The sequence below is a fragment of the Cuculus canorus genome, chromosome 4 (assembly GCF_017976375.1).
Source record: "Cuculus canorus isolate bCucCan1 chromosome 4, bCucCan1.pri, whole genome shotgun sequence".
Classification (NCBI taxonomy): domain Eukaryota; kingdom Metazoa; phylum Chordata; class Aves; order Cuculiformes; family Cuculidae; genus Cuculus; species Cuculus canorus.
The window spans coordinates 3,633,512-3,752,883 of record NC_071404.1 but is presented as its reverse complement, the minus strand read 5'-3'; the positions used below and the strand labels follow the sequence as shown (position 1 = coordinate 3,752,883).

General features: G+C 50.2%; 3 protein-coding genes and 1 long non-coding RNA gene across 14 annotated transcripts; 1 reads left to right on the top strand and 3 right to left on the bottom strand.

Annotated features, from left to right (window-relative positions):
• Positions 1-614: 614 nt before the first annotated feature.
• On the bottom strand, positions 615-24,697 carry UBOX5 (U-box domain containing 5). 5 transcript variants are annotated; one of them, XM_054064356.1, is made up of 5 exons: positions 24,491-24,628; positions 11,896-11,992; positions 8,584-9,766; positions 4,041-4,202; positions 615-1,511 (listed from the first exon to the last, which is right to left on the bottom strand). In XM_054064356.1, exons 2-5 carry the CDS (start codon positions 11,947-11,949, stop codon positions 1,300-1,302), a joined length of 1,611 nt encoding a protein of 536 aa, XP_053920331.1. In that variant the 5' UTR covers positions 11,950-11,992; positions 24,491-24,628; the 3' UTR covers positions 615-1,299. The 5 variants fall into 5 exon arrangements, with proteins under 5 accessions (XP_053920331.1, XP_053920332.1, XP_053920334.1 ...); XM_054064357.1 differs by lacking the exon at positions 24,491-24,628 and adding an exon at positions 23,990-24,130; XM_054064359.1 differs by lacking the exon at positions 24,491-24,628 and adding an exon at positions 14,962-15,102.
• On the bottom strand, positions 15,346-24,694 carry FASTKD5 (FAST kinase domains 5). Of its 4 annotated transcripts, XM_054064354.1 has the most exons (3): positions 23,990-24,129; positions 22,604-22,778; positions 15,346-18,133 (listed from the first exon to the last, which is right to left on the bottom strand). In XM_054064354.1, exon 3 carries the CDS (start codon positions 18,093-18,095, stop codon positions 15,642-15,644), a length of 2,454 nt encoding a protein of 817 aa, XP_053920329.1. In that variant the 5' UTR covers positions 18,096-18,133; positions 22,604-22,778; positions 23,990-24,129; the 3' UTR covers positions 15,346-15,641. The 4 variants fall into 4 exon arrangements, with proteins under 4 accessions (XP_053920329.1, XP_053920326.1, XP_053920327.1 ...); XM_054064351.1 differs by lacking the exons at positions 22,604-22,778; positions 23,990-24,129 and adding an exon at positions 24,619-24,694; XM_054064352.1 differs by lacking the exons at positions 22,604-22,778; positions 23,990-24,129 and adding an exon at positions 24,491-24,630.
• Positions 24,698-31,437: 6,740 nt separating the features above from the next.
• On the bottom strand, positions 31,438-88,118 carry LZTS3 (leucine zipper tumor suppressor family member 3). Of its 3 annotated transcripts, none has more exons than XM_054064963.1 (4): positions 87,896-88,118; positions 42,481-42,969; positions 39,462-40,292; positions 31,438-35,969 (listed from the first exon to the last, which is right to left on the bottom strand). In XM_054064963.1, exons 2-4 carry the CDS (start codon positions 42,928-42,930, stop codon positions 35,259-35,261), a joined length of 1,992 nt encoding a protein of 663 aa, XP_053920938.1. In that variant the 5' UTR covers positions 42,931-42,969; positions 87,896-88,118; the 3' UTR covers positions 31,438-35,258. The 3 variants fall into 3 exon arrangements, with proteins under 3 accessions (XP_053920938.1, XP_053920940.1, XP_053920939.1); XM_054064965.1 differs by having other exon boundaries at positions 39,462-40,223; XM_054064964.1 differs by lacking the exon at positions 87,896-88,118 and adding an exon at positions 56,182-56,871.
• On the top strand, positions 69,131-77,699 carry LOC128852004 (uncharacterized). 2 transcript variants are annotated; one of them, XR_008449607.1, is made up of 3 exons: positions 69,131-69,588; positions 75,904-76,020; positions 77,354-77,699. It is a non-coding gene; the product is annotated as an uncharacterized LOC128852004 (long non-coding RNA). The 2 variants fall into 2 exon arrangements; XR_008449608.1 differs by lacking the exon at positions 69,131-69,588 and adding an exon at positions 73,645-73,729.
• Positions 88,119-119,372: the final 31,254 nt, after the last annotated feature.

Sequence of the window (119,372 nt, the reverse complement as noted above, 5' to 3'; positions counted from 1 at the left end):
AATGGGGGAATGTCCTCTTTCTGCTCCAAACGGAGATGGATTATGAGCTCCCACTGACGCAGACAAAGCGCGAGATCAGTTTGGTGCTGACACAAAGCCACGTTGCAGCTGCTTGATGAGCCTGCGATTTGCCGCGACCACGAACATTATGGGTTGCTCAGCAAGGAGGTGCTTTTTAAGAGAGAATAAAGGTGAGTTCAGTCAGCTGCAGTCTCGTTACGCCAGAGAAACCAGCACAGAACATCAGACCCACAAGAGAAATTACTAATTAAGGAGGAACAGCAGGGGGTTCTACAGGTGACAAAACCTCTGCTGTCGCCTCACCCTCAGCATAGCTGGCACAGAATGTGATTTTCTTCCTGGCTTTTTTTGGCTCTTTGAAGACTGGACCTCCTTGGGTTTAGGAATCTTAGTCTCAGTCCTGTGATGGTGCAGGCGGCTGCTGTGACAACATTGAGTCTGCGGCAATTTGTGTCGACTGACTTAGTTTTTTCCAGCCCATTTATCCAGTACTCTGCAGAGTTTCACTCCACGAAATCATTAAGACACATAATGAGACCAATTACGAGTCAGAAAGAAAGCCTGACTTGAAACATCATTTTATTAAGGCTTAAATGTCTATCAGCCAGACGGGAGCCGGTCCAGTCACACGACACAAACTGAGAGTGATGTTCGGTGTAGCGCGATGGCTTTTCTACAGGAGCTCATTCGAGCAGGATGAGATCGCTGCCAGTTACTCACGCGTTGACCACTTCTCCTCGTGACGTGCTGGACTCCGGAAAGATGAAGGATGTGCTCCTGCAGCAACAGCGAAGGCGCCACAGGGAGGAAGGGGATGAGATGGGAAAAGGGAGAAGTCAGGTAGTTTTGCATGTTGTCAACCACAAGGACTGCGCCCGGTCCAGGACCGAACGGCTGCTCGTCAAACATGTAAATGGTTTCAATTTACGGGGAAGCTAAACTCACAGTCCAAAGGCACCTATGCTAAACCACTGAGCCACTGGGATGGTGAGGGAGGGCGGGTGCGACAGGTGGAAATCAGTTCGATATAAATACATATTCCTTGTTAAAGTAGCTATGGCTTTTATTATCCTCGGATCGCTTTGCTCAGGCGCGATGCTCTAACCCCCCACCCCCCACTACTCTGTAAGCACAAGAAGACCAAGTCCTCTCTGCCATTGCGGGATGCTCATCCGGCAAGTTCTCAAAGGCCTTCGTCCTCCTACGATCGATAACAGCACAGGGAACAGCAGCAGCTCCTCGTTCTTGTCCTCCCGGTGGGCTCCGGCAGCTGAGGGGTCAGAAGTGAACCCTCCTGATGTCGTGAGTGGCAGCTGATCTTTTACAACTCCCGCACAGCATCAACGAGAGGGACTTCTGCTTCTCAGCCAAGCACGGGCGACACATGAGGTGGCCACAGGGAAGCTGGTAAATGGGCTCCATTTTGAAATAAGAGGAGAAGGTTTTGCTGCAGGAAGCGCATCCCTGGGTCTGGCTGCTCCTGCCGTGCTCTGCAAAGGCGACAGGAGAAGCGGCTTGGTCAGGGGGGGTGACAAAACCACACCGTGCCACCCCTCACATGCCTGCGAGCTGAGGGCCCTGCTTTCTGTGGACAAACAGCACAGCCAAAGCCTCTCACTGCTCTGGACCATGGTCTGGTTTCTCTACCACTATTGTAAGGAAATGGAACGGTTTTGCTTCAGAGGCAGGTCGTGCTCAGGAGGGGTTTGATCACGTCAGCATTTGCACCATTAGGCTTTTAATTGAGGACAGATGACTGTAAAGGGCTTTTCACTTTTACTGAGACTAAATCGGCCTCCTTTCCGCTTTTCCAGTGAATTAAAATCGCTGATTCCCAAGTGAAATGCTTTAGGTATCGCTTTGCATTCCCATCACACACCACCTATCAAGGGCTACTCAGGCAACTCTTAAACAGGAGCAATTTTAAAGGGGACAGGAAAAAGCTTAATAGCTGAATGTCACTGCGGAACGGCAAAAGCTCTTCAGCGTGATGCCAGGCACTGGGAGCTGCACGCCCTGGTCCTTGTTCAGGGTGGCCTGGTGCCCCCAAACCCTTTCTCTGCCATGAGCAGGCAGATCCTCGCTCAGGAGAAGAGGAGCAAGCCAAGAGTTAGGGTATCAGAGGTTCAATGAAGGTTCAATGCCTCCCTGCACCCTGAATAATCATGGAATGGTTTGGGTTGGAAGGGACCTCAAAGCTCATTCAGTTCCAACCCCCTGCCATGGGCAGGGACACATCCCACTGGATCAGGTTGCTCAAAGCCCCATCCAACCTGGCCTTGAACACCTCCAGGGATGGGGCAGACACAACTCTCTGGGCAACCTGTGCCAGTGTCTCACCACCCTCACAGGAAAACATTTCCTCCCAAGATCTCATCTCGATCTCCCTGCTTTCAGCTTAACACTGTTCCCCCTTGTCCTGTCCCTGCACTCCCTGATCAAGAGCCCCTTCCCATCTTTCCTGGAGCCCCTTTAAGTACTGAAAGGCTGCCCTAAAGTCTCCGCAGAGCCTTCTGTTCTCTAGAACAACCCCAACTCTCTCAGCCTGTCCTTACAAGGGAAGTGCTCCAGCCTTCTGAAAAGAAATCATTTTGGGAGTGTATCCACAGCTGGATTAGCATGTCTAGCCAGCAGGTAGAATGAAAACTGTGAGGATTCAACAGCCTGACCTGTATCTATTCAAATCGGAAGGGATTCAGGGCACACACTTGGCTGGTCAGCCCGTGCTGTTGGTACCATTACTTGTTCCTGGTATTTGCTAGATTTCATAGAATCATAGAATCCTTATGTTGGAAAACACCTTTGAGATCACCAAGTCCAACCACACCTGTCCACTACTAAATCATATCCCTAAGCACTTCATCTACCTGTCTTTTAAACAGCTCCAGGGATGGGGACTCAACCACTTCCCTGAGCAGCTGTTCCAGTGCTTGAGAACGCTTTTAGTGAAGAAGTCTTTCCTAATGTCCAATATGAACCTGCCCTGGCACAGTTTGAGGCCATTCCTTCTCATCCTATCACCTGTTGCTTGGGAGGAGACCAACACCCACCCCTCTGGCTGCATCTCTGTGGACAGGGAGGCACAGGCTCGAGCCTGCTCCCCACATCAGATTCCTTCCCCAACCTCAGCTTGCTTTGTGCAACTAACTGCCAACATTCTAGCTGCTCAGCCTGAATCCAGAGCTCTGCCGGGAACAGCCAAAGTCTCAACACGGGGTGAGTTGTGTCTGATCTAACCCAGTGCGGGCTGGGCTGAGCACCATGTCCCAGCACAATGCATCCAGGATAGTCCTTGGGCAGGTGAGTGAGAGCCACCAACGTGGGCAAATCACAGAATGGTTTGGGTTGAAGGGAACTTAAAGATCATCCAGTTCCAACCCCTCTGCCATGGCCAGGGACACTTCCCACAGAGAATCATAGAATCGTTTGAGTTAAACCATAGTACTGAAGCGTGCCCTGACTGCGGACACAGACATATTCCTTACTTTCTGGGGGTCAGCATGATCTTAACTTGCTTCACGGGGAGAATAAACAATTAAAACTCTGAGATAAAAAAGCAGTAGCTAGGGATGGTTAAATAAACTTGCCAGGAGATGATCTAATATTTTTGTATTGAATATATAGAATTTTGAGGTCCAAACAGGCATAGAAAGATGCTGAGCAGGAGCACAATCCTCCCTGTTAAGCTAGTCCAAATTTCCTCTCCTCTCCTTACATGGGTATAAACTGGAGAGGGGCAGATTTAGACTGGACATTAGGAAGAACTTCTTCACCATGAGAGCTGTGAGACACTGGCACAGGTTTCCAAGGGAAGCTGTGGCTGCCCCATCCCTGGAGGTGTTCAAGGCCAGGTTGGATGGGGCCTTGGGCAGCCTGATCCAGTGGGAGGTGTCGCTGCCCTTGGCAGGGGGGTTGGAACTAGATTATCTTTAAGGTTCCTTCCAACCCTAACTATTCTATGATTCTGTGATTCTATGATTCTTGCTCCCAAAGGCAAACCAGAAGTGTTTGTTGCTTACCGAGGACGGTGCCCACGCCCCACAAACTGCTGCAGCCTCCCTCGCTCTGTGCCTGCTGCTGGCTCTTCATCAGCTTGGCCGTAAACGAGGGCATTGAGCTGAGCGCCGAGTTCAAGGCAGTGTCCAAACTCTCCGACAGCTTTTGTTCGTGAGACATCAGATCTGCAAAAAGAAGCACAAGCTCGAAGAGCAGATGCTGGGAAAAAGAAAGCTGCTGCACAACAGCAATGCTGCTCTGCCCCTGAACCATTTGAACAACGCCCAGGATTTTAGAAGCTCAGCTATCTATTTTCTCCAGATTTCTGTTTTCCTCACCCAAGTGCCAGGATGGGGATGTAATGCCTCTTTTCCCATGGCTCGTATTAACATAGAAAGGTGTTGGTTGGAAGGGACCTGAAAGCCCACCCAGTTCTATGCTCGCAGGGACACCTCCCACTGGATCAGGCTGCTCAAAGCCCCATCCAACCTGGCCTTGAACACCTCCAGGGATGGGGCAGCCACCACTTCTCTGGGCAACCTGTGCCAGGGCCTCACCACCCTCACAGGAAAACATTTCTTCCTTATATTTTATCTAAATCTCCCCTCTTTCAGCTGAAAACTGTTCCCCCCTCATCCTATCCCTTCACTCCTTGATAAAGAGCCCCTCCCCAGCTTTCCTGGAGCCCCTTTCAGTACTGGCAGCACTTCAGTGCTAGAAGGTCTCCCTGGAGCCTTCTCTTCTCCAGGCTGACAACCCCAACTCTCTCAGCCTGTCCTCATATGGGAGGTTCTCCAGCTCTCAGACCATTTTTGTGGCCTCCTCTGGACTCGCTCCAACAGATCCATGTCCTTCCTGTGCTGAGGACTCCAGAACTGAACACAGGACTCCAGGTGAGGTCTCATAAGAGCAGAGCAGAGGTGTAGAATCCTCTCCCTCTTCCTGCTGGACCTTTAGGGTTCTAAAGATGAAAAGGCCCATGGATTACCCTCAGGCATTCATGCCATGCTGTGTCAACATTCAGGTGCTGGATTGTATCTGCATGTCTGAACAAGACCAAGATGCCAAATGATCCAGAACCCCATTTCTCTCCAGGCCCAGGCAGCTCCTGCTCACCCAGTGCTCCCAGACTTGCTTCGTACACCTCACTGGGAACATCTAAGCCACTATGAAAATCTGGAGGACTCTTTTTTAATCTCTGTCCCAGTTCTGAGTCAAGGGATAAAGCCAAAGGCACAGGGTTGGACCCTTCCCTGCAGCATTCTGTCCTATGCACCACCGAAGGCGTTAATTAAGACAATGCATAAGAGAATCCTGTCTGCATCACTAATTCTGTTAAACCCATCTCCCAAAGGAAGACCTTTGAATCAGAGCTGTATTATTTGTTACAGCAATCAAGGCTGATGAAATACTGAAGCACGAGCTCCCTGGGCTGAGCACCACGCTTTTATTTATGTACAGGCACGGCTCCCCTGGGAGCTCCAGGACCTGCCGGGCAGTCCCTGCTCCTGTGGGACCAGGACACATCCACAGTGGGAGCTGCTACAACGCCTCTGCAATAAATAACTAATGATTCCTCCTAAAACATGGAATGAGCTTTAGACTAAGTGATCAGAGCAGAAATGTGCACTCTGACATGTCTCTACTCTTTCCGGTACCTCCAAACATCAATTAATTTCTAAGTCTTTAAAGAATTTTTTTACAATTAAAGAACCAACTCAGCTTTTTCCTTGAAACATTTAGGGCTGTTTTAGAAGAAAGACCATGCGAGTGACAGGTACCAGCAGGCATTAGAGCCATCAGAAGCTGCCTTTTGACACGTTACAGACCACTAGTTTAGAGGACACAAGGAAACAGAACTTACCTGCCTAGAGAGAGCCCTTACGCAAACAGAAGACACCCGTGCAGCGTGTATTTACACCGACCAGACTGGCCTCACAGACACTGCTGCTGTTTTTAAGTTCACTTAAATATAATATTGCTTAAATGCCTCTCTCCCTACTTCCAGCTTAACTTTACCTTCCCCCTCCAGCAGGATTTATTCCCGAAAGCAGTAACTCAGTTTAAGGACAGCAAATATAAGCATTGCTGTGTGCAGCGCAGTTCTATCCACACAACAGTTGTGCTGACAGCAATTCCAATGCATTTCAGGAATTTCTGTGCCAAGGGAGAAAGCAAACATGGCAAAACGGGTGCGGATTCGGGTGAAAGATCTAGCATAAAGAGGAGCCACGCTTTTCACCACAGAGAGCAAGCTGAAGGTCTTTAGAGAATAAATCACAAAACGGAACAGAGTTTGGGGAGAGAGATGTTAATCTCCTTGGTTTTTGAACCATAGGTCACCTCTGCTTTCTCAAGGCTGTCACTGCCCCACCAGCCCAGCCCATTCCAGTTCCTGAACGTTGCTGGGCAGGAGCTGCTGGACCTACAGAGCATCCTGCACTGCTGCTCCCAGCGCTTGGTGGGTCTGAAGGTTTGTCTGCACCTGGTGAGAAGCTGTGGCACGGCTGGGGCTGAGGTGGGTGAACATTCATATTCACCTATGACCTGGATGAGGACACAGAGTGACCCTCAGCATGTTTCCTTGATGATACAAAACTGGGAGGAGCAGCTGATCCACCAGAGGCTGTGCTGCCATTCAGCGAGACCTGGACAGGCTGGAAAGTTGGGAGGAGAGGAACCTCATGCCTTAACAAAGGCAAGTGCAGAGTCCTGCACCTTCGGAAGAACAAATCCATACACAGGACAGGTTAGAGGCTCACCTCCTGGAAAGAAGCTTTGTGGAGAAGGACCTGGGAGTCCTGGTGGGCATCAAGCCGACCATCAACAAGCAATGTGCCCTCGTGGCCAGGAAGGCAAATGGTATCCTGAGGTGCACCAAGAACAGAGTGAACAGCACAGCAAGGGAGGTTTTCCTCTCTCCTCACTCTGCCCTAGTGAGGCCCCATCTGGAGTCCTGTGTCCAGTTCTTGGCTCCTCAGCTCAAGAAAGACAAGGCACAATTGGACAGAGTCTAGTGTAGGCCACAGAGATGATGAGGGGACTGGAGTATCTGTCTTTTGAGGAGAGGTTGAGTGAACTTGGTCTGCTCAGCCTGGAGAAGAGAAGACTGAGAGAGGACCTCATCAATGCTGATCAATATCTAAGAGGCAAGGGTCAAAAGGATGGGGCCAGACTCCTTTCACTAGTGCCCAGCAACAGGATAAAGGGCAACGGGTACAAACCAGAGCACAAGAAGTTCTACGTGAACGTGAGGAAAAAAGTCTTTCCGGTAAGGAAGATGGAGCACTGGAACAGGCTGCCCAGAGAGGGGGTGGGGTCTACTTCTCTGGAGATATTCAAGCCTACCTGGACATGCTCCTGTGCAACCTGCTCAAGGGGAACTAGTTCTAGCGGGGAGTTGGGCTGGATGAGCTCCAGAGGTCCCTCCAACCCTGACCATTCCATGATTCCGTGAATCCACTCAGGTTTTTGGGGACTTTATTTCAGGGTTGCAGGTCTGGACTGTTTTTCTGACTCCTGGAGCTTATGCCCAGTGGCACTGCTACAAGACTGCTGAGAAAAGCAAGGATAAAGGGAAAGCAGTGCCCATTTCCTTCCCTTTTAGACACAAGACACATCCCTTGCTTAAGGTCTCTACCTGTTCTATCATTTTAACCAGCTGACAACACCGAACAAGTCTCACCCAGCTTGTGCTGGCCTCTCCTCCTTGCACCGCCTGCAATTCCCTTGCTGCTGTCTGTTCCGAGCCCTTGTGCTGCTGCACTAAGATTAGTGTGGATCGGAAGCTGTGCAGAGACATGATCCCAAAGCCCAGCCTCTGCCGCAGCAAAAGTAAACCCAGGAGAGGGTAAGAAACCAGCTTGTCTTGGGGACACAATGACACTGAGCATGCAGGGGACCAGCTGCACCAAGAGCCCAAGCCAGCAGTGCCTGATGAGGGAAATCCATGAGCAGGATTAGTGCCCCATTCTTGCTTTCTGCTCCATCTCATCCTCATGGTAAGATCCACACCAGCCAGGACTCCCTGCACCATCACCACTGTAGCACCAGATATTTCTTTTCCTGCTGTTGCACATCCAGGAACATACTGGATGTCTGGGATAATAAATCACTCATGATAAAGAAACTTGAAACCGGCACAGTGTGATAAAAATGTTGTCTCCACGTCGCCAGTGGCTGGGAAGGAAGGAGACGAAAGGAAATAGGAACTAAAAGGGAAACAGCAACCTGAGCAAACAAGGAGGCTGTGAAACAAGGAGCATAATGAGAGGGATGAGCCTACGGATGAGAAAAAGTGAAATGGAATGGAAACAAACCCCATCCAGGGATGGTGGTTTGTGCTGAGGAGAGGGGAGGTGAATGAGACAATGACCTAACTTCCACGACATCAACAGGGTAACACAATGGTCTTAAAGCTTTCTAGAGGTGGGATGGGAATCTACTGGAGCCTCCTGACTTGAAAACCTGGCCTGGCTTTGATGATCTCAAAGGTCTTTTCCAACATAGCAATTCTATGATTCTAAGACACTCAAGAAACACAAGTGATGTAGGGAGCCACGATACCTGTCGAACAGTCCATTTGGATCAAATGCGAGTCACTGTCAGTTTTCATTTTTTTAGCACTGTTCTCTGAGGTAGACGAGACAAGTAAGTTTGTAGAAGCAAAATAGGGTGGTTGCACGGAGCTCTGATCCATACAGTCCATTTTCCTTTTCAGAGAAGACATTGTTATGGAAGAAGGTATGAGCGTTTCCGAGGCGTGAGCTCTCCCGAGCAGGTTGGTGCCAGGGATGCTGTGCTGTAGGAGGAAGTGGTCTATCCTGGCCTTGAGGGTAGGGTGAGGTAAGGGCTGCGAGTGCTGGCTGAAAGCCACTCCAGTGAAAGGATCGCTGGGTACCCTGCCCCAAGAAGCCTCACTCCGGTTGCATTTTTCCAAGGTGGTTTGGTCGATCACCTTCCCGGAGGGCAGGAGCATGGGGAAGGTCATGATCTCCAAAGTGATAGGGTCCAGGAATTCTTCAGGGATGTCCTGGACGACATCCACCAGCTTGCGGAGGGTTTGCTGCTCGCTGTCATTGGCGCTGAAGGGTACACAGTCGCTCTCCATCGGCGTCCAGAGCTCTGGCTTGAGGCTGCCGATATCCTGGGCGAAGAACTGGGAGGCCACCTGAAAGACGCCCTCGATCACCTCCTGCGGGCAGGTTTTGGCAGGTTGTCCCCACACCTCCAGCCTTTTAATGCAAGGCAGGCCGCCTCCGGCCACGTGGGTGATGCAGATTTTTAAGTGTGACACATTGCTCAGCGAGGCGGGCCCTTTATTCCAGAGATCTTGAGATGCAGAGCCAGGGTAGGAGAGGACATTTTCCATCTGATGGAAGGGCGGCCTCGGCTTGAAGCCTCTGTGGCCAAACGTCACTTTGCTTTGATTTTTTAAGACTGCTTTCCCCACCAGCGTGAAAGTGTCTTTGTCTGACACAGGCTGACCGGCCAGACCTGAGAACTGACCCTCGGGGCTCTGCCAAGAGGTCTTATTGCACGAGGTAGAGGTGTAAACTTCCAGCCCGGAGAAAGTTTGGTACCCCCCAGATGAGACATCGATATTAATCCTGCAGATCTCAATGTTGAAGGGAAAAGAGATAGTGACATGGACCGGGGGTTTGATAAAGTATTCGCTGCGGAAGCCACGGTTTCTCCTGGCGAGGTCTTCAGAAATCAGATTCTCCACTTCGTAACCATCAGCAGAAATCTGTGTGTGGAGAGAAAACTGGGTTGAATTTGAAACAAGAAAAGAAAAGGAAATAATTTCACAAAGACTTACGTAGATTCTTGAGACAACAAACAAGGAACCAAGGCTGTAGTTCCAGGTGAAGAAGAGACAACACAGGGGCTCCCTGCTGCTGAAGCAGAGCGGACATGCTCCCGCCCTCCTTTAGCCACGTGGTCCCACCCGCTCCTCTCCACCCCCTCCACTACCTGGGCAGATGTTTGCACAGCTGGTTCAACCACTACAAGAATGGAAAATTACGTGTGGTTTGTCATTTTGGCTGAGCCAGTGAACTACATCACAGAATCAGAGAGTGGTTGGGTTGGAAGTGACCTTAAAAGATCATCCAGTTCCAACAGCCTGCTATGGGCAGCGGGCCCTGATGATCAAGTGATGTTCACTGGCAGAGGCTGCCCAGGGAGGTGGTTGAGTCACCTTCTCTGGAGGTGTTTAAGGGACGAGTGGACGAGGTGCTGAGAGGCATGGTTTAGGGATTGTTAGGAATGGTTGGACTCGATGATCCAGTGGGTCCTTTCCAACCTAGTGATTCTATGAGTCTAAGTGGGAGAGATGTGGCTGGGAACAGAGGCTGAGCGCAGGGGCGAAACAGGAGTCTTCTCTCTCTCAACAGCGGTGAAACATTATGTCAGCTTATCCTGCCATGTGAGAACATACACTGAATCACCCAGTTACAAGGTCCCGGAGGTCAGGTTTCTGCCTTCTCCTGTTGTGGGATCAACCCTACCCATCCCTGAGGGAGATGCTACTAAGGAGAATCACAGAATCATTAAGGTTGGAAAAGACGTCTAAGATCATCAAGTCCAACTGTCAGCCCAACACTACTGTGCCTACTAAGGGAGGCTGGGTTCCACCCCACTTCTCCCAGAAGATGTGATCCCACCCTCCACCCATCTCCTGGACAGACTGGCCCTTCCTTTTCCTGGAAGTCCTGGGGCCTAACAGGTCTGCAGCTCTTGCCGAACAAACAGATAAGAGCAAGGAAGATCTATTTATTCCACCTGATTAATGTGGTCACTCTACACTGTCCTGAGCACAGTGACTGCACCAATCCTCAGCTGCATGGCTTGGGTCTCTCCCCACGCACTGGACACACGGTCCCACCTCTGCTGTGGTTTTCACAGCATAACACTTAGAATCCATCTTGGATTTTAGGGTGTGAGGCAGAGGAGAAACTTAGGATTGAAAAAATGACCTTGTAAAACAACGCCAACAAACACGGTCAAGAGCTGTGTATTCTACTGGATAAAGGGAAACCTATAATACTGCAGGGGAAAAGGTATCTCAAATCAAAGCACACTGTGCAGATCATTGTCTTGTTATGAGATCCTGCAAAACTAGGGCTTTTTTTCCCTCCATCCAACAGTGTGTGCCCCACTGGAGTGGTTACAGGGGGTTTACAATGTTCTAACACTGGGATTGACCAAAGGATGGACAGAACAAATCAAGTTTTGAAAAGTAACTTTAGGAAATGGCTAAATACTGATTTTTTTTTTAAGTACTGAGCCTTTAACTCTGCTTTATCTTCATGTGAGCTGCAGATTCCGAGCACCCAAACACCAGTGACTCTCTCAAGACGCAAGCACAAAAGGGGAAAGGGAAGCAGGAGCCCAGATTCCCAACACTAGTTCACTAAACCTCCCTGCTGGGAATGACAGGAGACTGGCAGGCTTGGAACAGAAAGCTGTGAACAAACCCATTCAAGTCACATTCCTCCTTCCCACCCCCCACATTGGAAAATGATTTTAATTGACAAAAATGTTCTCAACTCTGCAGACTAAAGAGCCTTCATCTCACCTAGGCTGGAGCTGCATTGTCCTCAGCGCTGCTGCTGCTGCCAGGGGACACACACAGCCTCCTGTGCTAAAATCCCTCTTGGAACCAGCCAGACCACTCAAAACGACGGGAGTTTGCTCTGCTTTGTTTTCTCAGGGAAGCCCAGCACGGCCAGCCAAAAACCAGGTTTTCAGAAACACTAATTATTACAGATGAGCAGCAAACGAGCCCTCCTTGGTTCCAACCAATCCAGCACATCACTTCCAACTAACCCCTCCATCCTTCCGACTCCCTAACCCTCAACATCACTATTTTACCTTGTTGCAGTGAATTCTTGGCTTGAACTGTGGGAGACAGACGTTTATTACCATCTTGGCAGCTGGAGAGAGTTCACTTGCTGTGCATCGGATTCAGCTTGTGGAAAGAAAAAAAGACAAAATAAAGAAAGTGAATATCAGTGAACAGTGAAAGGACCTCGTGTTTCGGAGCCTGTGTGAATTACAAGCTTGGTAGCTCCTAAAACGCAGCTCGGATCTGAGTCCGAGAAGTGAAGCCAATGTAAACCCAAATGATGTGATGAAGAGATGGGATCAAGAGATAATATTGCTTTAATATTAATTAGTGAAGAAACATCAAAGACAAAATGGCTATTTTAACTAAAAATACCTCATCTGTGGATAGAGTAGCAATTAGATGTGAAAGCTTATCAAAGACACAGGAGGTTTTGTAGATACAACAAAGCATCAGAGGTTGTCAAAGTGAGCTCTCAGCAGCCTCAGCTGGAGCTGCTCTGGGATCTACCTGATGCATTCAGCACTGCAGCCTCTGAAGGTGGAAAGAGCTGGTGTCCATTCCCACCTTGCTTCCTTGAACCGCATCTTCAGGAGGCTGAGAGGAGACCTGATCACTTTCTACAACTCCCTGAAAGGAGTTGGTCTCTTCTCCCAAGTAACAAGTGATAGGATGAGAGGAAATGGCCTCAAGTTGTGCCAGGGGAGGTTTAGATTGCATATTAGGAACAAATTCTTCACCAAAAGGGTTCTCAGGCACTGGCAGGGGCTGCCCAGGGAGGCGGTGGAGTCCCCATCCCTGGAAGGATTTGAAAGATGAGTAGAAGAGGTGCTTCAGGACATCATTTAATAGTGGACAGGTATGGTTGGACTCGATCTCAAAGGTCGTTTCAAACCAAGTGATTCTCTATTTCTATGACTTGGCCTCCATACCCAGTTCCCTCTGCACACCACGTCTATCTGCTGCCTTCAGCAGCTTGAGAAAGGACCTGTCTGTGTTCTTGGACAACACCCAACACGACCAGCTGGGATGAGGCCTCTCAGGATGAGGGTAACACTGCTGCCGCAGAGAGAAAGGTTTCTTGAGGGCACCGGGAGCTCCAGATGGAAGCTAAGTTTAAACACAACTAATAACAATGGATATATAATAGCTTCAAGGGAGCAGAGGGCATTTAATAGCTCGAAGGGAGATCATCTGTGTGCTGAAGAGTGACCCAGCTGATTCTTCTGACAGTGTTCACTACAGAAACTCAAGTGAACACAACGTCTTTTCCATTGAAAAAAAATGTGACTTGAATTGGTGATATCAGATCCCTTTAAAGAATGAAATTATCCAAGAGGTAAGAGTTTTAACCTCATATTAACCTTAGTTTTAGTATGTCATTGCCTTGGGCAACCTTGCAAATCAGGAACCCACCGCTTCCTTCAAGAACAAGCGGCCTTTTGATGATTTTTCAGCTGAGGCTGTTAGTTTAGCCAAATTGAAATTGGCCTTCTGGGGGCACGTTGGTCCGGCTGCTGGAATGCCGAGTGTTACCAAGCTGCTTTGCCTGCCTACTCAGCGTGCGGGAGTTTGGTCCATGTGCCATCACACACAACAGTTTGAAACAAGAAATGTGGCGCCCAAGGTATAAATCCAACACCTAAAAATCAACACTACAGAAACCCAGCCTGCGGAAAGCTTGAAAGTTGCAATGCTGATGCTTGAGCAAAGCAAGTGTGAAGCTAAAAGAGCTGTAGCGAGCTCGACGATCACCCCTTCTAGCCCAATATTAGGTCTGACAGCCACTAGGAGCAATTCCTGCTCCTCAACAGAGAACACAGGAACAAGGAAAGCATAAAGGAATGCTCTTCCAACATTACCTGTCTGGCTTTCTGAGCCTGACAGGCTTCCAGCAAAGGGCTACCAATGAGGAACTGTTCAAACAGGCTTTTGAACTGGTCTGGCTTTCAGGAGTGAAACTGCTGGTTTAACTACAAGATGGGTAACAGAGTCATAGAATGTGTCATGGATTTTCCCCCTCTACTCTGCTCCTGTGAGACCCCACCTGGAGTCCAGTGTCCAGTTCTGGCATCTTCCACATAAGCAGGAGATGGAACTGTTGGAATGGCTCCAGAGGAGGCCGTGGAGATAATCTGAGGGCTGGAGCACCTCTGCAACGAGGACAGTGTAATTATTAGAATGGTTTGGGATGGAGGGACCTTAAAGATCATCCAGTTCCAACCCACCAGCCATGGGCAGGGACACCTCCCACTGGATCAGGTTGCTCAAAGCCCCATGCAACCTGGCCTTGAACACCTAGAGGGAGGTGGCCTCCACAACTTCTCTGGGTGACCTGTGCCAGTGCCTCACCATCCTCATAGTAAAATGTTTCTTCCTAATCTCTAATCCAAATCTCTCCTCTTTCAGTTTAAAACTGTCCCCACCTCATCTGATCCCTACACTCCCGGATAAAGAGCCCCTCCCCAGCTTTTTCTTGTCATCCCCATTAGGCAGCACACACCATCAACAGGGTCAACAGGATGCAAATTGTCTCTGCTAGGCAGGGACACACTGAGAACTGAGCATGGATTGATGTGCCGGGACCAGAGCAGCTTGTGCTCAGCACCAGTGTCCATCTCACCATTCCTCTTTTATGCTCTGCCCTGCTCCTGAAGGAGAAACTCGGACCACATGCCCACCAGCTCCAGCTTGATGGTGCTGGGTATAGCAAGAAAATAAGTATGTGTGTTCCTGGCACCCAAGTCAACTTCATGGCCAAAGCCCACCCCAGTTCCCTCCCAAATATCGCAAGCATTATCCCTGTTCTCAGAGTCACCAGCCTCAGAAGAGGTGCAACACCGCCAAGTGCAAGCTCCTACACCCGGGTCAGGGCAATCTGCAGTTTCAATCCAGGCTGGGGAACAACACAATTGAGAGCAGCCCCAGGGAAATGACTTTGGGTGCTCATTGATAAGAAGATCGACATGAACCGGCAATGTGCGCTCGCAGCCCAAAAGGCCAACCGTGTTCTGGGCTGCATCAAAAGCAGTGTGGCCAGCAGGGCGAGGGAGAGGATTCCTCCCCTCTACTCTGCTCTTGTGAGACCCTACCTGAAGTGCTGTGTCCAGTTCTGGAATCCCCAACATAAGAAGGAGATGGAACTGTTGGAACAGGTCCACAGAAGGCCACAGAGATGATATGAGGACAGGCTGAGAGAGCTGGGGTTGTTCAGCCTGGAGAAGAGAAGGCTTTGGGGAGACGTTAGAGCAGCTTCCAGTACTGGAAGAGTCTACAGGAAAGCCGGGGAAGGGCTTTTTATAAGGGGTTGGCGTGATAGGACCAGGAGGAATGGCTTTAAATTGGAAGAAGGATGATTTAGATTAGACATTTCATAGAAATTTTTCATGATGAGGAGCTGGGGCAACACTGGCACTGGGTTGGAACTGGATATCTTTAAGGTCTCTTCCCACCCAAATGATTCTATGATTCTATTCTATGCTTCTCTGAAATGCATCCATTTTCACTGTGGGTGGACAAATAAGTAATCACGGAGAAAAATGAATAGGACAGTAGTTTTTATTTGTTATGGAAGCATCTAGGGATCTATGTACAAAAGCAGAGCATGGGACATGTGATTGTCAGCTGAGCAGAACTGGCTAATGCAAGGCAGCCTGAGCACACAAAGCACCTATAACAACTTAACCAATGCTCAGAGATGTTTTAACCAGCAATCTGAGCAAGAGAGAGATCTGGGAGGCCACATTGGCCTCTGAGACAGCAGCATCCCAGACTAGGCAGACCTGTTGAGCAGTGCTGGGTCGAACACTTTGTAATGGAGGTAGCTCAGTTTCTCCAAACGCGTGCGTTTGAGCAGAGGAAACCATTCCCAGAATGGAAGCTCCACCACCACATACCCCAGCTGCCTCAGCTGCCGCCGTTTCAAGCAGTGCAGCCCCAAGAGCCGCTTGGAGCAGTAGCAGTAGTGGTTTCGGTTGGACACTTGAATAGCCAATTTCACCCTCTGAGGCTGCTGAGGCAATGCAAGGGAGGGTTCAAACCAGTGCCCTGATCTAGGCTCAACTTTCAATTCAGTATCCGTGAGAAAAGCTCCACCTGAACGTGCTGCAGGATCTCCAGCATGTGGTGTCTGTGCTTCTTCCTGACTGCGATCCCTGGCTTCATTTTCCATTTCCATGGGAGACTGGCTGTTAGTTTTCCCTTTTATCAGCTGAGTCATTAAGTCATCTGTCAGACTAATACCGATGTCTTTTAGTTTCGTACCCACAACAGAGTCTTGGGAGTTGAAAGGGATGGGACGTCCATCCATGGCCAAATGTACCTCCAAGTCGCTTGATCTCGTGTGAGGCAGGATCATGTGGTTCTTCACATACTCAGGGCCACCTAATACGCTCTGGAGAAGAGATGACGTTTCCACAATTTCAGGCCTGACGTAGATTTCTTGCTCTGCAAAGTTCAACACCATCTCGGTGATCTCTTGGCAAAGCTGAGGTGGAAGAAGGCTGCCTTGGTAGCTTGGGCACTCAATCTCAACACTCTTACTAAGGGTGAATAGGTCCTTTTTGAGCTCATATTTACTGCTTCTTGTTTTCCTGACAAACTCATCCCTCAAAGCAAAGTCTATCAGCTCCTCTGGGAAGCGTTTGACAAAGGCCAGGCCAAGCAAACCAGTAAGGAGATGCTCTGGAAACTTTCTGAATTCATGGAGTTTTCTATGCATTTGTTCTATCAGGCAGGAGTAAAACTCCTCCTCATTTGGAGGTTCGTAGTCCAGGCATCCAAATGACCACAAGAACTTGGCAGCATCTTTGCTTCGGCAGTAAGTCACCTTAGAAGGCAAAGACATGGCTACAGCAGTCATAATGCCTTCATCAAAGTAGTGTAGGGCTGAGCAGCTAAGAGTGATGTGCATGATGCCCTGGATGTTTACCACAGGAATCCGAGCGGGAATAACCTTTCCAAGTTCCTTCAAGAGGGGCAAGTGGTCCATGCGTGTGTAGCGAAGCATTTTGAGCACGTTCACCAAAGCGTAGGTGCTCATGTCTTCCATCTGCAAGGAGACCCTGTCCGCAATTTTCCTCATGACGTGGTCAGAGATCCCGCTGACAGACTTGAAGAGCCCCAAGCAGATAGCGCCCACCTCCTCCAAAGTGAAAGAGTCCATGTACTTCAGAATCATGCTCTCCACCTTCTGCGCCAGGTCTGCAGGTGACCTCCGGCCTTCACCGACGATATAAATGAGCTGAACAAACTGGGGCAAAGTGAGGTCTTTCCAGTGCATGTTGGCATAGCTGAACAAAATGCTCAGGTAGGATGGGACGCTGCGATCCAGACAGCGCCAGCAATCGGCCACCAGCAGCAGCTGGTCCAGGTTCATGTCCCACGCCCGGCGGCAGAATTCGCTCTCGCAGGCGTTCAGCAGATGGTGGGTAGGTGGAACGGCCAAACGAACACAAGCCTTTAACACATCGATGAGGTCGGAAGTACTGAACAATCTGATTTTTTTGACAGCACAGCAACACAGCATGTTAAATCTGGGTTCGGACAACAATGCCGCATGTTGTTCCCCTGGCAAACGACTCAGCTTGCGAAAATAATCTGTGATAGTTCCTGGGCCCTGGCAGTCCTTACTGAGGGCCACACTGTGTAAAATCGAGTCACCTTCTTCTAAAGGAAGTGTCTCTACTGGCTCAGACTTGTCACAGCTGAGAGATCGGTATTCGGGCCTCCCCTTCTGAAATAACCGAGGGTCCTCCTTGGAGTCATGCATCTCTGCTTTTTCCTCTACTGCTTCCTCCTTGGTTTGTGCCGTAGAGAGATGTGCCTGGATGCCTTGCTCAGGCAGCGGTGTGGGCTTTGGCAGGGCATTTTTGATAGGTGGCAAAGCCTGGGAGGCGGTGGCACCAAAGGAATGTTGGACCTGTGTGGCACCAGGGCTGGTGAAAGCATCCCCAAGTGCCTGGTCACTGCTTCTAGCAGCGTGGTGCTGGGAGGCAGCTCTGCTTTTGGCATAGGCAGATGGATTATACGACACTTTGTAGCCCAATGGATTCAGCAACTGGATGGTGGCCGCAGATTCGGTTCTGCTGTTTGCTGTTTCTGGGTCCTCTTCCTTTATCTGGTTACTTTTGCTGCTTCCGCTCTCGGCCTTGCACTTGGCTGCAGTCGAAAATGTAGTCACCCTGCTCAGCCTTGGAAATCTTCGGCATATTAGCACTGTAGCCATGGATCACAATTTACTGGGGTCAGAATTGCTTCCAGGTACTGAAAAAAGGGCAGATGGAGAATGAGTGGCTTCCACATGACACGAAGCACGTTTTATTCTATCCTTTATGCTACTGAGAGTGAGGTGATGCCAGTGCTTCCCCTGCTGGGGCAACTGTTTCCCTGCAACGCCGTAAGTCAGCCGCCAACGAGTGTCCTCATGCAAAGGCAGTTTGAGACAGGCACCCAGGTGACTGGAACACCCAAAATCAGGGGAGCACTCCCTGCTGCTCAGCAGCTACAAGTAACCCAGGAGAGACGGTGGGAATTAACAGAAGTCATCGCTTTTTCATTTTTAAGAGACCCAAACTGCTTTTCTTTCATTCCAAGCAATGAAAACCTATTTTTGCAGCGGAGCTGCTGCTTCAAGAGAAATTATGTATTTAAAATAGAGACAGCATGTGGAGGCTGTGAGCAAAGTCTCCGCAAAAACGATCCAGAGAGTGAAAGCTGGCCCCTAATCTGCAGTGGAGGATACTGGAAAGGAGAAATGTGGCCCCAGAACAAAGTCGGGAAGAGTACGGCAGAAGTGACACGAGTCATTGTGAAATGCTACATCCTAAGCTGAGAACCAGAGGGAACAGGGCTTTACGCTTCAGATTTGTGAGCATTTCCCACAGTTTTAAAGTACAGAAATCTTAGTTTCACAGAATCATTAAGGCTGGCAAAGAACTTTAAGATCATCAAGTCCAACTGTGAACCTAACACTGCCAACTCCACCACTACACCATGACACTAAGCACATCTACACGTCGTTTAAATACCTCCAGGGGTGGGGACTCCAACGTCTCCCTGAGCAGCCTCTGCCAGTGCTTGACAACCCTTTCAGTGAAGACATTTTTCCTGATATCCAGTCTACATCTCCCCTGGTGCAACTTGAGGCCATTTCCTCTTGTCCTATCACTTGTTACTTGGGAGAAGAGACAAACACCCGCCTTGCTACAACCTCCTTTCAGGGAACTGTGGAGAGCAATGTGGTCTCCATTCAGCCTCCTCTTCTCCAGACTAAATGGTCGCAGTTCCCTCAGCTGCTCCTCATAACCCCGGTGCTCTAGACCCTTCCCCAGCTTTGTTGCCCTTCTCTACATGTGTTCCAGACCCTCAACTTCTTTCTTGTAGTGAGAACCCCAAACTGAACACAATTTCCAAGCTGCGGCCCCACCGGCGCTGATTACAAGGGGATGAACCCTACCCTACTCCTGCCAGCCACACCATTTCTGATATAAAATGACAGGCACCTTCCTAACTCCTGCGTAAACGAGCTACAGCAAAGAGGGTGAGGATGAGAAACCTGTCAGGAGTCCAGCTGTCAGCCTGCACAGGCGTCAAACAAGTTCGTTCACATCGATTCAGATGCTGACTAAATAAAAGCACCAGGTCAGCGCCCAGAGTAACAGACCTTTCCCCAGCTTGCCCGACCAACCCCGATGATGCATTAGACCTGGTGTTTTCAACTTTAAAACCATTTGTGCTCGCATTACCACAGGGTGCTGAGCCATCAGGAAAGCCGAAGCCTGGCAGATAATGCAACAGCGATGCAAATTAGCATCTGTGCTTCCCACATGGGGGGGCATAAATCCTTCACAGGCATTCCCCTGCACTGTGCTCATACGTATGGTTTCCCAGTCAGGGTCAGATCGAGATGTCAAATCATCACAGGCAAACTCAGCTTTGTAGCAGTACAATGGATCCCCTGGGGAAGGAGAAGGAGCGGCTGAGGGCTCTGGAGGGAGTGGAGAGGGCTGCAATGGGATAGGGCCCACAAGCAGCTCTGGCTGAACGTAAGCTGGAGTAGAGGAATCACCCATGACCCCTCAGATGATCCATTCCCGCATCACAACGACAAAGCACCAGCTCCTCTGAAGGAAGGGCGAGACAGGAAGGCAGGGAGGATGGGGAGAGTTGAAGTGACAATCTTGGCTCCCTCTTGGTGCCAGATGTGGGGTGCTGCCTGTGGGAGGATGGTTCTTAAACGCCCTGAACTCTCCCACCACAGCAAAAGCAGCAAGAACAGAGAGACAGGGAAGACATCCCTGATCTGGCATGGACACTAGCAGCCTGCTGCTCTCTGCAGGCTGTTATCCCCCCAGGCAGCTTTACCTCTGCCTCGACAGGGCTCGGTTTCTGTCAGAGGACACGATCTCAGTGCAGAACTCACACAGGGGCACTCCTGATCTGCTCCAGTGCAAACTCAAGTGGCTCACTTAAACTGTCTGAGATTGATTCACACCAAGGCAGCCAAAGAGATCTCGCATCCTCCGCTCCACTGGCAGAACTTGGGAGCAGCAACCACCAGCTGCCGGGTGAGGAAAAGCTGCCACAGCATGAACTCTCTCAGCAGCTCCAGCAGGAGAGGTGGAAAAAGCATCCTGGGTGGAGAACAGAGGGCTCAAAGACGGAAGGCAGGGTGAAATGAAGATTCCTGGAGACAGCCATGCAAGGAGGATGGTACAAGAAAGAGGCCAATGAGTTTTTAAGATGAGCAGTAAATGGTTGATAGATATTGTGAGAGACTCAGCAGCCGTTACGTTTGCTGGGCAAGGTATTTGTTGTCTCAAGGCACAGCAGGAGGTGGCTCCCTGCTGCAGATCACGCTCTACCCCACAGACCCCAGGCCCTTGCAGCTGTGCTGCTCTCATCACCCAGGCAGCTGCAGGGCAGGAATCATCCCCTTCCAGTGGGAGAAGTCACATATCAACCAGCAAGAAACTCTACCCCTTCCTGACTCCCTTATGAGGCAGAAAAAGGAAAAGCCTGCTCAGATCGCAGAGAGTAAAACCTCAGCCAAGAGCCACGATGCTGCAGCACAGCCCAGGCCTTGCAATACCGTCAGCAGCAGCGATCAGGAGCTGGATTTCAAAGCTCTCCCATTTAGCACGAAGAAATGTTTGGTGCAAATACCATTCCTGGCTGCACTGGCTGTGACGTCTGGCCTGAGCTGGCTGCAAGTGCCACAGTGCCGTCTCCATGTGGCTGGAGACAGGCAGCCATGAAGCGGGCATGGCTGAGACCTGCATGCAGCTAGGAGAAGGAGACTCCAGCCCTGCTGGCATCATCTTCTCTTTTGGCACCACATAGGGCTTGTCCTAGAGGGTGCTCAGAGGGACTGCTTCCAGCTGCAAAGACGATCTGGGACAAGAGATTTATCCTACCTTGCCTTTTTCTTGTCTGATTCTATTTTGCATGTTTGCTATCTACTTTTCTATTACTGAGAGACAGGCACTTGCTACTGAGGGGCACGTTGTTTATTTAAAACAACTTCTGTTTGCCATTCCTACCTGAGAAACCCAGCCCCTGGTGCTACCAGAAACCCGCCCTCTCAGCGACCACAGCCCCACCTCAACATCAGAGAGTGAAAGCCACAGTGTTCACACACCGACGGCTCCAAAGGTGAACGCTGAGTGCTGCTGACAATACCCTCCATGCTATTTAGCGTTAAGCTTTGGGAAGCTCTTCATCAAATAGAGTATTTCTCTCCTCCTCTGCTCCAAATCTAGCAAAAAGAGAGAAGACCACACACAGGGAAGAGAGATCGGGCTGTGTTGAGACACTTCAAGCACCTTATCATCAATTGACCTGAACTGGAAGGGATCCACAAGGATCATAGAGTTCAGCTCCTGTCCCCGCACAGGACAAACCCAACATTCATGCGTGTCTGAGGGTGTTGGCCAAATTCTTCTTGAATAGAAGGCTGGGTCCGAGCAGCATTTTGCCCATGACTTTCAACTACCCCCAGCCTAAATCTTTGTGATCTTTTAAGTTCCTACAACGCTTCTCTTCCAACTCAACCTACAACTTTCCTCAATTCTCCTCTCCTACTGTTACACTGAGTAATCAACCTTCTTTCGTCCTCCCACCTCCCTGTTCAAATGCAGCCAAACTTCTTCCCACCTCTGGGCAAGTCTCTCCAGAAATTTCACTTCCAGAGACTCCAAAAAGGCAGTTACAATGTAAGGCTTGAAGTGGGGCCCTGCAGGCTACGAAAGCGCCTCATGGCCTTTGGAATGGGAACAGCTTTGCGTGCATGTCTGTGTGTCATGCTTACAGCCAAGTTCTTGGCCAAGAGCACAACTTCACAGCTGAACATCAGGGAAAACAACATTCCTGGAGGGATGTTGCCTGCCTGGAAGGATCTGCTCTGTGAGAGGGGAAATGGATGCAACTCTGAAACACTGCCTGTGCTTGTGGTCATTGTGAATTGCTTGGTTGGAAAAGAACTTTGAGATTATTGAGACCAACCATACCTGTCCACCACTAAACTGGATCCCTGAGCACCTCATCTACCCGTCTTTTAAATCCCTCCAGGGATAGGGACTCCAACACCTCCCTGGGCAGCATCTGCCAGTGCCTGAGAACCCTTTCAGTGAAGAATTTTTTCCTGATATCCAATCTAAACCTTCCCTGGTGCAACTTGAGGACATCTCTTCTTGTCCTATCGCTTGTTACTTGGGAGAGGAGACCAGCACCCACCATCCAGGGCAGTGCAGGATCTATGCTGGAATCATCCTCAGCTGCAGCTCCCCGACTGTTCTCCCCTGCCCAGCAGCACTGACATCTCCTCAGCACTCCAGCCCAGGTCACAGCAATCTTGCGGGTAAAACAGCTCCTTTTGGCCTAAAGCCCACAGTTCACTCCTGCACTGGGGCTGAAAAGAAAAACAATAGGGAAAGATTTTTTTTTCCCCACCAGATGATGACATCAGAGCACAAACTGGCCACTTTTCAAAGAATCATAGAACGGTTTGGGTTGAAAGGGACCTTAAAGATCATTCAATTCCAACCCCCTGCCATGGACAGGGACACCTCCCATTGGTTCAGGTTGCTCAAAGTCCCATCCAATCTGCCCTTGAACACCTCCAGGGATGGGACAGTCATGATTTCTCTGGGCAACCTGTGCCAGGGCCTCACCACCCTCATTGCGTAGAATTTCTTCCTAATGTCTAATCTAATTCTTCCCACTCCCAGTTTAAGCCATTCACCCTCGTCCTACCACTCCAAACCCTTGTAAAAAGTCCCTCCCCAGCTTTCCTGGAGCTCCTTCAGGTACCAGAAGGCTGCTCTAAGGTCTCCGTGGAGACTTCTCTTCTCCAGCCTGAACAACTCCAACTCTCTCAGCCTGTCCTTATAGCAGAGGTGTTCCAGCCCTCAGATCATCTCCGTGACCTCACGTGGAGCCATTCCAATAGTTCCATCTCCTTCTTCTGTTGGGGATTCCAGAACTGGATGCAGGATTTCAAGTGGGGTCTCACAAGAGGAGAGGAGAGGGGGAGAATCCCTTCCCTCGCCCTGCTGGCCACACTTCATTTGATCCAACCCAGGATACGGCTTTTGATGTAGTTTGTTCTTTCTCTCCACCCCTGCCCAACCCTGGTAGTGGGGACAGTGAGGACTGGGCCTTTACTGAGCAAAGAGTTTGAAACCTGTTCAAACCCAGAATTCCCCACAAAACAGACACGATAGGAAAGAGAAGCACCTGTGTTGTGGCAATGGTTTTCATTCTCTTTAACAGCATCATTGTTCCCCCAGTGCTGCTCTCCCACCTGTTGAGACTGGATCTGCAGTAGGTGACTACTCTTCCTCAGAACCAAAGCCAAGTTTTAACAATCATAGAATCAATAGGTTAGAAAAGACCTTTGAGATCAATTCCAACCATACTTGTCCCCTGCTAACTCATATACCTAAGTACTTCATCTACCTGCCTTTTAAATTCCTCCCTGGGCAGCATCTGCCAGTGCTTGATAACCCTTTCTGTGAAGGGATTTTTCCTAACATCTAATCTAAACTTCCCCTAACGCAGCTTAAGGCCAGTCCTCCTTGTCCTATCACCTATCACTTGGGAGAAGAGATCAACACTCACCTGTCTACAACCTCCTTTTAGGTAGTCATAGAGAGTGATAAGGTCTCCTCTCAGCCTCCTTTTCTCCAGGCTAAACAACCCCAGTTCCCTCAGCCACTTCTTGTGAGACTCGTGCTCCTGCCTTTTCACCAGCTTCGTCGCTCCTCCTCATGCTCTACAAGGGCCTGTAGTGATAAGACGAGGGGGAATTGCTTTAAATTAGAAGGGGGAAGATTCAGATTAGACATCAGGAAGACGTTCTACACGAGAACGATGGCACGAGTTGCCCAGAGAAGTGATGGCTGCCCCAACCCTAAGGCGTTCAAGGCTGGATGGGGCTTTGAGTAACCGGATCCCGGTTACTCAAAATGGGAGGTGTCCCTGCGCATGGCAGGGGCGTAGAACTGGATGGGCTTTAAGGTCCCTTCTAACCCAACCCATTCTATGATTCTCAGCTGCGAACCCGTGCGGCCCTGCCTACCCGTACGCGCTACAGCCGTAACCTCCGTTAGCCGCGCTCACCGGGCAGCGCAGCTCCAGGGACTCCGCCAAGGCGCCGGTATCGCCCCCTCCCGCTGAGAGGAGCAGCTGGGGGAGAGGGAAAGGGACCCTGGGGCGCCTGGGCCCGTGCTAGCTCCGCTTGCACTTACCGGGCCCCGCAGGCGCCCCCAGCTCCAGCCCCGCCGCCACCGCCTCCGCGCGTCGCTTCCGCCCCGCCGCTTCCGGCCGCTTCGCGCTGACGCACTTCCGGTTGCGCGACACGAGAGGGGCGGGGCCGGCAGGGGGCGCTGGCGGCGCGCGTGGCTCGGGCCGGCGTCACGTGACGCTCGCGCTCGGGGGGCCGAGCGTGGGGGGGGTCGCTGTAAGTCACGTGACAGCGGTGGCTCACGTGGCTGCGCCCGGGAGGCAGCAATGGCGGCGGAGGCGGGTCGTTGTAGGGGTTTGGCGGTGCTTTGGGAGCGGCCGTGAGGCTGCGGTTGTCACAGGGAGCAGCTCTGAAGTTCTATGTGTGCCGTATAGAGCGGCTGTGAGTGCTGTGGTAGCCCTGAGGGGCCCTGGTTGCCCCACAGAGTAGCTGTGAGGGTCATTGGTTGCCCCAGGCAGCAGCCATGAGGGCCGTGGTTCACCCAGGGGGTGGCTGTGAAGGCTCCCAGCTGCCCCAGGAGTAGCTGTGAGGTCCCATGGGTGCCCAGGGAGGAGCTGTGAGGGCTGCGGTTGCCCTGAGGGGCCCACGGTTTTCTTGGGGTCCTGCCATGAAGGGCCCCCCCGGTTGTCCTGGTCAGTGGCTGTGAGGGCCATAGTTGTCCCGGGGAGCAGTTGTCTGAAAAATGGGGAAGAAAGGTTGGCTTTTCATCAGTAAACAATGCTAATTAAGGACATGTAATGCTGCCCCTAAAGTCCCCTCATGATGGGGACTGAGGAGGGGGAGCGGAGATAAAAGACTAATCGTTGTTTAAAATTTAGTGGATTGTTGATATTTTAGTTCAGACATGGGCTGGGTTCAATGTAGGTATAGAAAAACGGTGGAAAGAAAAGTGGATTAAAAGTTCCAACCTCAAGCCAAAAATTAGATCAAATATTAACGGAATAAACAGGCTATTGGCATTTTTGGCTTCAGGGGGGGTGGAGATCCAAAATGTATTTCTTTGGTGACCGCAGTGGTGCAGACAGTCTTCTGGAAAGACACAAGCTGATGAGGGGACGGATTGGTTTTATTGTTCTGGTGGGAGGGGGCGGATGGGCCTTATTGTTACCTACTTTCGTTACTTCATGAAATGTATAAAAGGGGAGGGGAGCCTGGACCAGGGGCGCCTGTGGCTGATGTGACTGAGCCTCAGCCACGCGCCCAGCACTGCTTCCTTTGCAAAATTGAATACCTCATAATAAATTTTTCATAATAATTTCTGTTTGATTGAATAGAGGATTTTGCATTGTCTGTTTTTGATAGTTGTGAGGGCTCATAGTTGCCCTGGGCAGCACTTGTGAGGGCTGTGGTTGCCCCATAGAGCAGCCATGAGGGTCCCTGGCTGCCCTGGGGAGTAGATGTGAGGGTCCGTGATTTCCCCATGGAGCGGCCGTGAGGGTCACTGGCTGGGCCAGGAAGCAGCTGTGAGGGTCATGGTTGCACCATGGAGCAGCCATGAGAGCCCATGGTTGCTCAATGGAGCGGCTGTAAGGTCCCATGGGTGTCCAGGGAGCAGCTGTAGGGGTCATGGGTGTTTAGGGAGCAGCAGTGACGGCCTGTGATTCTCCTAGAACATGTCCATGAGGGCTGTGGCTGCTTCAGGAGTGGCCATGAGGCATTTGGTTGCCCCAGGCAGCGGCTGTGGGGGCCCTTGTGTCCCAGGAAAGCAACACTAGGGAACATCCCATCCAGACATGGATCCCACCCAGCTCCCAGCAACCTCCACCTCTCCCCTCCTGTTCCTCCTCTTGTCAGGGCAGGTATGGATCAGTTATTGGGTAAAGTTTCTTTACTGAAAGAGTGGTGTAGCATTGGAGGAGGCTGCCCAGGGAAGGTGGAGTCACCATCCCTGGAGTGGTTCAAAAACCACGTAGACATGGCATTTTGGGACATGCTTTTGAAGGCACAGTGGGGTTGGGCTGGTGGTTGGACTGGATGATTTTAGAGATCTTTTCCAACCTTATGATTCCTCCACCAAACCAGGCTGCTCTCCTGGCATCTATCGGGAATCTCTCAACCGGAGGGTGCTGGTGCACCCAGGGTGTGGTCTTCTCTTGCAGAGCCACATCCCTGTGGTTCCCCAGCCTGAAATCCCATCCCAAAGCAACCAGCCAAGCCACACAGTCAGGGTTTTAAAACGGGGCCTTCCTCCGTTTTATTTTGCCGGATAAAAATCCTTCACAGTCAGGTCAAGAGAGGAGAGCGAGAGATACGTGTACATCTGGATCTCCATAGCTATTGGCATCTATACATACCTCTGTACAGAGAGATTCACTGTAGAAGATCACCAAGGCAAGAGCTCTTCACATCTCGACAACCTCATGGAAACAAAGACGAGCAGAAGATTGGGAAGTGTTGGGTCAGTTTGAATGAGAAATTCCAAAACGGATACACTTTTGCTGTACAAAAACTCCCGGAACGCTGTGGTTTATCTCTTTTTATTTGTCAACCTCTTGTGTTTCAGTAAGCTGAGCAGAGGCAAAGTCAAGACAGTGGTGTTAAGTGACCAGTGGACAGGAGAGACACACAAGTTATGGAGTTCTTTGTTAAATATTTTATTTTTAAGTATATATATATATAATTTTTTTAATTTTTTTTTTTGCTTTTTTTTTGCAAAGTCTCATTAAAACGCGGTTTTAACCAGCAACAGTCGACGCAGGAACAAAACAGTAACGGAGTCGAGTTCAGAACACTTCTGGTTTGAATTCACAGTAAGAGCAGAGAGAGAAACCGAGGCGTCAAGAAACAAACAAGAGGAAAGAAAGCACGAGGCTGGGGTTGAATTTACAGTTGGGGAGGTCCAAAGCGTTGGACAAAGGTTCTGGTGTGGAGATGACACAGCCTGCAGCTCACCCAGTGGTGGAGCGGCAGCGGAGAGCTCTGGCCGCTCCTCCATGGGCCTTTTATTGCTGGTGAAATCAGAGAGCAGGCTGGCTCAGGGAGGTGCCAACCGGCCCAACCTGATGTTCTCCCATCGGGGAGGTGCCAACTGGCCCAACCTGATGTTCTCCCAATGGGGAGCTGGGATTTAGGAGGACACCTACTGATCTGCTGGAGAACGGACGCAGAAGACAGGCGACTAAGCAACGTGCATCGATTTAGGAGGAGGAAAAACCTCACAAGCGTACTGCCCGGTGCAAGGCAAAGACCAAGAGGGGTTCCTCTCGGCTCACAGCGTTTACCAGGTCCAATTGAGTGCAAACGAAGACACCTTGGAGGAGCTCCAGCCCTGGGCTGGGCTCTGCGGGGACGCCGCTGCGTGAAGAGGGACTGCATAGACACATTGGCCAGTTGTGCAGCATTTTTTTTTGCACCGGTTGTGGAATACTTTTGCACCGGTGGGGGAGATCTGCCCATGCACATTTTGCTCCCTTCAGCCACTGGAAGGGAACCCACATGCCACCCATGGGGGAAAGGGGACCTTCTCCTCTGAGAAGTCTCCTAGAACATGCCTGGCTCCCAGGAATATCAGAGCCAGTGCCGTGGTTGCCCACTGGTGTCTGGCTGTCACCGAATGTCACTCTGTGAGCTCAGATGCCTCAGAGAACCCATTGGGTCCCGTGAACTAATGGAGAAGACCCAGTAACAGTCATGGAATAGACACCAGAGGGGCGTGGACCACACCTCCTGGGGACCCAGACTGTAGGCTGGCTGGATATGGGCAGCTTTGGGCTCTCCAGGCAAGTAGGGGTTGCCAAGTTCAAACGGTGGGTGATTATTTGGAACCAGACTGGACTCCACATCCCTTTCCAAAGGAGGAGAACCCAGAGCTGGAGCAATGAAGGTATTCAAGGAAACACTGGTGTGCCTGCAGGTCTCAGGGTTGGGAATAGTCCCTTTTAAATCTCTCTAGAAAAAACTATTGCTTTGGGACAGAAAGCAGGAGCTTTCTGCCCGAGAAAACAGATCTGTAAACAAGCCGTGGAAACACAACCCCATGTGTCAGAGGTTGTCCCAGGCTGCAGATCTAACACAATCCCTTTTATTGGGAGAACCAGAGAGGACGCTTGTCCTGGAAATGCAGAGGTTCATTTTTGGTGTTGCTGGTAGTGGAACATCCTACTGGGAAGTCAACATCTGCAAACAGCTAACTGTGATCCCAACCCCTTGCTGGGGGCAGGTGGCATGGGTGCTGGTTGGACCTACAGACCAGGGGCACTCGTACACCCATCACACCACCTCTTTCCAGAGAGTGGAAGGACCAAGGAAGCCACAGAGCTGCCTGGATGTGGTGGTGTAATGGTGTGAAGTCCCATGCAGTGATTTCAAGTCATTGCAAGCTGCGGGGATGTCCTTCAGCAAGAAACAAGGTTGCTCTTGGGGGTACAGCAGGGCTGATCTAGCTGATGTAGGAACGATGGAGAGAAGAGGTGAGGATCAGTAGTCTAGAAAGCTCCTCTGAGAGCAAGGTCAGGACACACCGCTCTTAGTGAGGGCTTTGGGATTCAGCTTTGGCTTTCTCAGATGTATCCAGGAGAGCCCTGGGAGATGCACCAACTGCTGCTGCGACAACAGGGGTGGTGGTAGTCTAAAAGGAGGCAGGAGATTCTGGAGAGCTGGGGCAGAGGAGTAGCAGGACACAGGCAACATAAGCAGATCTTTTAGCAAGGGATCTTGATGAAAAGTAACTCTATGAAGTGGCCTTCAAGGCTTAGGCTGAAGGGTTGGGTCTGAATACCAGCAAGCTGGACCTGCTCCCATCCAGGACAGAAGTGAGAGCTGTCACTGCGTATCAACAGGATTTCATGGTCTTGGTAGGAACAGAGCAGAGAAGGCTTAGCATGGCCATGGGGGTAGGCATGGTGAAGAGGTACATGCCCAAAGCCCAGATCCACCGGAGCATCCATCCACAGGAACACTGTGGGTGGAGTAGAACAGGTCTCTCACTGGCTTACGCTCCATGTGCCAAGGCTGGGAGCAGGGCCAGGAGCCTTCATGGTGCTGAGGTGGGCAGAGGTGCCATAAGCAGCTTCTCTCAAGCAGGAGAAGCAAAGACCATGGTGCCTTCACCTGAGAAGATGGTTCCCTGGTAAAGAGGGTGCCAAGGACACCTTGGGGTGAGCGGGGGAGAGGACAACCAAGGGGAGAAGCCAGCAGGACCACCAGCTCTCAGGATACACTTTTTCCTGGCTGATTCACACTGAGCCAGAACTGGACCCCTCTGCCTGTAGCAACCTCTGCTGCTAAAGTAGAGGAGTCGTGTGGCCCTGAAGACAAGTGCAATGGCTTGGTATGCATTCTCTCTTCTCCCCTAGAAAAAAAGGGGAGGGGGTCACATCCATCAGTTCTGCCTCCTGGGAACACACTCTCCCTGGGCAACGCATGGAGCTAGTTGACACGGCCATGGAGGTTAGTGGTGTGACCAACCAGAGACAACCAGCTCACGCAGGAACTTTGTTCTAACCTGTCCTGTCACCAGAAAGGCCCCTCATGGGCCTGCAAACGTTCCCAGGTGGGTCACAGGGAAATTCAAGCCTCCTGTCCCCTGCCGGCTCTCATTCCCCTTCCCAGTCCTCATCGCTCTCCAGGAAAGCTGGGAGGCAGCTCCAAGCGTGTAGTCCAACGCCCTCCGGAGATCTTTGGTCACGTTGCTCGTGAGCTCACAGTCTGAGCAAGCTATAAAGTGCCATGAGGAGGGGCAGGAGTGGGGTGGGTTGGTCCTTTCCATGGGCAGAGCTCATGGGCAGCAGGGCTCAAGGAGGGCACCACTGGGAGCCACTGTCTGTAAGGGGGTTTGGTGCAACACGATGGGCAGAGGGGTCTTAACCGAGGGACAACTGCAAGTCCTGCTTCAGGATGACAGCAAGCGTCAAAGTCGGACAGAGTGACACCAGGCTGCTCTGTCAGAGCCGTTGCCAAGTGGATTGCCTTCCTGGGAGGTGCTGAGCGCCCCCCTCCCCATTTCCACTCCAGTCAACAGAAGCTCAGAGGGTGCTGAGCACCTTCCACATTGAATGCGGCATCGGCTGCTGCTGCCAACCCTGCTCAGCGATACAGAAGCCACAGAGCTTTCTTGTCTCTTCATTTAATCGTTGTACATACAGAGCTGGGCTGTTATTTACATCCAAATACACTTGTCTCCGTATAACGTAGCAGCATAAGGGCAACAATCCCATTCCTATCTTGAGTGTAGAACCTTGGAGGTGATGTTCCTCCAGCGACAGCAGGAACGGTGCAGCTGGCTGCCACGAGGCAGTGGCAGAAGTGAAGTGGGACTGTGTGAAGCACAGCAATGCGCAAGGGTTGTGGTACTCACACTCAAGGTGAGCCAGGAGTGCTGGCTGTGCGAGGGGAACTCACCCAGCTGGGTTGGTATCTTACAGTGACAGCAACCAACCTCGAAATGATGGTGGAGCAAAGCAACCCTACTTGCAGCAAGTGGTAAGAGGGGCTGCTTACACCTTCCTGGCACCAGGATTGGCTGCTTAGCCCACATCTTCATAGATGCAAATTGCCGGAACTCATCAGTCCATTTGCTCATATAATGACCGTGTGGTTATGCCTGGAGCATGACTTAGTTGCCCACACGTGAGTGATGTGGCACTAGAGGTGCTCCAGTACTTCCCACCACTGGCCTGGCTCTCCCACAGGTCTTGGATCATATTTGCCAGATCCATGTATCCAAGAGCACCTCTCATGTCTCTGGACCCCATGTGTGGGCAACTGATCTGAGACCCTCATGACCACAGCTTTTGCTGTTGGCCAATGGCGAGTCAGAGATAACTTGTTGTTTCAGGAGAAACATGAACCACGTGCAGCATTTTGAGGGCAGTACTTGGCCGGTATGCCACACTGAATCCTGTTGGCTCCAAAGCTGGCTGAGCAAAGGTGGAAGAGACAGCTGCGTTATGGTCAAGCCCAAACTCTGTTCAATTTCGTGGGACAGAAACACTTTATCAGCCCTGCCTGAGCCTCCAAGAGACAAGATGTCAACCTCTTTGGCCATTCCCAGGATGTGTCATCAAAACACTAGTCTGGCACCCCTTGGCTGTCTTACTCCTAGGGCAAGACCCCAAGGCCCCAGCGCAGGCCTGGACTGTGATGGGAAACTTCAACCAGTCATCAGGTGAAAGTGTTAAGATCTAGAAGGAGCAAGGTGAGCTCCCATCCGGTCCAGATCTGAGCACAAAAAACATGAACCCAGGTGTTCCATCATTATTTTGCTCCATCTCTGCTGAGTGAAAGGCAGTCACCTCCAAGAGAGCCTGGTTGCCACCATGTGGTTACACAGTGCTAACAAATGGGAGAGGATGTGATGGAGAGCAGAGCACCCAGTTGTGGGGTGGATTCCTGAAGGACAGGAATCCTTTGTGGCAGTTTGGCTGGGACACTTGGCAAAAACTTCTGTATTTTATGTCACTGTAGCATAACAGGGCAGTTTCTGCAGGACAGCTGAGTGCTTGGAGAATGCTGGATGAATCCCAAGGCAGGGAAAACCACCAGCAGCAACACAGCATCTCAATGGGTGTCCACAAGGCTCTCTGTCATCCAGGGAATGGCCACAATCGAGGTTGCTCAGATCTGGATTGAAACTCTAGACCGAAGTGATGCAGTGAAGAAGGTGGTGAAGGAAGCATACCTTTCCTCCTCCAATGTGACAAATCTCTCCTTGCTGCTCCTGTTCCATTCCAAGAAGCTCTGCAATTCATGATGAAGCCATTGAGTCCCAGCACTCTCCAGCAGTCAGACAAACCTGTATGCCTCCAGGTTACACTTGGTCTATCAAGACGTGCTCATTCCTGGCACCACTGCAAAAAAAGAGCTAGGAGAAAGATGATGGAGAAAACCTGGAATGCTGGAGGGCTGGGCTGGTGGCTGCTGACTGGATCCAGGTATGTGAGGAGGCCAGACAAGCCCCTGCTTCTCCTGCCCATGGATTAGCATAGAGATCTGGTGAGAAGGTGTCCCACCGGTGTCCATTCCTCTTGAGTGTTAACACAGAAGGGAATTGCAGTGTACACTTGGGCCCAGGAGGAGCAAAGGTGAAAGTGACCCATCTTGTGATGAGGGCACTTATTGTTGGGTTTGCTTTTCATGTGGTGGCCTCAAAACCACCATATGACCATCTGACTCTAAGCCTCTTGCAATTCTCTATGCTTTGTCCTTTTGTCCAAGCGCTGCAAAGCCCTTCACAAGAACAGGTGCCTCACAACTGCGTTAGGAAGGATGACAATATGGGTTTATTTGATGTGGAAAGAGAGGCACGGAAAGCTGAGATGACTCAAGACACCAGATCTCCAGCCCTGACAACGAGAGATGTATGACTCCATCTTGAAGGCCCAGTGTATGGTGTGGAGGAAGCTCTAGGATTTGCCTGGCCATGTGTAAGTTTGTGTAGCACATGCAGGTGTCTCCCTTGGCACAGCAAAGTCTGCTGCTGGGTGGCATTCTTTCCTTGGGGGGGGTGCATGTGTCAAAGTCCAAGACTGCTGGAGCATCCACAAGATTCATAGTGGGACTCCTCCATACCCCTCAGGAGTCAGACCCAACCTAGTCCCCCATTTTATGGCTGGTCCTGGGAGAGGGCCTTATTCTGAGCTGCCCTGGTGCTTTTTGGACTGATCGGTTGTGTCTTCCTCCAGCTCCAAAGGCACAGGCAGAAGTGGTGGGAAAAGACAAGTACGGTCAACTGGGATCTTGAAATACCCTAATCTCATTTCACATCTCCATTTTCTAAGGCTCCAGGGATCACTGCCAGCCACCGGCAGTTCCTGCCCAGTAATACTGTCTGTTGACCTTGGCTGGAGGTTGGTGAGACCAGCTGAAGTCTTCTCTCTCCTGCTTAGCCTCTTTGCTCAGTCAGAGCTCACCACAGCAACATTTATTCCCAACTTGAAGGTCAGATCTAGTGAGTTTTTGGGCAAGGAAATTTGGAAAATATGTTCTTCAGGGCTTTTGTTTGGAAGGTCTTCAGCCCTTCAATGCTGTGAGGTTCTTCCTTGGTATGCACATGAAATGTGATCTGGCCAAGCTCTCTCTGGAGTCATCTCACAGACATTCCAAGGCATCCTAATGCTACCTCTACTTTCTTTTAGCTGCTCCCTAGGACTAAGAGCCAGAATTGTCACTTGGGTTGATTGTTTGGCCACTGCCCAGTGAGCGCAAACTCCACTTTGCAACATTTTATTTTTCTGTTTACTGTGTATCATGGTAAAAAAGTGTCCATGAAAGGGAGAACTGAGCTCACTTTGCCCACCTTTTCAGGCTGAATGCTGGTTTTCGAAGCCTGCACCATTCTCAGTGAGTGTGCATGTAGGATTTGGTTATTATTCTGCCAGGGCATAAGCACTTGCGTGATTTTAAGCATTTTCCCTTTTTATGACTGCTTTTCATGCTCAGAGTTAGTAGCTGAGTATCTTCTTAAGCTACAGTGGTGTTATCTCTATCTCTGGAATATGTGATGCCACGTGGGATTGCTATGGGTGCTGTTGGAATTGGTTGGACTGAAGGCTCACCCTCACCCCGTTCAACGTATCGGTCATGCTCATATGTGCTCACTGCAACTCTTGACTGAGGCTCTGATGCCATTTTTTGAGTAGACCCTGGACCAAGAGAGTGCACCGAAGTGTCACTCCTTTGGGAATGGGGTAGCACAGTTGCCCACTGTTGGGCAAATTTCTAAAGCTTCAGTTTGCATAAACATCCCAGAGGTTTGGAGGCATCCCCAAACCTTGATTCCATTGACTTTGGGAAGTAAGAGGGCTTTTGGGACGGGAAACTAGCTTGGACTTCCAAGTTCTTTTCTTTCTTTAACCAGCTTGAGTATATAGTAAGAATAGGGTGACCAAGATGGAGGTGGGAGGGTATTTCTACTCCCAGGGCTGGTCACCACCCAGGAGAGAAGTGGAATTGCAGAAGAAAACCACAACGAAATGAAAACACAGCATATGTCAGCTCTGATGAGCCTCCAAAGAGACTCCTGCTGGGTCATCATTCCTTGTTGGCTTATGTTACCAGCACAGGCTCATCCTACTCCTCAAGGACATCCTAACCTCTTGCAACCATGGTAGCCATGGACTGTCAAGAGGGAGTCATCTGGTAGAGATATGTCTGGTTTCACTGAAATCAGTGGCCAACCTCCCACTGACTTCACTAAGACCACCGTCTAGACAGGATACTTGATGCAGAACATCAGTTTGCTCAGGATCCCGAGAGCTTTGCTCTGTTAGCCAATGTGGCTAAAAACGCCCTGAAAGGATATCTGCCACTTTGAACTGTTTTGCTGCATGGAAATACTTGGAAAACCAAAGAAACCAAATACAACCCTCCAAAACAACCAACCGAAGAGGGGTGAATTGTAGGAGAGGGGATGGCAGCCTCTAGTGAAGTAACAGTCACGGCAGATTACGAAAGAGCCAATTGACCCTCACCAGCTGTACTAGGAAAAAAACAGAAGAGATGTCGCATTATTGATAGAAAAACAACGCACATCCACAGTTATTTTACCTACAGAGCACAGAAGTATAGAGTAAGGGTGACAGAGCTTGGTGCAAGCAACTCACACCGCTCCTACGGTAGCGTATTATCCTTCGGAAGATCACTGGCTTAAGTAGGTAGTACATGCACAGCACTAAAAAAATTAGGTTGTATTGTCTTGGTCCCGCCTCAGATCTCAGTGGACTCTATTCGCTCAAGTCTAGAGGGAGTCCATGTTTTCTTCTCCTCAGTGTGCGGGGGGCTGGTGGCCTTCGTGTTCATCTCGTTCACCTTGTGCTCCAGGAGCTGGTTCTTCTGGTACATCTCCACGTAGTTCAGTTGCAGCTGTTTCTGGTACTTGATGACTTTCTCCTTCTCTTCTTGCCAGGTGCGTCGCTCCTCCTCAAAGTCCATCACCTGCTGCTCCCGCTGCTGCCGCTCCAGCTTCAGCTCCGTCTGGAGCCGCTCCACCTCCTTCCGCAGTGTGTTGACACTATCCTCGCTCTGCCGCTGCATCTTGGCTTCATCGCTTTCACAGGCCAGTGGATCCCGCAGCTTCTCACCAAGGTCCCCACCAAAAGGCCCTGGAGGTCCTATGCTGGAAAGTGTCCGCTTCAGGCTGGAGACCTCCAGCTCACAGTGGTTCAGTTTTTCCCTCAGCACCTGGACCTCACTCATCTTTCTCTGCAGCTCGCTTTCACAGATCTCCAGGTTGACGCTCTTGGAGCTGTAGGAGTCCTTCAGGGTGAGGATCTGCTCCTCCTTCTCCCGTAGGAAGTTCTTACCTTCCTTGAGCTGTGTCCGCAGTCCCACAATCTCATTCAGCTTCTGGGAGACGTCTGCTTGGGAGTCCTTCAGCTGCTGCTTGAGCAGGGAGATCTCACCGGCCTTCTGGCACACCTGCGGGAAGAGCATCCATGAGGCAGGAGGACAGCAGCGAGAAGCCACCAGTGCTGCTTGTCCTCTGTGCTGCCTGTGAAGTGTCTGTGTGGCCTCAAGTTGGCAGGAGGTTTAGGTAACAAAAGGGGACAGCCAGTGACCCTGCTCAAGGACTGAATTCCAGCCTTCACCAAGATGCAGACCATGCAAAAGACCTAGAGGTTGTCCCCACATTTGACGTTTCTTCCTGGCTCCCAGGGACCTGATGCTGCTCCCAGCTGGACTTAACCAAACCAAGTGCTGTGGTCCTTACCAGTGATGAGCAGACACTGGTGCTTCCCTCCCTGTATTCATCCTACTCACCTAACCACAAGCCTGTGGTGTTTGATTCTAAACCCTCTGCTCTCAGCAGGAATTTCCCCACTGACCTTAGTGGGATCTGGACCTTGAATAAGAATGAGACAGAAACATCTCAGACTCCCAGGACTCTCCTGAGCACCAGGAGTGTGAGACAGGATGCAGAGACAGCTGATATTGCTTGTCCTATGATGCTTTGCTTCCCAAAGGCTCCCAAAGAACCCACTTGGCTAAATTTTAGAGTTTGTTTCACTGGGATAGTCCAGTGAATTAATTCTTATGGGGCAGGGTGTGAAGAGTGACAATCCCTCTGCAAAGATCAAGGAGAAGAGCTGCAACCCACCCTTGCTATGGAGCTACCATGCACTGGAGTTTTGGGTTTCACTCTGGGTGGCTCAAGTCTCACTCATGTTGTAGGATACACAAGCTCAGTGGAAATACCCTTGCTGTGATGTATATTTGCATTACGTAGGTGTCACAATTCAACATGACACTTCTCTGCACCTGCATTGTCCACCAAAGGTGACAGTTGCATGAATAGTTGTGGGTATTGGAAATGAACCATAAAAATGACCGTTTTCCTGTGGCTTCTGTGGTGTTCAGTGCTCTGCACTGGCAGATCTGATCTGGCTACTGTGGAGGATTACGGACTAACAGTCCCTACCTATGCTGGCAGGAGCCTGGGCTGGAGAATGGCACCGATGAACCATCAGTGATCAGAGATGATAAGCATAATTAGAAGTAGATTTGGCAGCCACGTCTAGACTGGTGTGGCCTGTCCTCCCGAAGCTCCCGTCACACATTAAATGCTTGGTCATTCCTCCCTCTTGCAGTGCCTGCAAGGTCCCTTGCTGCTCTGCTCTGGCTGGGTCAATGTTCCTCAGACAAACTCTCCTCTCCTCTGCCTTCATACAGCCTCCACCTTTCTCTGCTAAAGAGGACTTGCCTGGTGCATAATGTTGAGCAAGACTGTGAAGGTCAGCTATCATAGAACAATAGAATGTTTTGGATTGGAAGGAACCTTAAAGCTCATCCAGTTCCAAACCCCTGCCATGGGCAGGCACATCTCCCACTGGATTGGGCTGCTCAAAGCCCCATACAACCTGGCCTTGAACACCTCCAAGGATAGGGCAGCCACAACTTCTCTGGGCAACCTGGGCCAGTGCCTCACCACAATCACAGGAAATTTTCTTCCTAATATCTCATCTCAATCTCCCCTCTTTCAGTTTAAAACCATTCCCCCTCATCCAATCCCTGCACTCCCTGATCAAGAGGCCCTCCCCGGCTTTCCTGTAGTCTCTCTCAGTACTGGAAGCTGCTCTAAGGGTCTCCCCAGACCCTTCTCTTCTCCAGGCTGAACAACTCCAACTCCAGCCCTCGCATCATCTTCATGGCCTCCTCTGGACTCACTCTTAACAGATCCATGTCCTTGCTGTGCTGAGGACCCCAGAACTGAATGCAGGACTCCAAGTGGGGTCTCACAAGAGTGGAGTGAAGGGGCAGAACCCCCTCCCTCACCCTGCTGGTCTTTGGATGCCGCCCAGGATACAGCTGGCTTTCTGGGCTGCAAGTGCACATTGCCGGTTCATGTTGAGATTCTTATCCACCGGCACAGCCAAGTCCTTCTCTTCAGGGCTGCACTCAACCCATTCTATCGTGACAGCCCAGTGCTGAAGAGATAGTACCTGTACCTGATCACTTTCTGCTTGTAGCAGCTTCCCTGGAGCTGACGACTATGGTGGTTCCCCATACAGACCTAACTGTGCGAGTACTCACTTACGTACCAGCTGCAGCAGATGCAGAACTGTGTCACGCTGGTTTAGCTGTGGTTAGAGTGGTGTAGTTACTGCCTAGCTGAAAAACTGCACAGTTAACTGGAAGTGCTCTCCATGGGCTTGCTCTTCCCAATAGGCGGAGAAATAAGTGATGAAGAAAAGCTTGGATAGGAATCAACTTACGGATTAAAATACTTAAATTTAGGCCTCTACTTGGGTGCTGTGGAGATCTAGGAAATACCAGTCATGGAGCCTGGACCAAATCAATGAGTGTAAGTGTCCACAAATTTTCAGTGTCTTGATCCACAAGCTGAATCCCTATTGTTACATCACTACCACCGGGTTAGCTGTTGCAGATAGAATTATAGCATTGAAGCAATTAATTGAAAGCCCATCTGCAGTTTTACTGGTGCAAAATCAGGGACCTTTCCAGACCTAACTTTTTGGAAGCAACAGAAGACCTGGGCAGAGCAGCTGGCCAAAGGAAGCATCATGTGGGACAACACAGCCTGCTTGTACTGGGGTGTAACGTGCAGAGATTTTCCAGCAAGCTTTAATAAGCTCTGCTGAACATCTGCAAATAGCACATTTCAGAGCCTAATTAATCCCAGCTTCATTGACTTTCCATCAGGATTAGCAGAATACGGTCTTCTTGATTTTAGAGCTACGTGTTGCCTCTGCACTCTTAATAAATTTGAAGTTTCTAGCCAGCCTGTGGAAGGATTAAAATTCTTCACATAATCAAGCTGAAAGAAAATGTTAGCACTGGCTATGCAAACAGACTTTGATAAAATGTTCTAAAAATAGAAACGGTGGAAAAAAAAATGTAAGACTCAAAAGGAGGACTAGAAAGAGGAATTTGCCTTTCAGTCTTTTAGGAGAGATAAACTTATTAGCAACAGAAAACAGTGTGTTATAATGGAAAGCATGAGGTAGACTTGGCGATCAGTACCATTCTTAGGTCGTTTGCTTTATTTCTTAAATAAAAAGGAAAGTCAAATATTTGAAAAGTGGTTTCAAGGTTTGCTCAAATGCAGATGTTAGAAGAATTTAATTAAAACAGACTTAAATGCATTTTTGGTGGGCACAAATACCTGGATGGAAAGACTCATGTTCACTGAAACTGGATTCTAACGTCTCACATCGGAGTGACCTGACTGGGAAGCCAAATTATTAACCAGCACATGATGTGCGCACAAAAAATTGCACTCAGTTTAACTCAAACTACAGACTTGGAACTCAGGCCAAATGTCATCTGTTACCTGGAGGCCACCAACCCATAGCCATTGTCTGTGGGGCCCGCTGAGGGCAAATGAAAGGTATTTTTGGCTATCAGAGACCTCAGTGAAAAACTCACTCCAGGTCTGTTACAACAACTTACCTCCCACTTGGTCTCTTCAATCTTTGGGAGAAACTCAGCCTGTTCCTTCTTGAAAGCCACAAATTTCTTCTCCAGCTCCTCTCGTTGCTGGAGGAGTTGTCCCATATCATCTTGGAGTTTTTTTTTCTCTTGCTGTAGCTTGAAGATTTGGAGCTGCAGGGCCTGCTGAGCCCGCTGGGCCTTTTTGGAGACCTGTTGCAATTTGTTGGCATAGTTTTGCCTCAGGTCCTCCATTTCCCTTTCCCAGATCTTCTGCTTCTCCTCAAATACTTGGAAGATGGCTGCCTCACTTTTATCCAAGTTCCTTCGCATCTGGAGGACCTCCTGCTCCTTCTCCCACAGCCGGTCTTCCAGGTCTTGGATGATGTCGTCTGTTGAAGGCGAGTGGAAAGGCATCGTTTCATTGAGATGGTTCAGTCTGTTGAACGAAGAGGTGCTCTTGCTCGAAGACCGCCCACTGTCTGAGGTAGATATCCCGTTGTATCCCACAATGTTCTTGTCCACGTAGGTTGTACCGATGCGGTTGATGTGGCTTGTGGAGGCGCTCATTGGACCCACGTGCTGGCTGTAGCCTGTCCCGTATGTGGGCAGGCTCGTTAACGAGTTACGACCTGAATCCGAAAGGCCTCCCACTTGGTTTGTAGTCCTGTTAAGGCTGCTCTTGTCGAGACCACTTTTGGGTGCGGACGGGCTATTGCTGTTGGCATGGTTCAAGCTCTTCCTGTTCTCTGTCACCCCGTTGCTCTGCGGTGGGCAGAGGTTCTGCATGGAATGGAAGTTTTTAGGAACTACTGGTTTAAAGGCTGAGGGTCTAACTAAGGGCTCATTGCTCTGCAAAAGGAAAAAGGACCACGCATCAAACACAGCAGGAAGCTTGATAACAACACACAAAAGAGACACATCAGCACAGGGTGGGGCTGATGGAGCTAAGGTGTCTTGGGCCAGCTCCATATTTCTCAGCCTTATTACACCGAAACCTCCAGAGGAGGTTTAGATTGGATAGTAGGAATAAATTCTTTACTGAAAGAGTGGGGAAGCACTGGAAGAGGCTGCCCAGGGAAGTGGTGGAGTCACCATCCTTGGCAATGTTCAAAAATGTGTAGATGTGGTGTTTCATGACATGGTCTAGTAGGCATGTTGGTGTTGTGTCGGTGATTGGACTTGATGATCTTAGAGGTCTTTTCCAACCTTAATGACTCTATTTTGCTGATTCTATACCCCACTGGGGATTTAACATGAGGGACCTGTGATCACTCGTAGGGCAACACTTTGTCTTACCTTGTCTCAACTTAAAAAAAAGAAATCTTAACTCACCCCAAATCTGAGTGATTTTTCCCTAGAATGCTCCTTGGCTCCTCTTAGTGTTCTTTACAAGAAAGAGGGCTGCCCCCTCCCTACCAGACCTGACCAAAACACCACTTTGATTTTGGCAGAACAAAATACATTTGAACAAAATACAATATTAATATATGCCTTTAGTAGGAAAGGTGGTGTTAGGCTGAGGGTTGGACTTGATGACCTTATAAGTCTTCTCCAACCTTAATGATTCTACGATTCAATGATTCTATGATTCTATGATATGAAAGACATATAGTGTTAAGGGTGCATTGCCCTTTTACTGAAAACTGAATTAAACCTTTGGATTAGCAGCTGATTTGCCCCAGTAGCATTAAATTTCCTTCCTGCCAGCAGTCACCTCTGTCCTGTGTGGACATCATGTCCTGCTTGTGCTTGGGCAGGAATAGGTAGGAGCTGTGACCCCAGCAGTGACAACAGGCAAAGAACATGCTGAAGCTGCTCTTCATTCGAACATTTGTGTATCCTACAGCCATAAGCAATGCTGGGGGGAAGATGGACCTCAGCTGTGAGGGATTGAGAAGGGATTTTGAAACCTTGCACATTCCTTGCCTTGTGAACGTACCCACAGAAAAAAAGTTTATTCAAAATGGAGTTGAGTCTCCTCTACTGCCGGTTGAGCTTCAGCTGAGACTTAACCCAGAAGAAGCTGCATTGTATTAGCAAAGAGGTTTTGAAAATGGCATTTAAGAGAAACACAACAAGCCCTGGTGAGCAGGCAAGGTTGGAGCCCAAAAACCTGCTGCCTGGCATGTGGGACTGAGGTGGACTTCAGGGGCTGGTGGATTAACAACCCAGGAGACGAGGCCACCAAACACTGCAGAAATAATACCACACAAGGCAGCATCCGCAGGGCACAAATTATGGGAGTTGCTCAAGCAGAGCAGAAGGCTCTATAAAATACTGCTGGCTCTGGGGCTCTGCTCCTCCAGGCCTGGGAGATGTTTGCTCCTTGAAGCTGACATGAGCCACAAGGGCTGTACTTGAAAGGAGGTGTTCAAAGCCAGGTTGGATGGGGCTTTGAGAAGCCTGGTCTAGTGGGAGGTGTCCCTGCCTATGGCAGAGGGGTTGGAATTGGATGAGCTTTAAGGTCCCTTCCAACCCAAACCATTCCATGATTCTATTCTATGATTCTATGATAATGCTTACAGGATTAATTTTCAAGCCTTGTCAACTTGTCCCTCACAAGAAGCACCAGGATTTTGAACAGATGGTCATAGCTGCTTTCAAACAACAGCTTTTGGTGGCAGTGGGCTGTTGGAAATTGTCTATATATGGCACAAAATGTAAGATTGTGACTCAGATGCTGGACCTACCGAAATAAGAGCTGACTTCAGCTTCCTCTCCTGTCAATAGGGTGGTAGGCACGGCATCTTGGGCAGGTTGGAATAGAGAGTGATTTAAATATAGGCTTAAATGAGCTGGGAACTAAGTTATGGAAGATTTGTTATCATGCTCTTGGGTTCCTCAAGAACTAGCATTCCCTTTTGCTCAACCCCTTGAAAGCAATGGGGATTATATTATCTGTACATAAAAATGATGCCATCTACATAGTAAGACTCAAATATCTGTCAGGATTGTACCATTGCCCAAGGTTTCCTGGTCTCTGTTTTTAGAGATGTGCCATGGTCAACACCCTGCTCCAGGAGGTGGGGATTCTCACCTGATCTAGTTTGCCGGAGATTGGCAATATCTTTGGTGGGTTACTGGGCTCTCGGTACTGGGGAGGAGGCGGCATGTTCTTCTCATTATTGGTGGTCACATTCCCACAGATGTCCATCTTCACCTTCTCACTCTTGCGCAGGTCACCGTTGATGTAGAGGGAGTTAGAGACCTTCTCCGACTTGTATGTCTTCTCCTCACCAGAGTAGCGATTGGAGATCTCTCGCGTGGAGTACCCATTGCGAGAACCCTCTGTCTGCCGGCCACTGCTCTGTGTCCGGGTCCCCACGCTCTTCATGGCAAACTCTTGGTCGTTGGCGACTCCGCTGCCTACGCTGCCCATGGTGCTCTGGGAGGTGGGTTGGGATGGCTCGGAAGCAAAACTATGGAAGTTTTCCAGGCTGGGGTAGGTCGGGTCACTAAGAACGGGCAGTGTTTCTAGCGTGGCCATGGCAGCACAGAGGTGAGGTGGAGGCACAGGTCAGTGGCACTGGGAGAAGGAAGAAAAGGAAAGGACTGTTAAAGAGGTGCCTTTTATCTACCATACCCTTTGCAGATCAGCATCGTATAGAGATGACCAAATCTCTGGGCTGGGTGATGCAAGGACAGAAGCTGTCATGTCTCGGTATATGATATGGAGCAGATGATGGTGTTGTCCTCCTCTCCGTGACCCTCACTCACCTTGGAGGAGCAGCGTGCAATGCTGCACGCTGCTCCAGATCTCATTCAGATCTGCAGCCCTCCAGATCTCATTCACTGCTATGCAAAAGAGCTGCTCTTAAGCCTCTCAGTCCAAGGGTTGGGTCCTCCAGGGCAGGAGGTTGTGTAGGCTTTAGTGGACACAGCTCTACAGCATTGATTGGACATGACCATTTGCAGTTCCCAAGCCTGAATTACTTCTGTCACTTCTCCTAGGCCTGAACAACTTTCGTGGCCATGGGGATGGAGGTTTCCAGCCTTGGCCCATCTGTAGGCTTGTACATTGAGGAGATTGAGATGAGATCTTACGAAGAAATGTTTTCCTCTGAGGGTGGTGAGGCCCTGGCACAGGTTGCTCAGAGGAGTAGTAGATGCTCCAGAGCTACTGGTCCTAAGGCAGGTTTCACATGAGGACAATTTCTGACTTTTGAAAGGCCCTTCTGAAAGTCCCAGCTAAAGATCAAGCTGTTTCTGCACTCTTCGTCCCAGTGGTAATGGATCTGGTCTGCACTGCCCCACTACCTCTCTGAGGGTAACAAAACCTCTACAATTATGCCCCAGCATGGATTGGGACTAGGGAAAAATCCACATAGATTTCTCTCTCTCAACAGAATTTCTTTAGTTACAGATACCCATGGGTTTTGTTGTTGTTGTTGTTTTTTCTTTTGATGGGAATACCCATAAAATATGAGCATTGGGGAAGCTGCTCTGTGTTGGATTGAGATGGAGCAAAAGATGGAGATCTTGCAGAAAGTGACTGTGACAGGCTGAGAGAGTTGGGGTTGTTCAGCCTGGAGAAGAGAAGGCTCTGGGGAGACCTTAAAGCAGCTTCCAATACCGAAAGGGGCTCCAGGAAAGCTGGGGAGTGGATCTTCATCAGGGAGTGCAGGGATAGGATGAGGGTTTTAAACTGAAAGAGGGGAGATTTAGATGAGATCTTAGGAAGAAATATTTTCCTGTGAGGGTGGTGAGGCCCTGGCACAGGTTGCCCAGGGAAGTCGTGGATTAAAGCAGGGTCTGTACTTCACTTTTATTAAATGGCATTTCTGAAGGCTTCTTCCAGGCGCACTGCCTGGAGCCTCCTTCTCCCTTTTTCCAGTGCCCTGATCTTCTCATAGAGAGCTGCCCTGTGTTGTAGGACTGGTAGAGAAATGTGGCAAACTGCAGTGCTGAAGGTAGAGGACACAGAGCTGATACCTACAGCGAGCTGGGAGAGCTCCTGTGGGACAGAGCACGGTAAGGAGGTGGTCAAAGAGGAAGAAACACTGGTTTCAGGAGGTGACCTGGTGAAATCCATCTCAGCTGAACTCCTGTCCAGGCGTGATGGAGCCTTCATGGTCTGAGACACACCAGATGTGCCCATCAGGGACAGGGGACAAGGCAGCTGTGAGACAGACGACACGCGGGGTGGTGTAACCTTCTCCATTCCCTTGCATATCACGGCCTCCGAGGAGAGTCCACAGGAGACTTGTCCCGCTGAATCCCCAGCAATATGAAGTGGTGAGCTTTGGGTGAACATTTTCTAATCACTGCTAATGACCTTGTAGCTTGCACCTTTGTTCCCCCAAAGAAGTATCTCCATGTTACACACTGGTTGAGGTCTAAAGGCTGAGCAGCAAACTAATATCATACAAGCATCACATAGTGTGGCATCAGGACACACTTACAATCAAAACACATAATTTTATCAGTTTTAAGTAACAAAACCTCCACTAGGAGATAGAAGTATCCAGGTCTGGTCATGCATCTGGTGTGTGACATTTGGACACATCTCTCTCCAGACTCAAAGGCTCACACCCCATTGCACCCCAGAGGCACTTTCTAAAGAACAACACCATCAACAATTCATGAGTGCACAATGCCCAGGGATCAATCTAAGTGCCTGCTGGACACCTGGAGACTTGAGCTGCAGAGCCATGAGGAGGGATGGAGACTGCCTACCTAAAGCCGCATTCAACCCACAGTAGTTTTGGTTTTTATTGGTCAGGGGAAGACTTTGTTCTGGTAATTTAGGAATAACCTGTCTTTCAGTGACTTTGAGATCTTTATAGGCCATGTTTCTTTATGGGACACCAGTCACCACAAGAGGGATGTGCTGGAAATTCTTAGCTCCAGACAAGAGAATGGCAGTGGCTGCATCGCCTCCATGCAGTTGTCCTTTCCCCCCCCCGGCACTTGGCAACTGGAAGAGAAATGCACATCAGCTTTTCCTTGCTGGGTAAATTCCACAGTGACATTTGCACATTTATGTTGACTTTCTGAGGGCAGTGTGAGGTCACTGGAAAGTTTGATCCTTCCCCCAAAAATTCCAAGCCAACGCAACAACAAGCAGTGGAGGAAAGTGTCATAGAATCATAGAATGGTTTAGGTTGGAGGGGACCTTAAAGCCCATCCAGTTCCAACCCTGCTGCCATGGGTCAGGCTACTGATGGAATGGTTTGGGTTGGAAAGGATCTTAATGATCATCCAGTTCCAGCCCCCTGCCATGGGTACCTTCCACTGGATCAAGTTCCTCAAAGCCCCATCCAAGCTGGCCTTGAACACCTCCAGGGATGGGGCAGCCATGACTTCTCTGGGCAACCTGTGCCAGTGCCTCACCAACCTCACAGCCTCACGGGAAAACATTTCTTCCTAAGATCTCATCTAAATCTCCCGTAAATCTGTCCTTTGCCTGGTGAAAGCCACAGCCCGGGTGGAGTGGCAATACCTTCCAGGACACCTCTGAGAGCCTGCTCAGCTCCATGGCATTTCCATCATTGGTCTTCACCGGCAGAGTATCACAACCTTTCTCTGCCCTTGGAAGCCTCCTGGCTAACGGGTGGTGCTTTCCATATCAAGCAGGCTTCTGCTTGAGGCCGTGTCCCAAGCCCACTGGGATGTTGAGGTGGCTCTCCTGCTCAGTGCCAGCAACCCAAAGCAAGAGGGGCTTCCTGGATATAGGCTCAAAGCTGCTCCACAGGGCCAGACTCTGAAAATGGACCTTTTCTCATGTGTTTTTTTTCCCCTTTCCTTTTAATTGGAAATCATCCAAGAAAATATACTGAAAAAAAAGGTTATTAGCTTATGTTTACTGTAAACCCCGGATGTGATAAACACAGCATACGGACAAGCATTACAAACATGTTATTAAGGGGATTCCAGAGTGCCAACAGATCCCTGACAGTACAGCTTGGTTTGCCAAAAAGGGCCATTTTTTTCAAGAACAACAGCTCTCTCTTTTTGTTTCTTCTAGCCAGCTCCACTTCCATTCAGGTTTCACCAGGGTCACTCTTCAGCTGAACTGTGAAATCAAGTTCTGAGCATAGGGAGGTAAGAAATCACTCTGGAGGCTCCAGGTCTTCTTTAATCCTTCCAGGTTTGGAGGAATGTTTGATTAAAAACTTCCTCAGGACTTTTCTTCTCCTTAAATCTCATAACCACCTCCCTCCCATGGGAACACAAACTAAAATTGGGTTTACGGGTGATTGCCAAGGAGAGAAAAAAGGGTGCTGAGCCTGACAGTCCATGAACGCAGAGGGGCTGAGAGAAGCTGAACTGGTTCACCTTTACCAGTGTTACATTCTCAAGTCTGTCCTTTAGAAGGAAAGAGAAGTCAACTACAAGCACAGCTGGGCTTGGAAGAGACCTCAGAGCCACAGCAGAGGGATGAAAGTGGTTTCCCCTGTCCTGTGGTGGTGTGGAAAGGATTCAGACAGGTGGAAAACCAAAGCAGGAGTTTTAAGCAACTTGACAGCCACTGCCCCTTTTGAGATGTGTTATCTATCCAGATGTTGCATCCCATCTGCTCACCAGGACCACCTCATTCTCCATCTGCAGCAGATTCTCAAGAATCATCCTACCTCCTGAGGAAGACCAGCTTTACCCAAATCGCTTCCAAATTATGTCCGTCTGTCCATCCATCACAGCCACCACCTCCAAGGGCCGACAGTCAGCCCTTGCTGAGCTCTACCCTTGTCCCATTTCCCCAGAGCCCCCGTGGTTACTACAGGAACACCAAGTGAAGGGACTTTCTGCAGACACAAAGGTGGAGAAGGGAACCTTTCCAGAACAAACACTGAGCTAATTTCCCTTTTCCCAGCATTATTGTGTTAATAAAAGTTGAAAAGGGTTTCTTTGTCTGCCTGGATCAATTCAAAGCAGCCTTCCTGGTAGGCATCTCCACATCAGCACCTTACCTTTGTTGTGTCTCCTCTATAGCTGGGGAAGGTAGAATTACATGAGCTATTAGGAAGAATTTTTTTGCCTTTGAGGGTGGTGAGGCCCTGGCCCAGGTTGCCCAGAGAAGTCGTGGCTGCCCCATCCCTGGAGGTGTTCAAGGCCAGGTTGGATGGGGCTTTGAGCAGCCTGATCCAGTGGGAGGTGTCCCTGCACATGGCAGGGGAGGTGGAACTGGATGGTCCTTAAGGTTCCTCTCAAACCAAACTGTTCTATGATTCTATGACTTCATGCAATGGTGCACGTACCCACCATCTTCGTGGTGCTTGACCTCCCTGTCCCATCCAAGCATGGTGGCCCATTGGCCTTTTCCTCAACAGCCCTGCCTTGGAGAAAACAATATTTTTATGCCTGATGCAGAAAACCTGGTGTGAAATTTCCTTTACCCCAACTGTAGTAGGTAAAATCTTCATGGCTACATCTTACCATGGTTTCTAACTGTGTCTGCAGCTCCAGGGGATCTCTAGATGCTATTGTAAATGTAATAATCTGTAAAATCATAGAATCATAGAATGGTTTGGGTCGGAAGGGACCTTAAAGCCCATCCAGTTCCACATCCCTGCCATGGGCAGGGACACTTCCCACTGGACCAGGTTCCTCAAAGCCCCATCCAACCTGGCCTTGAACACCTCCATGGATGGGGCAGCCACCACTTCTCTGGGCAACCTGTGCCAGGGCCTCACCACCCTCATAGTGAAGAATTTCTTCCTAATATCTAATCTAAATCTTCCCCCTTCCAATTTAGAGTCATTCCCCTTCGTCCTGTCACTCCCGCGTCTTCACACTTGCTTTACCCAAATGAGGTAGTGAATGCCTTCCAGTTAGACGGAAGAAAAATCACTTTCAGATAAGCATCTGAATGGTTAACTAAGCCTAGATTATGAAGGCCTGGCTCTGTTTCTGCCTGAGTAGGTTAATTGTTAACACTCTAGCAACAAAGGCCTTTGGGAGACATACCTAGGCACCGTGCCATGCGAGAAGGAAATCAATCACTGGTCTCGGGTAGAGAGAGCTCAAGCAAACAGCCTGAAAGCAAGGCAGTGCCTTGGCACATGCACCATCCCAGGCATGTGTTCCCAGCAGGACGGGCAGCAAAGGCATCTGAAGGTCAAAAATCCACCCCCCCTTGTTAATTGCGGTAACAGGTGTGTTCATGACCTTCAATAGTTGGGTTTGTTTGCTTCTGTTTTAATAAGCATGCAATTACCCATACAATGAAAACATGCATTTTTCTTTTGCCAGAGGGGGGTAAGACCTACACCTGTGCTGTGTTTAGGGCTCTGGTGGCTCTCCAGTTTGTTGGCAACCGTGTCAGAGAGCTGGTATGGCTGAAGGAAAAAAGTCGTCACGTCCTGGGGTGGTGGAGCAGGTTAGAAAAAGTGTTAAAAGGGTTGTAAAAATTTACTGTGATTATTGGACTAGACATAAGGAAGGATTTCTTCACAGTGAGGGTGGTGAGGCACTGGAACAGGTTGTCCAGGGAAGTTGTGGCTGCCCCATTCCTGGAGGTGTTCAAGGCCAGGTTGGATGGGGTCTTGGGCAGCCTGATCCAGTGGGAGGTGTCCCTGTCCATGGCAGGGTGGTTGGAAGCAGGTGATCTTTAAGGTCCCTTCCAACTCAAACCATTCTACGATTCTTCGAGAAAATTATATGGAGAGAGAAGGGAAGACAGGTAATGGGCTAGCAGCGAGGAGACACCTGTAGAGAGTGAAATCACCTGTGTCTGGTGAAACATTAACAGGTCCTGGAGAAAAAACACCACTGAAAGCCAAGAACTGTGATCTGACTGGGCCAACATATCATAGAATTATAGAATAGTTTGGGTTGGAAGGGACCTTGAAGACCGTCCAGTTCCACTCCCTCTGCCATGGGCAGGGACTAGGGTGTTCAAAGCCCCATCCAACCTGGCCTTGAACACCTCCAGGGATGGGGCGTCCACAGCTTCCCTGGGCAACCTGTGCCAGTGCCTCACTACTCTCGTAGGAAAATATTTCTTCCTAAAATCTCATCTCAATCTCCCCTCTTTCAGCTCAAAACCGTTCCCCCTCATCCTGTCCCTGCCCTCCTTCATAAAGAGCCCCTCCCCAGCTTTTCTGTAGGCCCCCTTTCAGTACTGGAAGGAAGTCTTTCCTATCAGATAGTTGCAGACACAACTTGCAGTCACATCCCTCTTTTTCTCCAGGCTGAGCAAACAGCCCTCAGCCTCTTCGTGAACATCACATCCTCCAAAAAGACCATTCAGCTACTTCTCTGCTGCCTGTGTGTCATGGGCCATCACCAGTTGCCTTCTTATGACCCAAACCCGGCTTGGAGCTCCTCCACAAGGTTCGATTCAAGGTGCAGGGACAGCACCTCTCTCCTGGCTCCAGTGTGTCGGCACCTCCTTTTCTTCTACACCCTTCTTAAGTTGCCTCAAAGAGGGGAACAGAATGACCTTTTCCCGTCTCTCGCAGTCATTTTTTTCCAGCCCTCAAGTAATTCTTGTGGTTGTTTTCTGCACCTCCTCCAACTCCTTTCCCCCTCTTCTGACATCCTGACTTAGTGGCTGCCAGGTTTTCCTCCTCTGCTGAAATACAGCATGAAAGCACTTGAACCTGTCTGCGAAAACATGCAAATCTCAAGCTTTTCGACCACAAGCATTTTCCACAACCAAAAGCCAGGTAATATCAGATGCACAACTCCTGCTTCTTCCCTAGGACACAGACCTCTCTTTTGCTATTTATCCCTGCTGAAGGAAATGGGAGCTGTGAGAGGGGGAGTCGTCCCCTGCATCCAGGGCCAAAAAGGAAACTCAGAAAGGCAGGATGGAGGATAAAGGAGTGCCAAGTTCTTGTAGCCACCTTCAGATGCCTCTTTGGCCATGGGGTTGCTGCGTGTCTGCACATCAGGGAGAGGATTGTGCCTCTGGACTCAGCACTGGTGAGGCCACACCTTGAATCCTGCGTTCAGTTTTGGGCCTTTCACTAAAGAAAGACATTGAGGGGCTGGAGCGTGTGCAGAGAAGGGGAACAGACCTGGGGAAGGGGCTGGAGCACTGCAGTTATAAGGAGCGGCTGAGGGAACTAGGGTTTTTTAGCCTGGAGTAGAGGAGGCTGAGAGGAGACCTCATCTCTCTCTACAACTCCCTGAAAGGAGGTTGTGTGAGGCGAGTGTTGGTTTCTTCTCCCAAGTAACAAGTGATAGGACCAGAGGAAATGGCATCAAGTTGTGCCAGGAGAGGTTTAGATTGGGTATTAGGAAAAACTTCTTTACTGAAAGAGTGGTGAAGCATTGGAAGAGGCTTCCCAAGGCAGCGGTGGCGTCATCATCCCTGGAGGTATCCAAAAGATGTTTACACATGGCACTTCACGATATGGTTTTGTAGGCACAGTGGTGTTGGGCTGATGGTTGGGCTGGATGATCTTAGAGGTCTTTTCCAGCCTTGGTGATTCCATGAGCTTACATCCCCCTGTGCAAAGACTCCACAATAGCTGCTGGGCTACAAAGAGATGGACAAGCTCTCCAGCAGCACCCTTGGTGCGAGAGCAGTCTCCGAACTCCAGCAGGACATTGCCTGGCATATCCAAGGGCTCAGCTAAGCCACTCTTTGAGCCTTGAACCCTTTTGCAGTGTGAGGGTTGGAGGGCTGTTGGACCAAGTGGCTGCAAATCATTTTTGTAAGATACAGCCAGGCTGGAGAAGTCCCATTGTTGTGCTTTAAGGAGGTTTTGAAAGAGGCTTCTGGCTATGGGTGGGGTAAGAATGCATAGTGAATGCACCAGTCCTACCTGGGGCACTTGCTTTTGTTAATACTGATGTTGATGTTAAGAAGGGCTGACTTTGAGCTGTCCTGTCTTTGCCCATGGCTTGCAGGGTGATATTGTTGAGGAGCTACATGATACTTGAGCTCTGGGGCTGGCTTTGCACACAAAAGCAAGTGGAAAGTTGTTTTCTCTCCCCAAGGCCCTGTGGTCTGAGAAACCCCTGCAGTTTTTCCCTGAGAGCCAGGCAAATCCCCTGGGAAACGGCAGGAATCGTGGCCTGTAAGCAGCTTTGCATCAAGCTGTGGGAGAGATCCCATCTGGACCTTCTGACTCTCTCCGCAGCCTGATCCAACTCACAGATCTGGCAGAAAGTTAACCCAAACCAGCAAAGAGTTTGCTGCTGCATTGGCAGCTTCCAGTCACTTCACCGAGGACTCAGCCAGGACCACAGGACCATGATCTGAGGAGAGGAATAGAGTGCTTGGGCAAGAGCAAACCCCAGCAGAAACAGGGTTTGGAGATCTCAGGAAGGACCTGCAGCACTGGGACCTTTGTAGCTCTGTCCTCGAGCACTGGGTGTTTAACTAGAAGCGAGGGAGACGTGAATTCAGAAAGCAACGTCGCACTAAAGCCATCCTAGATGCCACCTTCTGGGAGGAACCTCCATATTGCTAAAGCTGTTTTCTATCACATCCTGTTGCAGGCATGCGACCGCAGAAACCCATCCTGAAGCTCTGTGCTAAGATCCCACCTTGGGCGTCCTGCTGAAGGACATCCAATTCAGGAAGATGGGGACCATTCTGTCTCTCTACGACCTCACCACTTTCCACAACTTCCTATCCCAGCAGCTGAGAACACTGGGGCTCCATACAAGGACCCACAGCATCCTCAGCATAACTGGGACCAGTAAAAAGCCATCGGTATGTGGCTATTTCTGAGATGTGAGGACCTTGGTTTGCTTTGCTCTCCTTCCAATACAGCGGCATCGGGTCAGGGTGTCAGGATTTGGGGCAGGAAGGTCCCCATTTCAGGAGCTACTCTTTCGTGGGCTGCTGTGGGAAATAAAAGCAAGCGGCTTAGAAACATTTCCTTTTCCTTTCTGCCTGCTAATGAGATAATTAGAGCCTTTTGTATTCTGGGAAACTACTTTCTCATTACAGGGGCCGCATCAGCTATTTACATAATAAGCCTGAAACAAAAGAGAGGAGATGAAAAGACCCAGACGGCTCTTGGCTCTTCCCGAAGCCCATATCACTGTGAGGGAGAGCCTGTGGGATGGCTTTCTCCACCCTAAGGTCCCTATACTGACGTCCAGAGCGGGTGACAACACTTGGTGTGGGATGTTCCCAGCATGGGATGCTCCTCGTTCTCAACTCTGAAGGTCTCTGGGGTCCCAGAAGAAACACAAAGCGCTCTCATAAAGCACTTGCCATGATTCCCTTTGCCAAAGGGTTTGGGAGGGGTGGCCATGGTTGAGGACCCCACATGGGGACATGATTTAGTGGACAGGTACGGTTGGAGTTGATCTCTATTGTCTTTTCCAACCTAATGATTCTATGATTCTGTGTGGGCAGCAGGGAGAGCTGTCACAGCTCTGCCCTGATGTGGTCAGCATGTGTGGGGCTTGATGTGACACCTTGGGATGAGTCCCACCACCCGAGGGACTGTCCTGTCCCATCTCTGATGTCCCTGTTTCCCTAGGTCCCTGGCTGTGGCTAAGGGACATGCTGAGCACCATCCTGTTCCATCCCATGTGCCATGTCCTTCCAGCTGGCCAGGGGACACTTTGGTTGTACCAACCTGTCCCATCCCACGTCCCATGTTCCATTTCTCTTTCCTCCCAGCTGTCCAAAGGACATTCTGGGTACCAACCTGTCCCATCCCATGTCCCATATTCCATTTCCCTGTCCTTCCAGCTGGCCAAAGGACATTCAGGGTACCAACCTGTCCCATCCCACGTCCCATGTTCCATTTCTCTTTCTTCCCAACTGGCCAAGGGACATTCAGGGTACCAACCTGTCCCATCCCACGTCCCATGTTCCATTTCTCTTTCCTCCCAGCTGGCCAAGGGGACACATTTGGTACCAACCTGTCCCATTCCACATCCCGTGTCCCCATTTCCCTGTCCTCCCAGCTGGCCAAAGGACATGATGGGTACCAACCTGTCCCATCCCCCATTCCATCTCCCATTTCCCTGTCCTCCCAGCTGGCCAAGGGACCAACCTATCCTGTCCCACATCCCATGTCCCATTTCCATGTCCCCCCAGCTGGCCAAAGGACACATTTTATACCAACCTGTCCCATCCCATGTCCCAGTTCCCTGCCCCTACAGCTGGCTAGGCGACACCGGGTACCAAACTATCTCATCCCACATCCTAGTGCCCTCTCCCCGCAGCTGACCAAGGGACACTCTGTGTACCAAATTGTCCCTGCCAGCCTGCCAACCCACCACCTCCCTTCCTCGATAAAGGCCTCATTGTTCCACTCCGACAAAGCCTGAATAGTGCAGCCTGCTCCACCTTCCCCCAGCTAATCCTCCCGCTTTGCTATCAGTTTTCCTCCTGGGTTTGTCTCTGTGTTTCAGGGCCATGCTCTACCACCAACCTTCCCAGTCCCCATCCCCCAGGAAGGGGCAACAGAGGGGAATCACAGCTGAAACCTCCGCTGTGGAGTTCATGGCCTTGGCTCCTTGCCCTCCTGCCTGTCCTCCACCCCTCTCTGCTCGCTGGGGGTGCTTCTGGAATGCCCCCTCCTTCCTATGTTCTGTGCCTGGAAGTGATGATGGTGAGGATGATGAGGAACACTAGAAGCTTGTGCTGGGTCCAAGCTTGTGGCTGATGCTGTTGCCCCAGAGCATCCCTCCGCAAGTACAAGGCTTAGAGAGCCTGGCAGCTACTTGGAAACCCCTGATCGACAGTAAAAGTATCAATAAATCAATCTGGGCATTATTATTGCTCATCCAGAATGAGCTGCTCCACCTGTTCCAAGCCCAGGTCCACCACAGTTCATCACCTCAGAGTGTTCCCAATTTTAATCCACAGCATTTTCTGGATCCAAAAGAGCAGACAAAGGTGTGGAATAAAAGCTCAAGCACCTGACAGGCTGCGCCAGTCTTGAGCTGCTCCAATAAGGGAAGAAAGCAAAATTGCTTTGGAGGCTGCAGCAAGGTGGCCAAAGCCCCAGAGAAACCTCAATGGGTGATGTGAAGATGTAATGTAGTGCTCTGTGATTTATACGGGACCGCTGGGGGGGTTTTGCAGTCTCCAGACTTGGAGGTTTTCAAGCCGCAAATGGACCAAGCAGGATCTGGCCTCATAGCTGAGCCTACCTCAAGGGGCAAGGTGGTGGCCTGGAGATCCCCAGGGTCACCTCCACCATGAATTGTCCTGCCATGCAGGATGGAGGTTTTAGCAAGCCATGCTGCGGTTGCCCATTGGTGTTGCCTTAGATGAGGAGATGGGGCAGCATGGCTGGCACAGTCCTCACCCTCGGGGGTGTTTTTCCTACTTTCCCAGGCTGCTATCCAGAAACTGAGGTTTGGATCCAGGCTGGTGTCCTCCAGAATGCACCCAAAGACAGATAAGAGGGATTTTCCATTGCACAGCATGTCTGTCCCCATCATTCCAATGAATGCCAGCAGGACAGGATGGTTTCAAGCTTAGCCCAAACTACCAACCTAAATCCTATGTGTCCATCAGAAAGAGTTTGGACATAGTCTCATCCATGCCCACCTACCGTTGTGGTTGCACTCAGAAGATGCTCAGCACCAGCTCTGGGCTGGTCATTGTCCCCCAGTACAGTCATGGTGACAACCACTGCCTGGAAAATGCCAGCTTTGGTAGCACAAGGAAAACTACCTGAATTCACTTGGCATGGGGAACAGATGGTTTGATGGAACAACCTTGGTGCTGGTTGTAGAGCTGCAGGTCTGGGATGCTCTACACCACAGGCTGGACCACTTGAAGTCACCCCAGCCCTCTGTGCCTCAGTTTCCCCATATTCTAGGCTCCCCTCCTCAGCAAAGTGCCTGGAGATGGGCTGCTGTTTGTTGACCCCATGGTGCTGCCTGATGTAGATCATTGCATTAGGGGTGGGGTGGGGGTCAGAGAAGCTCATGGTCCACCACAGAGTGCTGGAAAGGTGCCTGCTGTCCCGTGGAAGTCACCCAGAGGGGAGCTACCAACCTTGCCTGGCACCCCAGCATCTACCTGAGCATCCTTGTCTGACCCCAGATCCCAAATCTTGGGGCATCCCAATGTTATTGCCCAGCACAAACCCTGTCCTCGGCCCTGAGCACCTCATGATGGAAGCAGGAGGACCCCCTTTGTCACCGGATCCCCCTCCTGCCTGATTTAGACCCCTGGCCTGGCCTGAGTGTTGTCAGGGTAATTCTGCTCCTGCCCGTTGGGGTGAGCCATCATCTCCACAAAGGTGCCAAGCAGCAGTCCCCACCACCCCTGCCTGGCTCTGCTGTCCCCAGATCTTGCCCAAACCTTTGTCCCAGCAGGAAGGACAACGAGGGGACGCACCACCACCTCCCAGCCACCACCCACACTGCTGACCCGGCTGTGATTTATTATTAACTTACCCTGAGAAATTTCAAGGGCGCAGAGCCAGCTTGGGACATGCTTGCTCCTCCCCAAAGACCGCGTTCCAAGTGAGCCCCTTGGATTAGCGCCGCTAACCTGGGGGGTGCCCCAAAACCCACTAGGGTACAAAGTCCTGTTGCTGGTAGATGCCAGCGTGATCCAGGGTGAGTTTATAGGGAGGGAAATAGCAGCTCTCCCCACTCCGAGCAGCCCACCTCCAGGCACCCCATCTCTGCTCCAACCCCCTGGTGCCACCACAGCCCAGTGGGTATGTTCCACCCTGAAAAAAACCACCTGCAGTGGGGTCCCACCAGCTCAGCCCCACACTAATCCACTGAAAACCTTTCATTCCCCTGCCTGGCCTCTTTCTGGACTCGAACAAAGACGATCAGTGAGAGGGGGGAAGGAGAGGAAAAGAAAGAGCGTCCCCAAAAGCCGCCACCCAACAGGATTTACCTGGGCAGCCCAGGGGTGCATCCTCCAGCTCCCCATCCTCCGCGGGTCTCCACGTTCATTGTCTCCTTGTTTGGTAACCCAGGAAAAAACTTAAAATAACACCTGCTGAGAGCAACCTGCTGCTGTGCTGGGGCCAAGGGCCGCACCGAGCTCGGTGTGATTGGGCTGCCCGCGCCCACGGGATCTTAACTCTTTCTACCCATCACGGCGCAGAAGGGCTTTGTGTCCTCAAACAGGGACTTTGGGGGGGTCTGACTTCTTGGGGGTTTTCGAAGGGGAATTTTGCAGTCTGACAGCTTGTAGTTGCTCAAATGGGGATTTGGGGATCTGGTGGCTTATTTTTGCTCAAATAGGGGTTTTTAAGTTTGATACTTTGTTTTTTTTCCTAATGGAGATGCTGGGGTTTGACTGCTTGGTTTTGCTCAAATAGGGATTTTTGAGGTCCAATAGATTAGTTTTGCTCTAATAGAGATTTTGGGAACTATTATCTTTCTTCTCCCTTAAATGGGGATTTAGGGGGTCAAATGATTCATTTTTTTGTTTTCAATCATGATCTTGGTGCCTGTCAGTTTATTTTTGCTAAAATGGGAATTTTAAGGTCCAGCAACTGTTTGTTTGTTTGTTTGTTTGTTTTCCAAATAGGGATTTTTGGGGTCTGACCGCCTGGTTTTGCTCAGACAGCGGGTTTGGGGTCTGATAACTTGTTCAAATGGGGATTTTGAGGTCTAACAGCTTGGTTTTGCTGAGACAGAAATGTTGAGGTCCAACAGCTGGGTTTTGCTCTAATAGGGATTTTGGGGTCCAACAGGTTGTTTTGCTCTAACGAATGGGGATTTTAGGGTCTGACTGCTTGTTTTTTTTTCAAATGAGGATTTTGATGCCCAACAACTGGCTTTTGCTCAAATTGGGATTTGGGGGTCTGACTGCCTGTTTTTGCTCAAATGATCTTTTCAAGTTCTTTCCAGGACAAGATCCCGCTCCTCCACTTTCCCATCCTGGAGGGGATGCTTCCCAGCTGCGTGGCTGAACCAAGAGCACATTCACCATGGAGAGAGGGACAGAGAGCATGAGTCCAGCCCAGTAACTCTAGAACAGCCTCAGCTTTTGTTTTTAAGCTGCTTCGAGTTAATTGCTACCCTAAATCTCACCAAAGTGCACAAGAGAAGCAGACTGACACCCAGAAAGGACATGTTTTCTTTATGCACCGACGCTGACCCATCTCAACCCCAAACTCCCTGAGAAAGCTGTACACGCATTAAACAACATCAAAACATAAAGTTATCATAGAATAGTTAGAGTTGGAAGGGACTTTAAAGACCATCTAGTTCCAACCCCCAAAGCTTTACGGAGGGATTTACTTCTGCTTTAGCCCATTAACGCAGAGGAAAGGGAAAGGAGCAGTTGTTGTCTCGCCTGGTTATTGCAGATGAGGACGCAGGCATCAAATAGTCTGCCTGTCCATCTGTCCTCCCTGAACTTGGGCACTTTCTGGCTGGTCTCAGCCCATTTGGACAATTTGGACATTTGGACAAATGGTCTGATGCCCATCACTCCACAGAGGCTGGACCTGGATCCTACCCTCCCTCCTTCACCATCAATTTATGCCTCCCAAACCATCATTCAGAGCAGAGCCCTAGCAATACAGGATGGTCCAGAGCTCCTTCTCCTCCCTCCGTGGCTGCCAGCGCTGCGGCAGGAGAGCAATCAGGCTTCCCATCAGGGGCCAGCTGGCCTCAACGCTTACATTAGGTTATTTGCAGTCGTGAAAGGAGTGCAGCAAGGGAAATAAAGCTACACAAAGCTGCTGCTAATTTAGACTTATTTGCTCAAGTGAATTTTCTATTGGCAGGATGAATGGGTATCAAAGGAGTCACCGGTCGCAGCCTCGCAAACATAGCATCGTTAGCGGGGGGCTGATAGCAGCGAGAAGGGTAAAACAGCAATAATGTTAACAATAATCAAATATGGGTTACACATGCATTTAAACCATGGCGAAATGCACTGCTGGGGTGCATTGGGAAGGTGGAAATTATACCAAAATGGATACCTGTGGAGGCTCAAGAGCTTAATTTTGCCCTTTGGCTTTAGAAGCAAAGACTTCCAAGAAACAGGCTGGCTTATACATGGCTACAAGAGTTTCCCAGCAGCAGGATGCGTGGTGCACACCTTGGAAACAGTTGTATAAATAGAAAGCCCTTTCCATCCCAGGGATGGCTCTTGCAATAATCAGAGCTGAAGCAGGAGCTTCATCAGGGCATGGACCCTTCCCACTGGTGGGATTTAGGGAAACTGCCCAGGCAAAGAAACCCTTGGCTGCACAGTGTGGAGCTGCAGCATCCTCCAGGCTCAGCAGTTCTCACAGCAGGCAGGAAGTATACTGACGTTACAGCTGGTTAAGGCTGTGTTCGGTGTCTCTTTGGGGGTTGCGTTATGTCTTAGTGCTTCCCACAAATGAATAAATCATGATGGAAGAGGCTTTGGAGAATGCTGGAAACTCTGGGATCATCCATACTCCTGGTGCTTGCAGGCAAGTCATAAACATCTGAACCCTGAACTCCCATTTTTTACCCAGGTCTCCATTCGCTGTGACATAAACCTCTGCACCCACTGAGCTCACCCCCACCAAAGCTCCTCCACCACCTCTGAGGGGCAACAGAGATCCTCCTGCACAGCCAGCTGCATCCAGGCCGTTGTGTTTCCCTGTCCTCATGGGACAAAACCAGCAAGGCTTGGTCTCATCTCTTTGGGGGTTCTATCCATCTCTGCACTGCCCTTTTTTGGGTACCCAGAGCCAATCACCTGTGGTGCCTCCAGGTGATGGTTCCTGTTCACCACCATAGAAGACTCTGGCTGGAGAACCACAGGTCTGACAAGGGGTTCTTAGCAACTTTTAGCAACCTGACGTAGTGGAAGGTGTCTCTGCCCATGGCAGAGGGGGTGGAACTAAGTGTTCTTTAAGATCTTTTACAACCCAAACCATTCTATGATTCTTAATTGCTTGTTAAGTTAGGCAAGATCATTGTTATCAAGATAACTTGCAAGAGATTTTCTTTCCAAGACAAGTTTGGCTCCATAGCTCATCTTGTGGGGACACTGGGTAGCTGATGGAGTGGCGGTCAGAGCATCCTTTACAGCTGGTCTTTGAGCTCATGAAAGGGGTTGGAAAGGATATAGAAGGGGAACTGGAAAGTTTGGCTGAAAGCGTGAGGGCCAGCTCACCCATTTGGGGGAATTCTGGAGCCACAAGCTGTGTGGAGCCGGGGGTGGGAAGCAGAAACCAGTCTGAAGCTGGAGTGTGAACTCAGACTCGAATACAGCGAGTGCTATACGAGCCACTCAAACAAGGTAACCTCCAGCCTTGTATTACAGGATTTGGGGCTACCCACCCAGAAAGCCATCCCTACCCAGCCGTGATGGACTGGCCTCCTCCTACCTATGGAAAGAGGCTTTGAACATCCACCTGGACCCAAACCTCCATCCCTCAAAGTGCTCTTGAAGCTGGTTACATCTTTCCCCTTTCTCCCTCAGTTCAACAGCAGGGAAGGCTATCACTTCACATGGCTCACGTTGAGGGTGCGCACGGCATCCATCAGTCCTGAATCCCAGTTTAATCCTTTTGGGTGAGACATTATGGGCGTGGTTTTCCTTGTTCAGCCCTGGTATATGGCTCGGGATCAGCCCTGTATCCAACCATTATATCCCACTCTGGTTTCCCCTGCAGGGCCATGGAAGCAATCCCAGTCTTTGCCCTAAAACAGCCAAGAGAAACACAGCAGCCCCGAGGCAGTACCACCAGACATCAGAGGCTCCTCTGTCTCTGGAAGGGCACCACCAGCTCTTCAATGAGTCTACCCTGACTTTCCCAGCTCCAGCAGCTCATGCCAGAGAAGCAGCCCCTCTCCAAATCTCTCTTTCCACACTAGGCTGAAGCTGTTCATGACCATGATGACCGTGCCAAGGTGATGGATCTCTGGAACAAGTCTTGAGACTGCAAAGTGTTTAGCAGGACAAGAAGAAAGAAGCAGATTCTATTCCTCTACTTAATGGATCCCTTGGACGGGCTGCTGTCAAAGGAGACCCTGTTGAATTTCTCTCTTCTGCAATAAACTTCAGTTTTCAGAAAGAAAAATTCTGGGTTTTTTTTTTCCTCTGTTTTTCCTCAAAGTCTTCTTCCTCTTGAGGACAGGAAAAATCAACCCTACCAAACCCCAAACTCTTTATTCCCCAGATCCTTTTCCTTTTCCTTGCAGAACTGGCATGCTCTGAGCATCTCCCCGGCAGGGTGATGTCACTCTTCTTAGAGACATTTCAAGATCTTAAAGCTCTTTGGGGTCTCTGGACTGCAGCTGCAGAAGTGTAAGTGTTTCTGCACTAAGGACCAAAATATCAGCTGCAGTGAAGTCTGAAGGAGCATCACTGGCCCAGCACTTTCCCTGGGGAACGGCAGAAAGCATTGATGTGCTCAAGGTAGACATAGAAACGGATATAGGAGTGGAGATGCCTGGCTCTATGCATTGGGATTTCTTCCCTAAAAGCTCTGGGAGGAACTTCTCAGAGCAAAAAATCTTGATGTGAGCAAGACTCTTCTTCCTCCCTCCAGCTAACCTCCTTTATTTGCAGGGAAGCTCACTTTCAAAGCCTTGAGGAGCAGAAAAAACTCCTAAGTGAGAGCCTCCTGGCTGTCGCTTGTGCTTTCAGGTCATGAGTGAGGTGAAGGCATCTCCACCCTGAGATGTCTTCGTGCCCTGGGTGGGCAATGCCAAAGCCAACTTTGTCTAGTGATGATGACAGTCCCGCATAGGCTGTGGAGTTGGGCTAGAGACTTCCAAAGCTTTCAAACCAACATCATAACTTCAGACCTCAGCTGTGAACTAATTGCTTTTGTAATAAGTTCTTGACATCCAGCAGGTTGCATGCTGAAAGCAGATGTCATGTATTACCTCCAGATCAGCCTTTGTTTGAAGCTCTTCCTCAGTCTCTGTTATTAGACCAGAGATTTCCAGCCTGGTCTTTGGAGTAAGGACCTGAGCCTGCTTTCTGCGACAGTCAATGGGTGTTGAACATGCAAGGACTTGGTTCTGGAGAGACATTTCTTCACTTGATTGTTGTGGATGTCTTGCCTAGACCATAGGGACCATAGCCAAATGAGCAGAGAGCTGCTGGTAGGTTGGTGTGGCTTTGCCGTGCTAGAAAATTCAACTTTACTGGTAGGAGAGCTGATAAAATCACCACCAATCTGCACAATCTGAGCAAACTCTGTGGTTGAGCTCCCAGGAAAAATGTCACGTGAACACACAATGTTTATTTACGCAAGAAGAAGCTGTTGACTGCTTATGGGATGTAAAAGCCTTCTCTGTATCTGGAGGTTCACCTGCACCTGTACCTGTGCAGTGGGATCCCACTATTGAACTGGTCTGGAACTTAAAATGCTGGAAGAGGTTGTTCCTGCTTCTTAAATGGAATAATTTGAGTCCATATGAAGCCTCTTCATACCCACACAGAGCTGTGAATGGAAGACGACCTTCTCCAAGCTGCAGCAGGGGCCTGGCAGGGGGTCCTGAGGCTGGTTTGGCACTGCAAAGCTGGATTGATGCCATCTCCTATGGTGGGGGGACACTTTCTATCTCCAATCCATGATGACATCTGCCTGCTCAGCTTGAGGCAACACGAACAAGCCAAAAGACTCTGGTTTATGTCATCCAGAGAGATGGTTTCCGATTCTGGCAAAGACCTCCCTGCTGGTTTAAGCTGTCTCCTCCTGTATCGACACAGAGCAGACAAAGCCTCTGCAGCGCTGTCAAGCCCCAACCTGGTGCATCGCCCAGGTCTTCCCATAAATCAAGGGAGGCTCCTGCATCTCTAGCTGCTGGTGCTGAAAATCCAGCATGTCTGCTGGGATGCTCCAATGTGGTGGCTTGGCCATGCTACGTAGGTGCGTGGGGGGAAGATGTGATGCTGTGTAAAAGCTAGTCCTAACCATATGTCCCTCTTGTCCTGTGCCTGTTCACTGTAACTGAAGAAACGGGCATTAAATGACCACCTTCCTTCCTGCAGCTGAGGAATGAGCGGAGCGGGGTTTTGTTCTCCAGCCCTCAATCCACACAGCCTTCGCTGGGGAGGAGAGCGCCTGTTTCTCTGGCAGGAGCTCGAACCGCATTAATGCTGGCCAAGATGTTCATCTAGAACTTATAAGCTGGAAAATAAAAGGAGAGGAGGAACGTTGTCCTTTTTCCCTGGCTCTCACTTCATGCCTTGGCTGAAAAACCCCAAGAGAAGCAGTGATGGTAGCAATGCTGACGAGGTACCAGGCAGTAGCCTTGAGAAAGTCAGGGGCTACCAGGTTTTCCAACTGATTTCTAAAGTGGAGAAGCTTGCTTTAACATTCTTGGGTGGTTATCCAGAAAGACGGAGGCAAAACTCCCCTTCACAGTCCCAAAGCAGGCCAGGTCTGGCAAAAATAAGTTGGAGAAAAACAAATTTTGGGCAAGATTTGCACTGAAATCACCAGATCACCACTTAGGTCTTTTCAAAGTGCCATATCTGCCCACATCGGGATTCAGCACAGCTCTTTTCAGCATTACAAGGGAGGAACATCGGGGTTAGATCCTCAGTGGTGTCTATGCATGATGCTTCTTCCACACACACTGTCCCTGCCCACCAGTTCCATCTCCTTCCTGGCCAAGGACTCTGGCTAAGACGAGGTGGGTGAACGGCTTCAGCAAAAGCAGAAGCCAGAGGGTCCTCTACCTCTGGGAAGAAGGAGGTTCTGGAAGGGTGATGGAGGACCAAGCAGGAAGCCTGAAGCACCTCCACGGTGCCTCTCTGTATAGGACCCAAGGTCTACGCTCCCTTTCCAATCCCCAGGAATCCAGCCGACACAGTTGACAGACCACAGGGAGGAGGATTGGGTTGATTGAAGATGTGGGCTGAAATGCCATCTAAATCCATGACCAGCCGATGGCCCTGGGCTCAGTTGGGAGTTTACAGTTGTGGTTAATAAATGACGTGAGAACAACAAACACATTGCCCAGCTATTGACTTCGCCATGGTTTCTTTATCCTCAGAGAAATGTGACTATTCCCTACCCTAAAGCCAAATCACTCTGCAGTTCCTGGCGCTGGACCATGTCTGGAAACAAGTTTCCCCAGTGGGCAAACCAGTGGTTTTGTCTCTGCTCCCAGCTCCAGCTCCCAGCTCTCTTGTTTCCTTTTCTGTAGATCATGTACGGCCAATTCCCCCTTCCTCAGCTCTCCAAACTCTTCCTGATGTCTTCTTCTTGGCCACTGAAGGATTCAGGCTTTGCTCATCTCCAGTCCTCCTCAAGCCGTGCTTTGGCTCAGATGCCGTGTGGAGCAAATGAGAAAGGTCTTCACAACCCAGCTTTGCAACCTTAACTGGTGGCAGGACCGGCCGGAGCCAGGAGTCACCTCTCCCTATCATGTATTAGCCCTAAAGCACAGCAAGAAAGGACTCAGGATTGGCAAGAGGGATGGAAGAGGGTAGGAGTGGGCAGGTGCTCAACCATAATACATGCGGCAAGTATGGGGTGATGCCTCCAGGATGTTTATCAACCTTTTCTCCTGAATATTTGCAGTTAAGGCAGGGTTTACTGGTCATGTCAGGGGACTGCGTCCTCTCTGAACAGCACTGGTGATGAAAGCCTAGATCCACATCTCTGACCTCTGTTTCCTGTCCAGCAACAGGAGAAAAGCAGTGGGACAGAGAGAATATGGAGCAATAAACTCAGAAGGGGTCCGCAGGCAAAAATCAGGCTGCTTTGGAAGCATTTTTGGCTGGACACCTGCAATCACGCTGTGATTTTGCCCAGGCAGAAGTGACTTTGTGGGTCATCTGAGAGATCTTTGTGCACCCTGGAGTGACCTTCAGAACAACCGAAGTGTTTGTGTCTCACAAAGTCACCCTCCCTGCAATGACAAACTTTCTTCTGCAGTTTGGAATCCTCCAGCTGTTTCTCAGTGACGGGACAGTGGGCTTTCCATGCAGGTGCTCCTCCATGGCATGCAGGATGGAGCAGACGGCTGCCTGGCTGACATCCAAGCCATAGTAGATGCCAGGGCTGGAGGGACACCTGGCTCTGATGTGACCCTCTTCCAGTCCATCAGGTGGAAATGTGGATGGGGACCTCTTCCCAGCCGTGCTGAAGCCAACACAGCAGATGCGAAGCCGTTAACTCCTTTTGCTCCTTCATTGATGTGGCAGACAGGGAAACCTAGGAACAGACTTTCTACCTAGCAAACTGCCCTTCTGCTTCTTGTCCACTTGGCCTACTGACCTCACCCCATCACCTTCTGAATAAGCCATAAAGAGCTGAGGGTGAAAAACAGAAGAAGGAGTTGAGGGGAAAGTAGGGGATGGGCCAGAGAGGGAAAATTTCCATAACTGCATAAGTGCAGGCGATTACATAAGGGCATCTTGCGTCATCTGCGGCTGGCATCTCCAGAGATGTAATTACATCTGCACCACACATCTAAAGAAAATATTATCATGTTAGCTTCCAAATCCTATAATTAGCTCTCGCAAGATATGTGCCAGGGGCTTTATAATTTCATATACATTGGCTATATAGCTAGACACAGAGATACGGATGTATTTTATTTGCCAGCTAGGAAAAGAATTGGAGTTCCGTGTGGCAGCAGACCCGAATCCCCGTGGAAAAGGATGGCTCTGAGGTTTTGAAGCGGTATGGAATGAGTGAAATATTTTTGTGGTCTCCTTCACAGCCTGCTGGGCTGGTGGGGATCTGGTGGGAGGGCAGGACAGGCAAAGCCTTGCTTGGCTTTCCATCCTCCTTCAAATGCTCTTTGATTTCTGCCCCGGTGCTGTGAACCTTGGGAAGCTATTTTTCACTTGCTAAATGAATTATCTGATTTGCAGGGAGGTGTTGCTCTCACGGGTTTCTGGGCTGTCTGCTCAGTCCTATTAAACAAACCCTTTTGCTTGCCTGGCTTTAGACTTCAGAACCAGCTTTGGGCTTTGAAAATTTCTCGCTTCTTTCAGACCCACTGTAAAAGGAAAAGAATGCTTTGCAGTGGATGCAGACTTGGTTTGATGGTGGCCCTTTCGTGTGCTCTGTCTTGCTCATGGAATTGGAGACACCACGGGGTAAGGCTCTGCACTCCAAGGGCAGCTGCCCATTCACAGAGTCTGGCAGCAAACTTTGGGGCAGGGATAGAGGATGAATGAGGCATAGTTTTGGTTTCTTTCACATTTTCCATTTGTTCATAAATGGCCTGAGAGCAGTAGAAGGTGCTGCAAATGCAGTTGTGAGGAGGTCTGTCCAGATCATAGAACCATCATAGAATCATAGAATGGTTTGAGTTGGGAAGGGCCTTAAAGCCCATCCAGCTCCCACCCCCCTGCCATGGGCAGGGACACCTCCCACTGGATCAGGCTGCGCAAGATCCCATCCAACCTGGCCTTGCACACCTCCAGGGATGGGGCAGTCCATGACTTCTCTGGGCAACCCATGCCAGGGCCTCACCACCCTCACAGGAAAACATTTCTTCCTAAGATCTAAATCCCCCCTCTTTCAGCTTAAAACTGTTCCTTCTTGTCCTGTTGTTGCACTCCCATATCAAGAGCCCCTCCTCAGCTTCTCTGTAGCCCCCGTTCTAAGTCTCTATGATTCAATGAAGGAAGAGGAGAACTACAAAGGCCAACAGAGCTATAGTTAGGGCCAGATCTAATGAAACCCTGCAAGCTGCCCTGTGGTGGCTAAATAAATCATCCAGCGGATGCAAGGGGAGACCTGCTGGAAAAGATCATTTTGCTTCTGTTCACAATCACTCTCATCGGCTGTAGGACCTTTGGTGTCAGTGATCAGAAGTGGTGTTTCTAGGCAAAGAAAACCCATAAGGACCCAAGTGAGGCAATAGACAAAAAAATTCATGGTGTCCTGTCACTGCTGACCCTGTCTCCAGCCCAAACCTTCTTGCAATGCCCTGTCCCTTCTTCTGAAGGTCTGGTGTCCTGTTGTGCTTTTCCCACTGTGCCCTATGACTGATGCCAAACCATTCTCCACTGCATCTGTCAGCCAGAAGATGACCATCACTGGTCAAAATCTGATGGGCAGCGGCCCTGTCCTTACTAGAAACATTTCTTCCCTCCCATTGCAGACTTTCATGCCTTTTATAGCTGTTGCATTCACCCAAGCTTTGCAAAACTGCTTATGGAGCGATGGTGTTTGGGCTACTCCGTAATGCGGTGGTGTGTTTTGTGCCTCAGCCTCCGGGAAAAAAAAAGCTGCTCACATTGCCCTCCTGCCTTAACTCTGCTTGTGTCTGGTTTTTGCTTTGCTTGGTGCCAAAGCAGCATTGGTTGCACCTGTGAGAAACGGCTTCAAACAGTTTTATGAGGGCAGGGGTAAATTAAGTGTGTAGATAACCTGGTAAGCAAACAGTCCTTGAGATGCTTTACCTCCAGACGGCCAACAGCGCTTCTGCTACTGAGAGGAAAGCGGTATTGGGCTCCCATGGTGCTGCTTCCACCCTGGTGCACCTGGGGGACCATTAAAACCCTCCTCTTCTTCAGAAATGATTTCCTCCCCCAAAGCGTCAGTGTCAGAAGGAGAAGGTAGGGAATGATGCCCCGATCACAAAGCAGTGGGCACGTCTTTCTGAGTGGAAAGGAGACAAAGGTGGAGAAGGGCAGGGCTGCTGGGGGGGGAAGGGAAAGCAGTTTTGTAAATGATTTGCAGAGAAGAAAACAAGCTCCTGGGTGTTTTCAGAGGAACACAGCAATTCTCAGTTCACAGGGGATGAGGAGGTATGGCCGAGGACTTGGACTCAGATATTCTGATCTACATACCAAGCCCAGGTCCTGTCTCCCAGCAGCGGCCAAAAGCCCAGGGCAAAGCAGAAAGAGCAGAGCAAGCACCCCTGATATTCCTTCTCCAGGCTCCACAGTTCTCATGTCTCCCATTAGCTACCATTTTTCTAGGATGAGGAATGCCAGGCTCATCCTCATGCAGAAACCATGCCAGACCCTGCCATGTTCCTCCTAACTTATTCTCATGCCGTTCCCATCACAGCTGATGTCCTCCCTGTCCTCCCACGTGCATGTCTCTGCACCGCTCTTGGTGAAACAGTTTCCATCCCACACACAAAGCTGCTTTTCTTCTTTAACCACCTCTTGGACCTCAGCTTCTTCCAGTTGCTGATAACCAGTCAGTGTCAGATCAGCAGGAACCAGTCCATGGACACTGTAAAGCTCCTCATGGCCAGGATCAAGTCCTAAATGCCTCTGCTTCTGCTCGTGTCTCCACACCAGGCAGCAAAATGCCTTCTCTAAAATCAGTGATGCCCTTGACACCCACATATGTCTTTTGGAACGAGATTGAACACTGAATTTCCACTAACAGCATGGCTACCCTCCATCATCTCTAGCCTAAACCCAATGACCATCTTCTCCAGAGCTGTAAATACGCCAGAAGCAGGTGCTTTAGTCCCCATCCTATCTGCATCTCGGAGCGGCGAGGTGTTTAATCGTCCACATCCCATGCACAGCTCACTGCTTCTCCTGGTCCCAAAGCTCCAAACACACTTTAGAACAGCCCTTTAACCTCTGTCTAGCTGATGTTTCCACCATGCGTGAAGCCAAGCATGCTGTGAACGCCGGCACACCTCAACATCATGGCAAGTGTCTTAGGGAGCCAGGCAGGGCTCGAAAGCAAGGGGAGCTTCAACCTGGTTTGCCCTGGAGGCCGCTCGGGGCAAGCATGTCCTGAAACCAAGACCAGCCTTTCTCAAGGTCAAATGATCTCTAGATGATGATGTGAGACCTGTTATTATTCCATTATGAGATTTATTCCCTCTGACATTGATGATTTTATAGATTTGTAGACCGTTATATATGGATCTCCTCCCCAGTCATTTCATTCCCAGGCTGGAGATTTTTACCCTAGATAGTTGTTGTCCCCACTCCCTAACCACTCTCTTTTTCTGTATCTTTACCAGTCCTGGTGTATCTTTTGTGGAAACCAATTGTTGGGACCAGAAATCTTGAAGGAATAAAGCAAGTCCAGGGGGAACTACTAGACAGTAGTTTTAAGCAGACTTGTGGTACACGTTAGATGGGGATCTTCTCCTCCTTGCTACTTACTGAGCATGGACAACATGCCAGCCCTTCAAAACACCCCTCTTCCATTCTTCCAGTAGGTTTTCATACATTGTTCAGTTCTGCATGGCCACCTTGCAGTAAGCAAATTGCCAATAAACTACAGATCAGCGCAGTGATCCATTCAGGATCCGTTCAGCCCCAACTGCACGAGGAGAAGACCTTGATGACCAAGCCTCATGCATCCATCCTACTTCCCACCCCTATGCTTGATGCTGTCCATCCAACCTGAATCAAAGAATTGTGGAATGATACAATAATTAAGGTTGGAAAAGACCTCCAAGATCATCCAGTCCAACCATCAGCCCAACCCCACCGTGCCTACTAAACCATGTCCCGAAGTGCAACATCTACACGTTTTTTGAACGCCTCTGGGGAAGGTGACTCCACCACTGCCCTGGGCGGCTTGTTTCAATGCTTCACCACTCTTTCAGGAAAGAAGTTTTTCCCTAATATCCTATCTAAACCACCCTAGCGCAACTTGAAGCCATTTCCTCTTGTCCTATCACTTGGCAGAAGAGACCAACACCCACCTTGCTACAACCTCCTTTTAGGTAGTTGTAGAGAGCAATAAGGTCTCCCCTCAGCCTCCTCTTCTCCAGGCTACACAAATCAGTTCAGCACATATGGCCTAAAGCGAGGCAAAGGCTCCCAGGGCTTTATGCTGGTTTGGGGCAAAGATGTACAAAGGGCAAAGGCGTCTGCCTGGGGTTGAACCACCACCTGGTCTCCTCACCCCTGTTTGTTTTTCTCAGCCCTGCCTGGAGCTCAGGACAGCAGGGTGCCTCAGAAGTGCGTGTAAAATGGGAAGCACTTGTGAAACAAGCTCCAAAGGAGCTTGGCACATGTTACAAGCTCGCACTTCATATATTTGGGGCAGAATTCGTCCCAGTACAGCATCCTCATTAATTTGTCTGGGCTGCGAGCATTCCCACGCTGCTTGTCTCACCTGTGCTGCTGACAGGGGCTGCCGCGGGATCTGCCTCTACAAGTATTTTCAGCATTTTCTCCTCTGTAGGTTTTTAAAAGAATCCGTGGTGATGAATTGCTCAGACATCCCCGGGAGGCTTTACAAAAGCATTGGTGGCTTTGGGGCAGTGCTACAGACGGATGCAGTTGGGAGCAGGGCTCCAGCCATGGCCAAATGACATACGGATGTCGATCTCTGTCTCCTTTTCAGCATGGAAAGGAGAAGCACTCCGAAACCATCAGCAAGTAAAGGAAGAACTAGAGAAGAAAAGGAAGAAACTGCTTTCTTCATGCCACTCCCTGGTGAGGGATGCAGCTGTTCCCCAGGGAAGCAGTCATGGCACCAAGCCTGACAATACTCCAGAAGCATTTAGCCAACACCCTCAGACACACAGTGTGAATGTTGAGGTTGTTCTATGCAGGGACAGGAGTTGGACTTGATGATCCTTGTGAGTCCCTTCCAGCTCAGGACATTCCATGATGCTACGATGCTCAGGGAATACCTGGGATTTGAGGGGAAACTTGACAAGTTCATGGACCAGAAATGCATCATGAGCGAGTGCAAAATGCGCAGAAGTCAAATTTGGGGGTGTATTGAGGGAACATTAAGCAGGCTGTCAAACTGACTATTTCCTATCTATCCTTGCCTGTTGGTTGTACCGATTTTCCCTGCTGTTCATCCCTAGAACACTAAGTGCCCCCGCCATGTCCAGGAAGGCAACAGGTCGGAGAGAGACCTGGGAAAGCTCAAATGATCAGAATCCAGAGAGTCTTGTGTGCCTGATACTTAGAATACATCACCACAAAACATCTTAATATTTTTCTAAAGAAAGCTGACCCTGGAGGATAGATTATTGGCATGAAGGTAGCTAAATTTACATCACTTGCCTGGCTTGATTACTTACACGCTGAAAATACAGAGCGAGTTTTTCAGTGGGATCATCCTAGAATCATCATAGAATGGTTTGGGTTGGGAGGGACCTTAAAGATCATCTCCACAAACCCACATTTCACTGTTGAGGAAACCTTGTCTTTCTTGTTTCAGGCAAGGGTGGCCAGGATTGGGTATGAGACAGATGGAAAGGAGGGGACATAGCTCTGAAGAGGAGAGAGGCAGGCTGGGCAGCCGTGGGAGCAAGGCAGGGCATGAAACTCATCTGCAGTAGGAGGGTGGGATGGTAGAGAGAGGGAGATGGTGGCTTCTGTGTGATGGTGGGCATGCTGTGGTGAGCAAAAACATCCCTAGGAAATGGCAGTTTGACATCTGAGGAGGAGTGAAGGAGCCAAATCCTTAACGACAAGCACTATACAGTGTCATGGATCATGGGCCACCCAAAGCATGATTGCCCTAGGGCAAGTGCAAGGAGTGGCTTGGCTCAGAGGCAACACTATCCTGGAGCCCAGTGGGAAGCTGGAGAAGTCCCGTGATGCCACGCTAGCAGGTAGACAAGTTGGAGGAGTCAGCGGGCTGTGTTGACTTCCAGAGAATCATAGAATCATAGAATCACCAGGTTGGAGAGGACCCACTGGATCATTGAGTCCAACCATTCCTAACACTCCCTTAAACCACGTCCCTCAGCACTTCATCCACCCATTCCTTAAACACCTCCAGGGAAGGTGACTCGACCACCTCCCTGGGCAGCTGTTCCAGTGCCCGACGACTCTTTCCGTGAAGAATTTTTTTCTGATATCCAGCCTGAACCTCCCCTGGCAGAGCTTCAGGCCATTCCCTCTTGTCCTGTCCTCAGTCACTTGGAAGAAGAGCCCAGCTCCCTCCTCTCCACAACCTCCTTTCAGGTAGTTGTAGAGAGTAAAAAGGTGTCCCAAGGGATGAAGAAGGGATGCCAAGAAACATGACTTACCAGCACAGCAACCCAGGACAGCAGAGACGGCACAGGTACATTGAGCTTCACTGTGCCAGGTGGTCCCTAGTCCCAGGAGGAGTGCAAGCTCTTCAGAAGCTCTCCATCACTTGGTGAGGAGATTTTTATCTCAGGACAAGTGGATTCCTGTCAGGGAAATCACCTTGATGCAAACAAGCCTCTGAGTACTTGAAGAAGCAGATAGGTAAGGCTTAGATAAAATTTCTGTACAAGGCTTCTTGCCTTGTCTCCATGGCTCCTAACAGCCTTCTCCTGGTCACCTTGATCCTGCCTTCTTCATCCTCTCTTCTCAGTCACCCGGATCCTGTACTCTTCACCACCTCAACCTATGAGCAACTTGGTCTAGTGGAAAATGTCCCTGACCGTGGTGGGGGGTTTGGAACTGGATGATCTTTAAGTTCCCTTCCAACCCAAACCATTCTATGATTCTGTGGCACACACAAGGTCCTATTTTCTGCTGAATGCCTTACTGCAGCACAGGTGGGCACATTCAGGTATAGAAAACCCCACTGATAGAGATAAACTCCAGAAGGGACCCCAGAATATCCCTGGAGAAGGAGAAGAGAGTGAGGGTGCCCAGTCCACCCTCCTTTCAAGCTTGTCTCTTCTGGGAAGCTGACACATCTCCCTCAGTCCTTCTCAGTGCCATCTCTCACCACCCCTGCATGCTTGTGAGGACAGGATTGTCCCTCAGAGGATGCCCAAGGGTCACCCTGGAGACAGACGCATGGTCTGTTTGGAGCAGAGCAGAGAAAGGCGATTTCCCCACAGCCCGTGACGTGTCTTAGGAATTTGTGGTCTGTGACGGGTGAGTCAATGTGAGCGGGAAAAGTCTGGCTATTTTTAAGACCACTGACATTTGGGGTGTTTAACCCCTCTCCTTCCTCCCACAGACGGCTTCTCAGCAGTGCCTTGCTTGTGGCATAGCCACCTCAGATGAGGAGTGAAGTCAAAGGCATAGCTCAACAGCCATCATCAATGCAATATTGACAACAATGGTTCTTCAGAGGTTGTGCCAGACTAGATGCCAGCAAAAAAGACCCAAGGCAAATAGATGCCAGCCTCACAGGGTGGTGCTTCCTAGGATCATAGAATGGGTTGGGTTGGAAGGAACCTTGAAGATCTCCCAGTTCCAACCTCCCTGCCATGGGCAGGGACATCTCCCACTGGATCAGGCTCCCCAAGGTCCCATCCAACCTGGGCTTGAACACCTCCAGGGATGGGGCAGCCATGACTTCTCTGGGCAACCTGTGCCAGTGCCTCACCACCCTCAAAGGAAGATATTTCTTCCTGAGATCTCATCTAAATCTTCCCTCTTTCAGTTTAAAATCATTACCCCTTGTCCTATCCCTGCACTCCATTTCCTCCAAACTGGATTTCAGTTGTCTCTGGTTTCAAGTCCACTCTCTCCTCCATCTCAAAGTCCTCCACCTCTTCCTGAGTCCCTTGCATTGGAATGGCTCAAAGGTCCCTTCTCAAAAAGCCCCACTTAGTGATTCCAGCTAAAGAGCAGAAATGCAGGGAAGATCACCCAAATTATTTTGGAGATGCAGGGTGTAGGAGTCTGTCCATCTGCCTCTGGCCATCTCAGCTGACATCACAGCCAAAGACAACACAGCCTCCAAAACCCACTGGGAGACCCCGCGCAGCCATGGAGCCCTGTTGGCTGTGGTGGCTGCAGAAGATGGGGATCCATGTGTGTTTAATGGTGTTTAAGCCAGATGCAAACAGCTTTGTGAGTTTTAGTGCCAGATGGCTCTGTTTTCCCTGCAAGAGCCCATCCTGTCCTGCTCAGCCCTTCCCACCAAGAAGTGTTCCCTCTCCAGCACCCAGAACCTCATGGTCCTTACCCAACCTGCCAAAAGCTCTGCGGTTTGATCACCGGGGACTTCTCCCACCAAAAGGAAGGTGCAGAGGGATGTCCCACTGCTGCAGACACCCAACCCACAGCTGCAGCTGGAATTAAAGGAAGGGTTGTCATTGATATTTTGGGAGCCATTTCCTTCCCCTCCCCCAGAATAGCTTTTTGTCTTTGGGTTTATTTTCTTTCTTGCATTAAAAAGGTTTGACCCTGAAGTGTTTTGAATGGATTCAAACGTGGCATAGAATGCCTTTTGGGATGTGGCTTTTTCAGGATAAGAGAGAGAGAAGGGACTTTCATTGTGTCCAACCCTGCAGACCTTCAGCAGGGAAAAGCATCGCCTTCTACCTCTGTTGCTTTCTGCCTTTGTTTCTCTCTGAGTCCCACGTCCTCACCCAACTCCTCCCTTAGATCAAACCAGCCAGCCACCCCCACGTGTGTCACTCATCCTTTGCAAAGCTGTTCAGCGACAGCTCCACCAGCAAAACTCCTCCACAGTGGTAAAAATGCCTTTTCTACCTCTTGGTCGGCTCGTACACGGCCGGGTCTAATGCGTTCTGTTTAATGAGTTGCCAGGGGTCTTCTCCCCTCTGCTGCAGCAAGGACAAGTCATCTCAAAGTCCCAGTGTGCTCCTTGTGCTGCTGAGACCTCATGGATGGGTCCAACTGCTTCTTGCGTGTTTGGAAACTCAACAAACAGGTAAATAGTGCAAACCCAGGATCTCCCTTAGTATCACACAGAATGGTAGGGGTTGGAAGTGACCTCTGGAGATCATCCAGTCCAACCCCCCTGCCAAAGCTGCCTGCTTTCTACCTCTGCCAAGTGCTCAGGAAGAATCAGAGATGGTTATAGAGGGTAACAGGAGCCTCAGGTGATGCCCACCCACAAACCTGGCTACAGCGATGGTATCTGCAGCAACCACGACACTTGGCCCTTGGAACCCCTATGAACCCCCTACATGAGAACAGGGGAGGACAACGGATCCGCACAGATGGGGAGGTGACAGCACTCTGCAGCTGGGGTTGCAGGCAATGAGTGATGGCTTTACATGTGTTTGAGACCTGTTTATGATGTTTATTCAGGCGGTGGATGCCCAGCTAATAATTTGACCCTCTTGAAACAAAGAACAAAAGGTCTGGCTAACAATCTGGCTTTTTTAGTGGCGCTGGCAGAGAGTCTAAGAGTCTTGGAGACCCTAGTTACATTCGGACTGTCTTTGCTCCACTCAAAACACAGAAGAACCAACACTGGCTATCAGGACAAGAATTTCTTGCTATTTTGGCTCAAGAAAGTTACAGCATTTACTCTGCAATTCAGTTTGCAATGAATTAACTCCTTTCCCAAGCACTGACCATACCAGATCTCCTGAAGTTTCGTGAAAAACAGGGAGGAATTGACTTTTGATTTAATCTAGCACAACGAAGTGCAGTGAAATAACTGAGCTGCAGCAGCTTTCCCTGTCCCCAGGCTGGAGATCAGAAAACTGCTGATACAACAGAGAAAAGGCAGAAACGCTCAATAATTTCTCTTCTGGCTTTGGCAAAAGCAGGCTGATGTTCTCATACGGCATAGGGGCAACAAAGTGCTTTCTAGTCCATTAGTGACCTAGAATAACACTAAATGGCATGGCCTAGGGATAAACATTTTTAAACAGCAGGCTGAGGTTAATTTGCTCCCAAAGGTCCCCTAAAAGCAGGGTGACGAGTGGTGTGGCCTGGCTGCTCGTCCTAGAATCACAGACTCATAGAATGGTTTGGGTTGGAAGGGACATTGAAGATCCCCCAGTTCCAACTCCCTGCCATGGGCAGGGACACTTCCCACTGGATCAGGCTGCTCAAAGCCCCATCCAACCTGGCCTTGAACCCCTCCAGGGATGGGGCAGCCCTGTGCAACCTGTGCCAGTGCCTCACCACCCTCACCAGTCCTTGGATTTCTTTCTGATCCTAGAAGACTGGAAAGATGATAATTGCAGGGCAATATTCAGGAAAAGGGGAAAGAAGAAAGAGCTGGAGTGATGCAGCTTAGCCCAGCAGAAAGCAATGCAGGACCAGAGGGATGGAGCGTGGGAAGCTGTCAATATAAATAGATGGCTCATGTGGAATAGGACTTTGCAGATTCGTTCAACTTCGTTTGGAGCAGGCTGCATTAGATGGCCCAGGCAACTTCACAGATGGAAATGTGCTTGTGTGAGGCGCTCTTGTTTGTAGAAACATGGTTATTCTGGTTACAAAATGAACATGAGTTATCATTAAAGCATATGATTGGGAGCGGTGAAGTGATGGATCTTGAGTAGATGCCAAGTGGGCTGGGGAAGGAGTGTTTCTGGTTGGGCTCCACAGACGTCCTCCCAGCCTTCATCCTCCCTGATCATCTGCTACTTAGAGCAAAACAGACTAGGAAGAGGAAAAACTGCACTGATCCTTCCCTATATCTTCCCTGCCACAAAGCTTTTCAGGATACCTCATGCCTCAGGCTGCTTTTGGACCCCCCAAATGATTTGACGCCATCAGAGGGCACTCACTCTCCGTGACACCTTCTGGTCCCTCCTCAGCCATTTTAATGGTGTTTTGTCTTCCCTGACATCCCCTGGCAGTGAATTTTGCAATGGAATTGTGCCCTCTGAGAAAAACTACATCATTTGGCTCATCTTTATCCCAATATCTGAGTGACCTCCAGCTGCATTTTGAGGAGGAACGAAGAGTCGCATCCACTCATCACTACATGCCATAAACAGTCTCCTTAATCCATGTTAGGCTCTATAGTAGCTAATGTGAATATGGATGAAGTTTTAGTCCATCTGAAGCACTCTGGGAATTAAAAATCATTGTATCAGTGATTGTACCCCTCTTCTAACTCCTCTGCCTCTCTACAAGGCACAGGGATACCTGGTATTGGAGAAGAAGGCATCTTACTGCTGTGATTCCCACCTCTTACATGCGACACGCTGGCCACTGCCACCCCTCGAGGAGGACGAGGCAGAATCCCCCAAGGTAATTCATGCCATTTACTGCAATCAGCTAATTAGCTAACAAGATCGATCCAAATGAAGTTGCGGTGTCAACAGCTATTAAACAAGTTTGCCCGTGCTGGAGTAATGCCATACCAGGAGGGTCTGCGAGAGGTGTTGGAGCTGAAAAGCCCTTGGGGATGGGAAATAGGAAGAGTTAGAGAGGATGCAGTGGGCAGCAGTGAAGCTGAGAGGGGAAGAAAGCATTGCTGAGACAAATTGAGGAGGAAAGGTGTTGAAAACTGAAGCAATCAGGTAATTGCTTGCTAATAGGAAGGGGATGACAGAAAGGGATGATGCCCACCAGGCAAGTTGAGGAGAGAAGAAGAAGGCAGTTCTCCATCAGGGAAATATCCAGGCTCCTCTGTAGGGAACCAGTCCAGAGGAGGGGAGCAGGGGGAGTTCTCCTCTCCTTGGCAATGCCGGGGTCAAATCCCTGCCCACAGGTATGGTGCAGGCAGTGGGCAGGAGGCAACACTCAGCCACATCCTCAACCTGCACAAGAACCGGCGCTGCAATTCAAAACCATCGCCACTTTTGGAAGTGATTTCTCAGCCTGGGCTCGCTTGGGATGCAACAATCTCCTGACACGAGTTAGAGCCAGGCTTGCTCCATTTTTCCGTGTGCATATCTATCTCCTTTGGGAAATGAAGACCTAAATCTGGATGGGACTACCAGGGTCGGATGTGGGACTCTGGGACCAGCTCCAACCCGGAGCCAGAGGCCAGTGTAAAGCCTGTAGAGGCATTGGCTAATCCTCCCCTAAGCCTGCTGTGATGGATTTAAAGGGTGTTTGTGTCGCTCGCCCCCAGGATCAAGATCCTTAAAGGATAAGTGTCCAGAGGAAATGAAGAGATTCTCATTCCCGTGGCAGGGCATGAAACAGAGACACGGCCCCTGCTGGGATGCGCCGGGGGGGCCGGTGTTATCTCCTGCGTGCTCTCCCTGAGAAGAGAGGGATGTGTCCTCTAATCTTGCACTGGACTTTCTGGCAGGGAGTTTTGCTGCCCAGCTCTGGAGCTGGCAGATGCCCTGGTTTTATCACAGCAGCTGGCCAAGAGAAATGTTATCCAGCAGCCCAAATCTCTGCCTATCTGTAAAACCCTGGAGGGGTGCTAAATTGTTTTTTACCCCCATGTCAAAGGTGGAGAACAGAAGTAAAAGGGTTTTCCCCATTTTCTGTCCTGACAGAAGCCAGGGCTGGGGTGAAAAACACTGTTGTTCTACCTGTCCTCAACTTCTCTGCTGAGGAGGGGAAAAGACGTCAACAAATTGATGGGAAAGTTCATTAAAGAAGGAATGACTGTGTTTTCCAGCTTCAAGGAACAACCTCGAGGTGACCGATGCATCTGCATAACCTGATGCTGAGATAACTGCGAGGACGACGTGGGGAGGCTGCTGAGGGATTTGCTCAGGTGACTGGCAGGACTTGTTTTTAGACTAAACAGACCCCTTTTTATCACTTGAAACCCCACACCTCCAACAGGAGGAAATGTATTTAACCAAGAAACACCACCATTAATCACCTCTGGAGCACGAGGCTTTGCTCACACCTTGGCTGAGGGACCTCTTCCCAGAGCCACGTACCCACCTCCCACAATGCTGGGCACAACCCAGCCCTGCTTGGAGCCAACTCACGCAGTACATTGCACGGAGAGGGAAATAATCCCTCCTTTCTTTTCCAGCTATCAGGAATGCACCACACCTGGTGCCTCTCAGGAGTGTTTGCAGTCCCGGCGGGTGCCTGGACTGGATTGTTTGCCCAGGAATTTATTTTGTATGTGTGTGTGTGTGTATTATTATTATTAAAAGCTAATTTGGGCCCCTGAGAGCATGGAGGGGAAAGACAAAGCCCTTGGATGACGCTGAGGAATGTCAACAGGCTGTGGGCTGCTTTGGCTGGTGCAGTGGTGCCGCACAGCTCTCCCAAGCAACAGGTCACAAGTGAGATGAGTTTGTTTGGGCTCGGGTAGAAAACAGACTGGTTGTTGCCTGCGGGGGATTACCTGACCCAAACACGTGTGGGTCACACATTTACTGCCTTAACCACAAGCCTAGGGTTTAAAATCATAGAATCACAGATTCATGGAACAGTTTGGGTTGGAAAGGACCTTAAAGACCATGCAGTTCCCACTCCCCTGCCATGGGCAGGGACACCTCCTGCTGGATCAGGCTGCTTAAAGCCCCATCCAACCTGGTCTTGAATACCTCCAGAGATGGGGCAGCCACCACTTCCCTGGGCAACCTGGGCCAGCACCTCACCACCCTCACAGGAAAACATTTCTTTCTAATATCTCATCTCAATTTCCCCTCTTTCAGCTTGAAACCATTACCCTGTTCAAGAGAAAACAGATCATCGTACTCCCCAATTCAAGCAGTACAACCCCTTACTGCTACCACTGGGCATGAGGGACTGCAATACAGCCTAGAAGAGGGAAAAAGAGGGCTGAAGTATGAAGGAACATGTCAGGGGCTCCACAAAATGATGAAGTGCTTAGGAATACGGTTTAGTAGTGGACAGGTATGGCTGGACTTGATGATCTCAAAGGTCTTTTCCAACCTAGTGATTCTATGATTCAAAATGCCAGCAGCAGAGCACAAAACAGAGAACAAACTTTCCACTTGGGATTCAACACTGCTAAAACCAGTGTTGGCTATCGCATATGTCCTAATCCCCAAAGAAATCAGCCCCGGGGGTCTGCAAATGCAGCTGTGACTGCATCCCAGCTCAGAAAACCACCGGGAGGGAGGAAAAGCGCAGCAGCCGGGAGGAAGAGCTCAGCAGCCCGCAGATCAGAGGAAGGAGGAGAGCAAACTCCTGCTGTGCAATGTCTGGCTGGGGACCAGCTCGGCAGCAGTGATTTATTATTTGCATTACAGGAGGGACTGGAAGCCGTGGAAAACATCAGGGTCTCCCTGAGACTGGCACGACAGCCATGCTTTATGGGCTGTATTCAGCTTGCTCCTAGAGACAGGTATTTATGCCCTTGCTGAGCTGAAACTGGGTGGAGTTGTGGCTTCTCCTAGAAGCCTTTTGAGAAGTGTATTTATTTGAGGAGGGAGAAAATTGAGCCAGGAACAGGTCCTAGTCTTTCCCAGAGCTAGGAGAGCAAGTGTGCTGCCTTGGGGAGATGAGCAGTGGGAGCAGGGAAGCTGCTCTGTGCAGGACAGCGGGGTGCAGCTCTGCCCATCTCAGCCCAGCATCTCCGATGGTTTTCAGGATGTTTTCGTCCTCTTCTTTCCATCTTGTCCTCTCTGAGCTATCCTGTCCTCTCTGAGCTGCCCTGAGGAGCCATAACAGGGACAGCCCTCCCTGGCTTTCCACCCCACTGCTGGAAGCAATCCCTTTGGGTGGACAAGAGCAGAATAAGATGCTTTGTCTGGCCAAAACCAACACGAACACGTCCCTGTCCCCTGTCTCCTTGCAATTCCTTGCTGAGCTGGAGGCAGAGGTTCCCACTGAGGTTAATGTCTGAGGTGGGACAGCTGGTTCTTCCATACTCAACACTGCAGATGGGATGGCTTGGCTGTTACTCTAAGTGCTTGTGAAGGGCAGAGCGAGGGATGTAATGAAGGTCCACAGGGAGTAGAACAAGCTTGTACTAGATCAACTGATATAATTAGAAAGCAGGGACAAGGAGATGAGCTCCTATGCATGAAAGCTGGGTTGTTTTTTTCAGCTCCGGCAGCTGGGCTAATAAAAGCTTTGACCTTCCCTTGTTCATCATCTCTGGCGTGTGCCTGCAGGGCACTGTGATGGCCATGAGCTTAGGGAGGAGCTCCTATCCTTGCATATTTCAGGGATGAGGCATCTACAACTTCTCTGGCCAAATCCACCACCATCACTTCGGTCACTCTGTCTCCTCTTGCACCCCTTTCCCTGGGCACACCAAGGGTGGGCAGTGTCCATCCTCCTCAAAACCATACAGTTGGGAATGCTCATCCAGTTGACTTTGCCTACCAGTTGCATGAGCAGGGAGCCTCTTTTTTGTGCTGTGGTTCAGGCAAGAACTCTGATGTGGCCCCAAAATGACAACCCTCTTACAAAACTCTCAGGCCGTGTACTCCAGTGATGGTGGGAGGAGATGGTGGACTACTGTGGGAACATGCCCACCAAATCCCACCCCTAAAAGTGAGGGCTACCTCATGGAAGGATGAACTGCGCGAGAGATCTCTGCAAATCCACCTCCTTTGGCAGCACTTACCTCCCTAATAACATCCCAAAACTTGCAAACTGGCCTCACAGCAAGGATTTAGCAACAGGGAAACATGAAACCCTGGTATAATGGAGCAGCACATCAGTGTGGGATGAAACGCAACCAAGTGCACTGGGCTTTCTCTCACCTCTCCTGCAAAATTAAAACCATATCCCATCCTCCTTCCTGATTTCTCGCTGGCAGACATCGATCCGGCGGGCATTGCTCTGCTTGTGGAGCTCCCAGCAGGGAACCATTTCCCCCTGGGATTCACTACGTGCTGGACACACAGTCAGAAACTGCTTATCACAGGTTCTTTTTCCTGGCTCAGATCGTTATTATCATTACTGGTGCTGGGCTTCCAGAGCAAAACATGTCTTTAGGCCACATACCAAGGGATTTGGCTAATTCGTCACCCGCAGACGCACATATATTTATTTGAAAGTGCCTCTTGTTATGTTACTTGGCAACTTCTGAGCCCATGTATTTCTCCAGCTGATAAATATTTGTGAGGCTGTTTGTGTGACAACTGACAGGTGTTAACAATATTATCTTCTTTCTTCTGAGCTTCCTACTAAGAGAACAGGCTCCGTTAGATCTGACTAAACCTGGAGCATCTTGCTGACTTGGGATCTTGACCACGAAGGAGAGGGGTTTGTGTCTCCGTACTGGTGGTTCTGTGTGAGGACGAGGTGTGTGAGCTCATTTTGCATTGATCAATCATAAAATCATCGAAGGGTTTGAACTGGAAGGGATCTTAAAGATCATCTAACTCCATCACCCCTGCCATGGGCAGGGACACCTCCCACTAGATCAGTACTGCAGTTCAGATTCCAGCAGCACCCACTGGGACCAGCTGAGGACCAAAAGGCAGGAGGTGACTGTTGGGTGGGTGATAAAAACACAGAGGGTATCAGAGGATGCTAAAGGGCACACAGGGGCTCAAAAATTAACCAGGAAAAATCATGGAGCAAAAAGGGAAGCTCAGACCATTGAATAAAACCCATAACTACCAACTGCTGGAGGCCAGGAGAGTTTCTCTGATGACTGAGCTAGGCCAGGCTGCTGTAGGTGTAGCCATCCTGGATCCTTCTATGCACAAGAGCTTCCAGTGGTCTGCATGATCCAGAGGGGCTCCATGTGCTGGAGTCATGTTATCACACAACCCCTCCTACTTTCATCCAAAAGAAAACACAAGATGAATCACAGAATCACAGAATCATTTGGTTGGAAAAGACCTTTCAGTTCACAGAGTCCAACCGTACCTGTCCACTACTAAACCAGATCTTGGAGCACTTCATCTACCCATCTTTTCAATCCCTCCAGGGATGGGGACTCAACCACTTCCCTGGGCAGTCTGTTTCCAGCCCCTGTGACCACCCCAAAACTTGATGCACATACACATAAGAAGGAAGGTGCCAGCCATGGCAGAGGCCAGTGGGGAGGAGAGGGAAGGCAGAGACCCGGCCACCGTGTCTCATCTTGGGTCAAACTCGAGCAAAGCTCAGATGAAATCCATCCTTCTGGTTCAGGAGCCAGATAAAACCAGTAGGATCCACACATCCATAGCAAAAGCAAATTTATGAGGTGGAAACTTAGCTAAGATCAGGGGGAACCTGATTCCAAACCTTGCAGCAGATCTGATGAGATGAAGCTTCTGGAGCTCCTTCACTGGGTCAAGGGGACTTTCAGCTCCCTCTGCCAGGAGAGCTCTTGGCTCCAGCCAGCCCTGGATTATTACTGCATAAGCTGTCTTCCTCATTCCTGTTGGCTGCTTTAATGCTTATGTTTGCTTTACTGCTGTTTAAGGAGCTATGTGGACCTTCTTGCACCTGGGAAGGTGAATCCCCTTCTAGTTGCACCCTCACTTCCCGGTCTCCTCCAGCTCATTGCTGCACCTGGGATCACCACTATGCCAGTTTCAGAAGAGATGTCCTCCTTGCCCACTGTCCTACCAAGACTCATTCCCACAGGAACAATGTGAAAAGAGAAAAGTCCAGCCTCTGGCTTCCAAAAACTGAAGGGTGTCCACCTGATTCTTTCCCTTCATGATGATGGCTGGGGCTGTGAAGTGGTGGGACAGCTGAGTTTTATGTGCATGTTGCTCCCTGCCATGAACCACCTGGCTTGTTGCAGGGTCTCAGAGTGCTTGGACCACTACCACCCCTAGGATGGAACAGCACAACCTACCCATGGCTCCTGGTGCCAGCATGTCCAGCAAGGGAAGGACTCCCAGGCTGTGGAAAGCCCAACCAAAGGAGTCATGCAGCAACCCAACGTGTGGTATAAAGGCTTTACCCACGGAGGAGAAGTGTGGGTGAGCTGGAGGGGCTGGGAGGCAGGGATGTCTGGGCTCCTGGACACGTGCTTCCATTTCACTTTCAGATCCTTCAAATAATAATAGTGTTTGCCAGCTCCTGTGACAAGAATGACTAATGGGGAAAGATCCTTAGTGAAGAGAAATGAGAGATCTCCTTGTTTCACCCTTTGATTGCTGGGGGAAATCCTGTCTGACCAACTCAGTGGCTTTCTATGATGAGGTGACCGCAGCAGTGGACATGGGTAAACAGATGGATGTGATCGATCTAGACTTCTGTAAAGCCTTTGACACTGTCCCCCACAACATCCTTCTCTCTAAATTGGAGAGATATGGATTTGGTGGGTGGACGGTACGGTGGATAAGAAACTGGTTGAATGGTCGTATTCAAAGAGTAGTGGTCAATGGCTCAAAGTCCAGATAGAAATCCATGATGAGTGGTGTCCCTCAGGGGTCCGTACTGGGACCGGTGCTGTTTAATATCTTTAACAATGATATTGACAGCGAGATTGAGTGCACCCTCAGCAAGTTTGCAGATGACACCAAGCTGAGTGGTGTAGTTGCCACACCAGAAGGACGGCTCCCCAGAGGGACCTGGACAGGCTGGAGAAGTGGGGCTGTGAGAATATCATGAGGTTCAACAAGGCCAAGTGCAAGGTCCTGCACCTGGGTCGGGGCAATCCCCATTTTCAGTACACGATAGGGATGATGTGACTGAGAGCAGCGCTGCAGAGAAGGACTTGGGATGCTGGTTGATGAGGAGCTCGACATGAGCCAGCAATGTGCACTCACAGCCCAGAAGGCCAATCATGTCCTGGGCTGCATCAAAAGCAGCGTGGCCAGCAGGGCGAGGGAGGGGATTCTGCCCCTCTATTTCTCTCTTGTGAGACCTCATCTGGAGTATTGTGTCCAGTTCTGGAATCCTCAATGTGAGAAGGAAATGGAGCTGTTGGAACGGGTTCAGAGGAGGCTACAAAGATGATCAGAGGGCTGGAGCGCCTCCCATATGAGGACAGGCTGAGAGAGCTGGGGTTGTTCAGCCTGGAGAAGAGAATGCTCAGAGGAGATCTTATAACGACCTTCCAGTACCTGAAGGAGCTACAGGAAAGATGGAGAGGGGCTATTCATAAAGACTTGTGGGGATAGGACCAGGGGAAAGGGTATAAACTGGAGACAGGCAGATTTAAACTAGATGTTAGGAAGAATTCCTTCACTATGAGGGTGGTGAGGCACTGGCACAGGTTGCCCAGGGAAGCTGTGGCTGCCCCATCTCTGGAGGTGTTCAAGGCTAGGTTGGATGGGGCCTTGGGCAGCCTGATCCGGTGGGAGGTGTCCCTGTCCATGGCAGGGAGGTTGGAACTAGATGATCTTTAAGGTCCTTTCCAACCTTAACTATTCCATGATTCTATAATTCTATGATTCTATGATTTCTCTGACAGCCCTGGGCATGGATGGGATTTCCTTGGTGTGCTCGGTTCCCCTTCACAATAAATCAATTTTTAGCCCTATGACAGCTCTAGCAACACCCTCTTAACTCTTAAGCTTCCCCGTTGGGACATAGTTCCCTTTAGAAACTTTTTTTGCAGCTTGATTTATCCAGATTCCTGCTCCAGACTGAGTTGTCATACGAGGAGTACCTCTGACTGCAGATGCAATGTGCTTTTCACTGTGAATTTGGAAGCCAGCCTCTCCATCTGCCTGGTTTTTGCAAGGCACGAGACCTGCTCTCCTCCTCTGGGGAAGAATGGGTGATCAAGGGATGCTTTTGTTTTGCACCATAACTCTTGAGATGGATGCTGCAGCCAGAGCCCAGGGCTGATTCTGGAGCCCCGGAGGAGGCTGGGGCTCTCCCAGTCCCACCTCCATCAGGATAAGCTGCTGCTCTCTCACAAATATCTTGGCTTCTGCAACCAGATGCTGGACTTTTGGATGCCTTTTTACCTCATTTTGGATCTGGAGGCTGGAGGTTGGTCCCTTAAGCCATCCGCCCAGTGACCCAGCAAAGACAAGCTCAAGAAGAGGTGACCCTTGTCCTTGTATGGAGTCCATGCAGCCACACATGCTGCTGCACCACGTTTTAAATGCCCAACCCCTGTAGCAGAGAGACAGCGGGGGAAATTTGGGCCAGCAACGTGCTCTTCAGCCCAGAAGGCCAACCCTATCCTGGGCTGCAGAAAAAGGAACGTGGGCAGCAGGGCAAGGGAGGGGATTCTTCCCCTCTTCTCTGCTCTTGTGAGACCCCACCTAGAGTCCTGTGTCCAGTTTTGGAATCCCTAACATAGGAAGGATATGGAACTCTTGGAACGAGTCTGGCGGAAGTCACAAGGATGATGTGAGGGCTGGAGCACCCCTGCTATGAGGACAGGCTGAGACAGTTGGGGTTCAGCCTAGAGAAGAAAAGGCTCTGAGGAGACCTTAGAGCAGCTTCCAGTACTGAAAGGGGCTCCAGAAAAGCTGGGGACAGAATTTTTACAAGGGCCTGGAGTGATAGGACAAGGAGGAATGGCTTTAAATTCGAAGGGGGAAGATTTAGGTTAGACGTTAGGAAGAAATTCTTCACTATGAGGGTGATGAGGCACTGGCACAGGTTGCCCAGAGAAGTCGTGGCTGCCCCATCCCTGGAGGTGCTCAAGGGCAGGTTGGATGGGGCTTTGAGCAGCCTGATCCAGTGGGAGGTGTCCCTGCCCTTGGCAGGGGGGTTGGAACTGGATGATGTTTAAGTTCCCTTCCAATCCAAACCATTCTATGATTCTATGAAAATTCAGCCCCTCCACAAATTCCTCCTCTGCCCCGTTGTCATCACAAAGCCAACGCTCGGGACAATGTGCTTGGCTCCCATGCAGGAGCCCAGCCACCACAACCAGGGAATCCCACCTCTCTGACATTTCCATGCCTGTTTGCAGCCCAACCTTTGCAGAAAAGAAATTCCCCAGCCAGGCTGAACTCGGATGACAGCATCCCATGCTATATTTAGCCACGGCACATCACCGCTCCAACCAGGGCCACACATAAACAAACCGCACGGCGCACGATTCCCTGTGCGGAGAGGGGACTGGCGAACGTACCGCACGTGATGGAGAAGCCTCCCACCCCTGGCTGCTGGAAAGCGGGGGTGTTTTGAGATCCTGCAACCTCTTTTAATGCCAGCGCCTCCCTCGAGGGCTCGCCCGCTGGCATCATCCGCTGCCCGAGCGGGTTTGCGGATGAAGGATGTGCTGGAGGGTGTTGAAAGCAGAACACGGAGGAGCTCTGGGAGTTGCCAAAGGTGATGCTGCAGGGCAAACAGCATCCCCTGGCTTGAATCACACCCGCTGGCTCCCAGCTTGAATTAAAGCAGATGTTGCCACCCTCAACCCCTCCTCAATACCATGATGTGGGGCAGAAAAATGCCAGCATGCCCCTGCTCCAGCACCTGCCCATCCCCTCCTGCCTTCACTCCACATCGCCCTGCAGTCCTCCTGCTTGCATCTGCCTGCTTCTCGCCCTGCCTGACCCTCTGCCATGATGCATGGGGCTGCACAGGGCTGCATGGGGCTGCATAGGGCTGCATGGGGCTGTATGGGACTGCATAGGGCTGCGTGAGCTGCATAGATCTGTGTGGGGCTGCATGGGGCTGCGTGGGGCTGCATGGGGCTGTGTGGGGCTGCACAGGGCTGCATGGGGCTGCATGGGCTGCATAGGGCTGTGTGGGGCTGCATGGGCTGCGTGGGGCTGCAGAGGGCTGCATGGGGCTGCACGGGGGCTGCAATGGGGCTGTGTGGGGCTGCATGGAGCTGCACAGGGGCTGCAGTCGAGCTGCTTGAAGCTGCATGGGGCTGCATAGGGCTTCAATGGGGCTGTAATGGAGCTGCAATAGGGTTGCATGGGGCTGCATGAGGCTACATGGGGCTTCAATGGGGATGCACGGGGCTGCAGTGGGGCTGCATGAAGCTGCACAGGACTGCACAGGGCTTCAGTGGGGCTGCATGAAGCTGCATGGGGTCCAGAGGGGAGGGAGTCAGCTGTCAATGTGCAGCATGGACCCACGCCTGGCTCAGCTGGCAGGCCTTGCCCTCCTTCCCCACCTCCCCATGCGTGCAAGGAAGAGGCATGGGATGCCCAGGCAGATGCTCAGGAGGCTGTGGAGCATCCAGCAGCTCGATGCTCTCCAGTGGAGCAGAGGAACCGGCCAGCCTGGAGTGCCTCTCGCAGCCACAGGTCCCCAGGCTCTCGCCTTGGCTCTGAGGAATGGATGGGGGTGGCAGAGGGGGTCCCTGCCCTCCCCTTGGGGCACACCCGCATCCCTGGATAAGGGCTCTCTGCTGCAGTGCAGCACCTCCAGCCCTGCTCTCTCCTGGGGAGCTGTCAGGGGGGATGCTTGCCTTCATCCTTCCTTCATCACCATACCCTCTCCCGCTGCTCCAAACCCTGCGAGCAGGATGAGGCATCGGGAAGAGCAGCAACTTGCTCCTGTCCTGTGTAGAGATGGAACCTATGGGCTTGGGCACCCTGGGGAGCAAAGGACACTTGGTTTGCACCCACGGCTTTGGGTTTGCACCCATGGGTTGGGGTTTGCACCCATGGATTGGGGTTTGCACCCATGGATTGGGGGTTGCAATGGGTTGGGGGCAACGCTTGATGTCCGCATCCTTGCAAAGCCAAGGAGGCATCGATGCTTCCTTGGGCGAAGTCCCAAGGGGGGAGCCCCATGTCCTCCCTCCCTCCTTCGCCGCCGCCGCTGGGCGAGGGCCACCCAGCACCGAAGCAGATGACATAATTCCCAGCAACTGCACGTTAATCATTCGGCCGCCAGCAACCTCCTTCGCTTGAATCCAACCTCCCTCCCTCCCCAGCTCCCCTCCCTGACATCACTGCTAAAAGAAATAAAGAAATAAATAAAAGAAGCTGAGGAAGAGGTGGCGGAGGGGCTGGGGGGAATAACCGGATCCTGCTGGGCACTGGCAAACAGGTCTCTCCCCCACACCCTCCATCCTCTCCCTGCTTTCCACTCTATTTTTGGGTGCTGTCATCTCCAAACGGCCCCCCGGGGCCAAATCCAGGCAGCTGCGACTTTAGGCACAAACAAGGCTCTCTCTTCTCCCTCTACACCAGCAATCGGTGCTGGCAGCCCATCCTCCAAAATCTTTCTCCCCTCCAAATCCTATCTGGGTGGGTGGTTCAGGCAAGCGAAGCTCCAGCATCACGTCCGTCCCCCCCCTCTTTGCTCCCTGCGCACCCCACATCTCTCCCACTCCCCAAGGACCCCCATCCTTCAAACCCCCCCTCCCCCCTCCCCATTATCACCCCCCAACGCCCCAATACAGCTTCCCAGTTGCTCCCAGTCCCTCTCCACCCCAAAGCCTTACTCTTGGCAGGGATGCTTCGGGGCTCCAAGTGGGCGAGCGAAGGACCGGGCTGGCAATCAGGAGCCTTGGGCTGCGCAGCCGGGTGGCTGCTCCTGTCCGAGGGGTCTCATCTCATTTTGTCCTATGTCACCAAGAGAGACACACACGCGCACACACACACACACACACACACACGCACACACACACACTCGCAGCCACGTTTCCCCCCCCTTCTTGCGGCAAACGGCGGACAGCCCCGACCCCACCCCCTGTCAAAGCAGCAGCCTAACAGCGAGGAAGGGGAGGATGGAGGGAGGATCTGCTGCCTTTCCCTTTAACTCTTGCCTCACCACCCCCCCAGGACAGGGCTCCCACGGGTCAGGCCGTGTCCTTGGCTGGGGATGAATCCTAGAATCCTAGACTCATAGAATCCTAGACTTATAGAATCATAGAATCCCAGACTCATAGAATCATAGAATAGTTTGGGTTGGAAGGGACCTTAAAGCCCATCCAGTTCCAACTCCCCTGCCATGGGCAGGGACACCTCCCACTGGATCAGGCTGCCCAAGGCCCATCCAACCTGGCCTTGAACACCTCCAGGGATGGGGCAGCCACAACCTCCCTGGGCAACCTGGGCCAGTGTCTCACCGCTCATGGTGAAGAAATTCTTCCTTATGTCAAGCCTAAATTTGCCCCTCTCCCGTTTATACCCATTCCCCCTCATCCTAACACTACAAGCCTTTGTAAACAGTCCCTCCCCAGCTTTCTTGTAGCCCCTTCAGGTTTTGGAAGCTGCTCTAAGGTCTCCCTGGAGACTTCTCTTCTCCAGGCTGAACAACCCCAACTCTCTCAGCCTGTCCTTGTAGGAGAGGTGCTCCAGCCCTTGGATCATCTTTGTATCTTCCTCTGGAAGTGTTCCTACAGCTCCATTTCCTTCTTATGTTGAGGATTCCAGAACTGGACACAGTACTCCAGATGAGGTCTCACAAGAGAGGAATAGAGGGGCAGAATCCCCTCCCTCGCCCTGCTGGCCACGCTGCTTTGGATGCAGCCCAGGGTACAGTTGGCCTTCCGGGCTGTGAGTGTGCATTGCCGGCTCATGTCGAGCTTCTCATCAACGATGGGATGTTCAGTTGAACCCCCCAGCATCTTCCCCACAGGGCTCTAGGATGGATATTTGGAGTCCTGTTGACCCCCCGTGGTGCATTGGATCCAGACCCCGCAGCCTTGCTGTATCTCATCACTCTCCATGCCCCAAAACCAAAAAGTCCCCCAATATACGCCAACCATGCAGTAGGTGGCTTAGGGCTACAGCCGGTGTTTGGGGTGCATGGATGGGGTGAGAGACAGGTCTGTCTGCCTGTGTCCTCCTTGAGACCGTGAAAACCCATTTTCATAGAATCATAGGATCACTAAGTTGGAAAAGACCTCTGAGATCATCAAGCCAAACCCTATCCGTCCACTACTAAACCATATCCCTAAGCACTTCACCTGCCCTTCTTTTGAATACCTCCAGGGATGGGGACTCAGCCTGGGCAGCCTCTGCCAGTGCCCGAGAACCCTTTCTATGACGAAATTTTTCTTGATATCTAATCTGAACCTGCCCTGGTGCAACTTGAGGCCATTTCCTCTCATCCTATCACCTGTCACTTGGGAGAAGAGACCAACACCCACCTCACTACAACCTCCTTTCAGGCAGTTGTAGACAGTGACAAGGTCTTCCCTCAGCCTTCTTTTTCCTCCAAGCTTCACCCTGGCACTGAGATTGCTGCAGAAGGGTTAGGTCCTGCATCCCTCACTGTCCGTCTCTAGTCCTCCCCTTGGCCCCATCCATGGATGTGCAGTGGTTACACCACTTCTGCTTGCCTGTTGAGAAGGGGAGAGGAGGCAGGAGTTGCTGCCACTTCTTTCTGCCTCTTTCCAGCGAGATGGCAGGTCAGGTAATTAATTATTCCCGCTAATATTACTGGACAGGCTCTCAGCTGCTCCTGCAGAATTGCAGGCTGTGAGCATCTCTTGCATAGGTTGTTGCTGGCAGAGCTCCAGGGGCTGTGTGTGATCCTCCTTGGATGGAAAGGGCAACTCAGGCCCTTTGACTTATAATCACATTTGGGTGCCATGATTAGAGCCTGGGACAATGTTCCTTGTGGGTGGGACTCTGCTGCTTCCCATCAGCACTACCAAGCAACGGAGTAGTGCAGATACGATATGGACCACTATGTGGTCCTTCCAGCTGCTAAATCTGGTGGGACAAAGGGAAGAGCAGAGTTGCTGATGAGGGATTGAGAAGGTCAAGTCAGATGTGTCTGCTGGGACTGTCCCACCAAAAATGAAGACACACCCAGGACCCACCAGGTTTATTCTTGTCCGTGCAACTCAGCCCCTTACTTAGGGGCAGCTTGATCTTCTCCGAGCAGGGCAGACCAGCTTCTTTCCACGAATGTGCAATGGCATGGGTTGTCTCACATGTGAGCTTTCCATGCTGCTGCCAGCTGCAGGTGAACCCCTCTCTGATAGTCACACACCTCCAGGACTGAGCACCAACACTGAGACAGATGCACTTGAGGGGAAATGGGCCCCAACTCCACTCTCCGGCTCTCCAAGGGGCACTTGGGTGCTCCTGAACACTCTGAGGGGGTGAAGAGGGAATCTGCAGGTGTCCCCTCACCCAGTGGTGGGGCAGGCTCAGGCTAAGGCAGGACCATTTGTGTAGCTCAGATAACGCTCTGATGTTGCTGCAGCTCCACAGGCTCAGCCCAGCATCCTATACCCAGGAAAAGCAAAATCAGGGCAATACTTCCCCATAACACTCTCCGTCCATTTCAGTTCAGGGGGGTTCCACATGCTGAGGTGGTTTTCACAGCGTCCAGACCTCAGTGAGGGCTGAGAGCCCTTCACATGCTGTGTGTGTCCCCATTGAGTCCATCCTCACTGCAAGATGTTGCCTTCTCCAGTGGGGGTTGAAGCCCAGATCCTGTAGGACACTTCACATGGTTTGGGTTCACACAGCTCTGTCCTCCTCTCCCCTTTCAGCTGAGTCGTTTTATAAGGATTATTCTCGGAGTAGCACTGGGGCAGCAGGTTTTCTACTCTCCTCTTCTATGCCACTGTTGATTCCTTTCCAAGTGCTTGCAGATGTCGTTGTTTTCTACGTCAGGCCAGGATGAGGGCTCTCTCCAGAGGACATTCCTCTGCCTCTGCCCCTTGTCCTCATCGCAGCCCTGCTAGCATCTCAAGTGGACTTTGTTTTCCCTTATTTGCTGAGTGTTTTGTGCGTCTTGATGTGGTTTATCATGCTCCAGCCGTCAGATTGTAGCGAGTCCCAGGGAGAAGGTGCCAACTTTAACATATGCCTGAACAGTTCTTTTCAGACATATACAAACTGGAACAATGCCTCACTGAGAATATGCTTGTTGATGCAATTTGCCAACTGTGGTTTCAGATCTGCTCTTTTCAGCAAGTACCAACTATTTGTAGACAGTGCAAAATCTTGGATAACTGGGCTCTGATGGACGCTCTGGAAGGCTCTCTCCAAGCAAAGCAGGGAAGATAGCCTAGGGCTGAGCGAAGACCTCTGTGAGCATCACAAATAAGGTTCAGATCAAACACTTTGCCTCCAAGAACCTCGGTCCTTTTCCCCTTTGCTTTAGGCAGTGGCCAGCCCTGGGCAGGCACTGGTTTCTTTACCACATGAACCATGAACATGTTCTCACTTTGTGCAAGCAGGATATTTCTCAACTCCTCACATCTTCTGGGTTCAAATATCCTCCAGTGCTTCCCCCATCAGTGACACTCATCATCCTGGTAGGACATCAGCAGGATGTGACTCTAGTGCACCTGGATGTAATGCTGCCTGGGACAGAGACAGCCAGGGTGCCCCAACTCCAGCATATCCTCGGAAACAGGATTGACAAACCTCAGCTGCTAGCTGGACACTCCTCAGCTTCTTCCTATGGATTTGCAGACACCATGGCAACGTTTTAAGGAGGGGTGGGAAGATGGCAACAAGGTGGGTTTGCGGTTGTGTCTAAGGAGATGGTCAAGCTCACCAAGTGGGCAACGAAGACAGGTCTGATGAAGCAGAATTGTTTTCTCACCATCATCCATGCCATGGCTCTGCCCTTGCCCACCTGCCTACCTTCAGCTTGCAACTTCCCAGGGCAGGGATCACGTCCGGTTTTTTACTAACGAAACACTTTTTCAGCTGGTAGCTTTAAATGTGGAAATGTTGACGAGTCAGTCCAAGAAGATGAGGGTCAGTGCTTGAACTGCCCGTTCTCCGTGGAGGACTGCCAAAGGCATATGTGTTTAAGACAGCAAATAATCAAGAGACCATTGTTCATAGCAACCTCAGTGGAAATATTTTTGTGTGTGTATGTGTGTGTGTGTGTGTGTGTATGTGCTGGCATCCAATTTGGCAATGGTTACTCAGCACAAGTAGGCGGCCTGTCCCTTTCTCTCAGCTGGAGTCTCCTCCTCCTCACAAGGGCCCAGAGGAGGAATGAAACTAGAGCAGATGGTTTGGGGGTGCTCTAAAATACCAATGCCAAGGGCTGTCTCATCACCAGCTAGAGCTCCATGGTGTGCTGAACATGCTTAAGACCAAAGAGGTCTCTCCAAGGAACAGGGAACTCAGGGGCCTTCCTGCAGGTCTTGGAGATATTGATGGTTTCTGCTTTTTGTTGGTTTCTGAGAAGAAGGAGCAGAAGTGGAGATCTTGGGGGTATTGTGCAATGTGTGTCAAATTTTCCAAATTCCAAGGGAATTTGAAGCACTGATGCTGAAGGGACACAAAGAGAGGCCACGCTGGTTTTGGTACAAAAAGACCTCAGAGCTTTTTCCAAATAAGAATCCAAAGGCAAACACCTGGAGAGCTAGCTGAGGCCGGCGTGCTCCAGATTATCTCCTCTTTGGGTGCCACAGAAGATCTGCCACAGTCCTTCAGTGAAGAAACTCCCAGGCATCCATTGAAAGCTTTGCTGATGCTCTCATCCCTTCAGAAGTGAATGGAGAGATTTGTCTCAACCCCCATCCCCCCCTCCACAGCTCCCGGCATTTCGTTCTTTCTGAAGCAAAACGCCGCTGCTAGAATCAGCTGAGATGAAACCGAGCTGGCTCCTACACACCTTGGGAACTCAGGCAGGGTTGCTTCCCACACAGTGTCTTTCACCCAAATTAAACAGCTCTCAGCTGAGCTCTGCCATCCGTCATGCCAACATGCAGGCAGAGCTTGGTTTTGGCAGCTTTCTACACCCTTGGGTTCATGTTTACCAGGGAAAGAGTAAGGACCTTGTTTTTTTTTGTGAATGTGATGCAAAGGTCACACAGTTGAGGAGGCCAGAGGACCGTCCTTGAAATCACGCTGAAATCGGTGGGAGGCTGATTGATATTAAAAATATTATAAAGCTGGGTATGAAGAGCTGTTTTCAGACTGCCTCTGCATTTGTTGAGTATTCAAAGGGGAAAGGATGGAGCCCCTCCTCAGGGCTGTACCACTCCATGAGGAGATATCAGTGAGACACTGGGTTTCATCAGCAAAACCAGCCAGTAGACCTTGATATCATAGAATCATAGAATGGTTTGAGTTGGAAGAGACCTTAAAGACCACCTAATTTCAACCCCCCTTCCATGGGCAGGGTTACTTCCCACTGGATCAGGCTGCCCAAGGCCCTGTTCAACCTGGCCTTGAACACCTCCAGGGATGGGGCAGCCACAACTCCCCTGGGCAACCTGTGCCAGTGCCTCACCACCGTCATTGTGAAGAATTTCTTCCTTATGTCTAGTCTAAATCTGTCCTTCTCCAATTTATAGTCATTCCCTCTCATTCTATCACTCCATGCCCTCATGAAAAGTCCCTCCCCAGCTTTCTTATAGCCCACTTCAAGTACTGGAAGGTCTCTATAAGGTCTCCTCAGAGATTTCTCTTCTCCAGGCTGAACAACCCCAACTCTTTCAGCCTGTCCTCATATGGGAGGTGCTCCATATGGCGATATAGATTCAAGGAAAGTAACAGTTGACTGATAGTGCTGTAGGTGCACTGGAGTATTTGAAACACCTACACAGAGAGCCAGGGTCTCTGTTAGCATCACCTATGGTGGTGACTCTTGGTGGAGACCGAATACTGTCTGTTTTCTTTTGTAGCTAACAGGTCTATAGGAAAGCTGTGAGGTCTACAGGAAAGCTGGGAAGGGACTTTTTTATCAGGGAGTGCAGGGATAGGATGAGGGGGAATGGTTTCAAGCTGAAAGAGGGGAGATTGAGGTCAGAGATTAGGAAGAATTTTTTCCTGTGAGGGTGGTAAGGCCCTGGCATTGGTTGCCCAGAGAAGTCGTGGCTGCTCCATCCCTGGAGGTGTTCAATGCTAGGTTGGATGAGGCTTTGAGCAACCTGATCCAGTGGGAGGTGTCCCTGCCCGTGGCAGGGGGGTTGGAATAGGATGAGCTTTAAAGTTGTTTCCAACTCAAACCATTCCATGATTCTGTGATTCTGTCAGCCCATATGAGTTGGCATCTGTGTTGACAAGTGTTTAAGTCCAGTTATCTGAGACAGGAAACTGGGGAGGTTTGGCCATCTCAGCTCCCTGTGCTGGAAACATCTGCACTGTTCATGCCCATATTCATGGTTTCAGACGGCCACAGCCTGCTTTCATATTGAATCCACTGCACAGAGGATTGATTTCTGGGGTAATTTTAGCAGCTCTCCACCACGTTTCTGGCTGGTAAATGAAGATCTTCCAGATCTGCATTACATAGGCTTCACCATGGCCTCACCAGATCAGCCACTTCAGCAAGGTGGAAATTTCTGGCTTTTTGCCTCGGAAAAGCTTTTGGGAGAAATCATCGTTAACTCACTTTCTAACTTGCTTTTAAGATCCTCTTTCAGGGCAGGTAGCCTTGGCCAGCAGATCCTGCAGCCCCTCGCTGTCTGCTTGCTGGAGAGCAGTCTGGAGGAATGACCTTAGACTCAAATTCCATCAAGAAAGGTCCTTGTTAAACAAGGCTGTTCTCACAGCCAGAGTTTACAGGCATCCTAGGCAACCGCCTTGGGCTTTTTCCAGTCCTCCAGGGACAAGCACAGTCCCCAGAAATCAATAACTGAGTTCTTTTGAAAGTCGGCAGGACTTTGGCTCAATCTAATCCACTCTCTTCAGTGATCTCATTCTGCTGAAAGCAAACAAGGGTCCCTAAATGACAACCCTGGATTCAAGCAGACCAGAGATGATCAGTTCTGAGCCTCTGTCCCGTCACTTGCTCAATGTTTGCTGATCACACCTGTGCCCCTGTCCTTCTGGCCACTGGACTGGCCAGGTCCCCCAACACACAACACCAGGCTAGGGGAGCCAAAGCAGGTCTAGACTGAAAATACCTCTGTTTTTCAAAGTGGAACTGCCACCTTGGGGCTCCACTGACGTGGGGAGAGTCAGTCCCTTCTTCTTGCATAGGGCTTGACTTCCAGAACTAGTTTAATCTTTAGATATTCTTCCTCATTCTCTTTAAAATCAGGATTTCTTTCCTGACTACATCACCCCAAAGGCTCCTTATTTAACATGCACCCAGTCCCTCCCTCTGTCTACATTTTCCCCTCCCCCAAACACCCAAAATAGCAAACACAGCTTGCTTTTAGAGCAATTCCTTTCCCAATAGACCATGATCTCTCTCTACCTGGACTACAAGTCCCAAATTTCCCCGAAGCTTAGATTATAAGCAACTTGATCCACTGGGAGGTGTCCCTGCCCATGGCAGGGGGGAAGCACTGAATGAGATTTAAAGTCCCTTCCAAACCAAACCATTCTCCAGTTCTATTAGTCTATGATGAATGGATTTAGAAGGCCTTGTTCCCCTGCTTGATCACCACCCTGCGTGTCTGCCAAAGGAAGATGCCGTAAACCGGCAACTTTCCCAGGAAAGCTCTTAGAGAAGGCAGGCTGAAGACACCCTGCTATAACACCTCCTTCCAGCTCAGCTCACTGCTGGGCCACATAAACACCACCAAGGGTCCCATCTGGTGCTGGAGCACTACGTAGTCAAAGCTAAGTTTGCTACGTGCTCTTCTCCACAGTCAGGAGGTGGATTTTGAGCCCAGTTTAACAGAGGAAATTCCTAACACCCATTCATGTGATGAATTCACAAATAATTGTATGTAACATGCTTTATGAAGGAAGAGGCTCGTAATTTTATCAGCTGAGAGGCTGAGGAGAGAGCCAGAGAGATTCATGTCCCACCAAGGGTCAATCCTACACTCTGCTCAGGTACCTGCACTTCAAAGGGAACAAAGAAAAATTGAAGGAATTTAAGAAAAAGCCACATTTATAATGGCCTGAGAAACCTGACTCATGGCCAGAGAGGTGAAAAGGTCAGTCAGGTTTGTGCAAGAGGAGGTTAAGAGGTGAGTGACTGACACTGGTTGCACTGTGAAGACATTTCTAGGGGTTCATGGCTCATCAGTGCAGCTGGGAAAAGGCACAGCAAAAGGCAACGACGAGAAGATGTAACTGCCTGAATTCCCAAGTTCACCCGTTTTTCAACAGCGAGGGTGTTTTACCAGCTGGACAGCTTACAATTGGATCCTCTCCCAGTCTTTAAACTGAGCCCATCTGTGTTTTTAAGTACCAAGTTTAAACCCAGAAATTGTGATCCGAGCAGAAAAAAATGAAGTCGTTAGGTGCTTCTACTCTGAACCCGTTCAGAATGTGGCTAACGACCCCTTGGAAAACATAACGAACCTACACACCTTACAGAAACAAGCTCCAGAATGTTTGGAAATATGCTTGTGCTATGCCTAGCGTGATGTAGCAACAGCTGAAGGTCATAGGCGCTGTATAAATAGAAAGGAGTTTTGCTTGTGACACGTCCATCCGGAGCTGTTGCTCTTGGGGATGCCATCTGGGATGGGAACAGGAGCCTGTGTGTTCCTGCTGTAATAAAGAAAAAGAGATCCTCGTCCTTGCAAGGAGCGTAAGATGATACCCCGGGGCAGGGGGGTAGCGCCAAGTTTGTAACTTGGCACCTAATTTACCAATTCTCAAGAAAAATCATGTGTGTGATGATGACCTTTGGAATGCAGATTAAATCGCATACCCAAGCAGAGAGAAGGAAGTTTTTCACCCATAAAGAGCATTTTCTATCTGCTTATCATAGACTTGTTTGGTTGGAAAAGACCTTTGAGATCATTAAGTCCAACTGTACCTGTCCACTACTAAACCACATCTCAGATTACCTCCTTTACCTGTCTACCTCCAGGGATGGTAACTCCACCACTTGCCTGGGTGCCTGTTCCAGTGCTGGAGAACCCTTTCAATGAAGAAAGTTTTCCTGATATCCAATCTAAACCTCCCCTGGTGCAACTCTCATCCTATCACTTGTTACCTGGGAGAAGAGACCCCCATTCAAGAAGCTGCAGAGAGCGACGAGGTCTCCCCTCAGCCTCCTCTTCTCCAGGCTGAACAATGCCAGTTCCCTCAGCTGCTTCTTATTAAACGTGTTCTCCAGACCCTTCCCCAGCACTGTTCTCTTTCTCTGGATGTGCTTCAGCCCCTCAATGTCTTTGTTGTTAGTGAGGAACCCAAAACTGAACACAAGATTCCAGGTGCAGCCTCACCAATGCCAAGTCCAGGGGCACAATCACTTCCCTCGTCCTGCCGGCCACTTTGTTTCTGATCCAAGCCAGGACTCTTTTAGCCTTCTTGGCCACCTGAGCCAGCACAGTACAGCCGCTATCAACCAACACCCCAAGGTCCTATTGCACCATTCAATTTTCCAACCACTCTTCCCCAAGCCTGTGGTGCTGCACGAGGTTGTTGTGACCGAAGTGCGGGACCTGGCACTTGGCCTTGCTGAACCACATACTGTTGGTAGCAGCCCAAATGACTTAGAATGGCTGTGTTTCTAATTTGGGTACTTCAGTGCCTCCATCCCAAGAGGCAACAGGGGCTCTCTGATGCCCTTCAGCATGGGCTGGTAGGACTTAATACCAGTGTCTGACAACTTGCTGTCAAAGACCTTTAGTGGACACAGTCAAACCCCGGCTTCATGCAATTTTTCTTTGTCATCCGTCAGCTCCCTGCACTCAGCCGTTTGTCTTCCTCATGTATTTGGGTGATAAAGTCTTTGGTGGTCTGGAGTAATGGATGCTGAACCCTTGGTCATTCCAGAACAACATCTTCAGGAAGTGGCCTGCAACAACCAGTAACCATCACTCCAGCAATAACCTATGGATGTCCTGAAAGAAGGGGAGCATGGAGAGCCATGGGGGTGGAAATACCAAAATCATTTAGTAAAACCAGCTAGGATGAAACATTGAGATGCAAGATACAAGGAACCTGGCCAAACAGCTGGTGGAGGTCTTTGATGGTACAGTACTCTGCAATTGCTGCTTCTCCTGAAGCAACGGGCCGAGGTAGCTGCAGAGAGAAGATGAGACCTTCACTTTCATTCCTTGGTGTCAAAGAGAACTCTTGATACTTATTTAAGGAAAGTAATTTGAGAGGGACATAGGCTGTAAATCTTCAAAATGGCATTGTGGGATGAGAGCCAAAAAGTTTCTCAGCGCTGTCTCTGTGAGGTCCCAGTTCATCTAATTGGGGTATTTGCATCACTACTGAAGACAGCAACGTCATGCCCTATCCCACGAGCTAGCTGATCCAGGAAGACTGGGAGATGAAGGATGCTGTAGCCATGGCTGAGTAACCAGGAGGTTCAGCAGCACAGGTAGCGTTAGATGAGCTCCAGCTGCATCTTTCTTATCCTACTTGAATACAGCTTTGCTGGATTCATTTGTTCTTTGTCACAGAATCACAAAATCACAGAATGGTTTGGATTGGAAGGGACCTTAAAGCTCACCTAGTTCTACCATGGACATGGACACCTTCAAAGCCTCACCCAACCTCACCTCGAACACCTCCAGGGATGGTGTGTCCATGACATCCCTAGGATTATTTTTAGCAGGTGATGAGGATGGGGTCTGTAAGTCTCAGGAAACATTGAAGAACGTAACATTGGCCTGTTGGAAACCCTGAGGAATAAAAGGAGGAGGGTGCCAGTGCTTCTTTGCAGCGTGGAGTGAGTGACTATGTCTCTTTGAGGAACAGCTTGATGCATGGCATTAGAACAACAGAGAGGAAAATCCTTGCTCTCCTGCTATGATTGCTGATATGGTATTGGATTGTGTGATGGGTCACACCTATCGATCACAGCAAGCTAGAAAAGAATCAACCCATAAATAACTCCTGACAACCCCTGCTGTGCCAGAAATCCTGGAAAAAAGGGCTCTTGGGAAAGCTGTTGTTGGTATTTCTCTGTCCCCCTTCTCTGCAAAACACTTGGGACAGGTTTGATTTAGGCCAGATGACTGGGGCTCACTAATTGCTTTTTCAGGTGTTTTCTTAGCAGGGATGAGTTGTCTTGTTCCATAATCCAGCCCTTCCTGAAGAGCATCACCAGCTAGACCTGGATGGGGCATTGCTACTGGTGTTCAGCCGTGTGCTGCTCCCGTGTCTGCTCTGTCTAATGTCAAAACTGGTAGGTGGGCAAATGGTTAAGATAAGAAGGCAAAGATGACTCTCCTGTTCCTTCACCAAAGCTAGTCATTTCTTGTTCTGAATCTGGCCTTTAAATTAAGGAAACTGCAGGATTTTGGCAAAAAGAACCCTAATAAATGCATGCCAAGGAGGCTCAGGAGGGTAATTTTTGGGCTGTGCTTTCTTAAGGAGACTCAGCCCCAGATGGTGCTGGGGTGGAGAAGCAAAGCATAGTCCCTACAGAACACCAAGGACATATCTCCAAAGCTTCTGGCAGGATGTAGTGATGGGAAGGGTCAAGAGGTTGTAAGAAATGCTATGGGAAGCAACAATGTGTGCAGTGCTGGGGGGTGAAAACATGATGAAAGGGGCAGACAGACATAAAGCAGCCCTGAAAGGAAGGATTTGGGGTGCTAGTGAATGAGAAGCTCAACATGACCAATGTGAGCTCTCAGCCCAGAAGGCTGATGGTGTCCTGGGCTGCATCAAAAGCAGTGACCAGCAGGGCGAGGGAGGGGATTCTGCCTCTCTACTCTGCTTTTGTGAAACTTCACCTGCAGTCCTGCATTCAGTTCTGGAATCCTCAGCACAGAAAGGACATAAATCTATTGGAACGTGTCCAGAGAAGGCCACAAAGATGATCCAGGCCTGGAGCACCTCCTGTACAAGGACAGGCTGAGAGAGTAGGAGTTGTTCAGCCTGGAGAAGAGAAGGCTGCGGGGAGACCTTAGAGCAGCTTCCAGTACTTAAAAGATACTACAGGGAAGCTGAGAGGGACTCTTGATCAGGGAGTGCAGGGACAGGACGAGGGGGAATGGATTTCAGGTGAAGGAGGGGAGATTTGGATTAGATTTTAGGAAGAAATGTTTTCCTGTGAGGGTGGTGAGGCTCTAGCCCAGGTTGCCCAGGGAAGTGGTGGCTGCCCCATCCCTGGAGGTGTTCAAGGCCAGGTTGGATGGGGCTTTGAGGAGCCTGATCCTTTGGGAGGTGTCCCTGCCCATGGCACGGGGGGTGGAACTGGATGGACTTTAAAGTCCCTTCCAACTGGAACCATTCTGTGATTCTATGGGTCAGCCTCCCACCCAGCTTGCTGCTGACCAGGGCCAAGGCAAGAGGAGCAGCAGGCAACCCCCTCCATAAAGCTTTGATCGATGCTCTGCTGGATCCCACATGCTCTCTGTGGACTGACTGTGGTGAGGGACACGTGAGGAGGGGAGACAGCCAGGCACCATGCTTGTCCTCCCCCATGCCTCTTTCTTCTTCTCTCCCTCCCCCTCTTTCTTGTCTTTTCACAACGGAAAAAAAAATGTCCTCCGCATAACGATGATTCGGCCAACAGGTCAAGTCAAGCATAATAGATTTCATTTTCAAGCTGGGGTCAGGCAGTAAATTGCCTTAATGCTGCTGGCACAGAGATCACCGTGCTGAAAGGCTCTTGCAAATGAGTTCCCCTGGCACCACCCAGACCTATCTTTTCTGCAGGAGGAACACCTCGGGTTGTTGTGGGGCTCAGGGACCTGGCCAGAAGCAAAAACAGCTTTGAGAGCAGCACCACTCTTGTAACTCATGGCCTGGGGGTGTTTCTTACTTTATAAGTGGCCGCGGCAATGTGCTTGATTGATATATGAGTTATCTCTGCTGCCAAAGACTCTGCAATGGGGTGCACTGGGTCCTACATTTCCATGGTAGGAAGGAGATGGGACAAAATGACTTTGCTAGAGCAAAAGAGGTCCAAAGGGGACCAGGAGCTGCAAGTCAGCTCCAGGGAGTGAGGCTGGCGCTGGGAGAGCTCCGGGAGAAACTCAGGCCTGGATGTGAACCCAAAAAATAAACCCATCCCATTGCAGAGCGATGGAGAGTCAGCCAGGGAAGGGAAGGTTTATTTAGAGAAACATCCGTGGGCTGTCTGCCCACATCAGGCTTTTAGCTGATGATCTGCACGTGCCATATTTTGGGGGCGGTTGGGGGAAGGAGTCCACTATTATAAGCTTTGCAGCATCTCTCTACCAAATCCTGCTGAAGCCTGGGAAGGGCTTGATCCAGCAGGATCCCACCTCTACTGTCACCTTGTCTGACCTTAGCAAAATCAAGAGATAACTTCATGGCAGGTCGCCCTCTTTTCTTCCAGGGCTGCAGCCTTGAAGCACCCAGCAGTGATGGGAAACACTAGAAAATCCTGAAAAAAATGGATCCTTTCAAGGATTACCTGAGATTTTATAAGTGCCCAAAAATCCACATATGCCCTGAGCACCTTCTGCCGGGGCAGGCTTGAAAAAGGTGGCAGAAGGCTGTGCTAAAGGGAGGAATGGCATGGAGATGTGCAGGCTGACCCACTCTTGAGCAGGGTGCACTCTGAAACATCAATGATCCTTGGGATTAAAGGTGATCTGTGTGCTGAATCCATTCCCTTTACGCTTCTCAGCCCTAAAGACACAGCCAGCACGTGCCAGCGATGTGAATCAGCACAGGATAATCCATCTCTTTCCTTCTCCATTTCTGCCTCTGTTAAACATCCCCTGCTCTGGGGAAGGCTCTGTCCACAGTAATTAAGGTGGATGGATCTCCTGTAGCAAAGGGCACTTCCCGGCTCATTAGCACAGGGGAGGACTCAGCAAGGGCATCTCTCTTATTGCCCTGGGAGAGGATGCAGCAAAACCAATGCTGGGTATCCCAGGGGGTCCTGCTGCTGTGGGGTGCCAAGCATTCAGATGTATGGATGGAGACACGTGGAGACAACGTGCTTGGAGCTTTTGGGGTACCAGGCTCAGCTGTGCTTTGGCGTCAACCATATCTGTTTGCATTGAAGCAGTGGGGGAGGTTTAGTGCAAGCCTCTGCTTGCATGTGGAAGAGATGTCTGTCCTCATCATTGCAGGGATTGAGACCTTCCTCTGTGGATTAGTTTGGTCTGTCTTGTTGGAGCTCAAGTGTGCTTTACTGTCCCGGATAGCTGCAGCTCTTCTCAGCATCCCGTGGGAGTTTGCTAGCTGGGCTGGAGCAGGAAGGGCTGAGAAGTGAGGTCTGAGCAGCCGTCAGGGATTAACACATGCCCAGCAAAGCCAAAGGATGGGCTGCAGCAGGACGGTGGGATTTGGGAACAGGACTTGAGCACGTGAACTTCTCCTGGAAGCCAACATTTCTTGTGAGACCCCACCTGGAGTCCTGTGTGCAGCTCTGGAATCCTCAATATAAGAAGGATACGGAGCTTTTGGAAAGGATCCAGAGGAAGCCACGAAGATGATGCGATGGCTGGAGCAGTTCTGCTATGAGGACAGGCTGAGACAATTGGGCTTGTTCAGCCTGGAGAAGGCTCCAAGTAGACCTTAGAGAGGACTTCCAGTACCTGAAGGGGCTCCAAGAGAGCTGGGGAGGGCCTTTTTACAAGGGCCTGGAGTGATAGGACAAGGGCGAATGGCTTTAAATTGGAAGGGGGAAGATTTAGGTTAGACATTAGGAAGAAATTCTTCCTGATGAATTCTTCCCGATGAGTGTGCGGAGAAACTGGCAAAGGCTGCCCAGGGAAGTGGTGGCTCCTCCGTCCCTGGAAGTGTTCAAGGACACTTTGGACGGGGCTTTGAGCAGCCTGGTTGAGTGGGAGGTGTCCCTGCCCGTGTCAGGGAGGTTGGAACTGGATGATCTTTAAAGTCCCTTCCAACCCAAACCATTCTATGATTCTATGTTTTTTGGCACAGATCAGAAGACCATGGCTGTCCACCCCTCACCCATGTACGTATCTGGCACCTGCAAACCTGAGCACAGCTTGTCTGGAAATGGAGTCCTGTTGGGGCAGATCCAGTGCCAGGGCTCGATACCTCTGGGAGCTGCTCGTCCTTTCTTCTCTCAGCCTTGCAGCCCTCGGAGCTGGAGGAAGGATGCTGAAGGACCTGCCAACCTCACCCAACCAGGCTCTCTTGAACCCAGCAGGAAAGCTTTGGAAATACATTCACTTCAAGGGCTTGTTTTCTAGAGCCTTTTCTCATATGAGAGTAGAGATGCTTTTCCTACCTGGAGTTTACCTACAGGAGATGACAGACAGGAAAGAAACACTCCCTTGCAACGTTTGCTCTGAAAGCACATACCCTGGTGCAAAATGAGCCATGAAGCAGGCAGGGCTGGTGGTGGGTGGCTGTTCCCACATTCACCCCCTGAGCCTCATGGGCAGAAGCACCAGCGAAAAGCATTTCTCAGCACTGCCTTGGAGCCTCCTTACTGCTATGCATTGCATTTCTTGCTCACGCCGCACCTCTCGGCCACTGCTGCTTGTCCTCCATCCCTCTCCTCATGCCTCTCTCTGCAAGGATGCTCAGATATGCCCTGGGTAAACCTCCCAGCAGCCACCTGGGATGGAGACCAGGGTCATTAGTGCAAAGAGCAATGAGGCCAAGAGGGCTTTCATGCTTCAGCATCTTAACTGAAATGAGTTTGCTGTCCTCCCTGCCCCCTCCCCATGCCCACCAACCAGTTCAGGCTCCGTCAAGGGCACCCGGCTAATGGCTTTCCTGGCCCAACGCTGTGCACTCTGCATCCCTGATGAACTGCACACATCCCTTTAATTAAATGTCAAGAGATGCAGGGTTTCTTTTTTTTTTAAGAGCCCTGTGCTCGGAAAGATTCACGGAGAGCTCACAGCGCGGTGAGGAGGTGGGGAGGAGAGAAAGCTTCGGGTAGGAAAATTGCAGAGGAGACAAGGATCCCAGACATACAGAACCAGACACTGCATTAAATTTGTCTTGGCTGTGCTCAGACCTGTGCTGTGTTTCCCACCTCACCTGTGGACACCAATGAATGCCACGATGTCTTTTGAATGTGAATGAAAACCCATGTCTCAAGTTTTTTATGTGATGAAATCATTAAGGCCCCTAGATGAGATTGGAAAGCAGCACAATTAAAACTGATAAATGCTTACGGCCAGCCCACATCTGCTGGAAATACTTTGGATGGTTTAGTTTCAAAGATCTACTAAAACCGGCCACCTCCGTGCTTGAGGTACAGCTCCTTCATCTCCAAAGTGATGACCAGTCCTGAGGTATTGCCCCCAGGGGAAACCAGCCCCATCTCGTGTCAGCATGGGCTGTCCTCAAGGATGAAAACTGCTTCTGTGTAGTGAAGAGCTGACTGACACAACCCTTCAGAGGTTTGGGTAGATGCTACCAGCCTTAATTTCATCTCCATACTGAGCCCTCTGAAGTCACCTACTTTCCTGCATGCTTCCTCATTAAAGATGTCCTTTAAAAAGCGCAGTGACGCCTGTGGAGAGATGCCAGATGTACTTTCTTTCACCTGATGGAAGGCTGGATGCTGAGCGCTGGCACTCCCAAAGGAGGCATTTGGATGTTCCTGTACAATTTGTCCTCACAAGAAGGCTTGGAGGTGAAGCAGCAGAGGAGGCAGCACAGCAGGGAGATGCAGGCAGGATGCAGGACGCATTCATCACCTCCATCTTCTCATGGTGTGTCCAGTTCTGGAATCCTCAACATAAGAAGGAGATGGAACTGTTGGAGTGGGTCCAGAGGGGACTATGAGAAGATGATGCGAGGGCTGGAGCACCTCTACTCTGAGGACAGGCTGAGAGAGTTGGGGTTGTTCAGCCCAGAAAGAGAAGGCTCCAAGGAGACCTTAAAGCAGCTTCCAGTACCTGAAGGGAACAAGGAAAGCTGGGGAGGGACTTTTTACAAGGGCCTGGAGTGACAGGATGAGGGGGAATGTCTTTGAATTGGAATAGTCTGGTCCAGTGACAGGTGATCATTGAATCACTACTTTGGAAAAGACCTTTGAGATCATCAACTCCAACCGTACCTGTCCACTACTAAATCATATCCCCAAGCACTTCATCTACCCGCCTTTCAAACACCTCCAGGGATGGGGACTCAACCACCTGCCTGGGCAGCCTCTGACAGTGCTTTCACCCTCCTGGGAATCTCAGATATACACAGTCTTGATGAAGCTGCTCCTCCTCCTCAGTGCATTTTGGGGTCCTTGGCCGGCTGCGAGGCACCATGGTGCGGTTCCTCTGGTGGGATCTCATTATGTGATGAGCTGAACATCTGGATTAAAATAGATCAAATCACCACTAAATCCTAAATAAGCCTGAGAGCTCAGGAGCTGCCATATGCTTCCTACTGACAAGCTCAAAAAAATCTCTCCTTGCCATTAGCTCACGCTGCATGCAGTGTTTTCTTCTCCTCCAGGCCAGCTCGAAGAGCAAACCTTTCTTCTCTTCCTCCCCAGCCACACCTGCTCTGACCATCCTCTGAACCAGCAGCCTGGGGCTCTTCTTAGGCAGAGATGTCTGAGGGCACACATCACGTCTGAGCTCTATTAACTAGAAAATGGGTGGGCACTTACCCTGCTGTGCAGATAATTTGCTGATAGTAATTAAAGAAACACTAATAACAATGAGGAGAGGGAGTTGAAAAAGAAGGAAACCCAGAGCTTTGTTGTTCAGCATTCATACTTGGCTCAGACAGAGGTCCAGCTACCAAAATTCCTGCAGCAACATGGTAGATATTAATGTTTTGTTTCTTGTATCCTTCTGGGACCAAGAGAAGGTCCATTTGGCCTCCAAGAGCAGCTTCTTCTTGCTTAGAGAATGTGGAGGATGAGATGAACCCAAGGGTATTGCCGATGTAAGAGGATGCAGGACCTGCAGAGAGGCTGCTTTTCCCGAGGCATCACACAAGCTGCCTCTGCACTGGCTCTGCAGCCTGGTAGAGCTGCTCCACACAGGAGAGGACAACCTGTGACCTGTCTGAGCTCCATGACTGGGAGTAGCTCGTTCTGCCGATGCTGTAAGTGTGACCTTTACTCCATGGGGGACTCATGGAGTTTTCAACACCATTTTTATGACCTGGTAGCACAAGACATGTGGAAGGTGTCCTTGTCCATGGCAAGGGAGTTGGACCTGGATGAGCTTCAAGATCTCTTCCAACCCAAACCATTCTGATTCTATGAAAACAAGGTGCAACCATTGCGTTTAGGTCACAAGCCTTGTTTATCTTAGGAAGACAAGGGCTGCGGTCTTGTGAGGTCTTGTGAGGTCTTGTGAGGTCTTAGCAGACTTGTCCTGGCTGGAGCTGTTTTTAGCCAGTTTGAGCCATAACAACATATTGCCCAATGGTCAGATGAGCGTTGCTGGCTGTGACAGCCAATCTGCCCAGCGGTCAGATGACGAGCATCAAGCTTTAGCTACGCTTTTTGCAATTGTGTGGTTTCACTTGAAAAACATTCTACCAGTCAGTAAAGGTCTTAAAAAAAAAAGGGATCCTTGTATAACCCCATCTGCTGGCTGGTGAGACAGAAGTGGCAGCAGTAGGCTGCTTGATGAGGTATGAAGACCTCCAGTGACCTCCAACACCAAACAGCACCTCAGCACCTCCAGCAAAATATTTGAGGTGCTGGTGCCTTGCCATGATGATCCTGAGGAAGGGTGAGCACAGCATCAGAGGTGGTTGGAAGTCCTCTGTTGGTTTGTTGGAAACACAAGTTGGAAGTTGGTTTGTGTAGAACAAAACCGGTCTTGGTAATGCTGGTTGATAGCTGGCTGAACATGAGCCAGCAGTGTGTCTAGGTGGTCAAGAAGACCAACAGCATCATGGCTTATATCGGCAATGGTGTAGTCAGCAGGACCAGGGAAGCAATCATCCCTCTGGACTCGGCACTGATGAGGACGCACGGCAAATCCTGGGTTCATTTCTGGGCCTGTCACTACAAGAAGGACATTGAAGGGCTAGAATGAGTCCAGAGACGGGGAACGAAGCTGGGGAAGAGGCTGGAGAACAGGGGTTATGAGGAGTGGCTGAGGGGACTGGGGTTGTTTAGCCTGGAGAAAAGGAGGCTGAGGGCTGACCTTGTTACTCTCTACAGCTCCTGGAAAGGAGGTTGTAGCAAGGTGGGTGCTGGTCTCTTCTCTCAAACAGCAAGCAATAAAATGAGAAGAAATGGCCTCAAGTTACACCAGCAGAGGTTTAGATTGGATATTAGGAAAAATTTCTCTGCCGAAAGAGTGATGAAGCATTGGAAGAGGCTGCCCAGTGAAGTGGTAGGGTCTCCATCCATGGAGTTGTTAAAAACAAGGTGTAGATGTGGCACTTGGGGACATGGTTTAGTAGGCACAGTGGTGTTGGGCTGACATTTGGACTGGATAATAGTAGAGTTTTTTCCTAACCTTAACGATTCTATGATTCTAATCATAATTGCATTATTAATGGGAATTAGCAGTAATTGGATAATTTGGACACTACATGTTGGTCTTGTTGCAATGAGGCTAACAAAAATGACTTGCTTTATTGAGATCTGATTGTTAATGAGACTAACGCAACACTCCCTGCTTTGTGTGTAAGATCCGCTCCCTTTTTGCCTGCTGCTAAATCCTGATTGTAACACTTCAAAGGTAATATTTGGGGAATGGCATCAGCTGCTTTGCATGGAAAAATTAGGACAGCCCATGACCTAGGCTGGCTGGAGAAGGTCTACCTCATTCTCTGCCTCCTCCCTCCCAGGACCAAGTTTATAGGAGAGGAGGATGGTGATGGCTGAGCTTTTTGTTGCATGCATTGCTTATTATTTATTGATAATGAAATCAACTGGGAGTGCTGGTGTGTCCCACTGGTGTCTCCTTCCCTCCATTACCCACGGGCATGCTGGCCCCAAACCATGCCTGAAAGTGAAGGATGCACATAGCAGCGTGTGTGCAATAATTCACGGGGGCCAAATCCTGCTGGCGGAGGTCAGAGGGCCCCGATATGGTACCTCTGGGCAGAGAGAAGGAGAAGATATTCACCTCCAGGATGCAAAGCCTGGAGGAACCAGCTCTCCATTTGTGGAGACATCTCCATAGGCCGCCCCAGCTTCTCGTTTATTTTACAGAAAAGTGGTTTTTGCTGTGGAAGGGGCTGGTTGTGAGGCTGAGGGGAGACCTTATTACTCTCTACAACTACCTAAAAGGAGGTTGTGGAGAGGAGGGAGCTGGGCTCTTCTCCCAAGTGACTCAGGACAGGACAAAAGGGAATGGCCTGAAGCTCCGCCAGGGGAGGTTCAGGTTGGATATCAGAAAAAAATTCTTAACGGAAAGAGTCATTGGGCACTGGAACAGCTGCCCAGGGAGGGGGTCGAGTCGCCTTCCCTGGAGGTGTTTAAGGAGTGGGTTGATGAAGTGCTGAGGGACATGGTTTAGGGAGTGTTAGGAATGGTTGGACTCGATGATCCAGTGGGTCCTTTCCAACCTGGTGATTCTGTGATTCTGTGATAATCATAGAATCATAGAATAATGCAGGGCCCACATGCTCCTTGTTCCTTCTGAGTGAGATTTCATGATTCTACAGGCTGATTTCCTAGTTCTTTCAGAGGGGAAATGAGGGGGCAGGAGAGGAAATGACAAACCCTAGGAGGGGGATTGCTAACGGAGGAGCACCCCCCAGCTTTGTTTTTGCTGCTGAATGCTTTCCTCCCCCCTGCCCTGATAGCCTTTGTTTTTTTGCATCCTGGGAAAGGTCTGAATTTTGGGCCAGGGAAAGTGCTGGGGGAAGGAGTGGGGTGGTGGGGGAAGGGATGCGGCCTCTTGCGCCTGCGGTCCTGTCTGTTTGTGGCTGATCCCTTTGCCGCACAGAGTGATGGTGATGTGGAGCGACACTTGACTGTGCGGAGTGGGGAGATGGCAGCCCCCCACCAACCGCTCCCCCTCCCGTAGCAGCGGGGCTGAGCTGACGTCCCCCAGGGAGCTGCTCCCACTGCGTGGATCAACACCCCACTCCCCACGGCCAGCCCTCCGGCTTGGGTCGATGCTATTTGGGAGGGCGCAGAGATCTGGGCTGTGATGGAGGAGGTGATACGTGGCTCCTGGTGTGCCAGAGCTGGAAAAAGCCCTACAGCCACTTGCTGGTGAAGAATCATCCCTTGGATGGGGGTGTGTAGTGCTGGAGGGCAGGAGCACTTATGGGATTGGGACTTGTGAATGGCAGATAGGCTGAGGGAGATACGCGCAGTAGCTGAGGGTGAAAGGTGCCTCCTCAGCCATTTTCAGCCTCCTCTTCTCTATCCTTTGCTTCTCATTCTCTATCCTCTGCCTCCCTTTATCCATTCTCAGCCTCTTTATCCATCCTCAGTCTCCCTTTATCTATCCTCTGCCTCCCTTTATCCATCCTCAGCCTCTTTATCCATCCTGTCTCCCTTTATGCATCCTCTGCCTCCCTTTATCCATCCTCAGCCTCTTTATCCATCCTCTGCCTCCCTTTATCCATCCTCAGTCTCCCTTTATCCATCCTCTGCCTCTTTATCCATCCCCAGTCTCCCTTTATCTATCCTCTGCCTCCCTTTATCCATCCTCAGCCTCTTTATCCATCCTCTGCCTCCCTTTATCCATCCTCAGCCTCTTTATCCATCCTCAGTCTCCCTTTATCCATCCTCTGCCTCCCTTTATCCATCCCCAGCCTCCCCTTCTCCATCCCCAGCTTCTCCTTATCCATCCCCAGCCTCCCTGTCTCCACCCCTAGCATCCCTGTCTCCATCCCTAGCCTTCCCTTTCCAACCCCCAGCCTCCCTTTCCCAAACCCCAGCCTCCTTTTCCCAATCCCCTGCCTTTCCCTCTCCATTCCCTGCCTTTCCTTCACCATCCCCCGCCTCCCTTTCTCCATCCCCAGCCTCACGCTCCTTTTGCTTGCCCTGTCCTTGGGAAAAACTTGCTATGTTCAGCTGCCTTGAGCTTGACTCGGCTCCGTAAACCCATCCCTACAGGACACCCAGCTCTGTGCTCTGGGGCTTAGCTCCGTGTCAACCCTCTGCTCTGAAGCCTGGAGGCAGAAGGAGCAAGAAGGAAGCCTCCATGTGCCCCTTTCATACCCAAGTTCAGGGCCAAGGGAACCTGAAAACACCATCTGCCCAAACCAGACCTGATTTCTCACCCCCAGATCGAGAAGACACAGGGCAAAGGACATGACCTAGTTTTTGATGGCAGCATTTAATATTTCCCCTGCGAGGCAAGCCAGCCCAGCTTCCTCTCCCTCCCGCTTCTCGGCTGAGCAGCCAGACTGGGCTGGCCCATCGCCTTCCTGGGGCTTAAGAGCTCATCAGCATGGGATGGAGGGGAAAATGTGACTGTGCAGGCTCATCAGGAGCCCAGATGTGCTGCTGATTCATCCGCTAATTGCATAAACCCCAGGATTGGGCTGCACTCGCAGCCGCTTGCTCCAGCGGGAGCCGTGCAAGGAAGCATCTGCTTCCTACCTGTTGTGCACCGGCACCAGGGCTGCATGGAGGGACCACCCTCCATATGGAAGGGGAGAAGGATCACCCGTTGCTCAAGCCATGTCATAGACAGCGGCAGAGGGCTCAAGATGGGGTGCAGCAAGGGGACAAGGTCCCTAAAAACCACAGCAGCAACAAATAAAGGACCTGGAAAAGACAGCATCGTCGTGCTATAGCTGGTGGGAACCAGATGACCAGATCTAGAAGCACACAAGAAAGGCAACCAAAGGTGGCCAAAATAGTCCTCCCAATGCCCTGTTTGAAACACAAAGGGGAGTTTTGTCACTATGATTTGACCCAGGGGCACTCACCAAGGGACAAATCGCTATGGGATGCTGCATGCGCTCTTTCAGGTAATTGTGTGGATATAATTTGATTATTCCTTCCTAGATGTTTAGCATGACAAAGGAAAAAGCTGCCTCCAAGCTGAGCCTTTAGAGCCACTGCTATGAGACAGGTCTGGGGAAAGAAGGGTCAGAAACTGGGCTGGAGAGGCTGCAGCACAGTTTATGGCCATTTCCCCTTCTCCTATCACTTGTTACTTGGGTGAAGAGACCAACACCGACATCGCTACAACCTCCTTTCAAGATGTTGCATAGAGCGATAAAGTCTCCGTTCAGCCTCTTCTTCTCCAGACTAAACAACCCCAGGTCCCTCAGCTGCTCCTCATGATCCCTGTTCTCCAGCCCCTTCCCCAGCTCCTTTCCCCTACTCTGGACACACTCCAGCCCCTCAGCGTCCTTCCTGTAGTGAGGGGCCCAAAACTGAATCCAGGATTCCAAGTGTGGCCTCACCAATATCGAGTACAGAGGACAATCCCTTTCCTTACTCCTGCTGGTCACACCATGGCTGATCCAAGCCAGGATGCTATTGGTCTTTCTGGCCACCTGGGCCACAGCTGGCTCCTGTTCAGCTGCTGTTGACCAGTGCTCCCAGGTCCTTTTCTGCCAGGCAGCTTTGGAGTCACATTTCTCCAAGCCTGGAGTGTTGCATGTGGTTGTTGTGACCCAAATCCAAGACCCAGCACTTGGCCTTGTTGAACCCCATATAATTTACCCAGGCCCATGGATCCAGCCTGTCCTGGTCCCTCTGCAGACCCTTCCTACCCTTGAGCCAACTGACACTCCCACCCATCTGCAAAATGACTGAGGAAGCAAACAATCCCCTCATCCAGATCATTGGTAAAGACATTAAACAAGACTGGCCCAAAATAGCCCTAGGGACACGGCTTGTGACCTGTTGCCAACTGGATTTAATTCCTTTCACCACACTCAGCCAGAGCTGCCACATTTCTGTCTGCAAGTTTAGGCTTTTGGCTTTCGTAGGCTGGTGTTTATGATGATGAGCAAGACCTTTGTCAGTCCTTTGAGGAGACCACCTCGATGTCTCATGGGCAGCAGGTCCTAAATCAGAGTCACCACGCAGGGGAGAGGCCATGCAAATGTTGAATCTGGACCTAGCAAGAGGGAAAAAATGCCCTTCAGTGTTGGAGTTGCTGAGTGTGCTCAAAGAGAAGGGGGTGCTGGAGCCAGCCGTGTCCTCCTGGGTTTCCAGGGGGAGGGTGGAGGCTTTTTCTTTTGAGGGGAGCAAAGGAAATGGCTCAGTGAGTCATCCAAGACCCAGAGCAGCGTTCAGCTTAGCTGGAGGTTTAGCGCAATTATAAGCGGCTTTAGGAGCAGCGAATGCCGGAGTCGCACACACACAAAAAGTCAGAAAGAAAAAACAAACAGTGTCAATGGTTATGTAAGGGATCAGAGTTGCCGAAGTGTCAGCCGGCTGCTGTGTGCTCCCTGGGGTCTTCCACTGCCCAGATGGTCTTTTAGTCCATCCTTAGTACATCTCATTAAGGATTTTGAGGAAAGATTTGGAGAATGGGAAAGGAACAACTCTCTAATGTACTCTACCAGGACACCAGAGCTCAGGATCAAATGATGGTAGTGTAGGGCAAGCCCGTCATGTCTCTAGTTAAAGCAGGCAATTATTGCTGCAAGATGCTGCAAATACAAAAATCATAGAATCGTTCAGGTTGGAAAAGACCTTTAAGATCACCAAGTCCAACCATCAGCCGAACACCACTGTGCCTACTGAACTATGTCCCAAACCACCACATCTACATGTTTTTTTACTACCTCCAGGGATGGTAACTCCGCCACTTCCCTGGGCAGCCTCTTCTGATGCTTCACCACTGTTTCAGGAAAGAATTTTTTCCTAATATCCGGTCTAAACCTCTGCCAGTGCAGCTTGAGGCCATCTCCTCTCATCCTATCACTTGTTACCTGAGTGAAGAGACCAGCACCCACCTTGCTTCAACCTCCTTCTCAGTAGCTGTAAAGAGCAATACATGGATCCCAAAACTTCAGCACCTGATCATCCAAAAAAAGTCTATCACCCAAAGTTCCCACCTCTGCCTTAGGAAGTCTTTGTATTTCAAGTTGTTGTGTGCTGGCAGGGAATTGCTCCATGGTCATTCGATTTTCTTTCTTGCTCTTCCCTGCTCTCAGAGGTAGAATAATGTGCTAGACCTGGATGGTCCATAGGATGGACGGTCTATAGGACGAACAGGCCATTGTTTTGCCCCAATTTGTCCGCTGCTGTGTTGTAGGATGCAGAGGGCAACATGTGGTCACGTATGTAGTTGCTATATTGATAGTTGAGCCCTTTTTTGGGTAAAGATCCTCCATGACGTTCCCCAGTCCAGCGTCCATGAGAGCTGCCCACCTGGGTGATGCTCACCTGCCCCTCCCAGCCAGTATTCATGGATCTGCTGGATTTGGTGGAGGAATAGGGAGAAGACTGACTCGAGGTCATCCCAGAGGGTGGTTGCAGAGCTCAGGGCAGCTCTGTCCCCATTAGGATGTCACCTAGGAGGCACCAGGTCCTCCAAGGCTGGATCCTGGAGAGAAGCAGCAGGTCAGCTCAAGCACATCCACAGCAAATACCAATGAGATGTTAGCAAAGTTCACCAAGGGGACCCAGAACATCATGTGCTGCAGCCTGTCTCACAGAGACCTGCTCCAAGAAATACTCCCGGACTCTGCCTTCTGTCCTTAATCCTTTTTTTTTTTTTTTTTTTCTTTTCCATATGACTATTTAAAAGATTAATTTCTCTGTCTGGAAAGTTTGTGCAACCCTCAGCCACGGCTGTTCATCAGCCACATCACTGTTCGCTTTGGCCAGCAATGCAGAACAGCAATAGCATCTTGGCTTCATCTGCATTCTCTTGCCTTGCAGTGACACCCATAAATAGAAGCAGGTTGGGGAGGAGTGGGGGGAAACTCAGCACAGGTGGACGAGAAAACACTTCCGACTGCCTCGTGACAGCCCACCCTGGGCTGCAAGCGTTGCCTTTCATTCAGAGAATGGTTGATTCTAAAGAGAAGCGAAAAGAGACTGGTGGTGAAAAAATGAAGGTGGTGAAACACCAGCACAGGTTACCCAGTGAAGTACTGGAGGCCCCATCCCTGGAAAGATTTAAGGATGAGGCTCTGAGCAACCTGATCTGGTTAAAGATGTTCCTTCTGGGTTGGTCTGGATGGGCTGTAAATGTCCCTTCCAACCCAAAGTATTCTGTGAGTCTATGAAATAAGAGCTGAAGTACAGGGGTTTCTTTTTGCCCTTTGGCCCAGGAACCTTCCTTCCTAAAAGAGAAACACAACTCCAGGAGGTGTGGCATAAAGAAATAAAGCACCCAGCACCTTTTATAGGAGGTGGAGAGCAGAGACATGACCATGCATGGTCAGTAGAGAGCCTGTAGGGCCATGAGGATAGAACTGAAATGTTTTAGATATAAGAGGTTACCTTAATGACCCCTTCAGAGCTGTCTCAGCACGAGGCAGGTTGTCCTCATAAGGTCTCTCCACCGTATCAATGCAAGCATTTGTCAGATCCTGATGCACTTTGCTCTGTGCCTCAGTTTCCCCAGTTCTGGAGTAGGACAGAGACATAACCTGTGCTGAAAAATCTGAAAAAAACAGCTTTGATGGAAAGTGATGGAGTTTGCTCCACAAGAAGAAAATAAATCCTTGGGAGGAGATGTTTGCTTTCCACATAGAGTTTTAGCTTTTCATTAAAGCAGAGCCAAAAAGTTTGTTTCAGACATGAAGGAGGCCACGAAGAAAAGATTCAGACCACCTTCAAAGGCCATGAAAGAAAGATTTCCACTTATCCAGCTGAACAGGAAGGTTTGTGTCCTAACGCTTCCTAAGACATCCCATTACTGCTGATGGTCTTTGTGGAGGAGAGGACACCTTTGACCATCTCACCACCCTCTGTAACTACATCTGCTTCCAGTTGTGCCCAGGAGGTCAGGGAGAGCCTTGCCTGACCAGGAACCTGCAGAACAAATTACCAGCAGAAGGAATTGTCCCTTAACCTTGGGACCAACAAAATAATGGGACAATAATCCTTTAACAATGCTAAAAGATCTGCTAATTATAACCTCCAGGTGGCCACATTGCCTTCAATGGCAGCTCCTGCCTTGTCATATAACGCTGCCCAACTTCTACCCCTTGCTCATGTTAATGTCCTCACACTGCTCTTTTCTTCCTGTGGGGAATACGAGTTGTATCCATGCGTCTGTTCTCTGCTTGGGAACTCCTTTTTGGAAGCAGGCTGACAAATATCTGCTTGCTGGGTTGAGGGAATGACTTTCTCCAGAAGAAGCAGCAGGAGATGGAGTCCTCATCAAAAGCCATACAGCTGCTGGCCAAGCCACCTTTTTCCATCCACTCCCAGGGTGCATCATTCCTTAGAAAAAAAGGGACAATACCATCCAAAACCCATTGTTGATTCACTTCTGATTAAGTATCAGCTTCAGCTCATTTGAAAAGGGTGGATCTCTGCCTCCTCTTCAGTGTCTCGGGCTTCTTCAAGACATCCAGATTGTTTCAGTTCTAAGCCACCAACTGCTTTGGAGTGTTCTGTGAAATCTGGTCTCGTTCCTCACTCCCTTTTGCTGCTTTGTTACCGGATCCCATTTTCACGTGGAGGTTTGTCGTGACCTTCTGGATGCTCTGATGAATGTTCTTGGCCTCAGTGCCTGGTGAGGATGAGTCAAATGCCTCCTGCCTCTTGTTTCCTGGATCAGAAGTGGGAATCGGGTCCTGCTTGGTGGAACACAGACTTATCCTCAAAAAAAAATGACCTCAGAGAAGTGAGATAAGTAATGGCAACCAGCTCTTGGCTGGTGAGAGGAAATGGGGGAGAGGGTCCAAGCAGGTGGATTGAGGAGCTACATGGTCCTGTAGCTGGTTTTATCCTTCCTGGAGCCTGTTGAAGAGGGATTTTATTAATGCTAAGAGCAGCTTGGCAGCATGCGTACGGAGCTGGCACCCATCTGCTCACACCTGGCCTTGGATGAAATCATCCTCCTGCCGGGGAGGGGGGCGGGGGGAGGCTGATTCACTTTGTCACGAGTCCTAATTAGACACAACATGCTGTCTGATTAGCGCTCGTGTTTGGGAGAAAACACTTGGCTGGTTAATGGCCCATGGAGGAATGGGGGGTGGAGGTGGAGGAAAGTCCTCATCCCTCTTTGCCATTGGGGCCAAGTCCACCCTGGACAACGTAGCTGAATATAGGCAGCACCAAGCACGGATCATCACATCTGCTGGGATGCCTGACATTTCTCCTGGCATTTCCGTGACTTTCATGTGAAGCCTCACTCATCTTTTCTTCCCACCCCATCCCATCCCATCCCATCCCATCCCATCCCATCCCATCCATCTCACTGCAATCAGGAAGGGTTCAAAGGGCTCCTTTGTCCATGTCCTGGGTGTTGCTGGACCCTAATTCCATGCCACAAATCAAAGACTGAGATTTTTCAGTGCTTGTTTACTGGCTGAACACAGACAATATTTTGGGTTTAGTTATTTTTAGCCCTAAGGATACCGGGTTTTGCTCTCCACGGTGTCGCTGCTCAGCCATAGGGTTGGGGTGCCCTGAGTACAGCCTTTCCCTGGAGTCTGGATGAGGGAAAGAAGCTGAGGCACTGAGTGATGAGCAATTGCTGTCTTGGCCTCATCTTCTCGCTTATGATCATTACAGAACAAGGTTTCCCAGAAAAAGCAATTGAGAATGAAACCCAAAATTGTTGTCGTAGAGGGAAATCGAGGCTATGAGGGTTTATCCAATAGCATCAACCCATTCTGGAATTAATTGTAGTCAATACCCTCTGCAGCTTTCTTAAGGAAAACCTAAATGTTTTGATATTTAGAGGGAGTAAGGGGATGCATTCTGGGTTATTTTGAATGAAAGGCTTCCCTGCCGTATTCGGCAGATGTTGCAGCTGGCTCTGTTCATTCATATCCCTCCCGACTTCCAAAACGTGCAGGTGCGAACAAGCCCATCTCGATTCGGCAGAGACGGGAACTGCTGCCGCCCACTTGGACAAGAGCATCCTGCCACTGGTGAAATACTCAGGGGGTTCGCCGTGACCCCAGTCTGCCCTCGCTTCCCCATTTATTATAGCAGCATCACCATCTGGGAACTCGCTCCCGGCCACGTGGGCTGCTCCGTTCCCAGATGCACTGGGAAACCGCAGCTGCCCCGAGTCCCTCAGACTGCAAAGAGTCGCTGCTGCAGGAGGGAGCAGAGCATCAGACCCTGGCAAGCAGGACACGGGGAGACAGGCAGACCACTGGTTTCTATGACAACCAGCTCAGGTGTCACTGATGGAGGGATGCAGGTGGAGATGCCTCTTGGGGCAGCGGTCCAGAGGGGATGGGGATGTTGCCGTGGATCTGCATTTTGCGGTGCAGCGGGGAGACAGCAGCTCTTGCGCTTGAAATCTCCTCTGGCAAATGTCAAAGCGAAGCTGGGAATAGTCTTACACAGCTTGTTTTGTTTGGCTAATCTCAGCAAGTGAGCTCACGTCTCCTGCAAACCTAAGGAGATTGTGTGACAGCAGCCAGCAGGGCTCGGCAGACGGAGACCGATGGGCATGGGGAGATGCACTGACGGTGTCTTTCGGTCTGGGAAGACCCTGTTGCCTCCCAGGACTTGGTGGGACCACATGGCGTTTCCCCAGTGCCAGTTCTGGCTTGCTGGTCCGTGCAGCCTCAAAGAGCCCTCCAGCTTCCACTGGGACTGCGGCTCTTAATAGGCTGCTGGAATCTGGGCCAAAATGTTTTCCTAGCTGCTGAAGAACCCAGACGCTCTCCTGGGAAGGTGAAGCGGGAGGAGGAGCAAAGCAAAGATAATTCCAGACTCCAGCAGAGCCTTTGTTTTCAATGTGCCTGGCTTCTTCTGAGATCCTCCTCCTGCCTTGACCTCCTTCAGATCTGCCGTCCCAGCATCCCATCTTGACCTACCTGCTGCCAGAGACATTGAAGGATCCCTCCTCCACCTGAGGGACCCCTTAGACTTTGTTGTGGCACAAGTCATTCCTATCCTGACAGACCATCATTTTTTCAGGGTCTTTGTGCTCTGTATATTAAATAATAAAGTTTCTAATTACAGCTATGAGAGTCCAGTTCAGCAATTCCACCTAGGATAGGTTTTTTCCTCATGTAAGGTGCAAACGTACCTTAAGAACATGCTAGCTTCAACACAGAGTTGGAAAGGAGGGATCAAGGTCAGTGTTACGTCCTTCAGAGGAAGGAAAACTCTTTGTGCTCCCGTCTTCTGGCCCGGGATCAGTACAGATGCCATCAAGCTAAAGTTCTGATGTTCCCCATTGAGCTGTAGATAACTCTGCCTACTGGTTGGGACAGTGGAAGGACTCCTTGCATGGGTAAAATCCTCTGGAGAAGATCTATCCACCCTGGTTGCATATTTCAGCTATGTCCAAGATAAGTGGCTGGACTAAACCAAGGTCTGGACTTGGAAGGAAGGTTTGAGAAGTGGAGGTTGGTGGTGAATCCTAGTTCCTATAGTCTATAAGGGAGGGAGACCTTGGTCTTTGTTGTAGGTGATCCATTGGTATGTGAAATGTGGAGTGGCCCGCCACATTCTTGTTCTAGAACTTAATGAGATTTTTAGGTGTGTGTTTCAATGTTGGGATTTTTCCTCTTCTGCTCTTTCACACAAAGAGGAAATTCAACAGGCTGAGGGAGCTGCCTGGACAGCTTGTGTCCAGAGGAGGGCAGTGAGGCTGGTGAAGGGTCTGGAGCACAACTCTTATGAGGAGTGGCTGAGGGACCCAGGATTGTTTAGACTGGCGAAGAGGAGGCAGAGGGAAGACCTTATTGCTCTCTACAACTGCCTAAAAGGAGGTTGTAGTGAGGTCGATGATGATGTTTTCAATCAAGTAACAAGAGCTAGGATGAGAGGAAGTGGCCTCAAGTTGCATCAAGCAAGATTTCGATTGGATATTAGGAAACCTTTACTTCCTGACAAAGTGACGAATCATTGAGGCCCAGGGCAGCGGTGGAGTCTCCATCACTGGAGGTGTTCAAAAAACTTGTAGACGTCACATGTTGGGACATGGTTTAGTAGACACAGTGGTGTTGTGTTGATCGTTGGACTGGATGATCTATGAGTTTTTTTCCAGCCTTAATGATTCTATGATTCTAACACTTCAGAGACGCTTCCAATGTCCAAGGCTCTCTCTGCTCTGAAACGCTGGGGTTCTCTGTTGGGTGGAGCAATGCCTGGGTTTCAAGAACAGGATCTCATTCCTCAGAAGCAACTGATCTGACCTGGAGGCTGTTCAGGCAGCTTGTCAGAACTTAGAAATGAAGCTCCACCACTGGCCGTTTCTTATGCTGTTTTGGACAGCTGCAAGGACTGTTACTTTTCTTCTCATA

What these genes read in the sequence shown, in the direction of transcription:
- UBOX5 (XM_054064355.1), bottom strand. Translation starts at nt 11,949, where the DNA reads ATGGTAATAAACGTCTGTCTCCCACAGTTCAAGCCAAGAATTCACTGC. An exon ending in CAAGAATTCACTGCAACAAG is followed by an intron (nt 9,767 to 11,895) that starts GTAAAATAGTGA and finishes CTCCACACACAG; the next exon opens with ATTTCTGCTGATGGTTACGA. An exon ending in CCAAATGGACTGTTCGACAG is followed by an intron (nt 4,203 to 8,583) that starts GTATCGTGGCTC and finishes TTCTTTTTGCAG; the next exon opens with ATCTGATGTCTCACGAACAA.
- FASTKD5 (XM_054064351.1), bottom strand. Translation starts at nt 18,095, where the DNA reads ATGGCTACAGTGCTAATATGCCGAAGATTTCCAAGGCTGAGCAGGGTG.
- LZTS3 (XM_054064963.1), bottom strand. Translation starts at nt 42,930, where the DNA reads ATGGCCACGCTAGAAACACTGCCCGTTCTTAGTGACCCGACCTACCCC. An exon ending in TCTCCGGCAAACTAGATCAG is followed by an intron (nt 40,293 to 42,480) that starts GTGAGAATCCCC and finishes TTCCTTTTGCAG; the next exon opens with AGCAATGAGCCCTTAGTTAG. An exon ending in TTGAAGAGACCAAGTGGGAG is followed by an intron (nt 35,970 to 39,461) that starts GTAAGTTGTTGT and finishes CTCTTCCCGCAG; the next exon opens with GTGTGCCAGAAGGCCGGTGA.